The sequence below is a fragment of the Carassius carassius genome, chromosome 13, assembly GCF_963082965.1.
Source record: "Carassius carassius chromosome 13, fCarCar2.1, whole genome shotgun sequence".
NCBI classification, from domain to species: Eukaryota; Metazoa; Chordata; class Actinopteri; order Cypriniformes; family Cyprinidae; genus Carassius; species Carassius carassius.
Window position 1 is genome coordinate 22384961 of NC_081767.1, and position 133795 is coordinate 22518755.

A 133795-nucleotide genomic window follows, 5' to 3' on the forward strand; every position below is an offset into this window, starting at 1 on the left:
AATCATTATAATAAATAAAATATATAAATATACATGATGTACAATATCTGGAGGAAACATTTTTGTGTAACTGGACTTTTGATTTATACAGAACCTCATAATCATTGAGATAAAGCCTATGTCTTTCTATTTATCTATGTCCTCTTTTCAAGGACGGAATTCAAAGATTACGCCATTTGCTTTCTCATTACAGAGAGTCCAGAGGTGTCATTGCGAGAGAAACAAGTAAACCGCACTGAACAGACAGCACCATCCCAGCAGTGAGGGGACACAGGAGTAAACAGTTTCCATGGCAACAGTGGCTTTGAAATCTTGACCTTTGTAACAGAAATTTAATCAGCGGCCTTCTCGTTACTCACCATCAACACACAAATAAACCACTTCCCTTTTCTCTTACACTCTCTCACTTTCTTTAGCACAATGTCCATTATTACCATTGCAGGTTGTCAGCTTGATGCATAATGTGTTTGGAACAGAAGAACCTATTTTGAATAACTGCATTGTGCCCATGCAGAGACTGAAGGGTTTTATGCTGTGTGAAATAACAAATTCACACTGTAAAGTTTGTGATAAAATATATAACTAGCAGTGATGAAAGCATTAGGTTTTGCATGCCGAGGAGATCTGCAATGGGCCGTCTCCTAGCAATAGACAGAAGATGGTGCTGCACTATAAATAACTTTGTGTGTGTGTGTGTGTGTGTGTGTTTGTGAAAAAAAAATAGCTGACAGGGACAGGGTCCTGGGATTGAATTTTAGGGCGTACCAAGACACTACACTGACTCATCGTATGGTTACAAGACAAAAATATTTTAACATCACAGTGAGCAATACTGGCAACTATAGTGATACTCAGATAATGTGACTTGAGCTTGCAAAGAGCAGTGTTCAAATAGAATCCAGTCATTTTATTTTATGGTTACTCACAGTGTCCGTGTAATCCAGTTAATGAATTAGTGGCAGTTAGTGTGACTGATAGTGTGCAGCAGCTAAAATTTAAATGTTTTTAAATGTTGTTGGACACAATTTAATCTAATGGAAACAATTTAAATATTTAATTGATCATAATTACACTGAATTCTTCATTGCTATTTAGCAGTTATGCAGTAGGCCTTTTGGTGGCCCCTATGAGCCTGGCACAGTCTAAACTACTGATTTAAGCTTTGAGCTTGTTCTGATGGGTGTTATTTCTATGCAAGTCAAAATATACAGTATAAATATATATAAAAGGAAGCTATACCTGTCATTACCAGAAGAGGGTGAAGGACAACTTTCCTTTGTGATCCACCTGTCATCATCTGTTCTCTTCATCTTTTTCCTCTCTTTTTCTGTTGCCTTAATGCCATCAATTAAGGCATGTTGTTCGATGAGGTAAAATATGAATATATATTGTAGCTAGTAATATGCAAATAATATATATTAATATATACACACTACTGTTCAAATTAATAAAGATAAAGGCTGTTCAAAATCAGCATATTAGAATGATTTCTGAAGGATCATGTGACACTGAAGACTGGAATAATTACTGTAAAAATTTCAGCTTTGCCATCATAGGAATAGGGAGGCCTGTGTCTTTGCCCCATGCTTGCACGCTGGTGTCTTCGTGGGTCCATGAAGGGAGCGTTGAGGGATCTCCGCCATCTAGTCTCTGAACCTGAATTCTGCCTCACCTTCACAAACCCCTTAGTAAGTTGAGAACACCAGATCATGTTTATTGTGATATATATATATTGTGATATATATATAAACATAGTTAGATAGGTATCATTGAGGCAGAGTGCTTCTTCACTGTAGCTATATAAAGCCTTTGTGTTGAGTTGGGTGGATGGAGTCGACACCAATTACATCTGCAGTTTCCCATCATAGTCTACATTTCATCCTGTCTTAACCCACACACAAACTCTTCCTCTCATTTTCTCTCCCTCTCTTTCCATATTTGAAGCTCTCATTGCAATTATCATCCAATCAGACTGACACAAAGTGGTGCTTCCTCTTTTGAAGCTGTGGTAGAGTGACTGAGCATCTCCTTCTTCCCTCTCCAAGACCGTCTGGCTGAAGACACACTTAAGAGGCACATTAAGACATAATTATTTCCCTTGGGATTCAAGCGTACTTCTTCCATGTCCCCTACAGTTGGGGAAATACTTATTTGACCCACTGCTGATTTTGTAAGTTTGCCCACTTACAAAGAAAAGGTTCATTTTAATGATTAGAGACAGAATACCAACCAAAACATCCAGGAAAAAACATTATATAAATGATAGAAATTGATTTGCATTTCGGTGAGTGAAATAAGTATTTGATCCCCTACCAACCAGCAAGAATTCTGGTTCACACAGATTGGTAATGTGGAACACAGATTAGTAAGAAGTTACTCCTAATGTCAGTTTATTAGGTGTGTAAGACACCTTCCTGTCCGCACAATCGGAATCTTCCATTCCAACCTCTCCAACCACCATGGGCAAGACCAAAGACCCCTCAAAGGATGTCATAGACAAGACTATAGATCTGCACAAGGCTTGAATGGGCTACAAGGCCATAAGCAAGAAGCTTGGTGAGAAGGAGACAACTGTTGGCACGGTGATTTGGAAATGGAAAAAAATACAAAACAACCATCATTTGGCCTTGGTTTGGAGCTCCGTGGTAGATCTTGCTTCATGGGGTAAGGATAATCATGAGAAAGGGGAGGCATCAGCCCAGAAATACATGGGAGGAGCTTGTTATTGATCTCAAGGCAGTTAACTTGACTCGCTGTGTTTGTAGGGAGAGAATTGCTTACTGTGACCCAGAGAATACCATCACTACAGTCAAGCACAGAGGTGGAAACATTACGCTTTGGGGCTGTTTTTCTGCTAACGGTACAGGACGACTTCACCGCATTGAGGGGCAAATGAACGGGGCCATGTACTTTCAAATCTTCCCTCAACCAGAACAATGAAGATGGGTCATGGATAAGTCTTCAAGGATTACAATGACCCAAAACATACCACCAAGGCAACAAAGGAGTGGCACAAGAGAAGCATTAAGGTCATGGAGACCTCAATCCTATAGAAAATCTGTGGAGAGAGCTGAAACTTCAAGTTGCCAAACAGTAGCCAAGAAACTTTAAGGATTTAGAGAGGATCTGTAAAGAGGAGTGGACCAAAATCCCCCAAAAATGTGTGCAAAGCTCGTGACCAACTGCAAAGAACGTCTGCAAAGAAAGAACCTCTGTGCTTGCCAACAAGGTTTCCTACACCAAGTACTAAGTCGTGTTTTGCTTGGGGATCAAATACTTATTTCACTCACTGAAATGCAAATCAATTTCTAACCTTTATATAATGTGGGTATTTTTTCTGTATTTTTTGGTTGGTATTTTGTCTCTATAGATTAAAATAAACCTACCATAAAAATTACAGACCCTTCATTTCTTTGTAAGTGGGCAAACTTAGAAAATCAGCAGGGGGTCAAATAAATATTTCACCCACTGTATATTGCATAATAATATGTTGACAGTTTTTATAGTAAATATAGCACACAGTGGTGAAGAGGTTGAATTAAAACAGATCACCTTACATTTAATCGTGAATAATGTCTGTAATTTTAGTACTGCATTAATGGTGGATAAATTTACCTTGAATCATCGTTTACACTAACTAATCTCTGTTGGTATCTGTATTGTTTCATCTGAGTCATAAGCCATCTTGGAGGCCTCATTCATTTGAGTAATCAGCAAAATATATAAACGACAAAGCAGATTAATAGTGGAATGATTATCAATCAAAAGTAAAAAGCTCCAGGTTGTAGTCATGAAAACTGTGGCTTTTAATGTAAACACTACATTCGATTGGTTTTCCAGCACGAACATCCCACATGAAAGAACAACCATTCACTAAAGAAGAGGGAGAAAAAGCAGCACAAAAGCATTCACTTGGAGAGAAAAAGAAAGGATTAAAAAAAGAAGGGAAGGAGAATCAAAATCAACAGTGGTGAAGGTAATTGTACAGTTTTTTTTTCTCTTTTTCTTTAAATTTCAAACTGAGAAGGCAGAGAGGGAGGAGAGATACATCTTTCCAAATCTACATGTGATAGGTGAGAGCTGTGCTTTTCTATGCAGACCTGGAAGGTGTTTGAGTACAATTCCCAAAAAACCAAGAGAAAGCGCATGAATCTGTACAGCTGTGCACAGCCCCACCCTCTCCAGCACCGGGGGCAGAGCCGTGCCACCAAAAAGTGATTCGATCGAACGAAAAAAATAACAAAATCAATACATATACTGCAATTCAGGCTAAGTAAAGACATTGCAATGCAGGGCGAACAGGCAAAAAGAATCGGTACAGTTCATCAACATCAACATGGGTAAGTCAGTAAGAACGTTTCAAGAGTGGATCACAGGAACCCTTGCAAAATTCTTTTTTTTTTAAAAAAAGGGGGAGAGAGGGGGAAAAAAGTTCTGTAGCTACAAAGCACAAGAAATATACCTTTAATAATATTACAGAATAATCATTGATATTGGTGTTATCATCTTCATTGTCGTCATTGTCTGATATTATTGTCATCCTTTTTTTTTCTTTATCAATTATCTCTACTCGTAAGGATTCTAGAATTGGAGGATCTACAGCTTTCTACAAAGACTGACAGCCCAGTGACCTTCATCTGCAAGCCTCCACATCGTTTCCCTGAGCCCCACATCTACCCGCCCACCCTGTAACCCCACCCACATGATGCCCATTCTTTTTTGCTGTGTCTGTCTTTTCAGTGTTTTCTTTTTTTTCCTCTTTTTTTTGTTCTTTTTATTTTGTGTTTTATTCTTTCTTTTCACACCATTAGCTATGTGAAGCAGTTAGCTGTTTCTTTATACAAAGGCTGAGGGGGTCATGCTATCAGTGACGGGGACTCCATTACCCAGCCAACTAAAACAGGAAGAAACCTGGGGAGAAGAAGGAATGAGGAGGGAATGGTGACAACTGACGAGAGGTAGAAGAATGGACGAAGTGGAGTAAGTAGAAAGAAAGTGCGTGGGACAGATGATCAATAAATAAATTAATAAATTAATCAACAACAATACAAAAGTAAAAGTTTCTCACAAGACAAATGTTAATAAGTTCTTATAACAGTGACCTAGTGTTTCTAGTACTGTTCCCAGTCACGTCATTCTCAGAAGGTTGGCACTGATATGACACTTGCAATCATCGTACTGGTTCGACAGACCTGGGGTCACATGTCAAGCGGCCCAGGCCCTTCCCCAGACAGCTGAATTATGGAAGCGATGGGTAGAGACGAAATGTAAGAAAAGCCTGGGTGATTCCATTTTCTATGATATGGAACGGTACTACAGTGATTAAAAAGCCGAAACAAGGACACGCCACAACTGACTTGAACTGTAGTGTTCAAGACTAGCATAACCGTGGATTTAGCTAACTTCATGTTATCGTCAAAGTAAATTCATATAGCCAGGCAAACATGTACAGGTCATCCCCCTGACTGATATTTGTGTAATAAATATACATACAATGACATAAAACATAAAAAATATAGTCAAAGAAAGACATTTATAAAAAAAAAAAAAAGGAGGGTTGTTTAGTTAAAATGATAAAGACACAGTGGAAAACGGGGGAGAACGAAACATACAACAGCAAAGAAAAACAAAAACACCACAAAAAAAGGTCCCAACTTTGTTCTAAAACCATAAAGGCTGGGTTTCTATAAGAAATCAGTTCTGTTGGCAGCTCTTTGAAAGACAAACTAAAAACATTTCGTATATATATATATAATATATTTATATATTTGTATATGCCTATTTTAAAATTATCGTTATCATTATTTACCAACTTGCATTTTCAATAATAATCATTTCCAAAGAAGTGGCTCGAGAGGGAGGGGGCGGGCCTCAGTACAAGCCACAGCCTCGCAGGTTGTTGGCGATGATGATGTCGGTCACGGCATCGAACACCACCTGGATGTTTCCTGTATCCGTGGCACAGGTCAAGTGACAGTAGATCTCCTTATTAGGTGAGCGGTTCTTGCTTTCAAATTGTGCTTGGATGTAAGCAGCTGCATCGTCATAGGTGTTTGGACCTACGGAGGGACACAGACATCAAATGAGTATGTGAGAGAAAAAGGTTCTGATATTATGCCAAAATTAAAAATGGCATAAAAGTGTTACTCTGATCTTCAAATCAGCTTTGTACTTGTCACTCAAAATGCTCATTAACCCAATATATAAAATGACCTTGGTGACTTCTGACATTCATAAATGTCCCTTCTCTTCTGTTCTCTAAAAGCCATGCATTCTTTAACTTGGCTCCTTATGAAGGAAGTGTCTCATTGAAATGCTGCTGTATCTTGGTTATGTATGAGACCATTTACAGTCACACTTAAAATGTCATTGCTTTAGAAAGGACATTTGCATTCATGTAATACTAGACAATGCTTTTCTTAGATGTCCTAGTAGAATAACCACAGATTGACTTTATCTTATTAATTATGGACACAAACAACACTGAACAATATATCAAGATGTTGAGATATTGCATTTATCAACTTATAGTTACATTTAATAATTCACTTATTAGCTCATAACAATTAATTTACTAATTTAATTACAAATATTGTAATTGCTGAAATCTTGTCTTTTGAACAAAATATCAAGATGCTAAGATGCTGTATATTGTTTATTAATTTAGTAGTTTATACATATACTATACATTTAATACATATATTATAATAGTGCAACTACTTGTCTTAATTCTAACCAAAATATAAATAATAAATGTTGAACAATGTCATTGTCAAAATATTATATAGAATATATAGATAATAGATAATGAGATATTACAGGTGCTTCTCAATAAATTAGAATGTCAAGGAAAAGTGTATTTATTTCAGTAGTTCAACTCAAATTGTAAAATGAATGTACTAAATAAATTCAGTGCACACAGACTGAAGTAGTTTAAGTCTTTGTCACTTTTAATTGTGATGATTTTGGCTCACATTTAACAAAAACATACCAATTCACTGTCTCAGCAAATTAGAATACTTCATAAAACCAATTTTAAAAAAAAACATTTAGTGAATTGTAGGCCTTCTGGAATGTATGTTAATTTACTGTACATGTACTCAATACTTGGTAGGGGCTCCTTTTGCTTTAACTACTGCCTCAATTTGGCATGGCATGGAGGTAATCAGTTTGTGAAACTGCTGAGGTGGTATGGAAGCCCAGGTTTCTTTGACAGTGGCATTCAGCTCATCTTTATTTTTTGGTCTCTTGTTTCTCATTTTCCTCTTGACAATACCCCATAGATTCTTTATGGGGTTCAGGTCTTGTGAGATTGCTGGCCAGTCAAGCACCCCAACACCATGGTCATTTAACTAACTTTTGGTGCTTTTGGCAGTGTTGGTAGGTGCTAAATCCTCCTGGAAAATGAAATCAGCATTTTCAAAAAGCATAAGGAAGCATGAAGTGCTCCAGGTTTCTTGGTAAACAGGTGCAGTGACTTTGGTTTTCAAAAAACACAATGGCCCAACACCAGCAGATGACATTGCACCCCAAATCATCACAGACTGTGGAAACTTAACACTGGACTTCAAGCAACTTGGGACATGAGCTTCTCCAACCTTCTTCCAGACTCTAGGACCTTGGATTTTAAATGAAATACAAAACTTGCTATCATCTGAAAAAAAGGACTTTGGACCAATGGCAACAGTCCATTTCTTCTTCTCCTTAGCCCAGATAAGATGCCTCTGATGTTGTCTGTGGTACGAAGAATACGACAACTGTAGCCAAATTCCTTGACACTTCTGTGTGTGGTGGCTCTTGATGCCTTGACCCCAGCCTCAGTCCATTCCTTGTGAAGTTCTTGGTTGGCTGTGCATCTTTTTCTTCCACACTTTTTCGTTCCACTCAACTTTCTGTTAGCATGCTTGGATACAGCACTCTGTGAACTGCCAGCTTATTGGCAATGGACATTTTTGTGACTTACACTCCTTGTCAGGGACGAGCACAGACATTTTGAGGGGCAGGGGCTCAAGTGAAATAAAGGGCACTTCTCATAATTAGTTTTTTTTTTTTTTTTAAGCAAAAAAAAAAATATATATATATATATATATATATATATATATATATATATATTAACGCAACTCTGACTTCCTTTAAAAAAAAAATAATTTAAAAAGTTAATTAATTTTATCTTCCTCAAACTCACGCAATTGTTTCATTTTCAAAATATGTCTACAAAATAATCAGTTCACAGAAACCATGGTCTCCTTAGTATTCACTAGGTTTTTAGAGCAGCAAAGGAAACCATTCCACAATGTGCATGTTTTGAAAACATTTTCTATGCTACTAGTTTCAAGTATATATGAAGAGTTCAGATGCAAAAGCCTCTAAGTGCCATCTGAAATTTTCTTATGAGCTTTTTTTTTCAAGCTCGTATTTAAGTTCAGTAATTTAACTTAAATGACAATTAATAGGTAATTTTCATTGCCAGTAATGTGAAATAAGTGAACATAAACATACAAGCTTGATAAAAATGATCATTATTGAAGGAAATTTCAGATGGCACTTAGATGATTTTTCATCTGACCTCTTCATATTTAGAATAACCTAAATAACTGCATCAAACAGAGGGGCGTGTTTTACTAATAATTTGTTTATTTTTGCACAAGGCACTACATCGTTTTAATTATTTTGGTGTTATCAGAATACATAACACTTTAAAATTAAACTTACCAAAATAATTGAGTAAAAATTCAATAAAAGCCAATGTTATGTATGTATTTGTGGTGGTATGGAATACTATTTTATAAAGGTTTCGAGGAAATAAAAAAAGTTAAATTACTTAAATAGTTAATCTATAAATATTGTTATTTTTAAAGTTTAATGTTAACTTATTTCTACTCAGTTTTATTTATTTAATGTACCAGATGCAGTTACTCAGATTTACTACATTTTTTAGAGTGTATCCTCCATCTGTTTGCATCTGTAGATTTCTTCTTAATTCATCAATTTAGATTTCTAAATTTCAGGGGGGAAGACTCTTGATGTAAGTCAATAACTGGGGACGTTCTGTATGCAAATTAGGCGTAGTTAAAATGCGCACATTTTCATCTAATTGACAGGGAAATGCAGGGAAATAGGATAAACAAAATAACTAAAGCATATCACCTGGTGGTGATATATGCTTATTTTATTAACTTATTTTATTACATGGCTTGGTTGAATTCCAATGTAGAATGCGGTCTGTTATAACCAACAGACCACTGTGCGGAGTATAACAGACCGTTGCCATGAAAAACAGAGCGTTGCTATGGACTCACAGGATTCTAACCGTAGAGACGGAGCGGACTATTTTCTTTAGCGGAAGCAATACAATCGGCTTTAACAATCGGGGGGAGAGGGAGCGCTTCAGAACTCCTGACCTGATATTTAGATACTATATTTCAATAAATATATTTGTTTGACAGGGAAGCTGTGTGCAAACAGAAATATATATTATTTTTCAAAAAAAAAAAAAAAGCATACCAGAAAAAAGGGCACTTTCTCTCCAGGAATAAAAAGGGCAGGTGCTCAAGCCCCCTTTCATGTCTATGTGTGCACGTGCCTGCTCCTTGTGAAGGGTGTCAATGATCGTCAGAGACCATTTTGAAGGCTCAGGAAACCTTTGCAGGTGTTTTGAGTTGATTAGCTGATTGGCATGTCATCTTGTTCTAATTTGTTGAGATCGTGAATTGGTGGGTTTTTGTTAAATGTGAGCCAAAATCATCACAATTAAAAGAACCAAAGACTTAGACTACTTCAGTCTGTGTGCATTGAATTTAATACATAAATTTCACAATTTGAGTTGAATTACTGAAATAAATGAACTTTTCCTTGACATTCTAATTCATTGGGAAGCACCTGTATATATTATTTATTTAATAATTTATTTCATTAACAATTTATTATTATATTCAATCCATTTATTTTATGTTGATTATAATTTATTTATTTATTAATTACATACAATGTATTTGTCCAAATATTTTTGTTTTAAAAATACTGCTAACATTACATTAATTTCTAATTATTTAATTAATATTATTAAACATTTAGTGGAATTAATTAATATTCTATAATTAATTAACATTTCTGCTTCAAAAGTGTGATTTTTTTTTTAAGAAATAACTTTAGTTGGATATTTTTGTGTACTTTATAATGCAAATACATTTTTAAGTGTTACTAGAGTCTCCAAATGCTTTTTCGGGCAACTGTATATGAAAGCAACCCAGAAATGGGTCCAACGGAGGCAGTGAATTGTATTTTCCTGGAAGAGAGTTTGACAGACCTCGAGACATCTCTCTGTTCCTACATTTTACATGACTTCACACGCAAGATTCAGCTTCGGCTATCAACAGCACTGCTCCATCCTTTATCTCCCATATTACAGTGCCTTTAAAGTCTAGTGTTCATACTGTGAACCCAAACTAATGGGCCTCCGACATCACTACCCCTGACCTGACTAATCAGAAGCATCCTTCTGTGTTAAGAGAGTTAAAAAATTTACATTTCCATAGGCTTCTTAACTACAGGAATCATTCTTACCTGTGTATTCAGGGAAACAGATACTTAGGGGAGATTTCTTGATCTTTTCAGCAAAAAGGTCTTTCTTGTTGAGGAAGAGAATGATGGAAGTGTCAATGAAGAATTTGTTGTTACAGATGGAATCGAACAGCATAAGAGACTCGTGCATGCGATTCTGCAAGAGGAGAAGAAACCAGAATGGAGGATAGATAGAGAAAAAGAGGCAGACAGAAGAACAGAAACATTTAGTTGAAAAATACATACAGCAAGAGTCAAGATAAGCAACTACAGAAGCTGAAGCCCATAAAAAGCAAAACATCAACTGATGACCAAGAAAGAAACGATTGTTTCAACCTACATTAGCAATGTGATTTCAAATTCTTGGTGACAGTTTGGTGAAACTATTCATATCTGCTCCACTCCAGTAGTGATGATTCACCACAAATATTATAATTACGCAGAGAAAATAATCTAAACAGCACTCAAAATCTGTGTTTACTTGCAGAAGATGCAGGACTTAAAAATGAGCACCACACACCAGAAATCCATGAGTATTTTATTCATTCATGTCATATAAATAGACAGCCATTGTTCAATAAATAATCACAGCAGTGGGACACACATACAAACAATAATTACAGCAGTTTGACAATAACAAACAAATAAAAAGTGATGGACGGTGACATTGCAGTAATATGTGTGATGGGAGAGCATGGCTCCCATCTGCTGGGTCCTAATGTATTTAATTAGAATCAAATATGAATTAAACACTACAATGGAACTCACTATTTCAAATTTAAGTGCCATTTCAAGTAAATTGTGCCACATTAGCAAAATGTACCGCTTGAACTTATCACATTAGTCAGTCTGATGAAAGGAGTCTGGATACATCACCAACAGTTATTTGTACTATGGCTTCAAGCCAGCGAACAAATTGGCCTTTGTCCCTCAGCAACGTTTCTTTACCTTGGCCACTGACCTAATTAGCCGTGTGTCTGAGCTGACAATTGATGTACAGAAGCCACCCGTCTCATTACTCATAATCCTTTAAAATAATAATCCAAATTTTATGGCCCATCAAACTGGGATAAAGGTCAAATGACTAAAAATGAAACTGTTTCCCTTTACACTTTTTGTTTGGCTTCTAGGAAGAAAGCCACTATGCAGCTATATAATCTCTAAGTGTGTGTAAACTGACAAATAATGGACCTGAACAATGGCTGAAAGTTCCTTAGTAGTACTGACGATGGCCTTATAATAACACATTAACTGTTCATAGTTGGCACAATGCAAACATCAAGGAAACCTTCAGACAGTACATGATTTAGTTAATTAAATTGTGCAGTTACGGTTTTAACTTTTCGGTTTATAAAAGGAATCACTGTCTCTTGGCTGTCTGAAGCAAATTATTAAATTCAGTTATATTTCTCATAGATTAACAGTGGCTAATAAATGATTGAGGTTTAAAGGTCAGAAAATATGTTTTACTTAAGTCAGGGTGTATATTATGAAGCATGAACCTCTCAAAGTTCAGCGAAAGGCTGAGGGAGACTCATTAAAATAAAATTAAAATAAATAAATAATTAGGACTCAACGGGGTCTTTTGGATAATTTAGTCATGCTGTGCTTCTGGTGCCAAAATACAATTTGTGTTGCACAAGATTAAAAATACCTTTCATCAGACATAAAAAAGGTCAAAAATCATTTATATGTCAACCTGATCACTGTATAATCCACACACTGACTAAAGTGATCCTATGGAGAGATGAACATTAAAAAGCACTGTACACATATAGCAGCAAACATCCAAAACATATATGGCACTGTGAATTATTGTCAATTACAGATCTGTATATTCACATTGACAGAGACTCAATGCAGGCCTAATTGTCAAGGTCTCAGTTGAATGCAAGGCCCATATCTGCTTATTCTTGAGAAAGCAACAGCTCATCAGACCAAGTAGTCTTTTCAGCTCTGGTCCATTTAGTACTTGTTACATTCGATTAGAACTGTTCTGGCCCTAATATGACTACTGCGTACTATGCCCAGCAATTAAGCAAAATAGTATATAATATACTGACTTACAAGCGAAAAAGCAGACAATGTGTAGTGAGAAAGCTTTGTGATTCTATTACTTCAATCATACTAATATGAAGCATATTACTCCAGTTGTTGCATGTGTGTGTAGTACACCTTTCAAAAGTTTGGGTCAGTTTTATTTTATTTTAAGGAATTAATACTTTTATGCAACGATGCATTAAACTGATCAAAAGTGATTGTAAAGATTTTTACACTGCAACAAATTCTATTTCAAACAAGTACTATTCTTTGAACTCTATATTCATTAAAGAATAATGAAAAATGTATCACGGTTCTTGATTCTTGAGCACCATATCAGCATATTAGAATGATTTCTGAAGGATCATGTGACATTGAAGACTAGAATATTGGCTGCTGAAATTGTGGCTTTTCCATCACAGTTATAACTTACATTTAAAAAATATTCAAATAGAAAAGTTAAATAAATATTAAAATGAATGCCTTTATTTTTGATCAAATAAATGCAGCCATTGTAAAAAAAAAAAAAAAAAAAAAATCTTACTGACCCAAAATTGTAATATACAGCAGATATATATATATGCATCTGATATGTTATCTAAATCTAGTTATTCTCTCTTCATAAATCAGCTTAGTCTCAACAAAATGCAAAACTTTTGTATCATTGGAATGTCCTGGTTGTCTCCAATTCTATATTGGAGTAACACGTCCTCCGGTTGTTTTTTAGGATGCTAAGAGGCTAACATTTTTGTGGTCTGGCTCAGGGCATCGGACATTTGCACTCTCTTCTAAATGCCAAGTACTGTAAATGTCAAGCCTAGTGTTTCATCAACACTCTGAGAATGCTGCCAACTCAGAACACATGTAATATGAGCCAGCTAGTGATTATTCACTGAAATTCATATCACATAATGCATTCATTTGAAAATAATACAATGTATATAGAACATGATTATAGTGCCACTTACATAGTCACTGGAATTTAGAAAAATTGCCACACAACTTTATTGAATCTCTAATTATTTATCTGCATACTGTTTAATAAGGACAAAATAATATGTCTGACTTTACAAGTTATAACAGAAATAAGTGGGAAGTAGTGGACCAATTTGGCACCAATTTTTACTCAAAGTATCTCCTGACCTCTCTCTAACACATCAGGAACATGTCAAGAAGGACATTCAAAGCACATTTGTAACAAATGTACCAAATTTAATAGTTGAGTTCAGACCTACGCTTTAAATTTACCACATAAATTAAAGAACAGCTCTGTGAGAATTTTCAAAGATTTGAGTTAGTTCTCACCTTAAGGCCATCACTGATGGACACAACTGGAGCCGTTTAAAAGTATAAAACAAAGACAAAATGTCACATATCTGACAACAGTTGCCACTGTATTTAGGGGTTGTGAAAGAGCTGGGTATCACTGAAGGTTAGTAGAGGCCAGTGAAGCGCAGGTTGTTACCGATGATGACATCGGTGACAGCGTCGAAGACAAACTGAATGTTGTCTGTGTCTGTAGCACAGGTGATGTGAGAGTAGATCTCCTTGTCGACCGACTTGATCTTACTCTCGTACCGGGACTGAATGTAGCCCACCGCTTCCATGAACGTGTCTGAACCTGCAGCACAGGATGAGTCAGGTAAGGATGGAAAAGCAGCAGATGAATAAAGAAAGAATAATAAAAAAGAGAATAAAAATATAAAACTGAACACTTTCAAATAAAAAAATAAATAATAATAAAAAAGGTTTGCACATATTATATTATTATTATTATTATTATTTTTACAAAGTAATAAAAACATTTTTTTAATATTATGGAATATTAATATTATTATAAAAATTAATATTATTAATATGACTGAATACCTTGTACTAATTTTTTAGCTCTCTGAAATAAAGTGCAGAAGTCTATACGATCCCTTTTATTAAAATAACTGATTTTGCAGATATGTCAGAAAAAAAAGTATGCCCTTGAAAAAAAAGAGTCATGCTTACTTTTAACTAACACAGATAAAATACATAACAGTTCTCATTCAAAGCCATCAAAATGTCAGACAGCAGAAAAAAATTGTGAATTTTTTTTTTGGGGCAATTTATCCCACTAAGATAAATTTCCTCAGGGAGCAGAAATTTCTTTAGGCAATTTTTCTATGACTACAGTTACTCAGCACATTCTCAGAAAACTTCTTTCTGTCTCTCAAACTTATTTGTGATTTTTTTGTACAGCCTGTCTTCCATATATCATTCAGTATAATGGGTGAGGAAATGTTTAAGAGCAGCTATGGAGGAAGACGAAAAGCTCAGAGCTACAAAATAAAAATGAGCAGGGAAAATAGCAAGTGACTGTTTTGGCTGTTTTCCTCTCAGTGCTGGAGAATACAGAAATGCAAGCTGTCCAGATTAGGGGTGTGAATCCATCCGAAAGGAATCACATAACAGGATGGTTCTTTTCCTGAATATTTATTGTGCTAATTGGCATCTGGAGAGAATGTCTTTCTTCAATCCTTGCCTCAATTATTTTGTCTTTTCATCCTATCTGTCCTTTCTTCCTTTGCTCGTATTACTTAACGCCAGAGTAGTTTACCTGTATACTCTGGGAAGCAGATACTTAAGGGAGATTTCTTAATTTTCTCCTCAAATATGTCCTTCTTGTTGAGAAAGAGAATGATGGAGGTGTTTGAGAACCATTTGCTGTTGCAGATGCTGTCAAACAGCTTCAAGGACTCGTGCATGCGGTTCTGCAGAAAGAAAAATAAGACATCAGCATCATTTACAGATATTCATCCACAAACACACAGACTTAAACATTTACTCAGCTATAAATGGGGACATACTTACTCTCTCTCTCTCTCTCTCTCTCTCTCTCTCTCTCTCTCTCTCTCTCTCTCTCTCTCTCTATCTCTCTCTCTCTCTCTCTCTCTCTCTCTATATATATATATATATATATATATATATATATATATATATATATATATATTCTTAAACAAGCATAATCCCACCTTTAAAATAGATCTCTTAGCATTTTTAAAATAAAACATATACAATAAAATGAATTATTATAGCTATCTAAACCCACATACACACACTCACTCTCAGGCACTCTTATCCACACACACACACACACACACATTCAGGTGCAATCACACTTTGAGTGCAAAATTAGAATATTAAGTGAGACTTGAGCAGAAAAACAGGAAGAGCCAGAAAAGTAAACTAAATATATTCTGCTTAATCTGTTACCTAAGAAATGAATAACTTATATCATCATGATGGTCTACAAAGAATCTCATGTTAATTATAATGGGGAAACAATAAAGATATATACTGTCCTTATTTTCATATGCAATTAATAAATTATTATTCTGCTCATTATTCATATAAACATGTCATCTGAATGATCATGAATTCAGAGCTGGAAGCAGTGACGCTCTCTTTGATGTGTCTGATCATTTTAAGAGGAACCTGGAAAGAATGAGGTCAGCCGATCACCTAACCCAGCAACAACCAATAAAAAAAAAGGATTTGAAAAGAACTAGCAATGCATATAGAATATCTGATATAATTTCATGAAATCTAGCATATATCAGAAACAAGCACACAAGCAAACACTTAAAGGGGTAGTTCACCAAAACATGAAAATCCTGTAGGATTTTTAACTGATTTTGTCCATATAATGAAAGTCCAAAACAACATTTGACACACTGACTTTAATTGTATAAATGCATTGAAAAATAAATTGGTGTAAGATTTACTTAAAAACTAATTTCACTTAAATAATATCAGTAAATTTCACCAATAAGAACAAGTGTGATAAAATTATGTGACATTTTTAAATACAAAGACTAAAATTGTATATTCTTGTAAAACATGCTCCAATAATCCTTCTATACCAATCTTATTCACACATTAGATAAATATAAATTTTATTTTTAACTATATATATATACATACTTAGTGTGTAGAGAATTCCATTGAAATGATAACAGAATTTTCATTTTTGGCTGATCTATCCCTTTAATTTACAGCAAGTTAAAGCACAACATAAAGCCTACTGCTTCCAGGTTTTTGTAGTATGTACTTCAACTGAGGTTGGTAATGATAATTTCATACCTGTGGAAGGGCCATCTGTAGAGCTGGACTGGATTGTTTAGCAATTGGTTAGAGAAGAAAGCCGATGGCGAGAGATGACAGAAGAGCAGCTGAGATGTTTTGAAGGAGAGACGCAGATGCAGAGGTGGCCGCTGGAGGCCACAGGAGCAGCCGAGCGGAACCGGACATGCACCAGAACCCAACACTTCACCACTTCACTCACATTTCCCACCCCCAGATACCACTGCTGTTGATACTCACATATGCTCACAGACTCACACGTACTGTACAAACATACACACTTGAATGCTAAACTATAGTGGAGCAATGCAGAATCGGTCCATGTCACAAATGAGGAAAAGAACAGTTCTATACAGATGGTCAACTCTAAGGAACGCACAGTGTTTGAAGGAAATAAATGCATGTTTGTTTTGAAATGGAGGAGGAAAGGCCACAGGTTGCACAGAAGAGAAGGTCGGGACAGAATGTCAGACAGTAAATGCGTAAACACTGATAGAGCGCTGAATGTATGAGCACTGACAGGAGACACATACAGAAAGTGTGTATTCACAGGATCTGTATGTTTATCTCTGTCCATTTGTTTTGCCAGGACTTTCTTACAAAATAATAGAATCTGTCTTCGTTTTTTTATTGCTTCCATTGATCAGGTGAATATGGACATCTGAGATTTGCTGTATTTATGGGCGGCCATGTTTCTAGCTATAAAAGCCATCCTATGTCCAAAAAGCTTCACCGTAAATCCCTCTGATATTGTAAAAAATCTCGGAGTTTGTCAAGAGAGTGTGTCTGGATAGATCAGAGGCCTGTGTCACACACAGACGTCCAAACATGACTAATCACACATGCCATGATTCAACTGGCACGGTCACAGAATCAAACAATAGCATCGGGACATTAATAATTATTTTCTTTTTTTCTTTTAAAGGACACTGTAAAATACATTTAAATACTTAACTTAAAATACATTTGCTTGGCTTTTTTTTTGTGTGTGTGTGTGTGTGTGTGTGTGTGTGTGTGTGTGTGTTGAACTTGTATACTAAATTATTTTAAGTAAACAATCACAGTTACAAGTCGTCATAATTCATGATTAGCCTATTTAATGTTTAAATAACGTTTAATAATTTCTCAAACTAAGCATTTTTATTGCACTGTCAACTTAATTGCTTTTGTTTCCTTAATTTAGTTTAAACTGCTATATTTAATATTTATGTGTATTTTATCTCATGTTGTAAGAAATGGGCATGGTGAGCAAAGTGCTTGTGGTGTTAAACTAATTTTCTAATTAACTAATTTTCAAACATTTTCAACCATGTTATTCATTCATGGCCCAGTGGGAACCCCAGCACTTTGAGAAACAATTATGCATGCAGCTAGTTAACACGGGATAAGCATTTAGAACACAACATGAACGTTTGTTTGAATAGCAATTAAAAAAATTAAGTATTATTTTTTCACTATTATTTACTATTTCTAAGAATTTTACAGTATGCACACGATGACACATACATCACAAGCATTACTTAATGTGTCGATTAATGTGGGAGTTCACAATGGAGGCTGATTTATCAACAGCACTGACCTTAAAAATGTTTAAAAACCAGCTAAACAAAAAGATTCTCTAGCCCTTTTTAATTATAAGGCTGTGAATGATCACACAGCACTCTATGATCATTTTCAATTGAATGGCAACATAATTGCAATTACAGTGTTCAACAGTGGATGAAGATCATATAGTCTGCATCGCGTAGTTACAGTAACTCTCTTAAAGCATGGCAAAACATGTTGAAATACCCGTCATTTTTTGTTAGTGTGTTGAGTGTGCACACTTGAGTGTATAAACACAGCCGCTGAGTGTGCACGTGCAATTGAGTCACACATTGTGTGTGTAAGAGCATAAGCATACAGTAGATGTGCATGTTTGTGTCTCTCCGTGTGAGTGTGCATTTAGTGCTCACCGTGGTCTCGTCTTCATGGAGCACCTGGTCGTATCCACTCAGAGCCACACAGAAGATAATGGCGGTCACGTCCTCAAAGCAGTGGATCCATTTCTTCCTCTCTGACCTCTGACCTCCCACATCAAACAGCCTGAGTGGACACAACTCAACATGAGCTCACCTCACAATAATGCACTCCATCACACAAGCAATATACACTACCGTTTAAAAGTTTGGGGTCAGTACAATTTAAATACTTTTATTCAGCAAGGACACATTAAATGGATCAAAAGTTAGACAGTAAAGACATTTATAATGTTCCGAAAGATTTCAAATAAATGCTGTTCATCAAAGAATCCTGAAAAAACTATCACAGTTTGCACAAAAATATTAAGCAAGAAAAAAAGTTTTCATTAAAAAAAAAAAATTATTCCAGAGCAAATCAGTATACTTGATTTAAGAAAGATTATAGGAATACCGAAGACTTAAATAATGGCTGCTGAAAATTCAACTGCCATCTCAGAGAAAAAATTTCATTTGAATAAATATTAAAACTAAAACATTTATTTTAAATGATAAATGCAGAGCAGATTTGTGAGCATGAAATTGTGACATATATGACTATACTAACATGAGACTATTATATGATTATGCTTTAGTAACCCCTAAATCTTAAATCTGCAATGATTTTTCCTCAATATTATTAGTGGATATGCCATTCAGATGGTAGCTGTCCACTGAGGTCCTGCCCTTTTCTGCGGAAATGGTAGCTTCTGCTGTATCAGTATGGCTTCAGAATAATGGAAGCAAATCTGTCTGTCTAACCCAGATCAACACTTTCATTTTTGTCTTCTGCTTTCACATGCTATCAGCCGAGAGAGTAAAAAAAAAAACCTGTGAATGATGAGACGATATGAAGTAAGATGAAGTCTGTGTTTGGAGATATTCATCTGTCTTCATCTTGGTCTATAACCACTCCAGTTGTAATGAGAGTTAAAAACACTTTTTGCTACATATAGCAGATCAGACTTATTTTCATCTGAAACGTGGCCTGATTATGAATCAAGAATGAGTGAAAATAATAACTGTAGTACTCTAAAAATACACGCCGTACATTCAGATGTATCATTTCTGTGCCAGTCAGTCTCACCTGAAGTGCAGGTTCTTGAAGGTGAAGTGGGTTTCTACAATCCCGGTGGTCTTCACTCGAGTTCGCAGAATGTCCTGCTCTGTGGGCTGGTAGTCTGGAGCACCAATCCGATCTAAACTGTCTAAGTAACTGGAGGAAGAAAGAAGGAATGTCTGTTAGGACCCACTGTTTTCCACAGAATCTTAGCAACTGTCATTCACATGAAGTAGAAAAGTCTCTTTGCAGATACTAGTAGCTTTTCAACCAAGGAAATTCATGTGTTGTTGTTTATATTTCTGAATACATAAAACATCTCTCAAAAGATTGTTTGTGAATTCACTAAATAATGCTGTATTTCAGCACATATTTTAAATATACATTGGACTTGTTATAGCTTGCACTAAAAACTGCTTTTCATATTACAGTGTCAATAAATTAGATGAGAGTCCATCTTACTAAAGCCACAACTTTAGACACAGAAAGTAATTCAGACTATAAGACATAAAGTATAAGTCAAAATAAAACATGAAACATCCTTCTTGTGCCACTCACAGCTGACACACAAATACACATGCTGTCCTCTTCAAAAGGCAATGGTGATGCAAGCAGACAGGGAGGACTGAGCCTGCATTTCAACAATGTGTGATGCATATTCTCCAAGGCTGTGGATGTCATTTATCTTTCAGATGAAAGAAACTATGTGTGCTTCCAAATTGGATGCCAGTTGAATTGAAATTTGAGTACCACAAGATTCCGAAACATCCATCAAAGTCTTTGACTGGTAATACTGGTAGACAGTAGACAGATGATTACATCAAAATGCAATTGTCCAAATAAATAAATACATACATAAGAGAAATAATACAGGAAGTGAGATCAAGGTCTATGACATGTGAGGTCCAAAAGTCTCCAAAGACCAATGGGAAGATCTGGGAACCAGAATCTATGTTAATCCCAGAAACAAATCAAAAGTTAAAACAAACCTTAAAACTAGGTCATTAATTACATAATGACAGATAGACATATGTATTTTGCATGTATTTCTCTTCCCGTGGTTCACCACACTGACTCTAGGGGGTACTGTTGCTGTGACTGTAACATGCAAAATTGTATTAATGTTTAATAGTGGCACTTTTGGTTTGCAGAATCGCTTAGTGGCACTTAACTCAAGTCTGCCTGACACAGTACGAACTTAAGAACTTAAGTATGAATGATCTCATAGGGCACAATCTCAAATGGGACATCACTTGAACTGCACTAATAAGTATAACCATCAACTGACATTATCTCTGCTCTTTGATATTGTTAGTGGTACCTTACTCTCTCTGTGGGGCACCTTCCTTTGTGACCTGTATCTGTTGGCTCTGCATGCATTCCTCTCAGCATATTTTGTCTATTAACAAATAGCCGATTTAACATGGCTAGACAGCAACTGTCCACAATGGCCTGATAAAATCACTATAAGCAGTGGTAATCTTTCACTATATTTCATAGTTCAGAGACAGGTGAAGAGCTTGGGAAGGACAATAGTCTGAAATTGTTCATGAAGTACAATATTTGGCATACACAAACTAAACTATGGCATGGTGAGCATAAGATAATTCATTTAAAAACATTTTTTTATATAAAATAGTAGTTACACCCACATTAATATTTGTGTGAATGTCCCAAAATGATATATGTTTTAAATTCATGACTGTTTAGTTGGCCGTAGGTGCAGAAAATACACACATTAAAGAAGTCTGCATGTGCACATTTTGCTATTTGCAGTAGTGCTAATGTTTTTATCTCCTATGCACTCAATGCCCTGTGTTCTGTAGCTGTATGTACTATTATAAATCTTTTGTATATATGTTAACACTCCTTGTGGACTTCCCTCCGTCATTTAAGGCCTAATGGACATGCGGGCAGGGTTGTGCTGTAGGGTTTCTTCACTTCTCTCTCTCCTTTTAGTATGGGAAACTCGTACATCTCTACCACTCAGGCTGCTTGCCAGCTCTGCCCTTCCCCCTTCATACACCATTTTTCTTTCTTTCTCCCTCCACCCTCCCTCTGTTTCCTGCTGCTGCTTGAGTGCTCTGCCTGGCAACACCTCTCAGCGGTCTGCCCACTGTCTGCTGCTCCTCATCATGGAGAGAGAGACAGAAAGATGTGCAGGAAAAAGAACTACAGGGCATTGGAGAGATCGTAGACACATTTATTATGGTAACAAAAAGGTCTGAAATTCTGGGTGCTGCAAGAATCTTACAATGAGCCAATTCACTGATTCATAAGGAAATTGTAGTTCAGGGAATATAATATGTAATATGGAATGTCTGAGAAATAATGGATATGTGACCTCTGGAAATGCTATACTGTTGCTTAAAGGGATAGTTCAGCCAAAAATGAAAACTTTACTCACCCTAACTCACCTTTATGATTTTCTTACCTCTGTGGAACACTAAAAAATAATATTGAATGGACATTACACACACACAGAAAATATTTGATGATAACAGAATTTTCATTTTTGCTTGAATGATCCCTTTAGGTATTTTAACTGTCTAATACACTCAGTAAGTAACAGTAAAACTATTATACTATATATACAGACAAGTTTTGGTAGCCATAGATATCTTTAACGGGGGAACAAAAACTTTATTAGCAACTCTCGTTGGTGAGAAATGTTTTTGACAATGACAAATAACCTAGTTGCTAGGATACAAGTAATTTTGATTGTGACAGTAATTCAGTAAAAATACAATATCAGACCCCAAAAAAACTAGGAATAAGTGAAACTTCCTACATCTTCTAAAGGGAAAGCCACTGAAGACTTTAATAAGAACATAGAGATTTCCAATTTTTGCTCTGAAAATGTCAAGAATGAAGGTGCTAAACTGAACACAATGTAGATATGAAGTTTCAGTTCAGGCCAGCACTTCCGCAAGAGATTATGACTTATGATCAAAAAGCACCAGAATTCTGACATGTCTCATATAATCAGAAATGGAACATGCTTCTTGTAAATTCTGTGATTCTACTAATTACTGAAGAAATGAAATTTAAAGACCTGCAACTGAAAAGAAGAAGTAAAAGAGAAAAATAAAACTGATCAGGAACAAAGCTGAGAGGACAAGAGGAACAACTGTAGAAGTGGGAAATGATTGCAGTGTGGAAGGGGAGGAGCTGTTATAAGGATGGACAGGAGTGGATACACTCATCTATGGCACCATAAAGTGGGCAGAATCAGAGTTGCATAGAGGGTGGTGAGTGTGGGAGAAGGAGAGAGGAAGGACAGAAATAGTGGAATAAGTTCAGATAATGATAAAAGTTTCCCGGAGAACAAATAATTATGAAGGCCATTCTGAAATGTTTCCTGATATTCAAGTGACAGTTCAATGAACCCTTGGGGAGAAGAAAGACAAGCCTACAGTCTAAAGACATGTGGAAGCCAATATGCCATACATTGTAAACCACCGGTATGGCTAAACAGCCCAAAGGAAATGATCTCAAATCTATCCTCAACTACTTTCTTTACAGTCAGTGATTGATGTAAAAGAATAGCTTAAGGCTGGAATACACTATACGACTTTTGCCCCCATTTTTAGTTTGGATAAGTCGACTCTAGTTGGCGAAAGTCAGAGCCGGTCCACAGATTAGAGTTGACAGATTTCATAGAAAATCGTGTGTATGCTTCTGACTATGATTCCACCCAGTTGGAGCATATCAAACATGTTTAATATTTTCAGCCGATTTTAGAACACATATTGTTTTCATTTGTCACGTGTCTCCTAGCAACAAGGTACATGTTTGTAGTGATTGGAAGGAGTTTAACGTCTGGTAGTGTATGATCCTCAGTCATTTAGTGCATGATGACTATTTACAAAGGCAGTAAGTGTATGATGCCTAATGTTTTAAGTTGTGTAGTGTATTCCAGCCTTTAGACCTACAAGTTGTACCTGTCAAGCTGGCCATGTCTTTAGTGTAAATACACACACACACACACACACACACAAATAAAAGCTAAGATACATAAACACAGGTGTATACAGCAATGTTTTCTGTGCTCAGTGCAGCTACTAAATCTAGATTAAAACTACACAGAAAAATATTTTACACAAATATGTTTGCAGTTTGCAGTCAGAATTAATTGTGACTGGATAAAAAGACTGGGCACTGCAAAATATTTCTACTTTCAATTAGAACACACACAAACACACATAAACATACAGTGCCGCCAATATTAAAATATATTATGTAAAAGTGTCTACTATGAAATAAAACTGGACTAAATGAGTTATCCAAGTCAAGACAGTAAGCAAACTATATGAATGAATGTATTCTATGAATGGAGATGGCATTTTCATGTAAATGTGTGTGTGCGCATCTATACAGTACACATTGTCTATTAAAATTTAATTCTTCTTCTAGAATTACAGCTTTTCACATATTGGCAAGGTTATTAAAAAAAAATACTACAATTCATATACATATATAAATCTATCAAAAAGTAAATGTCAGTCAGCCATATTTTGGTCAGTCTACTTCAGCTCCTAACAGCACTCTTTCACAAATATATTAGAGTTGTGATGGTGAGGAAATTTAGCCTATATATAAAACATAGAACTTTTATTAACAAAACAAATAAAAATACACTATGCTAAAGGGCAGGCTATGCCTAATATAAAATAACAAATAACTTACATAAAGTTTAAATAGGTATACAAAACTGGAAATAGATCGTAAGATTAAATATACTGTACTTGTACCATTTGATATTTCTGTTTTCTTACACCTGAACTTGATGAAATACCACTGGCTACTGTTTGTCTTACTGATAACTGAACAAAAGGCTGAAAGTTGGTGATGTTTATATGCAAATAATGAAGAAGAAAAACGTCTCTCCCAGACTTGTCTTGCAAACTCTTTTTTTGGCAATCCTTCCCCTCCCCACATGTGCCTGATAGTAACATAATCTGTGTTGTCAATATGTGAGCAAGTAATTCGTCTTCATCTAAACACCACTTTCCACAAGAAAAGGCTTTTCAAACTATTACAGTAAACCACAACATCTGAAATATAATGCTGACTGAACTGTTTCCATGCTATTATGCACACGCATACACATATAGAACACATACACACACAAACTCGAGACCTTTCATCAGCGCATACTGTAATTGCATCTGTAAATTCCCTTTAGATCGACATTACTTGAGTTCAAGTAATACTTTAAAAGCAACGTGTTCAATCAAGCATTGCAAATAAAGACTATAAATATTATACTGTAAATTTACAGTCCATAAAATATATGCCTGTGGATAGTTCTCTAAAATGAACTGGACTGCAACGTGATAGTCAATGATATAATAAAACCTTGGAATATTTAGGCAGAATGCTCTTAATGAAGCGTAAAAGCACTAATGGCTCTTCCCAGCAGAGGGCTGTACTCACTATTGGGCGGAGTCATTGAGCTGGTACTCGCGGGCACGGCTGAAACACTCCTGAATGCCTGAGTCAGACCACAGGCGGATCATGGCGGACAACAGCTCTGGAGAGTAGGGCTCGGTATCCTCCATACGGCTCACAACATCACAGACCATCTTAGCATCAGCCTGTTAAAGGAATACACACACAGAGAACATCCATCAGTGTGATGAGGAGACTTACAAAGAGAAGTCGTCACAAACTGTCCTTCAAATTGTACCAATTTTGAGATTAGCAATTAAAAGTCTGACATTTAAATATGAACTCATTATTTCAACGACCAAATCATCTCGGCTGTTCTATTTTTTATTTTTTTTTAGCTCAATACTCAGGGTTGTTGACAACGACAATTCAACAAAACAACAATTTCGCAATTTCCAGTGACATGAGCAACAGCAATCATTGGTGATGTGACAAAATAAAGCAGAGTTCAACTTATGCAGAGTTCAACTTATGCAGAGTTCAACTTATGCAAATAAGCAGTGATACACCGTGGGAACTCCTACTAGCAACTGACAGCATTGAGGCTCGTGACCTGTGGCAATTTCTTAACTGTCAGTGTGATTGTGGCTTTATTGTGTCAACAGTTGACTCATCTGTGCCTTTTATATTCATACCAAAGAATTTTAGCAGAAACGTGAGACAAAATTGACTGCTTGGCTGCTTGAATGAAAACTATTTAAAATATACTATTAAGCACATGCTTGCTCACAAAATAGAGGTTTATACTTAAAACATTCATAAAAGGTTTTCTCTTTTTTTATAGGCAAAGAAAAAAAAAGACGATTAACCCTCTGGAGTCTAAGGGTATTTTTGGGGCCTGGAGAAGTTTTGTCATGCCCTGACATTTGTGCTTTTTTCAGTTTCTTATAAATATCTGAATGGGTAAAGTCTAATCTCACTGTAAACAGCACAAACTGGGCTATAATAATATGTAAAATGCATGTATGTACATGATTGTGTTTTTGAGAAAAAAGATATTATGCGTGGTTAGTGAAAAACTAAAAATGTTAAAACACTTGAAAAAGGCAAAAAAACACATAGAGAACATTGGTTCCCGGGACTTTTGAGAACTGGAGCTTGTAGCCTAGAATTTGTTTTTCTAAATTATGTGAAAATCATCTTGTTTACTCCCTTACAGAAAACAATATATTGATTTACATTTTCTAAGACACTTTTTGTTGGTAAAAGTCATATGCGAGTAGGCGTCAACTATTATGAATATCATTGTGATTTACACCTGAGAAGACAAAGGCCTGCATAATGAGCTGCATAATGAGCCATTCAATCATTTGTGCCACTGAGAGGAAGGAGTTACAAGAAAGAATGTGAGAACAAAATAAATCTATATAATTTTATGTTTGTAGTTTATAGTGTAATTTAAGTTCTTTTCGGGGTTATCAGGAGAAAATGACTCAAAACGCGTATCCGCGTTAATCGACTTCAGAGGGTTAAGATTTAATTAATTAAGAATTAAGAAAAATTTCTTCTGAGTTGTAAAAGTTAACCTCTGGGGTCTTGTGATGGGCTATAAGTAAAAAAACAATACTGCATTTAAATGACTGAATGATGCAAGTTTGCATCATACTGCTAGAACAAAATCTTTTATAAAGTCCTCTCAATGAGTTGGCTCTTGCTTCAAGAAAAAAAAACGGTCGGTTATCTTTGCATAACACCTTTATAAAAACTTGTGCAAGGGTAGAATGAGAGAGCATAACAGAAGGAAAGAGATAACAGAACATGCGATTGTTCCAGTACTATCAACTGAACTATCAACTATCAACAAATTATTATAATTATTGAATTTGCTGTTCCTCCTTTACATACAGTCCCTTTATTTGAAAAAAAAAAAAACCTTAAGGGCACACTCAAATGTGTTTGATTTGTAAGATATTGTGAGTCTCAGTTCTAATGGTTACAAAATTAATGTTATCACACATACTACATTTAGATGATAAAGGACCAGATACTATTGTGTTTTAGACAGTAAGGTATCAGAAAGAGAAACTCAAATGAGATCTTTAATGTGCTGAGAATATATTGCATGCCCTCCAACATGAGCCAAAATTGCAAGAAACTGTCATTTAATTAGGAAAAGCCATGACCACCCAATCTGTTCTTGATCCCTTTGTTCATATTCTCAATGGATTCCCGTGTGCTTTCTGTGATTAGCTCTTTTTCTAAAGTGAAATCTGATCTACAGATAGAATACACATTTTATTTGTATTTAATAATAATGTTAAATACAAATATATAAAGTAAATCATACTGAAATTGTCATATTAATTGTGTGTGCATTATTATGTATTATTACTTTTAAATACTAAATCTAAATATATACACATCTAATATATCAATACATAGATAATATATACACACAACATCCTGACTTCCTGTTTCTTGTTCATTCTTCCCTCCCTCTTACTTCATCTGTCCTACTCACCTCCTCTTATGACATCACTGCCTTTTACAAACATCTTTAAAAAGCTTGACAGCAGTAATGACTTCTGAAAAGAGCGTTTAGTTTCTTTTAAAAGGATCACAATCGAGCCTACTACACCAAGAGGCTGGGTTCCGCCGACCTGCAAATCCACAACAGAGATGCAACTACACAAGCCAAAAAAAGAGAGCGTGAGAAATGGACTGCATGAGTGGAGTGAAAAGAAAAGACCCATGTTAAATAGAGAGTCTCTCTCCATTATATGCTGTGAGAAAGAGTAAAGTATTCACACACTAAAAGGAGTGAGATGTGGGGGCCTGGGAATTAAAAAGAGGTAAAGACAACAAAGCATGGATATCGCTAATTAATCCATAATTAATGCAGATGCTATTTTGTGATGTTTTTCTACTTTGAAGATGCAGCTATATTCCTCGCCACTGAGAAAAAAAATGGATGCATCTTCCGTATGACTTGTCAATAGGGACAGATATTGCTGCCATCTCCATGGTGATGCAGCGGGGGCAGCATCAGCAGCAGGAGGCATTATGATTGGCTAATCCTCTCTTTCCTTCTCCCCCAGTGAGTTTGACCTTTGAGAGCAAGTCCTCTGAACTCAGCATGACTGAACCTTCTGGAGTCCTTATAACAAACACACACACATCATACTGTATTTAATCCTAATAGATGCTTCTGATTTTAATTTTTTTTTTACAAATTAAAAATGAATTTAGTAATAATTTAGTGAAACAAAATGTATTATTAATGGTTATATGTAGTCTAATAATCTACAAGAATAAAGAACTGCAGGTTAGAGCTTCACAACACAACATGAACCAGAGGATTACCTTAACTTTACCCCTACCGGGGAATTATAGCACATCAAACTGGTGTCCACAGGCTCTTTGAGCCTTTATAATGGCAAATGCCTCAGTCCCAAAGCTGGAGGATTGCAATGAAAACATTTTAACATATTTGCCATGAATTTTTCTTATGATTAAAAACAGCAAGAATAAAGCTGACAGATTCAGCAGGCACGCACCTGTTTACTTTCTCTCTTTCTTGCAGGTGGGTCTGTCTGTAATGTCACAACACCGGTCATGCCTCTCATTCTTCATTTGCTCTTTCTATCTCTGTTTTATTTTTTATTTTTTTTATTTTTTTTTTTTTTTGTTGTTTTGATTTTTATTTGTTTGTTTTTATTTGTGGGGGGGGTATGGCACTAATGGAGCATGTGATTGCATACTGAATTTAGATCAGACTCACAGAGACACATAATAGCTATTCATTATGGCCTTCGCACAGACTAAAAAGAATGGACCAATCTTCATCAGCATTCATTTATTAGAGGAAACAGCGTGATGAGAGATCTCAACACGCTGTTGATTTGAATCCCAGATCAGTCAGTAGCCCAGCGTGATGGACAGTATCCTTACAGACATCCTGAAGCTGCACCTGGTTTGAGCAGTTATTGTATTGTAAGTTATTGTAAAAGTGACATAACTACGCACTGTAAACCCACAATAGTCATTTTATAGAAAATGCTGAATTCCTCAGAATATCATAACGTTTAACTACCTCATGACGTTACACACGAAAAAACGAAAACGAAATTTAGAACCTCTAACCGACGTAATTTTCCCATGTCGGTTATTTCGATTATTTCCTGTTAATACTTCCCCCTTAAAAGCGTGTGTAACCACATGATTCTGCCAGTCAGTGGCATAAAAGCAAAACACGGAGGTGAACGCAGGTTCAACACATAGTGATGGTGCGCGAGCGGTGAGCCTTGAGTCTTCACTAAACTTTGTCAGTTGTATTTGTTTTATGGTTTGGACGTTCAAGCGATTAGACGATCGGATGTGTATTATTATATCGAGCTACCATGTTCATGCAGCTGCATTGTGGCACGAAAACTCATAGCTGTGAAGATCGCGAGCACAGAGGAACACAGTTGTCAGCGCTGTCCTGTGATTTATTATTAAAGTAGCTTAGAATCTCAAACCTTATTATAGCATATTTTTCTACTTTTGAAGCAACTAGGCTATTTACAACCCCCAGCTTCACAATAATATAGAGATGGTATGACTAATTCACACACGCAATCACTCGTACTGGTACTGTTTACCTTTAATATTTATTTATCTCTTACAACGAGCAATAATATGTAAGAAATGTTACGAACAGATAAAATAACTGCTGATAGTGAGCTATGATCGTTGTTTCAATAGGAAAAAATATCCCACCTTTAATAGTCGATCTCAAGCGTCTGGTTGAGGCCAGTCTAAAAAGACGCTCAGGACAGTTGACAGAACGCTGCTGCGTGTCGACACGAAAGCGCATCATTTTACGTGTTATTAAGCCTTGCCACTTGCAAATGTAACCATTCAAAAGACTTTAAAGCATTCAAACACAAGACACGGAAAAGCTGAACTGAGCAGCTGGTTACTCGCGCACTGTGTTCGGTGCGCACGTGAAGAGAGAGCCGCGTCTCACAGACAGCAACACTGAACCGACCTCTCATTTGAAAAGTTCTCCTTTAAGGTACTCCTGCACCTCAACGAACAAAAACAAATCGCAGTTTAAACAAACAGAAAAGGATGTGTAAGAGCCCACTTCAGCACCGTGGTGTTCTGGTGTTCAGGCTCACGCAGAGAGAGTCGTCTCAAAACACTTGAACACCGAATTTGTCTGTTTTTGCTCTTGTACCGACAAATACATAAAAAATATGTGAAAATACCCGTCTTGGATAGTATGTTCGAAAAAACTGTCAGTTATGTCTTAAGTTAAAGTAAACAGTTGAGAAAAAAATCGTATGTGTATTATATTGGATGCATTCATTGTCTCTTAAAGTGACCGCGCCTAATAGGACTTGGGCGACGTGTTGCATTCTGGGACGTGGCGGGCATGTTGATGAACAAATAAACAGAACGAACTGATACAACCTGAGCCGGGGCCCCGCAAGCCCCAACTATGGCCCTGTTTACAGTACAAACCTTGTAAGTGAACTATGAGGGCAAAAAAAAAAAAAACAGAAACAAAATAATCGTTCATTAATCGTAATCGAGGTAAAGTGTTCAGTTAATCGAGGTTTTGACTTTAGGCCATAATCGTCCAGCCCTAGGTAATTGCATGCTGGCAATGAAGTCCCTTCAGATAGCCGAGCACACACATTCACTACCATAATGGATGTGCTTTAATTAGAAAACAGGATTGCGATAAATACAGAGATTTCCAATTCATGTCTCATTGGATGGTCTTAGAGAACCTTTCTGTGACCACCAGTATGCAGGTATGGGAGTTGGAAGGAGGGAAATCTGTCACAAAAACTGTGGTGGGACCAGGGCCAACATGGGTTTACTGTGTGTTTACTGTACTTTGTGTGTAGATGTTGGGTATTCTTGGAGATGGCATAGACTGAATGTACTGAGTCTAGAAGGGTCAGTCGTAGGGATGATGGTACATAAGGCATAAAACCGGAGCAGGTTCAGGGCGAGTGGCTTCTGTGGTCTCATCGTTAATGGACCACTTGATGGGATTTACAATAGCCGTGTTTCCACTGTCGGGCCAGTGCAAGCCAGTGTTTTAAATGGGCTGGGCGGGGCTAATAGCCTCGGACCTGTAGCACGAGGCCAAAATAGCACTGCGTTTCCACCGTAGGGCCATAAGCTCTGCTGCGCTTCTCTAAAATAAGCCCTTTACATGGCTCTCAGGAATAACGTCATGCAACCCCATCATTTCACCAACAAAGAGAAGTTATCAGAAAACTAATAAGAAATAGCCTAAGTTACTGGAACTAGCACGATCACAAAACAAACACAATAAAAGTGGCCGTTTGTTTGCATGCTTTGTTTAAATATTTAAATCCAAAAGCATCTATGTTTTACTATAATAAGTGATATATTGATCATAATGAATTAATTTATCAGGATTGAAAATAAGTCACACAGAAATAAAGCATTATGAACATAGCCTGCTTATTCAGTTGAGTCTGTTTCTGTTTATTTGTAGTCACAGTAGCTTATATACATCACATTTAGAAAGAATGATAATTTCTATATTTTTATAAATGCTCCCAAACAAAAACGTTATATTTTTTATGACAGGCAACACGGAGCTAAACTCTCGAGAAGAGACTTATGACAGATAAAATATGTTATTAAATAAATACACAATTGTGATAGAGAATAAGAAGCTGATGTTTGATTTCTCCAAGTGGTCGCATTTACCATGTTTACTATGGTAACGTCAATGACCAGTGTGCATAGTCTTTTACATGGCTTATAAATATTTCTGCCTTGTATGGTGATTATAATCCACATTGGATCAAGTTATTTCAAACACTCGCTGCTGACTGAAAGTGAGTTTTGAGCTCAACTTATTTTAAAAGGTTTTTAATGCTGGTGTTATGATCGCATGATTAAATATCATCTTATAACGCAATCCTCTACCAACTGAGCTACACGAAACCCGAATTATAGCACAAATAAAAGTTGTTGTACGGACGCAATTGTAGTATATGCTCTAATGGGTCGTATTTCAGGGATTTGGACAAACGACCTATACGGGTGTATTGGTTGGAGGACAGGTTGCTTATTTCTGAGGAGTGAGGTGAGGAGGGATGCACATATTTGGATGAAGTTGGAGATAAATTGGTGATAGAAATTGGCAAAACCTAGGAAACACTGAAGTTCCATGATGGTGGTACCTTTAGTTTAAAGCCAATCTCTGATGACTTGCACCTTCCTCTGGTCCATGTGAAAGCCATGATGGTCGATGATGTAACTGAATGGTATCACAGTGGAACTCACACTTCTCCAGTCTGAGATACAGATAGTGCTCTTTAAACTTCTTAAAGACCTGTTTCACGTGGACAGAGAGTGAGTTGGAGAGGCCATATGGCATCACCTGGTATTCATAGTGACCTAATGGTGTTACGAATGCGGTCTTCCATTTATCAACCTCATGGATTTGACTGAGGTTGTAAGCACTACACAGGTCCAGTATAGAGAAGATGTTAGCACCACAAAGCTGTTCCAGGGTGGCAGGAACCAGAGGAAGTAGATAATGGTACTTGACCTTCTGGGAGTTCAGGACCTGGTAGTCAATGTAGGACCTCAAGCCTCTGTCCTTCTTATCGACAAAGAAGAAGCTAAATGCAGCTGGTAAGTTTGATGGGAAGATGAATCCTTGTTTGAGAGCCTCCTCAATGTACTCCTCCATGGCCTTCTGTTCCGGGATTGACAGCGGATAAACTCTACCCTTCGCCAGCGTGGCCCTAGGCAGCAGGTAAATTGCACAGTCTCATGGCTATTGAGGTGGCAATTCCGTGGCTGCCTGCTTGTTAAAGACATCCTGGATTCTCAGAGGTCTCTGGACTCTCAATAGTAGTGAAACAGATAGCTACCTCTCTTGTCGTGAATGAAGATAGGGGTTCAGTTAGCTTCAGACAAAGAAATGCAGTTTTGAAGACATTAATCACTCAATTGTATGATCTCACTAGTGTTCCATTTCACTTTCAGGGAATGTTGGGTTAACCAAGGGCATCCCAGGATGATATCAACAGTTGAACCCTCCAGCACCAGAAAGGAGATAGGCTCCAGATGAAGACAACCAATGCGGAGTGTGAAGGTGGGTGAACAATACAGGATCTTGCCATTTGTCTAGTGGTTTTCACAGGATATTGCAAATATTTAATGGTTGAGTACAGGTCCTCCTCTTGCAACTGAGTTGTCGAAGGAGATTCAGCAAGAAGTTCCCAGAGGATCCCTAGTCAAGCAGAGCTTGCGCTGAAATAGATCTGTGGGTAGTAGTTCCCAGCAGGGTGGTGCAGGATAAGGGTGCAATCATAGGTTGCAATTGAAGGGTACTCACTGCTGGGCATGATGGACAGACTAGACAGGCTGACATCAGATGCCCCGCTGCTCTTCAGTATAAACAGAGGCCATTTTTAATCCTCCATTAATGCTCCACACGAGTGAGGTTGTATGAGCAATTTGCATCGGTCTTGGAGTAACCGGAAGAGTTGAATGTTGACTGACAGCTCACTGCCCGTCCAGCCAAAAACTTCTTTGAAGTGGGTGACAAAAGCAGTAAGCGAGTTTGTTTTCAGGCTGTTGGTGTCCCAGATGGATCATGCCCATTGAAGAGCATGTCCAAACTTGAGTGAGATTATATAGGTGATCTTGGACAGATCACTGGGGAATTATCGAGGCAATATCTCGTAGAAGAGTGAGCAATGGAGTAGATATCCGCTGTATTCCATTGCCTCACCAGACCATCATCTTAATATATTCAAGGAACTTGGTGTTAAAGTCTATTTGGACTAGTCTTTAGTATACCAAAACTTCCTTTTTGCCTCTGGTAGTCCCCGAGGTTTACAGGTTCGATTATAAGTGAATCCATAAACATATATTATGTAAAACTTGGTGTATACAGTATAATTATGTTTAAGGAAGTTGACGTTTGGGACGATGCTGAACTAGCTATAAGTTTTTTAAAGAATCCTTTTGGCCTTCAGGTAGTGTGCAGCATGTTGATAGCTAGCCCAAGGTTATGGGTTCGATTCCCAAGGATAATAATTCACTTTGCTTAATCGAGTCTACAAAATGTGTAAATATAAATAAATTTATAACTGAAAAAAAAATGTATGACTGCACACCTCCACACAATAAGTATATGTAATAATGTATGGGACTATGAGCACACAATAAAATTTATATAATGTATTTTCATTCAAAGTATGTTTTGTTTTACTTAATATTGCAATGAATTTGGACATTTTAGTTTTTACATAATTTACATGTGGTTTCCAACATAATTTATGATCAATTATAGCACCCAAAAATGTATTTTCATACACATTTTAACTTTCTATTTTAATCTATCTATCTATCTATCTATCTATCTATCTATCTATCTATCTATCTATCTATCTATACATGATATAATGATTCACAAGCTTGGAAGCTAGGGAGTTGATTGAGATGCACCCTCTACTGAAATCAATTGCAAGCTGTTTTTGAGTCTCTGATTTATGAGTTTCAATGACATGTCAGTATGCTGCCTTAAAATGCAGCTCCCTATGTAGGCGGCATGCAGCTCACCATGTTTTGAAATTTAGCTCCAAGAGGATATTTCCCACAATTCCAAAGCAGCCTCGCCAACACAGTGCAGCCAACACACAAAAAAAGATATCGCAACATAAATGCCCCCCTTTTGATGCTCATCTACATTACAATGCCACTATGGAAGGTGTTTCGTTAAGCTAAAAACAATTTGTCCAGAGCAAGGCCAACAGAAAATTATCTTCCTAAGGTCATGCTGAGCACTTGAGATAATAACCACAAGGATGAAACAGCAAAAGAAAGATCACGTCTTTGGTTTTCACACTACGCTACTGTCCTCATTATTTTCCCCTCCTATATCAATACTGTCCTCATCCCCTGCCCCCTCCTATATCAGTTCACTGATCTTAACATCTTTTTCTCTTTCTTGTACTTCACAGCTGTTATGTCATAGTCATAAGTAAGCAGTCTGGATGATGGGAAAGCCTTTGGACATGAAGCATAATCAAGGCAACACAGAACTCGACTCAATCTGCTTTTGACTTGCCCCTTTATACTCCGTCCCATGATTATCATCTCTCCCTTTCCTTTCATAGGTCCCCTCCCTTTCGCTACACTCCTCCGCATCATGTGACAGTCATCTCCAGTTACTATGGTTACCGGGCCTTTCTTGGGGAATGTGATTGCAGATTTGGTGTTCTCTTTTTCGTGTTCTCTGTATCTCAGTCTCCCCTCCCATTTTCTCACTTTATCTCCTCCCCTCCCTCTCTCTCTCATCTCCATCTCTCTCTATTTTCCTCCCATGGCAGCTGTTGAATTATTGATTTGATGAAATATTAACTGTTATTCTGCTCTCCTGCTGAAGGCTCCAGTTGTGGCCTAATCACAGGAGGTCCTGAAAGCCCAGAGCAGAGACCACACCTCTGCCAGTTTATTAACCATCACGGATGCCTGTCATCTAGGAGGCCACACCCACCTGGCACTTTAAACCAAACGAAAGCATTCTCTCTTACATAAACTGCATCATTCACATCAGTCATTTTGATTGCATGCCATGTAGTTATTGAAATCAATGTTCCTTTAGCAATAAGGCCATTTTAAGATCAATTTCGTATTTTCTTTCATTAAGTGGCATCCACAAACCCCTAATCCATCTCTGTGACTGGCTAATGTCTGTCTGCTGAGAATGAAAGGCTATTGGACGATGTCGTTACTAGAAACAATATCTTTCTGCTATATCAGTAGTACTGAATGCTGCGACCAAATGCTGTCACAAAAATAATTATGATAATTATGATAATTACAATAATTTGTGATGTAATTTTACACAATAACATAAATTTTACTTTTCTATTTATGTTTAATTTCAGAATATTTCATCTTAATATTTGATACTGTTAGATACGTGAAATATTTCAAGCACTGTTATTTATTTGGCTTACTTAATCTATTGCTAATTAGTTTCCATTCTTTTTTTATTTTGGTACTGACCAATTAGTTGAATAATTGCTGGAAAAAAATGTACATTGATTGAATAATTACATATATTTAATATATTTATTCATATTTATATTTAATATAAAGTGGTGTGTTCAAAGCATAAATTATATTATATTTTATACATAAAAATATATATCATAAATATGATTGTATTTATGTATATTTAATTATATCACATACAACTTAAATTATACAAATATATTTAACATTTATAGTTAAATATGTAACATATATTTATATTTTAATATAAAGGAGTGTGTTCACAGGAATTTTTTTTTTTGTTTGTTTTTTTGTGCTTAAATTTATATTTAGAGTTGAATTTTGCTACAATTATAGCTCTTAAGTAAAGAGACATTAAAAACCATGTCAGCCTGACCTGGCCGTGTTCTCCTGGAGAAAAAAGTAGAGCTGTTCCATTACTGCATCAACATCAAAATGTCTCAGTATTTTTCTCCGTGTCTCTCTTTCCCCTCTGCATCTTTCAGGGTTCTTCAGTGACTCAGAGAAAGTGACAGACAAAAAAATCTGGGTCAGACTGCCCCTTTCTGTGCTCTATGACCTGCCCTTACTAAACTCTTCCTGAAGTGGAGCACACCAACACACTCATCCCACACTGGAGAATTCTCTGTTGGGATTTATGGAGGAATAATTACATTCACATTAATAATTACATTCTAAACCCAGCCCCCATCTACCATCAGAAGCACTTATGTGATTAATGTCAGGTTTGAGAAAAATGGATTAGTTATGACAGAAAAAAAATTGTCTGGTTAAAGAAATAGTTCACCCACTCAGTCATTATTTTCTTAACCTCATGTTGTTGCAAAACTGTGTGTGGTTATATTTTTCTTTATAAAACCAAAAGACCAAGAGTCTCGTCAAGTAGACTGCATACAACTACAGTTAATAATGATATGTGTCCAAAATGGACCGTAAATGTAATTCATAGGACTCATGTGAAATAAATTAATATTTTATATAAATTAATGATTTAATTAATAATTTTCCCTTTAACTTGCTTATGTTTTCTTTTTCTTCTCTGCTGATTTTCACACTCTCATTCTCTTCCATAGTGATACTGACACACAAGATGGAACTGTCTTTTCCTGCTCTCTCTCTCTCTGTCTCTCTCTCTCTCTCTCTCTCTCTCTCTCTCTCTCTCTCTCTTTTGTGTGGAGTCTGCTGAGGCCTGACATTTATTAAAGTGTGCTGTTCTCTCCTCTCTGCTGCATACCTGATCTGCCACTACTGCAGGTCTCTTTCAGCTATATTTATTTTTAGCCTTAGGCCAAAAAATGTTATCATGCTACAAATGCCATGCTTTTAACACTCCATGGACCACAACCACCTTCCTTTCCACTATAACCCTCTATCAGTGCCATGATCAACACACCGTCACCCAGACCAGCACGCTGCTTAACACACTGTCCTCCCCATCAGTAACCTGATTAACAAAACTTAAACCGTTTTTTAAGGCTTTCAGAGCCATTTGCATGTGGTGGTGGGATTTTGAAAAAAAAAAAGATAATATGATAATAAATGATAATAAAGATGATACAATAGATTTCTACTTCAAATAAATGCTGTACCACAGTTCCCATATTTCATTAAGCACCCGACATTGATCTGGGCTAATCCCCCCAATAATTAGAAATCGCTAAACCATTTTCTCAAATATTGCCTATTCGAGAGAGGAAGAGAAAGAGAGAGAGAGAGAGAGAGAGAAAGAGACATGGAAGTTGCGTGTATTCACGTCTGTGCGTTTATCTTTGTGAGTTTACTTAAAAACAGTGATTGTATCCTCTCGTCGCTGGAAAATATAATGTAGTGATTCAGTATTTAAACTGTATTTAATAAAAGTCGTGGGGCAGCGTTGACAAGTTTATTTTCTCCTGGATGTGTGAGCTTCACGATTTCCGATATGTGTGTGTGTCAGTAAGCAGCTCATTAATACAGAACGATAATTAAAGGCTCTTATGCACACCAGCACACCAGTATATGTGTGTATTGTAAGAGCTAGACGGCGAATGATGATGTGTGACAGCATAGTAGTGGTGTCCCAATCCTTAGGGGAATATTTTCTCCCCTACCCCTTGACACTCTGTTTCAAGGGACAAGGGGAAGGGGTAGGCGGAGGTGTAGGGGAAGGGGAAGGGGTATAAAATAGAATTGGGATTTGGCCTAAGGGACCTGGATGCACTGTTGGGTGAACACAGGTCGGAGACGGTGGTGTTATGCTGTGGAAATGCTGTGTGTTTTCTTGGGACACTTTAGTCCCCATTATCTCAATAGCACAATCCCTGACAGCTGTCAGGTATCTGAACATCTTTGCGGACCAAGTGCACCCATTCAGCCTGCCTGTGATGGCCATTACCATCAGGATAATGCGCCATGCCACACTGCCAGAATTGTCAAGGAGTGTCTTGAAAAACAATCATGGTGAATTTCTGTTAATGCCTTAGCCTCCAAAAAGCATGTTCGGCACTACATCGCCACCACCCCACAATGTATGGGAACTGGAGGACCTGCTGTTGACATTATGGTACCAGATACCCCAGGAGACTTATCGGCACTTCGTCAAATCAATGACTCACCACATGGCTGCTGTTTTGTGAGCTAAAAGAGGTCCTACAGGCTATTAGATAGGTGGTCATAATGTAATGGCTCATCAGTAATTCGATCTTGAATTTTAACAGTACCAATCAAATCAGGTCTGGCCACAACATCTTATTATATGGATTGCGTTTAGGCTCCAATTTACTCCCAGTGCAGAACTCCTAAGGAGTCCTAGTTGCCAGCATGTATAGCAGCCAACAAGATGCTGAAACCATCTTAAAAAGAGTCTGCGAATAACACCAGAATAAGGGGTCAATCACACAGAAAACTTTTTTCCCATTCCAATACACTACTTTCCCTTTGTTTTTCTATGTAAACATGTGTTTGACGGACGTCAGGATGTCAGGATGTGGCTCCAGGTCCAGACTATAGTAAAATATATACTGGTTTGCACAGGAAGAGAAGTAAAGAAGAGACTTAAGCTACTTTAGCTTAAGATGAAATGAGGCTGACAAATACACAAAACCAATCGCCACCCTTAAGACTCCCTGGGGGTTGGCATGTGGCAAGGGAACAGTGCCACTGTGTTCCTCATTAGCTGCAGCCTCGTTGGGTCATTACAGTGGGTTATGCTAATTGTGGATGGAATCTCTAGGCTGTCATCAGGTTTGTAAAGGGCACTTGGGTGTGTTTTGAGAATTTGGAGGTGTAATACCAATTACACAGATGTGCTGATCTTAAGGCTCCTGCATCAAGAAGTGATTGGTGTAGCTTTCTAAAGCTGTTTTTAGTCTTCTTAACATGGCTTGCATTGCTCTCCCTCAACAAACAAAAACAGGTAAATTAACACCATTATTTATCACAAGATGCAAGATTAGATTTCTTTATCAGTATCATCAAAATAAATGTGAGAGTGAAAAAAAAAAGTGTATAAAAAAGAAAAACAGAGGCACACAGAGCAAGACAAAGAAAATGAATGGCATAAATAGACCATAAAGGAAGGATAAAATGCGCCACTCCAAGTAGCCGATGAGCTGTGTCTCTACGGCAACTAGTGGTTTCCTAGCAGCGCAACACCGCTTATGGAAAAATGAATGAAAATCTACCCACTGAGATAGAATATCCATGATAGAAAAAAAGATTGGTACTAGTATAGGAAACACAGAAAGACTATATGTCTCTGTCCATTTTGAATGAGACAAACAGCATAAATGACAAATTAAAGAAAAAAAGTATGATAAAACTACTAGGCAATAATAAATCAGATTCACACCCTCATGAGTGTGCAAAAACAGACACGCTACAATGAACTGAAGAAGAGCACTTTGTTTGACGGGAGGCCTAAATATAAATGTAGCCTGATTGATTTCATTAGTTTGATAATGATAAGACTCATTAAGATAAGGGTTGTTGAATTAGATTATCGTATTGCCACAGTCTGTCAGATGAGAAAGCACACATTGTGTTGCTACTGTAAGGATGCTAACACTGCTAGCTATAAATAACCGAGAAAAGCAAAGCACTCCATGAAACACTTTCCTGATGAGTACTTGTTAGGCAGACAAGAACACATACATTCACAATTACATGTGCCATTCAGATTAACATCAGGTTCACAAGCTTTATATGCACATTTATTTGGCATGTATGCAGGCTGCAAAGAAAATAATGCACACAGACAAACAAAATTAAATGAAAAGGTTTAGATTCTTTACATTTTTTTCTAATATGTAGATACTTTTATTTTGAAGGGCTAGAGTTAAAGATAACCATTACCATTCCCGTTAATCACAATCCACTTCCTCGGCCTGCAGGCCTCTTTGTGATAGTTTGTGATATACAATCCATCATTACTCATGATTGCTGGGTTGTTTTGCTAGTAAACTCACTAAGAGTGGTAACCATTAACAATCATCAGCACATGCTCGTACAATTTTATTCTGGATTATCAGGGTTATTGAGGCCATCTCATCAATCTGTTCATTAATCTTTGATATTTGCTCACTCCGTATATCGTACAGTACAATGCATTCTCATTCACATTCCATAAAAATTAGCAGTTCCCTCTGCAGAGGCTTCAGAGTGATTAGAGTGGTTTATTTTTGACGTTTACAGTATGGTCACAGGCACATCAGTAAATCATTACACAAAATTACTGCAAACTCAGATTATCCATGGCCTTGTTGAATTCCGTTCAGTCTGCAAGGGGACTGGATTAAGATATTTAGGATTAAGGCTTTTTTGTTGTTTTTTTCCCTCGTTCGGTGTGACCGTTATTGATTAATCTGTCTGAATTTGGTAAATGGATGATCTTAAATTCCCCTGACTGCATTAGGGATTATTCTCACCTCATTTTATTTACGCTGACATTTTAATGTTTGAGGATTATCCATTTGCACTTTTTATATACGTCTTTTTTTCAGTAAAGTGATTGTTACTATTACTAGATAATGCTGAAATGGGTTAAGTTCGGTCTTAATTTTACAGTCAATGTTCGCAGAAAACATTTGACTAATCCAAAATGTTATTTTCAAATTTAACAATGCATAAAATGGATAGTTATCATGGCCCACTTAGCCCCTGCTGCCAGATTCTGTAACTACACTAATGGTTCTTAACCAGGGGGCGGGGCCCACTAGGGGGCTCCAGCTTAGTTCCAAAGGGTTCTACAAAATAGCTTAATAGTTCTAACAGAAAATATTTCAAAAGCTAGAAGTGTTATTTGTGTTACATTCATATATAGATGAATATACATATATAGAATTTTATGTGTGTGTGTGTGTGTGTTTGTGTGTGTGTGTGTGTGTGTGTGTGTGTGTGTGTGTGTGTGTGTGTGTGTGTGTGTGTGTGTGTGTGTGTGTGTGTGTGTGTGAATTATATGAATGTATATTACCACTCCTAGCTTTTGTCAGAAATATCTTGGCCAACAAAAGGGGCCTTCGAATATTGTCTTCAGACAATGGGGGACCTTAGAATCAAAAAGGTTGAGAACCACTGAACTACATCTTATTCCAACAAACATCTCTCTATTGAGGGACATTCAAAAGTAACCCTGTATTTTGAAAAGCATTTTATGAATCATAAATATGTCATGATATTGCAAAAGCTTTTCCAGTGGCCGGCTTGTTTTGGAGTTAAATATATGGACTTACATAACTCCAGTTTGTTGCCTTTCATGTCACAGCTCAGAATAGTCGCTATTGTATGCATTTTTGTAATGTTATCATCTGATCAGCACTGTGATGACATCATTTCCACCTGAGAAAATATTTATGTGAGACTTATAAATCAGATTATTGTCTCAAAAAAAAAATGTACTGCCCAGTTGCCACAAACTGCCACTGAAATGCATGGAAATGCTAATGGATAGGTATTATAGATGTCCTTGTCATTTACCGCTGCAAATCAATACTGTGCATTTCTCCCAATGGATGTCTTGACTACTTTAATACCACATCCTTTCAGTTTTCCTCTCACTGTCTTCCTCTGCATTCAATCAGAATGAGTCGTTCTGCCTTCACTCTATGGCAGCTTCCATGAACTGTGTCTGCTGGTAAATAATTCAGCATATGTGAATAAGTCAGCAGAATGGCTATAGTGGACCTCGCACAGATGGAGGTGTAGATAGGGTAGAGATGGGATTGTTTGGAGCATGCAGCATGTTTACAGCGATCTAAATATTTTGCTGCTTGGAGATAGTCACATAACAATAGGAATTAAAACAGTGAAACGGAGAAGACAAGGGTGACAGAGTGAGAGTGCATCCGATCAGTCCATTAGGAGCCCAGACACACTGGGGCCTTCTTCTTGTATCGTCTCCCAGTATATCCCACCTCTCTCTTTCTCATCCTCTCCCATTTAATCAATAGATGAGCACTTAGAGTTGGGCATAAAGGGAAGCTGAGGCTTCATTATGGGCCTGGCATCACAGCAACACACCTTCAGGATTTGTATACCGCTCTCAAGAAGCAAACAGCTGCACAGAAGTGAAGAGCTCTCAAAGAGTATCTTCAGAATGTTCCCATTATAAGTGTAGCTGTGAAGGGGAATTTACTGTGATTGTTGATGGGTGCTCGAGAGACAACGCTGGTTGGAGGAGCTTGAGCTCCAGCAAATCACAATGCAGAAGACAAGTAACAGCCTCTTACCTCAGCTCACTTCTCAATTCTACTGGTATTCTCTACCTCAATTCCTTATTCAATTTGATAATTAGTTCTGGAGGGAACTCCTGTACCCATTTGCCCTCACTGCTTACTTAGGTAATACGAATATGTTAATTTCATGCATTAAGTCCATTAAAAGCTCAAATCCAACTAGATTTACAAGGAAGGGTGTTTTTAATGAGAGGTATCTTCATTTAAAACATAACACAGAGCAGTAGGTCATAGCCCAAAAAGAGGTCACAAGTCGGATAGGGTTTCGGATGACAGAGAAATTTCTTTTAAATGCAAATAATAACCAACCTTAAAAGGATGCATAGTTAGGATAGCAAAATAAAAAAGGTTCATTAACTTTTAAAAGGGAGGGGTAATGATCCCTATATGATTTGCTGAAGATTAGAGCGCTGCATTTCAACCCAAGCTTGATGGGGCCTGACTTTTTACAAGATTTACAAGGACTGGGCTTTGGGATAATTTTCAAATCATGGCTCACGCCATGTGGAGAAGCCAAGGCAATTTTGCATATCACCTGCGTGCATGGAGACACACGGCACGTCCCAATCCGAAGAGTGACCATCTCCACTTTCCCGGGTGCATGGCCCCTCAAAAAATGTCTCCACGGAAACCTCCCCACAGCCCACTGATTCCCCTGCCCATCATTGGGGTGCCCTTTGAGCACATCGGGATGGACCTCGTAGGGCCGTTGCCTAAGTCTGCCCGCAGCCACGTACACATCATGGTGATTGTGGACTATGCTACCTGGTACCCCAAAGCAGTGCCCCTACGAAAGGCTACCGCCAAGTCTTTCAACCAAGAGCTCTTCCTGCTCTTTAGCAGGGTAGGCATCCCCACGGAGATACTGACCGACCAGGGGACCCTCTTTTTGTCCTGGGTAATGGCTGACCTGTGTGGCCTCCTCAAGGTGAAGCAACTGAGAACATCTGTTTACCATTCCCACACTGACGGCCTTGTAGAACGGTTCAACCAGACTCTCAAACAAATGCTAAGGCGGGTTGTGGCCGAGGACAAAGGAGACTGGGACTTCATGTTCCCCTACGTGTTGTTTGGAATTCGGGAAGTTCCTCAGGCGTCAACTGGCTTCACCTCATTTGAGCTGCTGTTCGAGCGCCAACCCCGATGACAGTTGCACGTCGCCAAGGAAGCGTGGGAACAACGACCTACGCCCCACCGCTCAGTCATCGAGCACGAGAAAGCGATGAGGGAAACGATCAACCAGGTCATTCCACTAGTCCGGGAGCACCTCACCAAGGCCCAACGAGCGCAGCAACGGCAGTACAGCCGAGCTGCCCAGCCCCACGAGTTCCAGCCTGGAAACCGGGTAATGGTCCCTGTCCCCAATTCCGCGTGCAAAGGGAAGGGCCGGTACATCTCCACCCTGGACCTAACTAAAGGATACTGGCAAGTGCCCCTCTCCGATTCAGCCAAACCCAAAATGGCCTTCAGCACCCCCAGTGGCCACTGGCAGTACCGGACCCTTCCCTTCGTCCTGCACGGGGCTCCAGCCACATTCCAGCGCATGATGGACATCTTACTGCGGCCCCACCAGTCATACGCCGCAACATACCTAACCGACGTGGACCATCTGCGGAGGGTGCTGATGGAGCTGCGTAGGGCTGGGCTCACTGCCAAACCCTGCAAATGTCACCTGGGCCTGACTGAGGCAAAGTGCCTGGAGGCGTTTAAAAAGGTGAAGATGGCCCAAGTTCAGGAGGGGGAGGAGCATCCCATCCTGTAAATCAGCAGAAAGTTGACCCGGGCTGAGAAGAACTATGCCACCATCGAGAAGGAAGCTCTGGCCATCAGCTGGGCAGTCCTGGAGCTGTGCTATTACATCCTAGGACGGAGGTTCACTCTCCTCACAGACCATGTGCCCCTCCAATGGATGGCCCGCGCTAAAGACACAAATGCCAGAGTTATGCGCTTGTTCCTCATGCTCCAGGACTTCCACTTTGAAGTGCGTCATCACGCCGGAGCAGCCAACTCCAACGTAGACGGCCTTTCCTGGATCTGGTTAGCTTTTGCAGGTCTGTCAGGGGTCACTCCCTACCCGCCCCTCATTTCACCCCTACTAACACCATACTTCTCTGCCAGGCCAGGATAACACAGGGAGGGGGAGTGTGACGAGCATCCCGAGTTCACATCAGCGTTGCCCTGGTAACTCACGAAGAGCGCCCGCACCTGCCCCTCATCAGCCTGGGCCTATTTAAACAGTGTGCGCACAGACAAAGGGGGAGAAACCTCTCCATGAGCTCACGACCTGACTCTGTGCTCCCTTATCTTCCTCAAACAGCAGCGTGTGATTGTTCAGCACTGCCACGAGCACCCAACGGATTCACCCACACCTGGACACGATTGAGAGCCCCCTGCACGCCAAACCATCGTCATCGCCCAGGTACCTCAGCACTTACCCACTTACCTCATCCACCCTCTGGGGCTTTCACCTGAGTTTTGCTGTTGCGAGTTCCTTCCACCCCGCTACAATATATATATATATATATATATATATATATATATATATATATATATATATATATATATATATATTCAGTATGATATAGATTAATTTCAGATAATTCATATGATAAAATGTGCTAAAAACTAATAAAAAAAGATACAATTTGTATTTAAAGTGAATTTAATTTAAATATAATTTAGGTAAGATTACAATAAACTAACATATACAATAAAACACTTGCTGCTCTGTTTAAGGCAGACCTCCCCCTTCCTTATCTCCCTCCCTAGGCAGGGGGACCCATTTTAAACATAAATAATTTATCCACAGACAGATGCAGCTTTTTATTTTGGAGTGAATAATTCAAAATGTGGTCTCTGCACCTCAGAGTGTCTGCCCGCTTCTACAGTGGAACAGAGCAGGGAAAGAATCGATGCTCTTTGTTCCTCCACACTTGTTAAAGCTAGATACTGATGCTATACCTTGCAGCTTAAGTACTGTCTTGATTGGAGCACCATTGTTCAATTTTAGGCGGGAAATTAAAGTGATAATTCTTGAGCTGAAAAGATTTTCAATGACTGATTCAGAGAAGAATGTATGTGCTCCACACACAGCTTCTCCCAACAGGGCTTTGACCTATTTATATTGAGCTTATACAAACTGAAATGCTTCAAGCTTTGTGCTGGGAGCCTCACAAATGCACATGCATGCATTCCCTAGGACACACACACACTCATAAACATGCACACTTTTATGTCCACATAAATTCAAATATACAAATATGAGCCCTTGTAGAGCAGCAACTCATGGTACACAATGCCTAAACTGCTTGGAAAAATGTAGTAGCACCTGTCTCATAACAAAATGATTCCATTAAATGAACGCCTATATTTCCAATTCCAATGATTTAGCTGCACCTTGTATGGGAGACAATGAAATGAGAAGAAATACAAAGAAATAAAAGGGAAATACTCAGCCTTTTCACAGATCTCTAACCAAGCAACAGTGAATTATCTACTTACCTCAAGTCCTGGGCATCTCAAAATTTAAACATTTTCAAAAGAGTAAAAAAACAAAAATCTAAACTAAAGACCCAGTTGGAAAATTTAGCTTAGGTTGCTAGCTTGGTTTTGGAATATACTTGCTAGTTTCCAGCTGGTCTAAACTGAACATTAGCTGACAGCTGGTATCTGGTTTGCTGCTGGTCTACCAGAATGACCAGCTTAGACCATCTGTAAACTAGCTTCCATGTTCCAAAACACAGGTACCACAGGAAGAAACTGACTCCAGGCTGGTTTAGTTTGACTGTCTCTAAAGAGCTTTTCTGCTGTTTTTCAATTCAGGAATCCAGCCTAGCTAAACTAGAAGACCAGCTAACACCAGAAAACCACATTGAAAGCTGCCCTCTTCACTATAAACGCTTAGGATAACTTAGCTACAAGTACTTTTGTTCTGTCACATAATGCAGATTTATTCTGTAATTTTAATTCACTGAATAGCCGAATGTTTGTATTCTGTGATAAAGAAGTGTGCTGTATGGTAAATATGTTGAGGTACAGTACAGTAGGTGTGGGTGTGAGGGGGATTTTTAAGGGCAGAGAAGAGAGAGGAATGGGGCCTCTCTTCTGTACCAGCGCCACCTCAGGCTCACAGGACTCTCATCTCTTAACCTTCAATTAGTGGCCACAGGCAGCGCAAGGCATTGATTAAGCGCTAAATGCCAGTGCAACACACACCAGCATACAAACATACACACACACTGTACTGGCTCTTCCTCAGTCTCTGCATTATTGAAGAGCAGGCTTGCTAATTACAGCATGGAGGACACACACACACACACACAGGGGGAGGGAAACACCTACACACACCTGTGCTACAGATAGACATACATTTAAATGAACTGAGATGCAAGTCATACCGAATCAGAGGATTGTGATTTCTGACAAAACAACAGACAAGAATAAACCAAACAACTGACCAACAGACTTATAGTATTTCCTTTGGTGAAATTCAATCATTACACACACAGATACAAAACAAATGCAAAAACACCCTCAAGATAAGGCACATAGATACACTAATGACAGGAATGTGTGCTATGATAACTTGTTTTAAGCTGGGCGCACACTGAGCGATTTTGTAAAAGTCCTTTAGGATTGTACTTGTCAGACTGTACGAACATGATGATCATGTCACACTGTAGGATCTCAGTTGTCATTAATGTCAAACTGTATGACAGTAAAGACGTTTTAAAATGGGGTGTGCATAAGAAAAATGATCCGTATATTTAAGTAAGCAGCACTACACACCCATATTTAAACAGCGGGCGAAACCGGTGTTTATATTTGCAAAGGCAACATATCAGATTTACCGCGAGAGTGCTGGAGTTTATGGCAGATCTTGAAAAACAAAGACAGCGTACCAAATCTTCTGACACTGCCAGAATTTTGATAACAGTAAATTCTAGGGTAAAATTTGATTGCATCAGCCATTAATCGGCTATCAGTGAACATGTCAAACCAACAAGCATGACTACAGATTTTAACCTAGGATTATCGAAATCTTTTAGGATTTTTTTAAATTTGTCTCAGACGACCAAAGTTGCACAGTGTGAGCTGGGCTTTAGCCAAATTTGAATGTAACAGCATTTTTTTCAAAACTGAAAATTGTCAATTAAATATAGTTCAGTGTAATTAAAAATTTATTATTTTACCCGATGTATATGTGTATTAATTTTTTTTTTATACCTCCAAATCTCTGCCAAGCCAGAAAAAAAGAAGAAGGAAAAAAAATGTATGTCTTATTTTAGTGCTTGCACTGAGATGGCTAGAGGCAAAGAACTCTTCCTGAAAGTAGACAGAGGTCAAGCATTACATCAGTAAACACTGAACACGTCATATTGATACATGCACAGGCAGAGACAGCTAAACCTTGACCTATAAGCCAAAGACACGGGGGGATTAAAAATGTTAAAATTTATTATTTTACCCAAAATATACAGTATATGTGTATAAATTTTTAGTGCAACAGTGCCCACCCACTTTTCAGCAGCAATGGATTTGGAAGTATATTTCCATTTTTTTTCCCCTAATATATATATAAGAGTTGTAAGCCAGCTACGTGGTGAATTACAGCATTATAAGCTTTGATTTGAATAAAAAAAAATCTGACAAAAGGCAAATTTAGAAGACTGTACTTCACAGCCATAATGAACTCTACAATCTTATGAATCAGTGTTACTGATACTAATTTAGCAACAATGGATAAATCGATCAAATTACTAATTTACAGATGTTGATTATCTATACAGAAACAATATATTTAACTTTTTTACCAAATATGCATATATATTCAAATATTATGTCATATGGAGTGGATAGGTGCTAAAGAGTTATTTTGGCACAAATTTATTGTCACATTTCTCTGATTGATGGAGATTTCTTTATAGATTTTGAAGGCTACAGGTGATTTTTGTTGTTGTTGTTTTACCCAGGAATTACACTGTTTAACACCAATATTTAAAATATAATATGAAATAATGCAGGAGGAAGTCTTTAACAAAAGCAAAGTCCATCAATTAACAACCTCACCAATAAGTAGGTCTATTTTTAAAAATCTGTTTCTCTATGGACAAAATTTGGATTTTTACTTTCCGAACCCAACTGTTGCACCCTATTACAATATACTTGTATCTATTATATCTATTGCAATAACTTTGTTGCAATGAGTCATGTCTATTTTTAAAATGCATGGAGTTGCTACCTGTAATGTATTCCACATTCATCACTTGTGAGGATTGATGATGATTACTGTAGGTTGCCTTAGAAGGCAGCCTGCTATAGAACAGAGCTTATTTGTATCATGAGTCATTTGATTCATCGATACGGTGCAAATAGTAACGGATTTATTTAAATAAGCTTGCATGCTAGCTGTGCTGTACTTGACACAAGCATCTGTAAACCTGTACAGAAAGTGCAGAAAGACATTTAGAGGTTGCTCTTGGTAGTATCTCACTGTTTACAAAGGAATAAAGAAACTAAGAGAGCCAGAGAGAGAAAGAAAGGGAATGAGAGAGAGGATTGGACAAAGCACTTACTCAGTTTTTTTTATTTCTTACAACAGCAAAAGGCCAAGGACCATTAAACTGCTGAATCAACCACACACATCAAAATGTCTTAAAGGTAAAGTTGTTCATTTCTGGTATTACTACAAACATTTTTTTTTTTCAAATAAATAAGTTTCCCTGAACATTATTTGATGATCCAATGGTTGAACTAATGCTATAACTGGTCCAATCAGGATGTTTTAACAGACTGCATTTCTGTTCATTGTCACTAGTGGTGCTAGTCAGCATGAAAAATTACAGCCATCTTTTCTACTCTGCTGTGACATATACTATTTGAGTGAAACATCTTCTCAAACAAGAAAAACTATGTAGGATGGGACTAGATTTTGTCCATTGGGAAATGATTAGATCATTGTCATTTGCCAATTTCTAAGATTTCATGTGAGTGACAGGTTACTGGAGGGGAGGGATTCTGGTCCAACCACATTTGTCCACCCTCACATTAACCAAAACCACCCTTTTACTTGAACGTGATCTTAATACACACAGTTCTGTAATAATATCTATACCATTGCTGATCCTGATTTAACTATTAAATGTGTGAATACCTCCAAATGTCTGTCAACCCAGAAAAAAAAGAAGGAGAAAAAAAAATGTATGCCTTATTTTAATGCTTGCACTGAGATGGCTAGAGGCAAAGAACTCTTCCTGAAAATAGACAGAGGTCAAGCATTACATCAGTAAACACTGAACACGTCATATTGATACATGCACAGGCAGAGACAGCTAACCCTTGACCTATAAGCCAAAAACACGGGGGGTAAATGCTTGCTAATCTGAAGTCAACAAATGTTAAACAATGTATAATAGTACCATTTTTATTTAAACATTACAACTTAGAAGGATTTACTAAAAATAACATGCATTTAAGAAAAAAGGAAACAGATTGAGGAACACAGAGCAACTGAATGCGAGAGAGATGTGTCATTGCTTATAATTTCAGATTCTTTTTTCAAAGGCTAATGTTAACTGGTCACTAAATGTTTTATGCAGTGACAGGGATCAAAGTCACCCCCTCTCAGGTGAAATGAACCTCAAAGCTTCCAGAGCTTCCTGAACAGTGATTGTCTTGGGAGCCACATTTTTAAAACATAATTTTATCTAAAAAAGCCCAGTGAAAACTTTGAACCTAATTGACTTGAAATAAGAATGAAGGGTGAATGAAGTCCACAGAGACAAAATTACTCTACAGAAAGAATATTTAACTCACTAAGAGCAATCAGTCAGAGGGAAAGAGTATTTGCTTTATACACTGCAATAGCCTAACATTGAAAATCATTTATATTCTGCTATGTTAATTTTCACAAATCTTATAGATATGTAAGCTTGACTTCGCAAAAAACTTTTTTTTGACATTGAAACATTCTGAATGGGTTCAGACCTCAATGTGCAAACAAGCACATGAATCATTCTCAGAGAGGCCACAAGGGGCGCTATAGCATAAACTGCAGAAATATTAGCATAAGCATGTATTTCTGTGGTGCTTCTACAGACTCTTTCAAGTGAACTATTCAGATTCAGATAAAGATTCAGATAAAGCATTTAATTCCTATAAAGAAATTAAAAAGAAGCTTGCTGTCAATGACCCAGAGTTATGCAAAAAGCGACGTAGAGAAACATCCGAGACACGTTTTCCAAAGCCATGAAAAGAATGAAAGGAAAGATTAAAGATATAAGGTAGCAAGTACCAAATACATGTGTTTAAAAAATGTTACACCATACTGCTGCTGCTGCTGCTGCTGCTGCTGTTTTTCTTTCAATAAGCAAATTTAAAGGGTATACAATAAATGAAATGCCAAACTAACATGCAATAATAACCCTTTGTTTTTCATCAAAAGTAAATCATGATACCACATAAAATATAAAAAGGTGTAATAATTTATAAATAAAGTAACAAACTTTTCAGAGTATGAGACATATATCACATATATCAGTATATCACACTTCCCATAAAGGACTGATTATGGAAATGGTATGGTTCTTATGTATTGCAAACATGATACTTGACTATGAACTGCTGCTAATCATTGTTCTCTCGTCTATAATATTCTGACCATTGGGGCCCATCTCACACCTTGCCTACACTTAATTTCATCGTTGTTGTGTTTAAGGGATATGCACGAGCATCACGACACGTTTACATTCATCTACACCCTGCCTCCAGCAGCGTGGGGGTTTTGGAATGTTCTAAAACAGTATACAGTTGCTCAGCCTTTTCGAATTTCTTTTTGCCCCCAAACGAAGAACGAAAACAAACTTCGTTTGAAGTATATCAGGGCAAGCAGTACATGCTAACTCTGTGTTTACACTGGACATGAGTGGCCAAATGCAGTCCAGCCAGAAGTAAATAGATCCTATTATAATTGGTGTTGTCTTTACTATATGTGGCGCAACATGACGAGTAACTAACAGTTAACTTTCTTTCCACGCACTTGCGCTATTTCCGACAACAAGACAAATTGATATGGACAATATGGTGTAGAGCTGTTGTGGGACAGAGCAAATTGACTACTGTCACACTTGCACATTTGTACTACAGAAAATTGCACTTCCGATGCATTTGTACAAACATTTTACTTCCAACCTGTATCATTTAGCTACTTTCTTTCATGATTGTCTCTCAAAGAATATATGCATACGCAAGTTGCTTTGGTACAACAGAAATAACTTCACCTCAAAACACTTCAACACACCCTACTAATGCACTCTTCTCATCATAAAGCTATGCATGGTTTGGTCAAGTCCTATTCCTGCCTGAATCATCAATTATAAATGCAAACATTTTGTATTATTCAGAGCTACCAGCAAAATTGTTGTTTTCAAGCAGTTCTGGCGGGACATGCACTGAGGAAGAAAAGGGGGGGAAACGGGGTTGGGGGAGGCACACGTCACAAAGAGAAAACTGGGGCATGCTAGAGAGTGTGAGCAAAAAAAGCTCCTGTTATAAGAGATGCCCCAAATGCTGTTAGTCCCATCACAGCTCAGCTTCATATCCACCGCAAGACATGTAGACCGGAGGAGTATGCTGCTCTAAAGCTCTTCTTATCCGTCTATCAATGGGTGGAGCTGTTTTTCTCTCTTACGTATATCTGCAGTCTCCACTTCCTGTCCATACATCTTACTTTCTTCATTTTTTAATTTTCTCTGTATTCCCACCTTGACTTCCAGAGTTTTCTTAAAGCCAGGGGCAGTATATATTTTTTTGGTTTTTAATTTTTCATATGTCTCCAGTTTTAAATCCCAACATATCTCTTTTGAACACACATGACATAGACACCTAAAACCTTTTTTTTTCTTTGTTTTAGAGTTGTCTTTGAAGTTCTTTGATAAAGACTGGGTGTGGGCTCATAAATGACGCACTCGTTTTATATTTAGCACATACAAGCCAGCATCTGACTGCTGCATTATACATGCTTGTGCACAGCATGCACAAAGAGTCCTCCATCTTTATTTAACACAAACTTTGCTCACTCTGTCTAACTTCCTTAGGGCCGGAAACTGACATACTGATATGTGCGAATGAACATAGAAAATAAACACATCTTAAAGATGATGTAATGCTTTAGGTAATATGTTCAGAATCCTGTTAGATTTGTTTTATTGATTTATTTGCAATTCAAATTCATGTATAAAATGATGTATAATTGGGACTCTACTATTCAAAAGCTTAGGGTAATATTTGTTAATGTTTTTGAAAGAAGCCTCTTATGCTTATAATATTTTCGCATATTGCGAAATATTATTACAACTTTAAAAAAATGTTTTCAATTTCAATATATTTCAAAATGTAATTCTTGTGATCGAAAAGGGAATTTTGGCTGCCACTCCGGTCTTCAGGGTCACAGAATCCTTCACAAATCATTCTTATATGCTTATTTGGTGCTTTTTTTTCTTATTAGAAATTTTGAGAACTGTTGCGCTGCTTGATATTTTTGTATTTGGATTCCTTGAAGAATATACATTTTTAAAAGTAACTCATAACTTAACTGAAATAGTAAAAACATTTATAATTCTACAATAGATTTCTGTCACTTTTGATCAATCAAAGAAAAGAAAAGGTGTTACATAACATCCACCTGCATGTGTGCATAGACCAAAAGAACTAAATTATTATATCACAGACCTATGGATTATGTTATATATTAAGTCCAGCAGTAATTGCCTTGAATATGGTGTATTCAACAATATGTTAATGTTTCTGTAGCACCACTGATTTAACAGGGATAAACCTTGAGACCAATATTTTTTAAAAAATCTATATAAACTAGTCAGCCTCAATGTTAAGACAACTATCTGACTCCTCCCTAGTCCCTATTCGTCTTTTTTGCCTTTTACCCCTCCCCCCACCCCCCACCCCCCACTCCTCACATCTCTTCAACCCCTTGTTACCCCTCTCTCTGAAGCCCTGCCAGGGTCTTGGTATCCATGTATGTGTGTGTGTGTGTGTGTGTGTGTGTGTGTGTGTGTGTGTGAAGCAAGCAGCTTCATTGAAAGAGCACTGTGGCCCCTTGTCTTGTCAGCTTAGGTTAAGAGCTGAGCTGGTGGAGGCTCAGCTGTTTTCTGGGGGGTTAGTCCAGTTCAGCACACAGCACTGTTTCCCAATGACTTGCCAGTCCTGGCGCAAGGACAAAATGGGAGTGGGGGCAGGGGTAGATGTGCACTGCTCTTCCAGGCACGCAAAATGCCTCGACTCCACAGAGGCACACAGGTTGAGGTGCTTTCATGGCTTGGACATTACTGTGAGATGTTAACAGAATGGAGTGAGTGAGACAGTGTGCTCAGGTGGCCCAGGGGAGAGGAGCAAATCTGATCCTGAAGGCACCTGTGACTCCATAAGAATATGTTCAATACACAATGCATGCATTTCATATAAATAGAAAAGCTCTTATTCAGATGATCTTTTTTATTGATTGATTTTGAAAGACATACAGCAGATAGAATGGGTAGTGTAGACTGGATTATGGGCTGGAGCCCTGGGAACACAATGGGGCGGCTATGACCTTGGCACTTATAAAGCAAGATGACCATTATGATGCCTAATGACCATACAGTGTGAGCTGATCACTAGGGCCCCCAAGCTGGTAAATGACAAGTTCATTGCAAGTCCCACAGCTGCTATTTCATAGTCATATAATGCTATCCTTCTGAAACAAATATTTATTTATTTAGCTTAAAGTGCGAACAAGGAACTCGCAGGACCATTATCACCCAACAAGAGAAACTCTGAAAATCTGAGTATAGCTGTTACACAACAGAAAATAAAACAAACATCATCTTGGACAGATTAGATGATTTAGTCAGCCTTCATCCAAAAACTCAATAAATCAGTAAAAAAAAAAAAAAAAAAAAAAAAACCTTTACGTGATTTGAAAATTCACCTGACTGATTTTCAAAGACGGACTTTTCCTTTCGGTGATGTATGCCAGACTTTTTCAGTGCAACACCAACATCTCAAAATCCAATCAACAGCCAATGGATAGAACCAAGTCCTTTTTCAATAATTTTACACTCAGATGTACATCACAATACAGAAGAAAAGATCTGTTGCTACTTCTGTTTAATTGTGGCTTTAAGCCAAACAAACAAGCTAGCATTGGCTTTTGACATCAGAGCTATATCGCCCACATCCTGCTCTGCACTCCTCAGTTAGCGTTCAAGAGCTTATTATCTAAATACATTATGACTGTCAAGATGACATGGACATCAAAAAAGAGTATCTCTCACTTTAGAATTCGCAATTTAGAGAGACAAACCTATGATGTATATGTATATGTACTGTATGATGTATATGAAGAAAATCTTTTAATTGTCATATTATCTCTTTAAAGTTTATACTTGGATATACTCCCTTTGTAGGATTTAGGACAGCTTAAACAGTGATACAGTGCAATAATCTACCCTGAGTTCCAAACTTACCAAAGACATTTTTTGCTTCCTGTTGAACATGTTAACACTAAAAAAGGGTCTGAGGTGAAGCCAGCTGATATATTGCGAGCAAATGGTGACTAGCGTTTGCATTCACCCTTAATAGGAAAAGCCTCTCTTAACGATCATAATTCTTCTGAAAGACACACATACACACTATATTACTTTCATAAACAGCCAAAGTGAGACTCAGCAGAACAGCACTAGGGTCAGTCACAGTCTGTAAAACTTTAAGCTGAGTTGCCCGCTAATGCCTTGTTTATTTCTGATGCACTCACTACCAACCAGCACAGACATCGAGTGCAGCTCTCAAGAGTTCATGCTTCAGACATTCTCTGTTGTACTTTCACTGGCATGACAGGAGGCAATGAAGAAACATATCAGCTTAACCAACATGAAACAGTGGTTTGTCAAACCCTACTCAAGTAAAAATTGTTCAGTTATTTACAACTGAACTACATTTAAACATTCATTTACACTGTAAAATGTATTTTAAGTGATCTATTTTCACACTGTATAGAGTAAGCTGTTCAAGAAACAATCAAATAATCAAACTACAGTGTACAAAATTGTGTACATAATGTACTCAATAATGATCTTTCCAAACAAGAACAAATGATGTCTTTTTCTCATCCAGTATTTGATACACAGATGCATATGCTCAAATCCATCCAATGAGATTAAAAAAATAATAATAATTATATATAATATTATGTGCTGATGCCAATTTTTTGCAGTCCAGAGAATTAAATATTTGACAAATTAAATATACTTTATCGCAATTGTTTTTTCTCATTATTTGTAACTTAGTGGATACAAACCAAACATTTGGTTAACATAAAATTAAAATCTGGCACAACTGCCAAAAAAAAAAAAAAAAAAAAACAAGAACAAAAAAAAGTTACATTAAAATAAAATGGACAATTTTCACTCTTAAATTGGATTTGGATGAGCGGCTATTTAAAAAAATATATACACTACTTATCCAATGCACTTTTGCTTTTTTTGGAAAGTGCATCAAAAGTGTACGGCGTCATCAGATCTCTCAGCCAAACAAGGTGAGTTTAAGTGTAAATTATGTTCCACATTGTGACCACAGAAACACCAGGCAATCACAATGGTCTCGCTGCAATATAATGTGCTACTTCTCTTCCAATTTTCTACTGGGTCCTTTCTCGCATCTACAGTAATCTCACCCCAAGGGCTATCAAGATCTGGCAAAATCTGTCAATTGTGAGGCTAAGTGCAAGGAATCATTTTTCCATTTGTGATTCGGAGGCTTACTGCTCTTCTAAACAGCATCGCTGCAGGTGCTGGTGCTGGTACTGTTACGTCCCCAGAAGTGCCAAATTCCAATCCCCCATTCCTGTTCCAGTTCATTAATAGGGCTGGTTGGTCTACCAAACCGACTGAGCTTGAGAAGGCTTTGACAAATAAAGAGGGACTGAAGGAAGGGATTATGAACCTGTTTTTAGCCTGAATGTCCACTTTGGAAATGCCGCTCATGGGACAGATCATATGATGCGAAAAAGTCATTCTTGGCAACAAAGACAAAGATGTCTCTGAGGGTGCTGCGAGGAGATTCTGAAAAACAAGTCAAAGCATATTCAGATCAAACCCGAAAGCCCTGAAGCCCTGGCTGTTATAGGATGAGTGCACAGGCATTTCTGAATGAGGCCCGAACTGAAAAATACTGCAATGTCAATTAGGCAGAAATCCACACACGCATGGAGAGACTATTGTGTTACAGGGCCGAGCTGATATGGGCCGTATACAGGTTTACTGTACATCTAAAAGCAGTTCTGCTGGCTTTAACACAGAGTAGCTGCATTTAATAGCCTTATATTGTGGCCTTATATAAGATCCAATGGTGTATTGTTTTTAAGTAATGATGATGGAAAAATCGCTTCCTATTCTGTTCTTGCTGACTTTTATTGATTTGGGTAACTGATTGGCTTGAAGACCTAGTAATGTAAACCAGTTGCTTATTGAGAGCCTGCAAATAAAGCCAGTCTGAATGGCATGATTGTCTAAATAAGAAGTGTGTAAAAAAAAGAATAATAAATAAAGAAAAATAAATAAATATATAAAATAATTCAACACCAAAAAGGCCTCAAGCCAGATTTATGCCTCTATTATCATTCATGGCCACCAATCGATTTTATATTAATTTTATGCTCTCATTCTTCTTTCTTTGTAGGGTTTTAAAAAGCACTGCACTTTCCAGGGTCATTTACTTAAACACAGTGTTGCTAAAAAGCTTAATAGTAGTGGACAGTGAAATTTTGTTCTAGCTTGACCAGTAAGAAAAGTAATTGTAAAAAAAACAACAACAACAACAAAACCACAAGCTCCTCATCACTCTTGTGCAAACACATACAAACCGGTTGTCAACACTGTATTTCAGAGGCATGTAGTAAGTGGGTGTGATGATTAGCATGTAAATATTCATTTGTTGGTCATACTTTCAAAAAAGCAATTATTCGTTTTAGTCTGTCCAGAATCTATACACAACAACAACCACAGGGAAAACTATCAGCAGTTAGGAAATAATAATGAATAGAAAAATAATGTTAGTTTACAGTGAAGGTGATCCTGTTATAATGGCAATATACAAAAAATGTACTGTCTATGAATATTTCTAGTGGGCCATAATACTATATGCTGCAATATTTTTTTACAAAAATATTTTGCCCCAATGATAATGGAATTATTAGTGGCGCTTGCGAACTTCAGCACGCAACTCATCATTTGTCTCTTGATATTGACAGCAGCCAAGCCACTCCCTAACAACCAAACTGAGTACCCTAGTAACCATTTAGCAACAACTACAGTATCTCTTTGCATCAGAACATCGTATAAACATGGGAGTTGGCTCTTTTGACTCAGGCTAGCAAACAGGTCTTCCAACATGCTACACATGCTAGCACTGAATAGCTCCATGCTAATACCGATTAGGTAAGTGCTAAAAATGCTAAAAATCCTAATGAATTGTTAAAGCATCATATAAGCATAAGCATCTGATGCCTTTCAGCATAGCTCGGGCAAGAGGGAGCACTCCAGACACATTCACATTCACACAGATCACACCCCGCTTCATTGATTGGTTTTTAGAACTTTGTCAACACACATTTTGCAGTAGAAAGTAAAACCACAAATGCCAAGCTTATTGCACAAATAATCTTTAAGCATGAATCATGAACCAGCTAAAAATCCAGCTCAGAGGTATCACACCCATTCAAACGTACCTCCTCAGATTTTGACTTCCGAAAAAAGTATTGAAAATTCATGCTCACAGGCTATCAGGTCTAGTTGCAGTTTTGCTTAGTTTACTAAAATTTTTGTCAGGATTCAAGTCCCCTGTATTCTAAAAGACAACTGTAGACTCAAACATTTGACACTTTTGACACTATATGCAAAAAAAAAAAAAAAAACGAGTTAAAAAACACAATAAAACGAGTAAAAAAACTACTGATATTAAGTCACATAGAAATGTAATATAAAATAAATAATAATTTATGAAAAAGAACCAATAGAAATATGTAGAAATAGAAGTCTATAAAAAAAATGGACTGGGACAGTTGAGAAAGTGATGAGACTTTCATTATTTGAAGTTGTATGCAAAATACCTGTTTATATTCTGCAATTAAAATCTTATTTATTTAAAGCTGAACTCAATAAGACTTACTGTGGGGTCTGTAAACAGTTTATGATTGTCAAGAGGGCTGGTCCAAATACAATTTTTTGAGCTTTTAAAGAGTCGGTAGTAATCAACACCGAATATTTGTAGCTTTGGAGGGAGGGTCTGAACATATTCTTCTCTCTAACACTGTGTCTACACCGGACGAGAGCGGCACGGTGAGACAAAATACAATATAACCTATATGTTGTCTACACTGAAAGTGTGCGGTGCGGCTGACAAATGCCCGGCAGTAAACTGCTACAGCGAGACTATTGACATGAACAAAGTTATATCATCATATTACACCTGTTTTAGCTTATCTACATTGGTTACCTGTTTATTTTAGGATTGATTTTAAGATCATTTTATTGACATATAAAGCTCTATACGGCTTGGCACCTTTGTATTTAACTGAACGTTTGAAACCGTATGAAACAGGGAGATGTCTTAGATCCTCTTTTAATAAATTGCTGGTAGTTTCTAGAACTAGATTGAAAACAAAAAGAGATTTGCAGTGAGGGCTCCAAAACTATGGAATAGTTTACCAGCGGATATCAGACCTTCTGATTCTCTGTCTGTTTTTAAAGGTCGACTGAAAATATATTTGTATAGATGTGCCTACAATATATTGTGAATTTTGTTTTTTTCACATTGTGTATTGCTCTTCATAAATGTTTTGTTTTTTGTGTGTTTTTATATTGTGTAAAGTACTTACTTACTGCATTCTATTTATGATGTACTGACACAAATTTCAAATGATTTTCAATGGTCGCATTGTCCAGGGTAGACAGATTTTAGCTGTTGTGGCGCGAGGCGACACAACAACTGTCGCGCCCGTTGTAGACACGGTGTAATAAAGGCAGGAATCTCTGTGTGTCCATCTGTTTGCATTCTTATTATGTCATGAACCGTTTATCCAATCGTCTTGCTGCTGCAGACTCAAGGGAGTGAGTGCAGTGTCACATTTTGGTGCAATATGGACACGCCACACGTACAGAACGAATAAACTTTTAATAAACTACAGAACAGCGCGAGCCAGAAGTGGCACGCCTCACGCTGGCAGGGCTGATTCAGCTGACACAAAAATTAAAACAAAACAACAGCCTGGAAAACACATGTAGTTCTCTGGTGTAAAGATTCATCGAGGTAAATTGATTAACCTAAGATGTAATTAAGCTGCGTCAGAAATAATTATATTTAGGATCTTTGTAGATGAGCTGTAAGGCTGGGGAGAAGGGACCCAGACATCCTTTTACTGAATCCAAGCACTAGAGACGTGACATAAAAGAGTCTCAATTCAAATGGAGGCTGCAGCGTAGTCTGCTGGGATAGATATCTGTTAATGCTTCTGGAGGACTCTCGTTCTGCCACACGCAAAATTAATTTACACATCCTATAAATACGCCCAACCTTCCTCTCTCATTTTTAGTAATTGTGCAGACTCTCCAAAAACTGTGGAGTAAATTTTATTTTTATCTGAAATATTTATATTAATATCAGTATTATTTGCTCTACTGTACTAAAGAGTGTTATTTAGTCTGTCTCTGAGTGCTTCAGTATGCCTGAGTTTGATGTGCTGAGAGATAATAGGAAATCTATTTAATGTGTGTGTGTGTGTGTGTGTGTGTGTGTGTGTGTGTGTGTGTGTGTGTGTGTGTGTGTGTGTGTGTGTGTGTGTGTGTGTGTACGCAAGATAAGAAATGTTATTTTAGCTTCTTAGACATCCTGGCTTCTTTGCAAAAATGCATCTGGAGCACATAGTTGGAGACCTTACATGGACATATATGTTGGATAATGCATTATGATTGGATGAGATCAAAGCATCCGCATTTGATGCAGGTATACAGTAAATGTTGAGCGAGAGAGAGAGAGAGAGAGAGAGAGAGGGAGAGCAAGAGAGAGAGCGAGAGAGAGAGAGAGAGAGAGAGAGAGAGAGAGAGAGACAGAGGGAGAGAGAGGCTACTGATCCAAGGGGAAAAGGTTTTAGAAAGAAACTAATCAAGGACAGATGCCAAATTAGAGTGACAAAGAGCCCCCAAAATACTGCTTATCTTAACTGTGTAGGAAAATAGAAATGACAGAAAAATGGAACATGTACCACCATGTACACAAACATAAACCTCTAATGTCAATGCACTGTTCTGAAAACATGTAAAGGTACATGCAGAACCATAATGCAGCACATTTAGCCACATCATTTGCATATGAGTTTTATTTGGCAATGTATCACTATGAGCATCTAAAAGGGGCTTCACCTCAACGTTCTATTTGAAAAGACAAACGTCATAAGTCCTATTTGTATGCGACTCCTTTTCCCAGAGGTAAATTTGTGTTTCACAGAAGCATTTTGTGAATTTAATCCCACTATCTGCAATTTGTGGTATATCATTTTTCACATTTATCCTCATCAAATCTCATAATGCACACCTCAAGATGACAGAGATCTCTTCAATCCTACCCAAAGTATATAAAATCACAGACAGCCTGGGTTATTAACTGAAACTGAACACTGCTCTAGACTTCTACATAACAAATACAGGTAAATCAAACAGTTTTTTCCAGGTCAGCATTATATAATGATTATTTGCATTATGATGGGTGTCCTCTGGATGATGAGTGGGCGCGTGAGAGGTGTTGCCGGGACTGCTGGGAATATTCTGCTGCTGGCATCCTCTCTTCCTTATTCCGTAACTATTTTCTTCTACGACACACCCAGAAGCCCACAGACTCATACTGATACAAACAACCACAAAGCCTACTGATAGTTTGCATAGAGAGCAACAGAGGATAAACAGCAAACCCAAATCCAAGCTGTACGATAGTGGTTAAACTGATAATCACTATTATTCTGCTCAAAAATTTAAATCATCATTATTATTAACAATTGTTTCCATTTGAGAAATGTCTCACATTTCATCAAAATATTGCACTTTCACATAAACACAAATCAAATGAACAACTTGTATGCAGGGTATAATTATTTTTTTCTGATATATTTACATTAATACTCACATTATGAAAACGAATAAAACCTTAAAAGGCTTCTCTCAAAAGGTAAAACTCCCTATTTAAATTCCAATAATTCCAAAATTATTTTAATGTTTTTAAAAGGCCAATTCACACTACAAATTCAGATACAGATCAACGTTGATAACAAACCAAATACAGTACAAAACGGCAATTCAACATGCTCAATCGGTGAAAACAAACACAGACTAATGCCAGCAGATGCAGACAGGGGTAACACTCTGATCAAACAAAACCTGACAAACATACCTGGGTCCAGGGGTGAATAAAAGTCCCCTGTAACAAATCCATGCGTTTTTGTAAGATAAATATCCAGATTTCAAATGTAATAAACACTTTTTTTTAACATCTGCTGATTCCCCCCGGAGCCGTGTAATGGGTGTTTTATTACAGATGGCACACTTTATTTCACGCCTTCTGAATTGTTGACAACAAACACTCACTTACCCCATTGAAAGGCTTGGAAGAGCAAGGACAATATTTAATAGAACTCCAATTGGATTATTCTGAAAAAAGAAACTCGCATACGCCTAGGATGCTTCGAGGGTGAGTAGAAGGTTGACAAATTTTCATTCTCGGGTAAACTAACCCTTTAAAACAAAAAGACTTTGTATTGTATTTGTTAGTTCGCATAAGCGCATTCATCAACCACAATTGCAATATAGTTGAGATGCATATTTGCAATTACTGTTTGTCACTGGCAAAAAATAGTGCAAACAATAAAATACAATAAATCGTAACAAGTCATGCACTAATGCAAAAAGCCAACTATGGGATTTCCATTAAATTTAAAGGACAAACAAAATATCTTTAATGTGTCTCAATACTTTAAAAGCCACTATTCCTAGTGGCCACAAACAGTAATTCATGCCCCATATACTGTAAGTGGCTGCCCACATCCAATCAGTTTTGCCTGAACCGACAGATTTTTCAAACACTGCGGCATTCCATCCATAAAAATCATCATATAACCCAGAAAATAAACAATAATTCAACTCTTAATATTAAGAGTTAAAATTAAGTGGATTCTACATTCACATATTTATCGTTATAAGTGAATAAGTAATAGAAATGGCCAGATAGGATAGCTCTCACCAGAGTGTCAGCTCTAAAGCAGGATAAATCACTTTAAATTTAAAGCTTCCCTCTCTCCTTCAAAGTCGCTCCATGAGCAAACACTCCTTATTCTGACTGCAATCCTATTTCTCAGTTCTATTTTGGGACATTTTTGAATATAAATTTTCATGCGGTTAGCATGCAGACTGGCGACACCCAATTTAGCTTGTTTGGTAGTTTTTCATGTGCTGCGTCATGAAGCTGCAGTGGAAGCAGAGGGCTAGAATGGCAAAGCCCATCTGTGTCCATCCTGGTGCCAGGCACTGGGCTCATGGCCCCTGCCCATCACAGACTGCCATTTATATTATCAGCTGTGGTGTGGCTCAGGATGTGAGGCAAGTTTACACCAACATGTTGGACCTCAGAGTGGAAACCATTTTGCTGTATTGTAGAGGCCCATAAACATGACAGCAATGAGATCAGCATCAGATCATGTGTTAAGCTGTGGTGAGCTGTGAATCAAACTAGGATGGACATCCTGCCACAGGCTGTAGAATCATCCACTGTACACTACTAAGCTATGGAGTAAAAGGATCCTGGGTCTTTATCAGGACAGTTAAATTTAAAATATCAATTTACATTTCCAAACATTATCTTTGCCATTAAATGTAATAATCCAGTGAGATTTTTGTTTGCACAAGGAGTCTGAAAACAGCCATTGATGCACACAGAGATCTGATCTGATCATCATCCAGTCTGTCTGGAATAATCATGGACTGTATAAAAACATGAGCGTAGTGTCCGTGATGTCATCCATAGACTCTTAAAGAGCATTTTTGAAGCTCAAAGTGTGCAGAGCGTGCGTCGCCATCTCTTCATGTTATTCTATACAATCGAAAATGGGCAAAAAGGCGGGAGCTGGTTGCTGAAGCCACGCCCAACTAGCTCGATGGCAGTGACAGCAACGGCAATCCACCTGTCAATCAACTGGCCACGCCCTTAATTATGCAGAACTTTAAGGCTTAATTTAATTTAAATGGATGAGTTATAAAAAAAATTCACCACCCTCACAGTCGTCATGAAGGTTAAAATTAGCATATAGACCAAAATCTTTTTTTGAACCAGGCTGTAAACATGTTTTTTCTGCTGTAAAGTTGGGCAGTTTAACATGGGGAGTCTATGGGGCTGACTCCCTTTTGCTGCCAGCCTCAAGCGGGCAGTCGATGAATTGCAGTTTTAGTCACTTCCTTGTTGGCTTCATCAGAGAGAGCGGGAGGTTACTGCTCGAGAATAACATGAAGAAACAGAACAAACTGAGATAGATTAAATCCAGAAGAACTGTGGCAATGTCTCCAAGACACTTTTTGTTGATGAAAATACTAGTGGCCTAAGACTTTTGCACAGTACTATACATTTTATAAAAATCCAGAATGCATGTTGAGCTAAATCAGTGTTATATGTGCTATAATTTAGATACTATTAAAATATTTTTCATTTTAGTTAATTTTAGCAATTTTGTTATGTGCTCTTGTCATTTTTATTACTTTATGATTTGATTTGATTTTTTTACAGTTCTATTTACATTTAAGTATTTTTTGCAGTTAAAAAAAATTTATTTTAACTTATTTTATTTCAATAAACTGGCCAGGCAGATTTCTAACTTACGATGAATTTCATCCTTTTCAGTTTTTTTAATCTTATTTTATTTCAAAAGATGTATTTTTTTTATCTTTATTTTTCAGTTTTATTTCAGTTAACAAAAAAGTATAGTTTTAGTTTTAGTTAACAATTACTACACTGGAGCTGAATGAAAAATAAATCTAATATTATAAAATTGTAACAAAATACTGATTTATATTTCACTCAATATTGAAATGTAATATATTTCAATAAAATAATTGTTATTATTATAATAAAATAATCTAATGAATAATATAAGAGTAAATTGAATAATAAAATAAAAAATTATAAATAATATAATCAAATATTTCATTTAAATATTAAATTGCTTTACAAAAACTATATAATAATTTTGGACTATTGTTTTAGATGATCTATTCCAGTATTTCTGTGTGCCTTGTATTTTAGGCTTCAGTCATCTTAGCAACATCATAACGTCAAACTGAAATTAAATCTATTGCAAACCAATTCTCTCTAATGTATAGCATTTGAAATTTATTCCATAACAGGATGTATGTAGGCAGTAGGCAATTCAGTATATTTTGGAGTGGCGCTAGTTGGACTGTATGAGGGGTGTGGCCCACTCCTGATTCTGATCATGCACGCTTTATGAATGGTCACATGAGATCATTGCCTCTTTGGTGCTGGGCAGAGCGCATGTGAGTGACATTGTCCATGGACACAGACTTGTGGAATGCGTTGCAAGAGAGGCAAAACAAGAGGTCGCCATGGCAACAAAGCCAGATCGGTGAGAGAAAAGATAAGATAGGGGAGGGAGATATGGTGGAGAGGGAGCTGGGTATAAAAAATGGACAGATAGAAATGAAAGAGAGAGAAAGCAGGAAGCTGAGAGGTTATAAAACCAAAAAGCAAAGAGCGAGAAAGAAAGAAAGAAAGAAAGAAAGAAGGAAAGAAAGAAAGAAAGAAAGAAAGAAAGAAAGAAAGAAAGAAAGAAAGAAAGAAAGAAAGAAAGAAAGAAAGAAAGAAAGAAAAAAAGGGCAAACAGATCTACAGAGGCTAGGTTGTTGAGAAAGCAGTTCCAATAAAAACTTCACACCCCAGATTAAAAAGGTGTGAGCAGGCTGACCCCCACAGCATGAAGCAACAGAGATCTGAGGAGTATGTGTGCAAAGAATTGTGTGCAAGCATCATGTAAGTTCCTCTCTAAAACCATGAAAGCTTTGGTACACATCACATACTTGTAGTATAGTTCCTAACAAATTCTGATCAATTTCTCCATTGACAATAGACTTAACTCAGCCCACATGGAATTGGTTGACACAGAACTCTATGCAAAATCCATGCAGTATTTTACCAAATTTAAGTGTGTCCTCTGGATTATTTTACTATAATTTCAGCTACCAATAAGGGTGCAGTAATCTCAGGACTGAGAGGTATATTTCTGGTTCAATAAAAGTTAACCTCAATTAAAAAAATTTCATTACCATAAAAATGTATTTCACTACTTTCATTTAAAAAATAAAATCTGGTTTATAGTGATGCACTTACAAATGATGTCAAAGGAGGGCAATCTGTAAACTGTTTCAATAGAATAGCCACAATACATAAAATTGCTTACTAAGATTTTCTGTGGAAATCTTTCTCACCTTTGTTGCTATGACAACAATGCTGCAAACCCTAAAATTACTGTAAAATGATGATTTAACCAGCTTTAAAGTTTAAAAGGAGAATTAATGTGTTTTTATAAAATGTTTTAATAAAACACTGGGTTTTGCTTTTTTAAGAAAATTAGGGGTGAGTCAAAATGACTTTATTGTGGTAACCAACCTTGTGTCACAAATGCTGTTGACTAAGCTTTACTAGTACTAAACAGAAATATTCCATTACCTGTAATAGTTCTTTATCCATTTAAGTGAGAATTTTGACAAATTGTGCCCCCCTGCCCAAAGAAATTGCACAACATGCAAAAAAGTCTGAAGATTCCATGTCAGCCCAGCAGTCACATTCAAACACATTAAGCCACACACTGCTATTTATAACCTCTCTTATTAGGTACATAGATCTGATGCCCTTAAATATCGCTTCCTGAGATGTAACTCAACCTGGAAATGAAGACGTGTTCTATTTCTCACAAGAGAAAATATCTCAGTCGATGGCTGATAGATATTTCAGAGGACTGTTCCCTTCATACTTATAGCTTTGGTTTGATTAAAATGAAACATTGCTTCATGCTGAAGGTCAATGAGTTCACTGACACTGACATTACAGTGAGAGAGCTTTTGGGAAAGAGCACTAGGGTTGGGCCGATAGACGATGCCATCATCCATCAGCGATGGCTGATAGACATCACAACGTTGAACCGACATCATGATCAACCCCAAAATCCCACAGCAATCCACTGCATCCCAATCCCATGTTCGGAAAGAAAATTACATTTATACTGAACCCTTAAGGGAATAAATACGAGATAGGAGGAAAATATATATTTAATCATTTCTCTCGCAATTATATCATTTGGTAATTATGCTGTACATAAATTGATGGCATCGGGGAGCCACTATGATGCTTGGAATTGAAACTCCTTTTGAATGCACAACCCCTTTTAGTTTAGTTTTCACTTTTGAGATTCGCGATCTCACTATGGAGCGGCTGTACCTATCACACATTTTACAAGATTAGTTTCAAGGTAAGTGAAATTTTATGTACTGTAATGTAACAGGCAACAGTTAGCAATCATTTTCTGAATACGGATTCATGCTTTGGGCACACCCCAAAAAGGAGCATTTTATTAAAGGAACATTCCAGGTTTAGTATAAGTAAATATAAATTGAGGCTTGTGTTATAATGTTTAATACAACAAAAATTTATTTTTACACTGAGGCACTTAAAATGGAAGAGAAAGGGGCTACTCTGTTTCAATGGTGTAGCCAAAGTGTAAACAATAAAAATGTACTTGACTGTCGTGAATTATTGAATTATTAACATATATAATTTGAATTATTAACATATATAATTTCTATTAATTATATGTGAATTATTATTTTTATTATTATTACATTCTTAACCTAAATATAAAATATTATTAATTAATATTATTATTGCCTCACCACATCCTTTAATTTTTTTAAGAAAATAAAAAAGGAGCATATATTGTACTGAACCAACAATATTTCTATAAATAGTGCAATTCTTTTAAAAATGTATTCTTATTGAGTACAATTCATTAATTGCAGCCACATGAACTGTGAAGCTAAGACTATGTGTCATTGTCATTGACTCTTGTTATCCAATTCTCCTGAATCATCTTACATGGAAACTGTTTATATTTGTCTCGCATATTTTTTGGGACCAGTTTCAAAGTAAAGTATATTTACAGCTGACCTTAAGTGTTATAATTACCATCCATAAGGTTATAATCACAATGGGAATCTCACTCTTTAATAAGCATTCCAGCTTATCAGGGTTTGTGCTGTACTCACTTTACGCTCCTTGTCTCCATACTCCAGCCCCAGTGTGTCCATGGCACGCACGATAGCAGCCAGTGACTGGATGGTGTTGCTGTAGACCACTGGCTTGTACTGCTTCACATCATCACCAGAGAAACCATCCTCGTGAATAATCCTACACACATAACAGAAGACATGTTAGAGAGCATGCAGTTCATGTGTGTGTGTGTGTGTGTGTGTGTGTGTGTGTGTGTGTGTGTGTGTGTGTGTGTGTGTGTGTGTGTGTGTGTGTGTGTGTGTGTCTGTCTGTGTTTGTGTATGTGTATGTGTATGTGTTGGAGCACTTTCCCCTATCCGAATTCTGGTCACCAGGCAGGAATCATGCCCCATTTCACTGAAATGTTCATCTCGGTCATCAATTTATCTCAAAATCACTACCACACATGACATTTCTAGACTGACAATCTCCAGGCCAAGCTATAGTGATAATACAAAAGCACAGGAAGGTTGTGAAGGATGAAGAGGAAAGTTGTGCACATATAGTCAAATTTTAGAATATTCAATCTGTAATTATTATTTGAAAAATAAAATCACTATTCAAATTTTACTAGGTGTTGCTTTGATAGCCGTAAATGCAGGGAATCCATGATAAATCCTAAGCACGCAAACTAAAAGTCAGTTATAACTAAATGCACTGGAAGGTGCTGTGGAGCATGTTAAAGGGATAGTTCACCCAAAAATGAAAATTTTATGTTTATCTGCTTACCCACAGGGCATCAAAGATATAGGTGACTTTGTTTCTTCAGTAGAACACAAATTAATATTTTTAACACAAACCACTGCAGTCTGTCAGTCTTATAATGAAAGTGGCTGGGAATCACAGCTAAAACATACAATAAAACATAAAAAAAAACATACAGAAACAAAACCAAATTAAACCCTGAGTATGCTGCCCTTAGTCACAATGCAAATGCTGAGGTTCCTTTTCTCAGATGTTTCATGCACTCATCGATATAGACACCAAACATAGACAGCAACAGCAACATCAACATCAACACCGCAGAACTGAGTAAAAAGGACAAAATATACAACAAACATCAGTCACACATTCAGTTACATGTAAAACACGCATGTCACATTAAACTCTTAAATAAACAGAAAATACATCCACATACCACTTTTCCCTGCTTATGTGCCAAGAGAGGGGATTATATCTTGAAGATTCTTGATCAGATGACTTACGATTATAGATAAAAACACTTTTTAATTTTGCGATGATTAATTACATCGTTCCATCTCTTCATGCAGATGACCAAAAGGTAGTGACATACAAAAGCATGTTTGGAATAAAATAAAATATAATCAAGAAACTCTTAGAAAGATTCAATATTATTCAAATAAACAACAGTTGGAAGACCATTTGATAAACATAAAACTTTCATTTTTGGGTGAACTATCCCTTTAACAGGTAGGAAGTTTGGAATTACTTTGATCAAATTGATCTTACTAAACGATCTTAAAAAAATTAATTTCCTATGCTTCAATGAATCATTGAAACTGAGTTACCATAATATCACCGTCACATGAAATTCAAACACCAGTCGACTGTGGAAATAAGTGCAGCTATTCCCTGAATGAGCCAAGAATATGCTTCCTTTAAATTTCCTTGAGGAAGAGTGGTTTAAGAAGAGAAAACACAAAGCAAGAAACTTAGTACACCGTTATCTTTGTGTCTCTGGAATAGGGATGGGATGGTATGAAAATTTAATATCACGATTAAAGTGACTAAAATTATCACGATTATCAATATTATCACGGTTTTGTTGAAACGAGATGAAAGTGTTCAAAAATAGTTGATGCTCACACTGAAAACATTTCAGTAAGTTTTATATTTAATAATCAACAAACAACTAATAAAACAAGCAACTCTATGCACTTAATTTATAGAAAGATTAAATTCTGTGGCATTTCCTTCCTTACAATGAAAAGTGTAGAAGCATAGAAAAGCATAGAAAAGTCACTGACTCGCCATCCCTTCTCGAAAAAAAAACAAAAAAACATTGTGCGCTGCGCTTGCGTTAGACTGTTGCTGGCTGGACATGATTTAATAATGAGTTATTAAAACCGCGATAATCAAACACGGTTTTAATGATAAATCATTTTTAAACGATATTACTAACCTTCAGCACATTTTATCACGGTTATCGATAAAACCGCTTATCGTCCCATCCCTACTCTGGAACGTTCTTATTGTTATCAGACTAAGGAGCCAACTTTCACCCAAGCATGTGGATATTATTGTTTTTCTCAATATTAACATATAAAACAATATAAACACGATAAGCCTCGGCCGACTCGAGAGTGTGTACATTCTGTACTGTAATTGCCCCGGTCAGCTTTATTTTTTCCATTTTCTCTGCCCATCCCTAAAGAAGAGAGAGTGAGAGGAGATAGACAGCGAACGCAGTGATGTTCAAACACGTACAAATAGTAGGGCTGGGCAATAAACCGATAACACTAATTATAGCTAATTATAATTTTCTTATATAAAACGATTACAGAAGTTCAATAATATAATGTTTGATATAACAATTACATTTAACAGTAATTGATTTGACCTGATGTGGCAGTCAGTCAAAAAAAGTGTTTCACCATTTTGTTAAGGTTGCCAGTACATTATGTAAATTATGCAAAAAAGCAAAAGCAAGGAACTTTTTAAAGTCTGAATGACACATGCATTCTTGTGATAAATATTTCAGATTTCCATTGTCAGTAAGAATGATATCACTGAGACTTACAGTAAAATTACAAGTGCAAACAATTTTCTAAAGCCTTTTAATTGGTTTACATTCATAACTACGCATGTCAAATGCCAGGTGCTGAGTGGCTTCTAAATGTCAAATAATAAATAGAATAGATAGATAAATGATTTTAATAAAAGTAAAAGTTACATCAAATTGCTACATTTGCTGTAGCCAGAATAACCAAATATCTATTGTCTATCGAGGATGTGGGTAGTTTATCTTAATTTTGTGCTATTGAGAAACCGGTGGAAAATGCATTTTTGTGATGAAGAGAATGTTTTAATCATCACATTCAGTGAATGAGTGCAGAGTATTCTTTCTAGACAGCCAGCTGTGTCCCTGTCTTACTGATTCATAATTTATATTATACGTTGTCATGGGTTTAACTCTCTCTTATTCTATGTATTTTCCCTTATTCACGCACACATTCAATATTCAAACATTATTATGCATTAAAATAAAATGGTGTTATTTCTGCAATAGATGGAATGCCTGACTTTGATCCGGGGAAAGTAGCGCATTCAGAACAGCGAGGGACAAGTTTCTAACAGAGAATATGACCCTGCTGGAGCCAAACCTCAAAGGAGGACCCAGTGGCACTTGGTCCTCCTGTGGCCAAAACCCCTAATTCAATTGGTTTAGCTGAAATTAGGTTTGGACATCTGTCTGTTCTGCAATACTGAAAGATGGCAAGGCATTTTTAGACCATGAGGCTTTGACCTCCTTTGCGAATAATATACACACAAAAACACACATTATGCTTAGTAGCATTGTCTGGCCTGAAAGCTAAAGCCAATGAATTATCACATCAGCACTCGACTGGTATTAGTAAACGGTGTTAGTGTGGCATGAGAAAAGCCAGACAGACTGGCAAAGCCAGGCATTATGCAGACTCAGACAACATACTGGTTTATTAGACTGGATTCAGGCTGAGGTGTGAGGAATCATATTTTTGGGGATGATATTTTTGCTCACTTGGTGCACACACACTTACACACAAACTCAGGTGGCCTCAATGCTACTACCTACCTATCATTAGCTCACCGCTGGACTTAGCTCAACCAAAACCACTCTTAACCGCCCTAACACTGTAAAAAGGTTTTTGCAAGTTGTAAATAGAACAGATTATTGGAGAATGTGTTACAGAAAAATACTATATATACTCAGTTTTTGTACTTCAAAATTTCTAAATTTAGAATGTTTCTAGCAGTTGTTTTGTAATTGTTTTTGAAATATACTCGCAATTTCTGAGTGAAAATTGTTCACCAGTTTTTTTTTTGTTTTTTTTTTTTACTTAAACAGTCAAATTAGGTAAATGTGTTTTAATAAAAGATTAATCTGAAAAAAAGTTAATATGTTCACTTTGGCAGCACTAGTTTCCTGTTTCCCATCTGTTTCCTTTATAATGTGTAAAACTAGTCTTTATAAATTTCTTTTATGAGCAATTTGAGTTTCTTATCCAACAAGAGCAGCTGGTGCTAGCAAACCAATGAAAACAATTTGATGGTGGGATTACCATTTCCAGAATCTCTCTCTCACTATGCCTGTCACTCTCACTCCTTCACATTTCTCAGATGACCACTAAATAATTCAAGTGATAAGAATAACAAATGTTTAGGGTCTTTTGAAAGTTGCAATATAAATAAGGACATTGTTTTTGATTCCCATGGGAGGACGGAAACATTGATCTGTTTCAAATGTGAGACACTGAAAGTAGACTCTAACTCAGAGGGTTTCTGTGCCAGTGGACCTGGCAAAGACCAAGGGCTTGCACACACACTGCACACAGTCTTAGTCACAGATCAGGAATACTGTCCTGAGGCCAAATAGGTTCCCACACCTGTGGGCTAGAATGAAGTCTCCTGCATGTACTGTATGTTTTCAGTGCTGCACCGACTACTCATGTAGTCCTGCCACTAGTCTACTTTTTTTGGTCTTTCAACTAATTGAGGATCACATGACTTCAGCCTAAAACAGATCCCAGACAGCAAGCAGTTTAGGCCCAGATCTGGCCCACATTTGGCATACATGGATTTCACGTGGGCCAGATGTGGGCCGTTTCTGGGCCGAAACTGCTTGCTGTCTAGGATGGAATTATAGAAAACTGAAAATAAAATTAAACGTTTTGCTTTCTCCCAAACAATCTGATACAGAGTTCACATTCAAAATTGTTGCAAAACTCCGTCATACTGAGAGACAGAAGTGAAGGGGGCAAGACTGTTTTAGCACTGACATGACAATGCAACCAGCATGAATCTGGCAATGGAGATATGTGTGCTTTCGGCTCATCTGTGCGATTCTTTCCAATCACAAAATCTCTGTGAACACAGTGCTGGACTTGCCAGAAACAACAAAGGCCACTGATGGTGCACAGCATAATGAGAGTTATTTACATAAGGTGAATAGGGACATGTCAACTAGCTGACTACTTTTCTCTAAAGCAAGTCGACTAGTAAAAATTAGACGTTGTGCAGTTCCTAGTATGTTTATATGTCTGATCACAGCTCCAAGACTGAATTTATGGTCAGAAACAGACACTAGGCTTTAATGTAAACAGAACAATGAGTACTTCCTGATCACAATATATACACATATAGATAGAAAATATTGGCCGGCGACAGCCTCTGACGTCACTACCGATGCGACCATAAATAAGCACCTGGAGAACACGTCACCCACTTCTTCATCTGAAGTTTGCATCCAAAGCATGCCAGGAAGCTAGAGGTCGCAGTGTCTCGTTCCCTACTCAGGGAACCATGGTTACATTCGTAACCTGAGACGTTCTCTTTCAAGGGAACTTCAAACTGCGTCCTCTAGTTGGCACTTTGGGGAACAGTATACCCACGTCGCCATGCTGAGGGGAGTCCAGGCCAGAATCACGGCGAGCACTAAGTACCAACTCTACCATTTCCATGGGAGTTGCCCCTGGGACATTAGATGGCTTTCCATGACATCATCCCTTATGGCCAAAGGCCTAGGCTACATACCCAACTTACCTGTAGGGCCTCAACCCGGGGTAGAGCTCAAGGCTTGGAATCAAGAAAGATTCCTTTAAAGGGATACGGCAAAGAGGCTAGCATTTTATACTAAGTCTTGCCTGTCACACAGGGGCTAGCAGCCCCTCATGCAGATTACTAGTGTGCGAATTTACCACAGTGTGGAGCACAAGCCCAACTCTCAACAAGAGAGGGGGCTCGACCTACAGCCTGATCATGAGAATCAGAAGGGTAAGAGTACTGCAAGCTAGCCAAAAACCCAGCGCATCAGAGAGGCGAAGGAAGGGCCTACTCTACCTGATGCTGCTGGATGCCAGGTGCTCTGGAAAAAACAGAGAACTCAACTCTCATGTTAAAGGAGAACTCCGAATTCAGAAAGAGAGTAGCGCGCTCATAGGAAACCCTTTTTGGTAAAGGGGAGTGCTGCTAAACTACCACGAGAACAGTCCTTGGAGCAAGGAATTCAACTCCTCACAAGGGGAGAGAACTCAGACGACCTCACGGCGTTACCTTCTTAGCACATTTGCACAGCAAGTCCAACCTTGCCGCGGAGTGTTCCATAACCTCAACAGCTCAAGGGAAGCAGATGTCTGCCCCTCTTTCCTCGAAAAGAGAGACAACCGAAAGCAGAGGCTTTTATTTAATTTTTTTAAATGCTCACAAATGCACGCAAATTGACCCCTCAAGGACACTGCGTGCATGCTCTTAGCCCAAACAACCAACGCTGAGATTGTGTGTCATCGAGTATCAAAACAACGATGACATGGAAGCACACATCCTCTAAACGTTTTGCTAGTGCCTGCTTTACAAGCTTATTTATGTTTTATTTTTTTAAAAATTTAAGCCGAAGTGCAGCATAAACAAAAGAAAATTGCTGATAAGAAGAAATTTCCCGTATGAATCTTTGCATGTTCTCACCGCGACACAATGCGCAGCATGTGTTCAGCTCCCATGGGAGCTAAACACACTCCGCCCACTCACTAGATTATCACAGAAATCAAGCACGAGCAAAAACTGCTGCCGCATATGCATCGCTATTCCCGCGAGAGGTGATTGCACTCATGCAAATGTTGCTACAAACTCTGGTAAATAGTGAAATACTCACATCCCTTCTGAATCTTGCGAATGCATCAATACAATACAATACAATTTTATTTGTTAAGCACATTTAAAACAACCGAGGTCTCATCACAATGAGTATAGCAGAGCGCATCCAACTCCCTCAAGAACTGAATGCTTGTGCTTGCTCTTCAATACTACACACACCACAGTATGCGAGCCGTGTGAACTGCGGGTATCAGAGCAAAGCCTCTGGCGAGAAACGTGCACTCCTAGACACTAGGGGTGTAACGGTACGCAAAAATCACGGTTCGGTACGTACCTCGGTTTTAAAGTCACGGTTCAGTTCATTTTCGGTACAGTAAGGGAAAGAAATGCAAACATTAAACTGCAGGTTGTTTATTACTATACACTTTTTTTAAAAATACTTTTTAATAAAATATATATAAAATAAAAATAGAATAAGAAATAAAATACTGCTGCAAAGTTCTCCACTAAATAAAATACTCTCAGTCTCAAACCAATATCATATAATAAAATATAATGAAAAATATAAATAAATAACTATGATTACAGTGCAGCATTACCAATCCCAGCATGTTGCTGCTGTAGGTGACATAGAGGGAGACTGCCGACAGACCAGGCTCTTGTCTTCATGACAACAATATCTATACTTCATGTTGAGCATAAATATAAATCCTACTGATAAAGGACACCGTCAACAGTATTGACGGCAAAATAGACTATGTTTGACAGGTGCAATATTTGAAAATCGATAATTATTAATTTATTTTTTAAATTACATTTATATCTGAATTTATGTCAACCTATGGATTTTCAAACATCAAAGTATCATGAATTAATATGTATTTGTGTACAAAATGACATATAAACATATTTTCCTATTCTATTTTGCCTGGAAACGCTTCCAACATGCTTGCGTGTCGCGTGAAAAATAGGTGTCGGTTCTATTTCTAGCATGCACGCGTTTTCCGCATGGCTCGAACCATGCCTGAGATGAGCGTCTCACGCAGGCAGTCTGCAAGCTCTAACCTGTTAACATGGGAGCCGAATTAAAAACGGACACGCCACGCAGCTGAGACGCTTGCGCCGCGCAGCCAGTGTGTCGCTGGCCTTAGAATCAGCTGCAGGGCGGGATTTGCGCTGAACGCGGAGACTTCCGCCACTTAATATGTTCGTTTGGAAACACAAAAATTTACTTATGTTCCGCGCACAAAAAATTGCATTCCATCATTCGGTACACACGTGCACCATACCGAAAGCCCTGTACCGAAACGGTCCGGTACGAATACATGTACCGTTACACCCCTACTAGACACTGTACGCTTCAAACAATTCAGTCAATGAAGACGAAGAAGAGGGTGACGTGTTCTCCCAGTGCGTATTTATGGTCGCACCGGTAGTGACCTAAGAGGCTGTTGCTGGCTAACTTGTTGGTGTTTTTTCAATGTACTGTATGCTTCAGACATGGGTCACAATGAGGTGTTCCCCATAGCGCCCCCTAGAGAACGCAGTTCGAAGTTCCCTTGAAAGGGAACTGAGGTTTTCAACCTACAAAGAGCCAGATCTCGATAGCGAAAAGATAGATTTTCTTGGTAACGATAACTGTAAAAAACACTATTACATTCTAAGATGCTTAACTGATAAATGGATTTTATTTAGTGAGAATGCATTACATTTATCAAAATTGACAGGAAAAACTTTAACATTGTTATAAAAAAATTCTGTTTCAAATAAATGGTGTTCTTTTAAACTTTATATTCATCAATGGATTCTGAAAAAAAAAATTCTAATATGGTTTCCACAAAAATATTAAGCAGCTCAACTGTTTTCAACATTAATGAGAAATTTTACTTGTGCATCAAATCAGCATATTAGAATGATTTCTGAAGGATAACATGACGTTGAAGAGTGAAGTCTTGGTGAGTATAAGAGACTTCTTTCAAAAACATTAAAAAAACTTGAAAACTGTAATTTAAAAAAAGTTCATGTGTTAAAGGGTTGACTCAACACATACATAAAGGTAAGTTATATGAAAGTCTGCAAATTAAAGAAAATATTTCTGTTGAATTGCAAATATCCAAATATCAGGCTAATATCATAACACTAGCTTTAATTATGAAAGAAAGTTCAACCTATACCTATAAGGTGCCGCAAAAACCACTAGAAAAGCTTGCAAACATTCACACACAGGCAGCTACTTAGTCTGTAAGAACACTAAACTAAACTAAGTTCTAACAGCTTCAGGGATCAAGCTCCAGATCCCACATGAGAAAGAGGATGATAAAGAGTTGTTACGAGAAGACTGGGGTGTCTTTAGAAAGTTTCTTGAGGTTAACACTAGGGATGGGACGATAACCGGTTTTATTGATAACCGTGATAAAATGTGCTGAAGTTTAGTAATATCGTTTAAAAATGAATTATCATTAAAACCGTGTTTGATTATCGCGGTTTTAATAACTCACTATTCAATCATGTCCAGCCAGCAACAGTCTGACGCAAGCGCAGCGCACAATGTTTTTTTTGTTTTTTTTCTAGAAGGAATGGCGAAAGTCAGTGACTTTTCTATGCTTTTCTATGCTTCTACACTTTTCATTGTAAGGAAGGAAATGCCACAGAATTTAATCTTTCTTTAAATTAAGTGCATAGAGTTGCTTGTTTTATTAGTTGTTTGTTGATTATTAAATATAAAACTTGCTGAAATGTTTTCAGTGTGAGCATCAACTATTTTTTAACACTTTCATCTCGTTTCAACAAAACCGTGATAATATTGATAATCGTGACAATTTTAGTCACTATAATCGTGATATTAAATTTTCATACCGTCCCATCCCTAGTTAACACTAATTTTCATCTTCTCCTCTATGATCGGGGCTGATCTCTGGAAGCCAGCATGTGGGCGGAGGAGAGACATCATTACAGCAACCTTTCCTTCAGATAAACTCATTAAAAAGGAGAGAGAACAAAGTGAGAGAAAGGATCATCTCAGATTGGAAAACGTATGGCATTCATGCATAAAGACTATCATTTATCACATCTTGAGGCTGTTTGTAAGGTGTATGTTTGTGAGTGTGACCTGAGAGGTGAAGGATATGGACAACACAAGCTCCTGCTGAGGTTATTACCAATCACGCGGACTGTGATCTGTGACCTGGTAGTTGGTTTGAGTGCACTCAATCTTATTCATACAAAGGGTCAAATCACCATGACATTCACAAATATAAAGTGCATGTGCAGTACAATGGATAGCAAAAATTAAAAATTCTGTCATCATATACTCATGCTCATGTCGTTTCAAAACTGTATCACTTTTTCTTCATGTCACACCAAACCTATATAAATTTCCTACTTCTTTTTCTTTAAGAATGTCCAAGTTCATCTTCGCCATTTGAAAGTGAATGGGGATTGGGACTGTTGAAATTAAAAAAATGAAAAGAAAAAAAAAAACACCATGAATGTAGTCCATAAAGTTTCCATAAATACGAGTCAATAAATACTTTCACAGCCATTTAATAGCTTTTTGTGTGAAACTGACTGTAATGTTTGTTAAGTATTTGTTTAGTTTTTAGCTATTATTAACTAAAATCTAAATTAAAACTGTTAAAATTATGGTAACACCTTACAGTAAGGTTCCCTTTAAAAGGGGTTTATAAAGTGTTCATAAATGACTAATAACTCATTTACAAATGCATTATAAATCATTGATAAGCAGTTAAAATGCATGGATAAAAAGGGTGATTTTAATGCAATAATTTCCAAATAGTGAGCAATTTTAACTCACATGTTATAAATGCTTAACCCTTAAATGCATGGATGTTTCGCCAATCCAGTATTCGGTTCTTAGAGACCCGGACCTATATAGCCATTACAGATGGATCTCTAACTGCTGCAATACCATAAAACTCTCCAGATATTTTAATAACAATTAAAAAAGAATAAAATCATATTTCATCACATTTTGAAACTTAGAAGTAGGGCTGTGAGATTAATTGAAATCAAATCGAAATCACGATTTGAGACGTTGCGATTTGCTAATCCCAAAAGCCTGCGATGTGGAAGCGATATTATGCTACGTTCCAGGCAGGTTTTTGAGCCTGTAAATCACAACTTCAAACCACGACTAATGACTTTAAAGCGTTCCAGGCGAGTAATACCAAACTTCTTCGAGCACAAGAAATTGTAGCTAGATTATAAATTTTATTGCAATGTTACATTGTCCTAAAATAGTTTTTTCAACGTGTACCATTTGCATAAACACCGCATCCGTAGGCAATATTATTCATAGGGGCTGCCATTGTTGTTTCACGTGCTGTTTGACATCATAACTCGGAACTTGGAGTACATCGATCTAGTACAAGTTCACGGTTGGGAAGTCACGGGTTTGACTGCCATTCCAGTGCACTTTCACAGGTATAAGGTTGGAAAAACAAGGGTTACGGGTTGCCTGGAATGCGGCATTACTCTGTTCCAGAGCATATGCATGACTGTCAGCCTTGAGTGGCAGTCGTACTAACCAATAGAGTGAGTGCACCTCTGTTCTCCCTAATCAGTACTGCTCTAGCCAACTGTGTAAATATCACAAGGTGACGATCTTTAGGGGCGGAACCAAAATTCGGGAAGTTTGGTTCCGCCCGGAAGCGTTTCCGCCCGGACCGGAAAAACAGAACACCGGAACTTCCGGTAGCGCCGTAAGAAGGAAAATCAGGGAATTCGATGCACCTGTGCCTAGTTAGGGACAGCGGTTGGTAATTGGAGGATACGCTGGACAAGGCAGTACTTAAGGCCAAGTTATTTCCCAGTCTGGGAAGCTCTTTTTGGTGTGTGTGAAGCACTGGGTTGTGCCCGTCTTGGTACGCTGCTGGTAGCTGTCTAACTCTCTCTCTCCCTCAGGCTGGAATTGTATGATTGTGAAGACATCGCGAACCTTAAAGGTTGAGAAGTGAACAGATTATACGGCGAACTGAGACGACGTGAAAAAGGGGATTGGAAGTGGCATTGATGTGAGTACTAAGAGCCAGTCGAAAGTGCCCTGTATATTGACCTGGCGTTGTGTAGATCTCTCCAGGAGGAGGAGGGCGGCCCTACCCCTAATATAGTGTGGTGGGAGAGCCGAAGGAATACTTATTGAAGTAGTCACAACGACGACATCACTAGCTAGGCCGCATATTCCATCGCCAGATCCGAACCAAGCGAAGTGAAGGAAGACGGGTGTCCTTTCCGTACACTGAGTGTGGTGGGTGAGTCTTCGTGCTGTGAAAACCTATAATTTTGACGTGGTGCTGTATATTGCTGTGGGCTGCTGTGTATTGCCGTGTGTCCTGTCAGATAAACCCCCGCCTTCACGCACTTCGGCGTGGGAGGACAAGGAGATTGCTGGTCCTAGCCTAGTTCAGTACAGTATATGTTGTGAGCGTGCTTCAGATCTCCGGAGATAGCACGGTACGCTGTGTCCAGCCCAGAGGTGAAAGCCATCCAAAGCAGAGTAACTGTGTTTTGTGTCCAAGTTGATACCTGTGGAGAGGAAAGGAAAGAGATTGATATCTGTGGAGAGAAAAGGAGAGAGAGGGAATAACACGAGGAGGAATAGAGCGAACCCTGTACTTACAGTACGCTGTGTCCAGCCCAGAGGTGAGAGCCATTCAAAGCAAACTAACTGTGCTATTGTGCCCAAGTTGATACCTGTGGAGAGAAAAGGAGAGAGAGAGTGAATAACACGAGGAGGAATAGAGCGAACCCTGTACTTACAGTACGCTGTGTCCAGCCCAGAGGTGAGAGCCATTCAAAGCAAACTAACTGTGCTATTGTGCCCAAGTTGATACCTGTGGAGAGAAAAGGAGAGAGAGTGGGTAACACGAGGAGAGACTGAGGAAACCTGTACTTACGCCGCTGCCTGTGGAGAAAGAGAAAGCGAGTGAGCACCCAAGGAACGAACTGTGTGAACCAGTACTTACTGTGAGCTGTAATCAGCGAAGAGGTGAGAGCAGAACCAAGCTGAACTAACTGTGCCTGTGTGTCCCAGCCGTTGCCTGTGGAGAAAGAGAAAGCGAGTGAGCACCCAAGGAACGAACTGTGTGAACCAGTACTTACTGTGAGCTGTAATCAGCGAAGAGGTGAGAGCAAAACCAAGCTGAATTAACTGTGCCTGTGTGTCCCAGCCGTTGCCTGTGGAGAAAGAGAAAGAGCCCGTTGCCTGTGGAGGAAGAGAAAGAGAGTGAGCACCTCGAGAACGAACTGTGTGAACCAGTACTTACCGTGAGCTGTATTCAGCGAAGAGGAGGAAGAAGGAGGGCGCTACGGATACCTAAGACTCAGGCCGGGGCCCGAGTCCTACGCCCCGGATCCCCGTGGCCCCCTTGCTCCCTGACCTCTTCCCGGCCATAGCCCATCTGGAGGGCCGAGTCAGAGTTTAGTTTTAATTGCCCTTTCCCTATTCCCCAAGCTATTTTTAAATATTTAAATAAAGATTGTTTTATCACTTACTTGTTCTCGTGTTGTTTGGCCATTGGGTCGGGTTTGGGGACCTCCTCGAGGTGGAAGTTGAGAAGGGGTGTGGCTTAGTTAAAGCATAGCCAGCCCCTGGGTGTGACAGATTTGGCGTAGTCGGCAGGGTTTCCACCTCGAGTTGAGTAACCAAGGTCGTCCAATGACCGACAACGCGGGGCTTTCAGCCCAACCCCGTGCCATGCCCGTTTTTATGGGGAGCCCCTGGATTCAAAAATATGGGGGGACAGAATCCGAGGTACGATTGTCTGAATGGAAGGCTCAACTAGAGTACTTGGCCGACCTACAGGGCCTTAGTGCAGCCCAGCGGCTTCAATTTGTGTTAAACTCCCTGGATGGAGAAGCGCGGCGAGAGGTGCATGCCGCCCCCGAAGCCGTTAGAGCCAACGCCCAAACTGTGTTCCAGTTCCTCACTGAACAGTATGGTGACCACACCCCCGTAGCTGTCCTTCGCTCCCAGTTCTTCAATTGTAAGCAGGGCCCCCGCCAACCGATTAGAGCTTTCGCCCTGAGGTTGCGAGAGCAATTCGCCCGACTACAGACCCGTCGGGACCACGGGTTGGGAGATGGAGAGACTCTATTGCGGGACCCGTTTCTTCTGGGGTTGAAGGAGGGTCCGGTGAGACAGAGCCTACGTATCCAGTTTCGAAGGGACCCGGGTCTTACGTTCGAAGATCTGAAGAAAGAGGCACTGGCCCTGGAAGGTGATGAGACTGAGGTGAGTGGTTCCCCAGTGTGTGCGGTTGTCAGTGAAGTAGCACCAGCACAACCCGGAGGCCCTGACTGGAAGCAAGCACTGAAGGCTGAACTTTTGAAAGATGTCCGCGATCAGATGTCTGAACTGTCTAAAGCCCTCGTAGGAGAATTGCGCCAAGGACGGGCGCGGGAGGAACCACGGCCGGCGCCCCGAGACCGAGTGTACTCAGAGGGAGGCCGAGAGCCGTTCAGGCGCCCGAACCACTTTAACCGGCCCCGTTTCGAATGGGACGAGCAAGGGCGACCCATCTGTAACCGCTGTGGCAAACCAGGTCACTATAGCCGTCAGTGTGGGCCCCGCAGGGCGTCAGAAGGGGGTTTTTAGGTCGGCCGGCCACTGTGGGTCGTGTGGCCGGGACCCCTCGAGAAGACCCTGGAAGAGGATATGGCTCTAGGAGCCAGATGATTGGGCGTAGCCCCGTGGCGAAGGTGAGAGTGTGCGGCAAGGAGATTCAATGCCTGGTAGACACAGGCTCCCAAGTGACGTTGTTTGCTGAGAGTTTATCCGAAGAAGTGTTTGGGAAACAAGGGGCACCAGGGGCGGAGGCCCCCTGGCTTACTCTGAAGGGCGCAAACGGCCTCGACATCCCATATATTGGCTACCGATTGACGGACCTAGAGGTTCACGGAGTGATGGTCCCCCAGAAAGGTGTGATTATCGTGCAAGACCATTGTCTGGGTGCACATCGAGCCCTGTTGGGCATGAATGTCCTCGCTGATTGCTGGGAAGAGCTATTTCGGGCTAGGCCCGTATCGAAGATACCACCTGCAGAGAGGCCCAAGTGGGAGTGTGTGGTAGCTGACTGTCGAAGGGTGCAAATGAGCCAAGTCCGCAGGGAACAGGAAGAGGTAGGAAGAGTGATGTGTCGTTTTGCTTTGTCTGTCCCCGCAAAAAGCGAGGCTGTTGTGTGGGCGCGAGTACCGCCCCGAAGAGCGGGCCCAGAAGAGTGGGTGCTGGTGGAGCCCCATGTGGATTGTCCACAAGTGGAAGTGGCACGAGGATTATCGACGGTCCGGCGGGGGAGAGTCCCCGTGAGGATACGGAATGTACATCCATACGCGGTGCAACTACATCGGCACCAACGATTAGCCCGTCTGACAACGGTTACATCCCACCAAGTAAGGGAAGAGAGGGATATTAGTTTTCGTCAGGTGTGCCCCACTGTCATCGAGGTGGCCCTGACACAAGTAGACACCCCATGGGGTGGTATGGAGAGGAGTGTGCCGAGCCACCTGGCGGGTGAGTCGTTACAAGGGGAGGATTTAGAGCAAGCACAGACACAGAAGTTACAGGCCCTCCTTCGGAGATGGCAGCATGTGTTCGCCACCCACGACGAAGACTACGGATGCACCCAGGTGGTACAACATCATATACCTACCGGGGATGCAGGGCCCAGCCGGGAGAGGTATCGCCCAATTCCGCCCACTTTGTATACCGAGGTACGTACACTCCTGCAAGGCATGCTGAAGCAAGGAGTTGTTAGGGAAAGCAGCAGCCCGTGGGCGGCCCCCATAGTGCTGGTGCAAAAGAAGACGGGGGCTTGGAGATTCTGCGTGGACTACCGTAAGCTGAACCTCGTGACTAAGAAAGACGCTTTCCCTTTGCCACGGGTCGAAGATTCGCTTGCCAGCCTCACGCAGTCGGCATGGTACTCTACCCTAGATTTGGCCAGTGGCTACTGGCAGGTGCAGGTGGCCGAAGCAGACCGGGAGAAGACTGCCTTTACAACCCCGTTTGGACTATTTGAATGGGACCGGATGCCTTTCGGGCTCTGTAACGCTCCGGCCACCTTCCAGCGGCTGATGCAGCGGTGCTTGGGAGGTCAGTTAATGGAGTCAGTATTAGTTTACCTGGATGATGTGATTGTCTACTCCCCAGATTTTGATTCACACCTGAGGCACCTCGAGGAAGTCTTTCGGGCCATGGAGAAGTACGGATTGAAACTACAGCCCAATAAGTGTCACTTACTACGGAGAGAAGTCAACTTTCTGGGCCACGTGGTCAGTGCGGCTGGAGTGTCCGTAGATCCTGGAAAGGTATCGGCCGTGAAGGACTGGAAGGCCCCGAGGACAGTGAGGCAAGTGCGATCCTTTTTAGGATTTGTGGGATACTATAGGCGTTTCATAAAGGACTTTTCAAAAATTGCTAAACCCCTTAATCAGTTGCTGGTTGGCACAGGTCGTAACCGGGGCCGGGGGTCGCCCAACGTAGACTGGGATGCAAATTGTGAGTCGGCGTTCCAGACATTGAAGCAGGAGCTGCTACAGGCCCCTATCTTGGCATACGCAGATTTCACAAAACCATTCCTTTTGTATACAGATGCCAGCAATCTCGGGCTGGGAGCGGTGTTGGCTCAACGGCAGGACGGAGTTGAGAGGGTCATCGCGTACGCCAGCCGGAGCCTCCACCCAGCCGAGAGGAACGATGCGAACTATAGTTCTTTCAAATTGGAGCTGCTGGCGTTGAAGTGGGCCCTTAGTGAGAAATTTAAAGACTACCTCTGGGGTGCCAAGGTGACGATCATTACAGACAATAACCCATTAGTACACTTACAGACGGCGAAGCTGGGAGCCGTGGAGCAGCGGTGGGTGGCCCAACTGGCCAACTTTGACTATCAACTACAGTACCGACCAGGGCGTGAACACACGAACGCGGACGTCCTCTCAAGGCTGCCCGAAGCGGAAAGCCCCGGAGGGGCCAGCCCGGAGGAGGGCTATATGGTAGGAGCAGTAGAGGCACCAGGCAGCAGACAAGAGGCCGTGCCTGAGAACTGGGGATGGGATCCCCGTCGGTGGAGGGAGAGACAGGCCAGGGATCAAGATGTGCGGCTGGTAAGAGAATGGCTGGAACAGGGCCGACGGCTGACGCCAGCGGAGAGGTTAGCCCAGACGGATACTGGGAGGAGGCTGCTGGGGCAATGGGACAGGCTGGAGCTGAGAGATGGCGTTTTGTGCAGAAGGGTCAGTGACCCGAAGTTGGGCGAAGAAGTACGCCAGATCGTGGTACCCGCAGATGAGGTAACGGCTTTAGTTTCGGCGTACCACAACCAGTTGGGGCATCAGGGACAGGAGAGGACCGTGTCCCTGCTTAGGAGATTCTTCTTTTGGCCCGGGCTAGAGGCATCGGTGCACGCCCTAATTCAAGCTTGCCCGAGATGCATATTGTTTAAGTCCAGACGGGAGGTCCGAGCGCCAATGGTACCCATCCATGCGAAGGCCCCCCTTCATATCATGGCTATGGACTTCTTGACACTGGGCCGACCACGAGATCGCTACCAGAACATCTTGGTAATAACGGATTTGTTCACAAAGTACGCTTGGGCTATCCCCACCCTCGACCAGACTGCAACCACCACCGCTACAGTTTTATGGCGGGCCGTCTTCCAGACGTTCGGATGCCCGGAGTTTCTGCACTCCGATCAAGGAGCCAACTTTGAGTCCAGGGTAATTAGAGAACTATGCCAGTTGTACGGTTGCACGAAAACTCACACCACTTCGTATCATCCTCAGGGGAACGGCGGCTGTGAGAGATTCAATCAGACCCTATTGGGGCTGCTGGGGACCTTGGACCAACAACGGCAGGACGATTGGGTGAGTGCCTTGCCAAACCTCCTACAGGCCTATAACAACAGTATACATAGTACTACGGGTTACGCTCCCACTTACCTGATGTTTGGCAGACACATACGAATGCCTACTGACCTGGTCCTAGGAGTGATAGCCGACCAAGAGGAAGCAAGTGTAACGGAGTGGGTGGGGCGCCATCACCAGCGCTTGCATTTCGCCTACGAGCAGGTGTCAAAAAGGATACAGACGGCAGGAGAGAAAAGTAAGCGGTTGTATGATCGGACTGCTAGAGAAGCCCCTCTACTGCCAGGAGAGAGGGTGTTGGTGAGAGATAATCGGCGGCAGGGGAAGGGGAAACTGAGTGACCGTTGGGAGGCCACCCCTTATGTAGTCTGCCGGCAGCAGAGGCCGGGGCAGCCGGTCTATACCATCCGGCCAGAAGGGAAGTCAGGCCCCGACCGTGTGGTGCACCGGAACATGATTCGCCCATGCCCTAACTACCCTGAAGCCGTGGAAGAAGTCCCCACGGAACCTGTACCAGCGGCCCCCTGGATTGAAGGTTGGGCTGTGGTACCAGGGAGACCCGTGGTGGCACCACCCCCGATCGCCCCGAGAGAACCAGAAGCAGCCCCTGAACAAGCTGAGCCCGATTCACCAGTGAGACGATCCCAGCGAGAGAACCGAGGCCGACCCCCTGCCCGCTATGGGGAGCGGACAGCCCGAGGACGTTCTAGGGACTAGAACGGATTGGCGGGGGAGGATGTCACAAGGTGACGATCTTTAGGGGCGGAACCAAAATTCGGGAAGTTTGGTTCCGCCCGGAAGCGTTTCCGCCCGGACCGGAAAAACAGAACACCGGAACTTCCGGTAGCGCCGTAAGAAGGAAAATCAGGGAATTCGATGCACCTGTGCCTAGTTAGGGACAGCGGTTGGTAATTGGAGGATACGCTGGACAAGGCAGTACTTAAGGCCAAGTTATTTCCCAGTCTGGGAAGCTCTTTTTGGTGTGTGTGAAGCACTGGGTTGTGCCCGTCTTGGTACGCTGCTGGTAGCTGTCTAACTCTCTCTCTCCCTCAGGCTGGAATTGTATGATTGTGAAGACATCGCGAACCTTAAAGGTTGAGAAGTGAACAGATTATACGGCGAACTGAGACGACGTGAAAAAGGGGATTGGAAGTGGCATTGATGTGAGTACTAAGAGCCAGTCGAAAGTGCCCTGTATATTGACCTGGCGTTGTGTAGATCTCTCCAGGAGGAGGAGGGCGGCCCTACCCCTAATATAGTGTGGTGGGAGAGCCGAAGGAATACTTATTGAAGTAGTCACAACGACGACATCACTAGCTAGGCCGCATATTCCATCGCCAGATCCGAACCAAGCGAAGTGAAGGAAGACGGGTGTCCTTTCCGTACACTGAGTGTGGTGGGTGAGTCTTCGTGCTGTGAAAACCTATAATTTTGACGTGGTGCTGTATATTGCTGTGGGCTGCTGTGTATTGCCGTGTGTCCTGTCAGATAAACCCCCGCCTTCACGCACTTCGGCGTGGGAGGACAAGGAGATTGCTGGTCCTAGCCTAGTTCAGTACAGTATATGTTGTGAGCGTGCTTCAGATCTCCGGAGATAGCACGGTACGCTGTGTCCAGCCCAGAGGTGAAAGCCATCCAAAGCAGAGTAACTGTGTTTTGTGTCCAAGTTGATACCTGTGGAGAGGAAAGGAAAGAGATTGATATCTGTGGAGAGAAAAGGAGAGAGAGGGAATAACACGAGGAGGAATAGAGCGAACCCTGTACTTACAGTACGCTGTGTCCAGCCCAGAGGTGAGAGCCATTCAAAGCAAACTAACTGTGCTATTGTGCCCAAGTTGATACCTGTGGAGAGAAAAGGAGAGAGAGAGTGAATAACACGAGGAGGAATAGAGCGAACCCTGTACTTACAGTACGCTGTGTCCAGCCCAGAGGTGAGAGCCATTCAAAGCAAACTAACTGTGCTATTGTGCCCAAGTTGATACCTGTGGAGAGAAAAGGAGAGAGAGTGGGTAACACGAGGAGAGACTGAGGAAACCTGTACTTACGCCGCTGCCTGTGGAGAAAGAGAAAGCGAGTGAGCACCCAAGGAACGAACTGTGTGAACCAGTACTTACTGTGAGCTGTAATCAGCGAAGAGGTGAGAGCAGAACCAAGCTGAACTAACTGTGCCTGTGTGTCCCAGCCGTTGCCTGTGGAGAAAGAGAAAGCGAGTGAGCACCCAAGGAACGAACTGTGTGAACCAGTACTTACTGTGAGCTGTAATCAGCGAAGAGGTGAGAGCAAAACCAAGCTGAATTAACTGTGCCTGTGTGTCCCAGCCGTTGCCTGTGGAGAAAGAGAAAGAGCCCGTTGCCTGTGGAGGAAGAGAAAGAGAGTGAGCACCTCGAGAACGAACTGTGTGAACCAGTACTTACCGTGAGCTGTATTCAGCGAAGAGGAGGAAGAAGGAGGGCGCTACGGATACCTAAGACTCAGGCCGGGGCCCGAGTCCTACGCCCCGGATCCCCGTGGCCCCCTTGCTCCCTGACCTCTTCCCGGCCATAGCCCATCTGGAGGGCCGAGTCAGAGTTTAGTTTTAATTGCCCTTTCCCTATTCCCCAAGCTATTTTTAAATATTTAAATAAAGATTGTTTTATCACTTACTTGTTCTCGTGTTGTTTGGCCATTGGGTCGGGTTTGGGGACCTCCTCGAGGTGGAAGTTGAGAAGGGGTGTGGCTTAGTTAAAGCATAGCCAGCCCCTGGGTGTGACATAAATGCCCACCATTATAAAAAAAACTGAAAGCGGGAGAGACACAGAGTGGGATTATGACATCTACAGGGTCAGATCAATAGTTAGGCAAATTAAAACTAAAGAAAAACGTTATGTAACTTGTGCTTCGAAAAGACAGACTACGAACAAAAAACATAATTTGCAAGTGCTGCGTCACAATGCATATCAAGAGCATCCCTTATTGCATGTTCGATATTCCCAATTCAGAAGACCGCACACACAGCCTATGTCTCTGAATGCTTCTAATACTCGCTCCTCTCTTCCCCACGCAGCACGAATCCCACGTCATGGACGAGCCATTCAGACTTGCCGCACTCATGCAGCCTGTTTCGTAATGCTCGGTTATATTCGCACGCGGCACTGCACCGCAAATCTCCAGGAGCGCATCTGGCAGTATGGATGAGGCTTGATGCATGCGCGCAACATGTGTCGACTCGTGTCTGGGTCTGCATTTAAAATGATTGTAAATTCTGTCTAACTGCTTGCTAATTTCACTTGGATGAAATAAAACATTCAGCACATTTTCCACTTGTTCTTAAAATCCGAAATACAATGTAACATGTATACTTACTTTAATAAGTGACTAAAAAAATACAGTGACTAAGAAAATACAGTTCTTTATTTATGTAAAAAAATAAATATTTCCAGTGAAATTCAGTAATTAAGTTAATTCTGTAAAAGTAGTTATACCATTATAATCGATTGTTCTCATTTGCTGATTACTGCAATCTCATATGAATGACAGGTTAATGGAGAGGAGGCTTTATCATCCTGCCCTCATGCCACTGAACATGTTGTCATCGTCAGAGATTCAAGTTTGAGGGGTACGAGAAATTAATGTTTTTGATTAAAGATTATGAGGCCATATGCATTTAAAAACAATGATGTGCAATTTCATCCATGTTTGTTGCCATAGTTTCTACAAGCGGAAACTGACAGCGCGGATATTACGTCATTGTTAGGCGACAATGAACCTGGACGCGCCATTATTTAAAATTGGAACTACTCTAGATTTATAAATCCTTGGGAACTTTTGGGATAACTGCATTAAATATATAACAATGTGCGAGTGGTTTTTGGATATTTTATTATGAAAATCTTACAAATTGTGCATTTTCATGGTATTTTTGTGAAAAAGTCATTTTACTTCTACTACATGGAAGAAAATGTATGACACCATGATAGGTAACAATTTATTTTAAGGAACAATTCTCACTATTAACTAGGTGCTTATTAGCATGCATATTACTAGCATATTGGCTGTTTTTTACTACTTATAAAGCACATATTAATGCCTTATTCTGCATGACCATATTTTAGATCCCTTAAAACTAGCCTACACCTAAACTTAAGAACTACCTTACTTCCTATAAGCAGTAAATTGGGGGTTTACTGAGGGAAAACTCTTAGCTAATAGTGAATACATGTTCCCTAATCTAAAGTGTTATATATATTGCTAGGGATACCATAAAAAGTTGTCAGCTGAGCTTGCTACGCAGCTTTTAATAAAATGTGATAGATAGGACTAAATGAACATTCTCCTCCCGACCTTTCATTTGAAACTCAGTTTATCAGATCAATGAGGTTAAGAGAAGATGGTTCTAATATATAGATGATCTAAGAAGCAGCACTCCAATCTAAATGGCTACATGGGTTTAATTTTAAGCTGTGAGGTGGAATATGATTTAAAGGATTTCAGGAATGCACACCGGTAGCCAAAATAGAAATACAAAAACTCTCACGCACACAAACACACACACACACACACATAAACACATTCCGCAACCCACAATACCTCTCAGTCCTATCTCATAAAGCTGGGTCATGTCATCTGTAAGAGAATCCTTTGTCCTGATGGTGGTTTTGAGTGCTGTTTCTGTCATCACCCCCCGGACATGGCCACTTATCCAACCAAACGCCAGGAGGAACATCTATTTATAGCAATAATAATCAGGGTTTGCATTCTCAATCTCCTAGGAAGTTCACAGGTCAACCTCTCACCGTTAATATCTGTCCAACATGTACACTGCCAGTCGCTTCGGCTATGTGCAGATGTATGCGAGTCACGTTCTATTAGATCAATTCACAAAAATGCTTGTCATAGAAAATGGAGGGAAACTACAGAGTAGGGCTGGGCTGGACGATTGATCGAAAAGTAATCAAAACCGAAATTCATAACCTCTAACCGACGTAATTTTCCCATGTCGGTTATTTCGTTTTTTTAATCCTGTTAACACTTCCCCCTTAAAAGTATACTAGCGCGTGTGTAGCCACAGGACTCTTCTCTCCAGTCAGTGGCATAAAAGCAAAACACGGAGGTGAATGCCGGTTCAACACATAGTGATGTCACGCGAGCGGTGAGCCTTGCGTCTTCACTAAACTTTGTCAGTTGTATTTGTTTTATGGTTTGGACATTCAAGCGATTAGATGATTATTATATCGAGCTACCATGTTGTTCGCGCAGCTGCATTGTGGCACGAACACTCATATAAACAGTAGCTGTGAAGATCGCGCGCTCACAGAGGAACACAGAAACTAGTTGTCAGCGCTGTCCTGTGATTTTTCACTAAAGTAGCTTAGAATCTCAAAACTTATTATAGCATGTTTGTGTGCAGCGCACATGAAGCACAAGCCCGTGCACAGAGAGCAGCGGTCGGCGGTTGCGCTGCGGGTTCCCGGTTTGTGGCCGTTCTCGGACTGTTCTGTGTATTTTAACTGTAGAAATGGTTGTTCCGAGTCGAAACTACGATACAGAAAACTACATCAGTATATCACCGTAAACGCAGCTGTTTTTGTCTTACGTGAACATAAACAGATGAGAAAGAAAACACGCGTGCAGTATTTTTGCTTAAAGAGCCTAATAAATGCGCTGTCTGTCATTAATGTTAATCAAAGAACAAAAGAAAATCATTCACTGATCTTGACTGAATATATTTAATAACTTTACTTGATTAATCTTTATTTTATTTATAAAAAGAAAACTATGTAGTATTTTTAAACTTTTACTTACAGTTTATGTACCTGCAATTTTGTTTAGTTGTATTTATTTATGATATTGCTAATTGATTTGTTTGTTCCTATCTTATTACTGACTGTTTACTTGTCTTTAACACTTTAATATTTGAAATTTATATTAATCTAGTTGTTTTTGCTATGGTATTTTTTTAATCACAGGCAAAATTCCTCTTGCAGTGTTTTGTAGGCTGCTGATTTTTGCTCATGTTAATCAGCTGCAACAGAATGCTTTGTAAAAATGTTTGACATCTAAATATTTGACTTAATTTTTTTTGTATTGGATTTTTTATCGAAACTAGGAATCGATAAGAATCGGAATCAATAAGCAGAATCGGAATCGCTAAAATTCAAATGATACCCAACCCTAGTAAGAAATGCTACGAACATAGATAAAATAATTGCTTATAGTCAATCATATTTACAGTACAAACCTTGTCAGTGAACTATGAGGGCAAAAAAACTAAACAGAAACAAAATAATCATTCATTAATCGTAATCGAGGTAAAATGTTCAATTAATCGAGGTTTTGATTTTAGGCCATAATTGTCCAGCCCTACTACAGAGAGAAATTACAATTATGAAACAGCAGGATGAGTGTGACAGGGCTATAATATCCCTCCCTCTTTCTTTTCCTTCTCTTATCTCATTTTCTCTCTCGCCCTTTCTCACAGAATGATGTCAAAAGCAAGCTTTAGGAACAATGAAAAAGTGGAGAGTTTTACGGAAAGCAATTACACTCAAAATTTCCATATTTCCTTTTTTCAAAAACATGATCTGCCTATAAATGGAGCCTTTAAAGTGCACTATACATATAAATATTTGTGTTGCACAGGCAGTTGTTGCCCATATTGGGCATTCTAAACTGTTCACTTATGAGGTCCAATGCTGGTTAGAATGCTGCCTATTTAGACAGCAGAGAGTGAGTCAGCTCATTAGCATTTAGTTATCAAGAAATTCAGCAACAAACCACATCTGGCTTTTGGATGTTTCAGTCCATTTTGCACAATTAAACAGCATTTACATAACATACTGAGACTTGCAAATTATACAAATACCTTTCATTCTGTCTAAGACCAGTCCACACCAAGGATGATAATTACAAAGATAACTATAACAATAACTATATTAGCATCTACAACAGCAGATGATAGCATTCTCTGTAGCAATATCATTATAGTTTTGATGTGGATTTCCCTATTTTAATAGAATGAGAGCGTTTCATACAACTTTATAGCTATAATTATCATCCTTGGTCTGAATGGGCCTTTACTCAGAAACGGTGATAGTCTTTCCTTCTCTATTATGATGTATGTACAAGTGAAATGCCTTCTCGAATGAGAAATATATATAAGCCAGGATGTAGTTTTGCATTGGGAGTTGACTGAATCGATTGTTCTCATTTGCTGATTACTGCAATCTCATGTAAGTGACAGGTTTATGGAGGGGAGGCTTTATCAGCCTGCCCTTGTGCTAGTGAACATGTTGTTGTCGTCAGAGATGCAAGTTTGAGGGATAGGAGAAATTAATGTTTTGGTTAAAGATTATGAGGTCACATGCATTTAAAAACAATGATGTGCGTGAATAATTTGCTTATGAGGAACAATTACATTTTCCATAAAAAATAAGATTTGTCAGTGTTGATATCATGGTGACTTTGAAGAGCAGCTTCCATTATGTGACATATTTCAACAGACTATTTAGTGGGAAATTATATAGAAATGTATTCACTGAGATTTGACAGATTACCCATAAAGTTTTTCACTTTATACCTACATTATGCAATATGTAAACCTAATATTACTTTTTCTGCACCCATTCTGGCTTGGTTATATAAGCAGAAATGAAATGTCATTTTGTAAGTGGAGAAATCTACATTAACATGTTTAATGTAAGCTACAGTATCATGCTCTAATGAATCATACCAATCATTTATAAGTAAGCAAATTGGGTCCATTTTAATTTCATCTTGCTTAAAAGCATGAAGTGGTTTTTAGTACCAGGCTAGCAAATTAATATGGACTGGTCATGAATACATAATATTACTCACACCCAGACATGTTCAGCCTTCTTCCCGTACACTCCCTACAGCCAAACCCCTGATTCACTCCCACTTTCCCTCTGATTCACAGTTCACAGTAACTACCCATCCCCCCAATTATGGCAGCCATTGTCATCTCCATGGCAACAGAGTGAAGAAAAGAGGGACGGAATGCATTTGGTTAAATGAAATATGGTAGCACATCCTCAGCGTTCACCCGAGGAACGTGCACACAGCAGCTGAAAGCACCTGCATTAGTTATGGACCACAGTTTCACACATTATTCACTGTACGAGATAAAACATCACCTGTTCCTGTCAAATTACTCTACATGTGATTACCGTAAGCGATGGGGCAGCATCTGTAGTTTTCAGTCAGTAAAAAGGAAGCGACACTGCAAAAGCAGAAATGTTCCACACGGTGTGTTTGTGTGAAGAAAAGGCCACAGGCAGAGTCCCTACTGCATCTGCAATTATACCTTAATTAAAAGTTGCTTGTTTAATACCCAAGCTCCATTTGTGTTTCTGTGTGTGTGTGTGTGTGTGTGTGTGTGTGTGTGTGTGTGTGTGTGTGTGTGTGTGTGTGTGTGTGTGTGTGTGTGTGTGTGTGTGTGTGTGTGTGTATGTGTGTGTGTGTGTGTGTGTGTGTGTTCACGTGTTTGCTCCCAAGGGCTGAAAGTTTCTGGAAAATGCCAACAGTCAGACCAATTTAAACCTACTCACAGTCACCAGGTAAAGGTTACAATGATACAAACACATTGCAAAACGCAGTCAAAGCAGGATGCAGTTAACACTCTTCACACACATCACCCCACAACAGACATTTCATCAGTATCCCACTAACACTTGCAAATAATGAAATTATTTCCACAACTATAGGTGTGCAAGACAAAAGCATGTCACATTCTAACATTTAAAGGGTCAGTTCTCCTGAAAATTACAATTCTGTTACCCACCCTCAAGTCATTCCAAATCTGTACGCTGTTATATAGCGTTATATAACAATGTTATATGTTATACAATATAACAATATATATGTTATATAACAAAAATATAAGTAATTCTTAATCTGTTTCTCACAAAAACAGTTATCTTTTGGAATTTGGAAAACAGAACAAAAATTGTACAGACTACTTAAAGTACTTTTTGGCACTGGACAGCTTTCTAAATAAAAAGATATAGAAAAGTCAGTAATATTTTTTTTTAAATAAATATTTTTATTCAGCAAGTATGCTGCATTGGACTGGTCAAGAGGGACAAAAGACTTTTACTTTGTCACAAATTAAAATAAATGTCAAATATATGATGTTCTTTTGAATCTTCAAAGAATCATGGAACAATGCAGTTTTCCACAAAAATATTAGGCTACACAAATGTTTTTAACACTGATAATAATAGGAAATTACTCTTGCGCATTAAATCAGCATATTAAAATCATGACACTGACGCCTGGATTCGGCTTTGAGAAACATTTATTATAAATTGGACTAATATTTCAATATTACTGTTATACTGTATTTGGCAGCCTTGGCTTCTTTCAAAAACATACATTTTACAGACTAATTAACAAACTAATTAACAAACTTGTTAACAGTAGTAAATGTAAATCCAAATTATATAATAAATATATTTAGTTGCATCACAAGTACATTTTTAATTAAGGACTATCCACTCTGATCCAGATACATATTATATAATTCAACCATAAGGAGAGTTCACATTGCACTGCCATGCTGTAAATCAGCTGACCCCAGATCAGATGAGCAGACCCACCCTGACTGCCTCCCTAATAAAGCTCTTTTGTGTTGGCGTGGGATCTGCTTTATGGCTCAAGACAAACACCTCACTAAGACAAAGGCCTTTTGTGTGATTACCAGCACATGGGTCAGCCAGAACTCTCCACACAGCAAGTACATATGGACCCACCACAGAGAGACCAAGAGAGGTGGAGAGGGTGGCAACAAAGAACCGGTGGGAGGACAAGGGTCACTGAGGGGTTCACGGAAGTACTTGACATTCCGGCCTCATTTTTTCCCACTCTACTGTTCATCCTTTATTTTTCATCCAGCACAACTTCAGGCATTTACTCTCTAACCCACAAACAGATAAATGCACTGTTTTGCTGCTGAAAAGACAAAAGGCGATTTTCTTGGCTGTGTGACAGAGTAGAAAATATAGCAAAAGAGAAACTTTTTTGCCGTAGCTAAGCACTTTCTCACTTCCTCTGTTTTTTTATTTTTTATTTAATTTTTTTTATTCACAATAAATGAGAACAGAATTACTGTGCAATAATCGTAAGTATAAACACAGGTAAAGGATATGACTACTTAAGACAGGTCGAAACAAAGAGTAGGGTTTTATTTCCAAATATTGTGTTTTTTAGTTCCCAAAATACCACCAATATTCTCATTTTAAAGATCAACTAGTTATGTTAAAGAATAATATAAATTGACCATTTTTCAGTGACCAATTTTAAAACATTCATATTTGATCCCTGTTTATTTACACAGACTGTGCTTGTTTACATGTATAAATGCATGAAGTAAATAGTCTGTAAATAAAAATTAAAAAAACTCATTAGAGGGGAATATTGTAAAAAAAAAAATTAATAATGTCATTTAATAGAACGTTTTTGTGGGGGAAAAGCATGTTAAATTCTGGCTACAGACAAAACAAACTAAGAACAATTTATGAATTTGTTTATTGCATTTTACTAATTAGAAAATCAAGACTTCACACTGGTCATTTCAGTAGCATGAAAAACAAAACGGTCACTAGCAAAAAAGTATTTAAAGAAAGTGTGCAAAGAATACTGAAGCTCTCCATGACTTCAGTCAAACTGCAAACTGACTCTCTAACTTACATCTTCTCTGCACTTTCTTGTTTACGATGAAGAGAGAATGTGGAATTACAAATTCACAGTCAGTGAGCGATCGCATTGAACAATTCCAGAGTTCTCCATGGTGACGAATCAAAAGATTGGACATCACATTCATAAGCTCAATTGAAACATGTGATTGATTATAATGTTTATAACGTATGCTGCAAACTGCACCTAAAAAATCTGATGCAACAATCGACCCTACTTCATTCATTCTTCTTGCATTTATTTTTAATTATGATAGCCATAACAGAGCTGGCTTAAAGAATGGTTTTTTGTTTTTTTTGGCAAGTTGTTTTTACACTAGAAACCATGGGCATTATAGTACTGTATATGTGATCTGAATTTTACATGTTTAATTGAATTTGTGGGTTTGATGGCTTTGCATACAGTACACAGTAGCATTCACAAATCAGATGCAAAAGGCAAAAATAATTGAGGTTTGTCTTGTTGAAAGTCACACAGTGTCTGTGGGCCAAGTCAGAGGGGATCACGGCAGAGTATTACAGCCAGAGCTTTGGGAAATTAATACATGAGAACCGTTTGTTCTCCCTGTGCTCAGTCAACTCCAATCACATCAGCAAGACACTGAAAACCCCTCTATTACAGAGGGACAGTAAGAAGATCACTGACAGAGAGAGAAGCACAAATGGACTGGGAAACTATCATTAGTACAGTTCATTTCACCAGCCTGTGTGTTTCATCAGAGCTCCTTCCTTTTCCCCTTCTATAGTGACTCAGAGCTTCCCCAAACACACACATTGTGGTTTGCAAGTGTGTCACAGTCCCAGCTAAACCAACTGCACTTGCTGCACATGGTTCATTAAAATATCTAATCTTTCTATAGTAAGATTCCAAGTGGAAAATCGATGTAAAGCCGTAGCGTAAATGGCCTTGTAATCTGCATACTGCACACTACTGTACTGCAGTTGCCAATAACAGAGCCAGCAGTACAGCAGTTGCAAGCAAGGGTGCTTTGTGTTAATGTTAATTTAATTTCTTTGCATTAAAATTGTCTTTACCCACCCAAACAGCCCTCTACAACTTACATCTGCTTTGAACCTTTGTACAATACATCTGAAAGGTCCAAGTTATACCCATTGGGGTCAGAGCATACACCTACTATTAAAAGGCTAACTAAAGGAACCAAACACAGTATATGTATGATTTTGAACCAAATATGTATTTAAGTAATGGATTTACTTTACCATTTCTGCACTTCATAAAATGAAAATGTCATATCTCAAGGGCTGCATCGATATTGAAATGTTCTTCAACACCAATAAACAGATAATTGCTTTCATGTTATGGCTGATAATCTATGAACAGTCATTATTAAAATTTAAATTACATAATAAAAAAACTAGCCAAACCAAAATAAATAGATATGTATTGAATGTACACACACACATATAACAAGAGCAAAAGTCTTATTATTATTTATAAATATTCAGCTCAAGAGTGACGCAATTGAAATTTAGACTGCTTTAAAGCTTAAGTCCCGCTTCCTGGAGAAGTGAAACACTCTCGACTGCACTGTGCCTCTATTATTGCTGTATCTTACAGTATTCCTCACCTAAACCTTCATCGGATACCAATAACTCAACACATAACATGTTCTAGACACTAGAGACATGATGTTTTTTGCTCTGCTACTCAAGTACATGGCCAGAGTTTAGCTTCATGGCAGTGCAGATGGAGTATAACTGAACAGCTGAGTCCTCTGCTTCAACCCTTCAATTAGCCAGCTACAGGACAGCCCAGCATATTGCATACTGCAGAGATCACTTTAGAAAAAACAAACAGTTTTAATCCTATCCAGTTTATCCAGCAGCAGAAGTCTGCTTTTAAAGGATAATATGAGGAGTGGCCTTGGATTACAGTTCACAGATTAGACAACAGAACCGACATTGTTTAGATGGGGAACTAGTCTTAATTACGGCTTTCATAACTCATTGTTACTACAGAAGAAAAGTAATCTAGTCAATATTTACTCTATGTGGCTCAAAATACTCTCCACATTGTCAGCATTTTTTTTTGGCAAGTCCAACATTATTTGCAAGGAGTGTGTTATGGACATTTCTTCCCATCTCCATTTTTAGATTAGTTTGAGAGTGATTTGCAAGACGTTCGGCTTGTATTTTCACTTTCACACAAACAAGCTCTATATCTTAACTTTAACCGCAACATCGGCACAGTTCTATTATAACTTTGGTGAATGCAAACTTGCTCCAAAGCTTTTTAATAAAAAGAATTGATTTTGATTTTGTTAAGTCTCTTATGCTCATCAAGGCATATATTTGAAAAAAATAAAAGAAATACTGTAATATTGTGAAATGTTACTACAATTTAAGATAACTGTTTTATATTTTCATATATTTTATATTTGTAATTATTTTAATGGCTTCTAAATTTTCAGTAGCCATTACTCCAGTCTTCAATGTCACATGATCCTTCAGAAATCATTCTAATATGATAATTTGGTGCCAAGAAACATTTCTTATTTTTAATGTTGAAAACAGTTGTGCTGCTTAATGTTTTGGTTAATTTTTCTTTTTTAAGAATTTGTTTGAAACGTTTAAATGTTTTTAATGACAGTTTTGATTGTGTCATAGCTTCCAAAAGTATTCATTTCTTTCCAAATAACATTTTCTGACCCCAACTTTTAAGCAGTACTGCACAAAATATTAGCATTTAGTCAACTAGTCAGCAATGCCTAGTCCTAACATGTTTAACAGGACCTGATGACATATACAGCTTTAATATGCCACAATCAGCATGTAAAGGATTTTCAGTGCACAAATCATACCTTAGAACTCATCATAATATATTTTATCTGCTTTCTGAAGGCTGCTTTTGATCATCCATGCATAACATGTGTGGGTGTGGAAACTGCTCTTATCACCATCTACTCACATTTTTACTCTCTCCCCCAACCCACAAAATACACCTTCAATTGTTCATATTTCATTCCCATATGACTAGGTGCCAGGAAGAGGAGAGTAAGGAACAGACAGAAAGAGAGAGACCTGAGTATTTGTGATGTGATCACCTACTAAGAGCCTGTAGACACTTAAACACTCCCCTCTCACACTGAACTAATGAAGCAGATGGAAGCACTGTTGCCTGCCTAGAAAACTACACCATAATCACAGGGTTTACCAACATCACCCCTCCTCATTCTGCGCCCTCTCTCTCTCAACATCTTTCACACTTCACCCAGTTCCCTGGTTTACTCTGACATGTTAAGTGCAAACCTCCTTGTTTCATCCGCCGTTTTCAAGCCATGCAATACAGAATACTGTACTCATTCATGGCACATTACAGTAAGAAGCCCAGAGCTACAAACTGTGCTCCTTTAGGACCCAAACCGTTTTACCAGCTCCATCATGAGACACACTTATTACCCAATTAAGCACATCAGAGCAACAATGAATCCTTAGAGAGGAAAGAGTCATCACTCTTTGGATGACTTAGAAATATGCATGAGGCATTAGCAACAATGACTTAAAAGCACAGTAGTAAATACTGTAATTAATTTAAGTTGACCAAGCAATTCGAAACTGAAAAAAATAAATTATATCATTTTTTAACTCATTCTGTAAGCACTGCCAAAAATAAACGTATTATATTTAGAGACAATATACAACCTGAAGTTAATTTTCTCACTTGTTGTTTATTAATCATAAAATCAACAGTCAGATTTATTAATTGCCGGAATTGTCAATGAGATTGGCAATGTTACAGAAATACACATCAAATTTAACATTTGCTGTAAATAATGTACAAGATATCACAAAACAAAAACTAGGCTACAGTATATTGAAATATAAAATGTTTAATAAGAGGAACAGGTACATTTTCTGAACCATATTAAATGAATGGGCAATTCATTTGCTTTTTTGCCCAGCTTAATTTCTGACTCTGCTAGTCAGCTGATTTTGCTCATTGCGCTATTGTCCAAAGTTAAGTATTGTATTTATGACATTAAACATTAAACATTAATACACAGATGAAATACAAAAGAAACAACGTAGGTAGGTGTTTGGGGAAAACGAAACAGACCGCGCCTCTCTCTGAGCACGTGTTGCCAGCGCAAACGACGCATTAATCCATTCCCTGTTTTCCCTCCCGCCCAAGTCACAACGCTCTTAACGACGGAGAAAACCGAAAATGGCCGAAGAAAGCCGATCACAGAAAAAGACTCTGCTGGGCGCTGTCCACCACTGTAACCGCCTGAAATCCTCCGATGCATTATTTCAGAACATGCCCGCGCTAATTTCATGCGTTTTTCCATCACAATGCATTACAAACGAACCGTAATATTACATCATATCAAGAGCAAATATAAAAGGACATTTTCTGAGGGCTATAGATTTCGATTAGACAAAGGCAGTTCGTGGAGGCGTTTCTTCATCGAATGGTTTGCATTGAGCAATAAACTACGCTTGATACAGCTCGACACATAAAAATCTCACTTACAATCTAACATCTTTTATCAGTAATCATATACATATTTAGCTTATACATATTCTACACCATACACCACGTCCAAAGAAAGTGACCATATAAATAGATTACTGTAAAGCAAGTCAAAGAGGGAAATAACTAGAGGAGTTGCATTTAATAAGACATTCGCACACCGCAAGAACAGATCGTTTTCAGTGAAGCGTAAAGAGAAAGTCATTGCATAAAAATGGCCTTGAGGAAGTTGAGCTGGTTGGGTGTCAAACCTTCTTCCTTCACTATGAGCATCAACCCAACAGACTGCAAACGCATAAGGCCTGTTCATGTTGCACCAACGCCATGCACACACTGCCGACAGCATTATCTCCAGGCACCATTTGCCATATATGCTCTGCCTTCACCATTCTCAGTTAACAGAAGGTTCTTCACTCCGTATTAACTGCATATAGTAGAAAGCGAGTGATAGTTTTTTTTTTAGGATTTTTACCAATAAATGACTTTTACAAGTGAAAAATTAAATATGAAGAATAATTTTAATGATTTTATTTGTGATTTTTGATAGTATAAAAATAAAACAACATGCATTGTGATTATTTTATTATTATTCATAACTATATTTATGCGAATTTACATGGTAGAAAAATTATTTTGGAGCCAGACCGTTTAAAACTTTTTTTATTTATTTACTGAAAATGAATGGTTGCTATATAACATCTTGAACATTAAAATGAGTACCATTAAGGGGACACCATTTATCAATGGACCCAGTCATAAAGAACCGATAACCAGTCGTGTAGAAAAGTGTGGATATCGGTAAAAATGGGGGGGATGGGAAGGGGGGTAAAAATATAGGCTATGGGTCAAGCCAGTTATCGGTTTATACTGCATATAATTCAGGTAAAATTACATATTAATCTCTAAAAGAATGCTGCATTATAGTAAAATCTAAAGAACCGCCATTTATTTCTTTGTCAGAAGGGCCCAGTAGCTTATAGCTATATATATCTTTAAGTGTATATAGCCTATATTTGATTCATTTCTGTCGTTTGTCATAAAAGCAAATGCACAGGAAGACATCAGAGACATATATGCCTAGACGATGAAGCGAAATCGGGGTGGAGTGTGGTGATGTTACTCGGGTGTGAAGTCAGTGGACTCCAATGGAGCATTAAGACTTAGAAACACGGCTCCCCAGTTGACTTTCAGCACCATTTTCGTGAACAGCACATCGACGGCGCCTCGTCTTCCCGAACCCACCAATATACATACTGCGGATCTGCTACATCATATCATCACGTCACGGCTACAATGTATATAACACGCTAGTGGAGAGAGACGGCTCCTTGAAAATATGGCGGACCTAAGAATTCGCCATCAAGCAATCGAGGATGTGTGTGTGTGTGTGTGTGTGTGTTGGGGGGGGGGGGGGGGTCGTGTGTCTCACACAGCGCACACTGACTGACTGACTGATGGATGTCATTTAAAACATGCCACTTACTTCATCTGTTTCACGATGGTACTTTTCCCAGATTCCCCAGCCCCTGTGGAGAAGAGACAGACACAAGGGAGTAAGATCGCCTGTCAAAATGAAGAGATCCCATATGTGTGCATTCATCGGATGAGACATTGCGATGTGTAGGATTCAGCTAGATTTGACTGGCTCCACTCCGCATTTACCTAGCAGGAGCAATTTCACATCTTTAGCAGCAGTGATTCCGTCTTCTTTGAGGTTTTTCTCGATGGCTTTGCTCCTGTCCAGAGCCGCTCTTTCCTCTGCGCTCAGTGTACATCCCATGGCTAGATGAACCTCGGCACTTTTTTATCTCCAAATCGGTCCTGGTGAGAAATATCCTCGGTGTTTCTTCCTTATCCCTCTCTTAGGTTGTCCCTATCCCTCTCTCACACTCTCTCTCTCTCTCTCTCTCTCTCTCTCTCTCCCTGTCGGCGACTAGCTAGAGCATTAAATCCCGCAAAAGACAACGTTGGGCTGGAACATAAGTCTCTTGCGCGCGCTCTCGCACTGTGTAGCGGGCTCGTGGTGCTCTGTCCTCGGGCTGGGAGGTCTCTATTGGGCGGCGGCAGCGGTGGTTTCGAGCGCTGGCATCGTTAGCGTGCGTACAATGGAGGGACAGTATGGAGAGAGAGCGCTCGGCTCGAGACAATCTCGCTGACGTCAGGAGCAGAGAGGGAGTGAGAGCGCGCGCGCACGAGCGACCATTCGTATCGCTCACCCAACCACAGCAAGATGCCGTTATGCCGTTATATGCAGGCGGAATGAGTGCGCATCTCTCTGTATTTCCAGCTAAGCAAACACTGTTAAACGATGTTTGTGCGGGGATATATCCGTTTGTGCGGGGTGAGTGTCGCGTTTGTGTTTCTGTGTATGTGGGGCGGATGATTTAAAGCCGATGAGCGGGCCCTGGCCATAGTAAGAATCACAGAAAGGTGTGGCCATTAGCCTAGTGTTGACAACCTGTAACAGCACCGCCAAATGACTAGAAATCTGACTAGGGAATTGTAAATATTTATATTGACACGAAATTATAGACAAAATATTTTAATTTAAAAAAAAAATCTGGACCCACTTTATATTAAGTGACCTTAACTACTATGTACTTACATTTTAATTAATAATTTAGTACAATGTACTTATTGTGTACATACATGTTTTTACATTGTAGGTCCTACTTATATTTAAAAAAAAACTACATGTAATTACATCTGTATTTAATTTCTATAATTACATTTATAATTACACTGTTGACCCATACTTTACACCTTAACCCACCCTTAAACTTACCCATACCTCCAACCCTCTCCCTAACCTTACCCCTATCCCACCTCAATAGCAGCAAAAGTGTTTTCCAATACAATATGAACACAATAAGTACATTGTACTTATTTTTTTATGTAAGTACATAGTAGTTAAGGCCACCTAATATAAAGTGGGACCAAAAATCTTAATCTATTTGAAAAAAATATATAATTATCTACTCATTACCTGATACTCCTCAAAAAGAAATGTTTACTCTTCTTATTACTCCGTCAGCAGTAATTAGTTAACTTTAACCATTGCACTTCTTAAAATTCACATTTTTACTTCTTTAGAGAGAAACGTTTTTTCTATTAATTTTCCTGTGAATTTTGCAATCTAGTGAGCATTAGCTGCTTCCAGTGCTTTTGTCTCATTATGTGATCATAATCATCAATATTACAAACACTCGATTGTGGTTTAACAGTGAGTTTTGAGTAAAGAGCATTATTTATTTTTTTATTTATTTTGTAATTTTCAGTATGTCAAGGGAATTGAAATTGTAGAAAAGTATTTTAATTTGAAAACTTCAAAAGAGTATTTCAAAATATGTTATTGACAAGGTTGTTTAACATACAATATTGCCAAAGCAAGTGTGGAAATTATTATTTACCTGGGAGTCGAATATGCATGCTAAAGAATTAAATGCTAAATGTAAGGGTAATTTTAGGCATAGAAGGTTCACCTTGTGCAATGTATATTGTAATTTAGCATCACTTTCAAAGCTAGCTAATGTGTGTTATCTAAATGCATTATGCTTTAAAGTCAGTATGAAATCAAAATGTAAAATTCTAATATTTTATTCTAAATTATTTATTAGTTGTTATTATTATTACAATTATTATTATTTCTATCCTCAATCAACCTGTCAAGCATATGAGATTGCATGCAGCAAGTAGCAAACAACAATGACCCAATGATCCAATCAATTCCCAATGGATACAATCAAGTCCCACCCTACATGTTTTCTAATTTAAGAAGCCTTTTTACTCAGATATATGGGTCACAAAGAAAAGATAATCACAATTTCCATTTCATGCCAATTTTAATGTTGTATCACCAACTAATCACTAAGGAGAACAAGCAAGGCCTAACTTTAGATTCTTACAACCTCATTAAAAATAAATTAATTAATAAATACAAATAATTAACAACATTATGCTGCTTCTTGAACATTTCGCAATAGTTTCAAATTGAAATGTCAAGTGAGTAGCGCTCATCATTGGTTGGGGCAATTTGGAATGTCTAGTGAGTTACCATGTAAGGTTAAAGCTCTATTGTGTTTGAAAGTTTAAACCTAACCGATAGTGTTAACAAAAGCAAATGTGTTTGCTGAAGAAACCATGTTATTTTAATTTATTTCTACAAGTCTTTCAGCTCTTTTATCATGACTAGTGTTTCACGGGACTCATACCCGAGTGTTCTGTGTCATAAGTGCGAGGCTATACCAGGTGAGCAACTAAGAAGTTTACTACTGTATGTCAGAAAAGCCATGCATACTGAGCTGGTTATGTGATGGAAACATCATATGTGTTTTTTTTAACAAATCATGCGCTGTGGTAGAGTGTTTTAAAGTAATAACTTAGTATTGTTCAAGTATCAGATAAGCCATATAAGCATTTTTTCATTTATAATCTGCCATAATCATAATTTATGTAAAAAGGAATGGAAATCAGATGGAAAATGCAGTGAATTGTATCAAAATGTTTTTGGAGCAAAAATGTAGGTAGAGGCATGTTTTTTTTTTCCAATGCACCTATGTTGGTTAATCTAACATTTGTCTGAAACATTTAAAAATCATGTTGAAACCTATTTACTGTACCTATTAACCTATATAGCTCTGTTTACACCTAATATTAAGAAAGTTTTCCTGCATCAGATCCCAAGTGGAGAACACTAAAAATAGGTGTCAACAGAGTCTAAAAATGTTTTAAGATCATCCACAAGTTGAAAATGTATATGATCACATTGCTTTCACAGTTTCAATGTTCGTATTTTCAAATGCATTAAAACAGCTTCAAAGGACTGCCTAACACAACCATTATGGGACTAGTTGTGAAAAAAGCCTGTCAAAACAGGGGATTTCAACTTTACTAGGTGGAATACAAAAAAGAAGAAATACAATATTAAACAAAGAAACAGTGGCTCTCTGAGACTGGACTGCCAGCCAAACCAGGTGTGCAACAGCCTTTGGATCCTCCTGCTGGAATAACAATAATACAATGAAATAAACATTCATTAAAAGCTTTAATTTATATTTACAGATGAATGTAGACGTACACAGATAAGTCTCGGCTATGGTGAAACAGTGGCTGGTTTCTGAGGGCAGCAAGCTCAAATACGCTGATGCACGACTGGAACACCTGCATTTGATCTTTTTCTGACAGTTTTGGAAAATGTGATTTGAAAGACATTCAGTTCTCTCTTGCATTCTGAAATTCATAGCGATAAAGGAGAAAGTGAGCACATACTCTTTGTTCTTTTGGAAGCCATTTTTGTCTTTGTCTGCCTTTTTCTTTTGCTCGACTGTGATCACTGAGCCTGTATTTGGATACATCGCTGTCACACTTTCACTCATACATTATGATTATATTTTAGTTCACTTCAATATTTACTTTGATTTTCCAAATGTTCCAAATATTTCATTTTATAAACCTTTACGATTTGGTTGATTGTTTTGATTTTGTTTCTTGACTTAATTGCTTAAGTAGGAAAAAATGTAATTTATACAAACATGCCAATCAATTAAATGAAATGAATTAGATTTGAAAGATCTAATAAATAAAAAATTCAAATGCCTCCTGTTCCAAAAGTACTACCCTACACTAAAACTGACATCATATAAACCCATATGCTCTAGAAATGGTCCATATGATCTCATGAGAATGAAATTGAGTATGGAAGTCTTGGTCCAATTTTATTGCCTTCATATTTATATTTAACTGGCTCTGTCAACACTCCCAAAGCCCCTGTTATGAAAGTGAACTTATGATAAATAAAGTATTTTCATTACAGCTCCAGGGATTATTATTATTGCTTAATCTGAAGAATTTAAAAAGCACAATATAAACACACAAGATTCATTTTTAAGCATTTCTTTTGGCTTGAATTGACTCACTGAACTATACTAAAGAGGGGGCCTAGAGTCTATTCACACATTAAAAACAAACTAAGTGGTGTGATATTGTCAGTATTGACCATAATTTGTCATTATAACTTGGTGATTTCACACTGCAAAAAATAAATAAAAATAATAATAATTCTATAGGATCATCTTAAAAATACATCAGATTTATCTGCTATTATTACTAATACCAACCATTCAAATGCCTTGCAATAATATATATTGTTGACAATTAGCCCAGTGAAGCTTTGTTGATTTGTTTTGACTTGATTTGAGAAGAAAAGGGAGGAGAGAGATAGACCAATAAAATGAGACAGAGAAGAGGTGAGAGAGAGACACTGGTAGGAGTGATTGAATCTGTGGATCTGGCAGTGGATATCCACCCACGCACCATTACGAAGCAGTTCATCCAGGCTTGTTTTCAGCGTTCGTAATGCATACTGCCACTGACGTGCTCGGTTTCACTACACATAGATGTCATGTGAATCATGGAGCCTTTCCTTTGTATATCTGTTTAAAACTAGAAATCCAGAAGAGGTGAAAATATTAATGATTAATTACAATTATTTTTAGTCTGAGATGGATCCATGTCCCAGTCACTGACCTGTTTTATGACAGAATGTTTCTTGCGTCTAATCATAACAATGCATTTTTAGTGCGCTTCCAATCATGAGAAAATATTTAGACACAGAAGCAAGAATCAGTTCTTCTTATTTCCTATAATCCATTAACTGAAAGTAAAATCTGTGCATAGCCTGAAATGAAGTGCCATAAAACACAGTTGCACTGAATGCAGGGCTAGCACAGGTAGGTTTTATTAACGTAAATGTAAGACTTTTTAAGAAAATGTTTTTATTAAATTAAATGGAACAATATGTCAGTGTGTTCTTAAATCTAAATGTCTAGGGAGCTCTCAAGGAGTTGAGTTTGCATATCCCATTGACATAGATATTTGTTCTTGATTTGAACATAAACTAACTTTTAGTGCCATGACTATATAAATGCAAGACTTTCTGGCCTAATTTAAATCCTTTTTTCGGCCATAATTTGTGGAAGGAAGAGTTTAGACACTCAAAACCTACAGAAAATCTGCAACAAATGTTCAATAGCATGATGTATTATGATATACACACACAACCTCTACATTTGAGAAAAAGCCTAATCAGATGTTTTTCCACACTTCATGAATTGCTCTATACCCTGTGAAAATGAGTCACATAGATTTTGTTTTATAGCAGCCAATTACTTTATGAAAATACAAAATATGATATTTTTTGTGGGTATTTAAAGCAAACGTCCATATTTGAATTATATTTGAAATATCTTACAATATCTTCAATTATCTCAGTATTTTTGGATGTTATATCACCGCCATCAAAGATGGAGAATTGGTGTCGCCCAATTAAGAAGGAGGTGCGTGAAGGGCAGATGTAAAGGCATTCAACTCCTTACAATCCAAATTATTTCATTGCCATTCATTACAAAATGATGATAAGGAAGTAATATCGTTCTCAAATAACACAAGAGTTCAGATCAACCTTCAGATATACTGAGAAGAGGGAATGACACAGTGAATATCACAGGAAGATCAGTGGACAGTGTACAATCAATGCATCTGATGCAAGAATCAGCGAGTCATGCATGCATTATCATACATAAGAGTTTGCAGAAAGTATAAACTGAAAATGGAAAGAGCATACTATAAATTACACCATGTAATATAGAATTGGGATTGAAATTCAAAAAGGCTTTCATTCTATCTTATATCTTTGTGTCTGTCTCTGTCTTCTCAGTTGTGATGCATGCTATTAGTTGTAATGGGGTTTGCTTGAGGTTTTTTATGCCATAATGATCGTCAGGATGTGGCCTATATGAGAAGGGGAGAAGCTCTCAGGCTACAAACTAACAGAAGATTCTCACTAGTATGAAAGTCAGAACTGAGTTTATGAAGTTTTCATTTATTAAGCACTTGTTCTTTACTTGGTCTTTTGCCTCAAAACATAACAGCAGAAATTCAGTAATCATATAAGCATACAAGTTGAGCAGTGTAGAAAAAGAGAGAGAGAGGAAAGTGTACTGAATATTGAAACAAAATGTTTTTCATGCATTGATTTTGTATGAACTGCATGTAAACTCAATATAAATAGCTAAATGTGCTGCTGTATATACAGTTTTGACAATTTGTAAATAAATAGTCTAGGTTGTGGCAGGTACAAAAAGGACATGAGGTCATCTGAAGTGTTTTAGTGAACAAAATGCTAAAAAAAAATATACATTTAGTTGAAATGGGAAGGGACTCTTTTTTTCTCTTCGGAGTAGTGGTCATAAACTCTTTCTACTGAACGAATAATGTGTTGAAGATTTGTGTCTCTCTTGCACTGACTGGCCTAGTGATGGTTGTCTTATAGAACTGGACCATCAAATCCCGTGTCAAATTGAATTTGCTCAGTTGCAGCCCAAAGTGAATCCTTTGTTGACTTTTCTACAACAGTGAGAGTTCACCTTGCATTTAAGGCCCTTTCAGGTTGTGGTTGTAGGACCTTGAAGGAGTTGATTTTGGACACAGTCGAGTGATTGACAGGAGTGGAGGCTTTGGAGCCCCTACTGAAGTCCACAGTCATCTCTATACTTCAAAGCATTAGCTCTGTGACTGAACCAAGACAAATTACAGTTTAGCTTCCTGTTTCTATGCAAATATGTGCCCATCTTTTGGATACAGTCTGTTATCTTACACATCACCAGTGAATGTGCAAATAGTCCTAAAATGTAGTTGGACACTTACTGTGCAAGTGGCCAAACTAAACAAATTATCTGTAAACAAATTGTCCTAGAAGTAACGTCACTTTTCAGAGCTAGTTTGCATGATGAAGTCAGTTCCCCTGAAGTTCCCGTATGACTAAAACCTAAAAATAACCTCTTTGTAAAATGCTTTACACAGAAGTGTAGAGATGTACACTTTTTTTCTCTGCTACATGTTAAATATGTGATGGTTAACCTATGTTAGCCATTCTAGATGTTTCACAAAACTTGATAACAGTGAATTAAGGCCTGTTCATACCAATGACAATTACTATAACTGCAACTAGCTATAAAGTTCTAAAAATGATGCTAAATCTATAAAAATAGGAACTAAACTCACACAGATGAACGAAATTGTGGGAATTACTTTCAGCACAGTTTTTTCCAGCTGATGAACAATAAAAACACTGACAATCAGAATCCCCACCCACATGGAAAAAACCTATATAAACATATATGTTTCAATATAGGTTTTGATATAGGTTTTTAATATATGAGACATACATAAAATTGGCCGTTTTCCTATATTACATGTACATATATGTACATATATGCACACATATATATGCACACATATATTTGCACATATATGTACATATATGTACGCACGTCCTGATTTTGCTGAGTTAGATGTGTTCCTAGGTCAACATATTTTGTTGACCCTGGAATATCATTTTACTCCAAAAATATATTCTTGACCATATCCCTACACCTAAACCTAACCTTAACCATGAGTAATCCCTAAAATCAGAGGAAATTATAGATGAATGACACTGATGTACAAGCACCAAACAGTGATTTTAAGCATAAACTTCACAAAATCTATAAACTGGTTCTTCAAATCTGATTGGTTAATCACAATGTTGTTCCAGGGAGAACAAAGATGTTGTCCCAGGAACATGTCTCACTTGGTAAAATCAAGTTCTGCTATATGTACACATATATACACATATATGTACACATATATGTACACATATGCACACATATATGTACATATATGCACAGCACACATATATTTACACATATATATGTGCATACATATACCTATATAGGTACATATATGCACGTATATATGCACCTATATGTTCACCTATAATAGTAAAATTAAAACCCATAGCTGCTAGGCAACATAAATAAAAGTCCAAAATGTAGAAATGTACATTATTTATTTACTCAAGATCAATCAAATAGTACAAAACAAAAATATAGTACAAGAACAAAAATAAGACAAAAAACCTGCTAGGGAACATAAATAAAAGTCCAAAATATAGAAATGTACATTATGTATTTACAAGAACAATCAAATAGTACCAGAACAAAAATAAGACAAAAAACTGAACAGAAAAAAAAAACGTTATTATTCTTTGGAGGTCTGTCATGACGCGCCTTATCATCCTCCTCCTCTTCCTTCCTGCACTATCCAATGACGTTTGATAGGGTGTCCGAGATTTTTTTTTTTCGGCGCACAATTTTTTAAGCGGATAGGCATTTTCGTCCACACGGATCTGGCATTTTGGAAGAGTGAAATCAATGTTTTGAAACCGGGTCCCAGATAGGGCTGTCAACGAATATTCTAAATTCGAATATGTATTCGAATAGTTTTAAAAAAACGAATTTCGAAGGTGAAAATTAATTTTCGAATATAAAAATAATTTGGAAAAAAATGCCCACGGTAGTAGAGGCGTGGTTGTCTGCTTTGCGAGTGGGCGCGCTAGCGCGCCTGAGGGTTCAGGGACAGGTCACAGCCTCACAGGAGTCGCACTGTCTGGCACAGCATCACTGCTGAAAGTAGACGCGTCTTCATGGAAGATGCCAGCAAGTGCAGAGCCCAACTCGACCGCAGCAGAGAAAGTGAGGTAAAATTGTTGACCCGCGAGATAAAGTTGTATGCAAACTATTCAAGATACGGTTAGCATACCATTCGACCACTAGCAACATGAGGTCACATCTCAAAAATGTGCACCCAAATGAGCATGGCATAATGTGTGGAACTCCAGCTAAACAGTCACGTCTTGAGACTTAACGTTACTTTGCATCGCCCGCCACAAGCTCTTTGTCTGCAACACCACAAGAGGCCATAACGGATAAATTAATTTCGTTCATTTGTAAGGACATGAGACCAATCAGTATCGTGGATGGGGCAGGCTTCGGGGAGTTCTGTCAAGCAATGGATCCGAGGTTTGATTATTTATCGTTTCATGTCAAGGAAAAGTTCCATGTTTACCACAGCACAGCTCGCTCGGAGCATTCAATGTCAGTTCTATATGCTGTAAAACTTCAATTAATGTTAATAATATTTGTTTCAATTTGTTTCAATGAAGCCTGCTATATTTGGGACAACAGTCGCGACCTTAAATTGCTTGCACAAAAATTTGTTTGTTCATTTAAACCATCATGCGCAGAGAACGTGAGGGTGAGAGAGCTCGAGGTCTGCAGTCTTGGACATTAGTTGATTTCCTTGTTTTTGTGTAGGTAATACGTTGTCATATATGTTTAAACTTAAATAGTCTATCTATACAAGTAGTTATGTCTCTTTGTATTATTTTGTCCTGTTATTGACGTAATGCGCATCGTTGACAACATACGCAACCAGATGTTCGAATAGTTCGAATATTCGTGTATTTTTTAGAGGGAATATTCGAACGTCATTTTTGAGCAATTTTGACAGCCCTAGTCCCAGAGTGGATATATTTGAAAACGCCTCCTTTGCGTTTCGTCTGGACGGCAAATCCGCACATTTTCTGAAAATATGGCGTCATCAGCCCACGTCTCGCCCCTAGTCAAACACCACTACATCACGTAACAGCAACAAAAACATGAACAAACACTGAACGATTGTATTTTTTATTAACTAACATTAACATGGATTAATAAATGTATTGTTCCATGTTCGTTTGTGTGCCACGCGCAAGGTTTATCAGCAAATCCATGTCTTCTTCTTCGTTTTAAGTGTATCTCTGTGGCAGAATTACAGCGCCACATGCTGGTCTGGCATGTATACTACATCGGTTTCGTGTGGACGCGGATATTTCTTGAGACGAGAAAAAAAGATCGGGGGCCTGTCTCCGTGTGGATGGGGCTGAAGAAGTAACGGGCACTTACGGTTATGGATAGAAATGTAGCGGAGTAAAGAGTACAATATTTGCCTCTCAAATGTACTTGAGTAAAGTCATGAGTACTCCCCAAAAATGATACTCGAGTATACAGATCCCTCAAAATTGTACTTAAGTACTGTACTCAAGTAAATGTACTCCGTTACTGTCTGGCTCTGTATATCATTTTAATATATTGAAATAGTTAAATTCCATAACATGCCAATTACATGTGATACCAAAATTTACATGTTCGCACATACATAAGTTCTTGCATAATTTTTTTTGTTAATTCTTAGTTTTTGCCTTGATAATAGAAAATATGAGCTATAGGCATCATGTATGACAGTCAAAAATGAGATATGAGCTACAAAATGACCAGATCCTGCCATTAGCTATATAGACGATATATCTTGTATGTATAGGGCTTATATGTGGATTAGGGCTGGGACAACGCGTCGAGGTCATCGATGACGTCGATGCAAAAAATACATCGACGCAAAATATGCGCATCGATTCGTCGACCTGTTTTTATTTCTCTAAAAAACGTTTGCAAAACGTTTACCTTATGTGCGCTGAATATACGCGATGGCCGGATCAACATTCTGTCCAACGTTATATAACCAATCCAGGGGTTTTTCTGCATTGATCTTTTTTTTTGGCGGCTGTCAAAGCCTTATTTGATCGGTGAGTGACAGTGACAGGGTGCGTACGAGAGAAAGCCCCGGCTGCGCGCGCACTCACAGTCTTCAAACAACGCGAGCGCTTCTTGCTCTCTCCCTCCCTTGTGCATATTAATCAAAATCATTAAACACGATAGAAAAAGGGCGAAACACCGAAGTTTCACGCGCGCTCGCGCACTCACAGTCTTCAAACTACACGAGCGCTTCTTGCTCTCTCCCTCCCTTGTGCATATTAGAAAAAGGGCGGAACGCCAAAGTTTCACGTGGAGCATTCTGAGATTTTTTTTCTCCATGACAGTCTGCTGGCTCCCACTGTTAATTTTTGTTTTGTTTTGTAAAAGCACTCTCTGTATTAGCTTAAAGCCCACAAGTTTACATTTACATACTGTATTCTTTCAATTGCTCTAAACAAGTATTTTGGGTGCACTTTTTTATTGAATACTAGACATCAAGTTGTTGTTATTTTCATCTGAAAGAACTTATTTTTTCAGTAAGCTAGGCCCTATGTGTTCAGTAAGCTTGTTTCAGTAAGCTATGTGTTTTCAAGGTTTCAAGGTTTTATTGAATGCTATCTCTATACAAGTGCAAAGTAATGCATTCTTAGTCAGTCTTTTATTTTGTAATTTTAAGAGCAATAAACATATGTTGCAATGTAAAGGAATTGATGTTTTTTTCATTCAGATATGTAAATCAACATGTATAAATTGTTAGTAGTCAATTTATGGGGAGATAATCAAAATCAAATCGGTCAGAAAAATTAATCGTTAGATTAATCGATGCATCGAAAAAATAATCGCTAGATTAATCGTTTAAAAAATAATCGTTTATCCCAGCCCTAATGTGGATATGAAGAAGCAATACAGGAGACGTATATTTCCTGTATATGCACATATATGCACCTCAATTTTGCCTATATGTGGCATATATACGCATATATGCAGCATATATGCAGTGTATACATGCATATATGCAGCATATATGCGCATATATGCAGCATATAAATGATCATATATGTGCATATATGCAGCATATAATGTGCCTATACACTGCATATAGGTTTCATATATGCGCATATATCCACATATAGGTTCTTTCCATGTGGGCATGACTTTAAATAGATTGAGTTTTTTAAGCAACAGACAACATAACTGCAACGCATCCTTATAATAAAGAGAAGGTTATTGTGCATTGGTATGGATGCTAATATTTATTGTTATCACTTGGTTTAAACAGGCCTTTAGACACTTCCCTTTTGTCTAGAGACAAGTCTACATACATATTTCTGCAGATATGTCTTTCTACAGACATGTACCTATCACGCTGCAAGTGCTTTGAAGCTCTCATCTCCCTCCAGTGACAAAACACTTCAGCAAAGTTCAGTCTTGCTTTTTCTCTTTATTTTTCTTTGTCTTGTTATTCCTTTTAGGATGTATGGCTCTGCAAGCTATTGTTGACAAATGAGAAATCGTGAGCAATTTGCACCCTTCAAACTCAAGACAAAATGCCACAAGTGCTCTTAGTTTCAGCCTTTCCATATATGGACTGTAAATACACAAAATGATTGACAAGCAGAAAGTGCAACACAACAAACAAAAATTAACAGTGTACAACCCATTTTTTCATTTTATTTTATTGTTTGTAGAGACTGGGTCTGTTACACAGATATGCGTGATAACTCAAATCAGGGATTTCAATGATATCTTTCAGGTAATTTGGATATTTGTCTGCACACCATTCCCTAAAAATCACTTGCAGTACCAACTTTAAAGGTAAAGTAATTTTAGGCAAGCCCCTAGGCTATTCTTTGGTTATTATCATCAACATAAATGAAACATTTTGATTTAATGGTGACCTCCCTCTGTTGTCAACAATACATTCAGACATTTTGCTTTCTTCTTATATGTCCAAACAGCACTGACTGAAATTATAACTGATAAACTTCTGTTTACTCAACCTCTTAAAATTTCATAAAAATGTAAGCTTTTTTATGGATCAGGAGACACCATTTGTTGTTGTTGTTGTTGTTTTAAATGCGCTCCACCGGGTGCCCTTGACATTGATGAGCACCAGGTGGCAGTTTGATTGGTTGTTTTTCGCTGTTCTCGGTGCACTAGAGTGTCCTTTAACTAAAGGGCTGCTTTATGAGATTTCACCATCTGTTACTATCACCACCTGGAGTGCCCATGAGCTCTTCCAGAGGGCACTCCACCCCAGACTGTCACTCCCTCACTAACTACATTCCCCATAATCCTTTGCCTAGACTCTTTGATCACTGATTGAATTCACCTGTGTCTTGTTACCAACATCAAGCTCACCCTATTTAAAGCTTGGTTTTTCACTAATTCATTAGGTGTATTTACATGGATGCTATTTGCTTCAATCAGAATGAATTCATTCTGACTGACAAACCTGAATGTATTGTTTACATGAACGCTAAATAAATTAATCGGGTTGATATGCGTGTTTATTTGTCACAAGCTAATCGGATTTACTCTTTAGACGTGCACACTGCATGAATATACAGAGTTTCCCGCTGTTTTCGCATGCTGTTTTAAAAAGTACACATGATATTTGCATGATAGGTGACGACCAGCACATGAACTGTTGTGCAGTGCTGTTTTAAATAAAGAAAAAGAAATTAGTAAAAGTGCCCCTTCCCACACCCAAAACCAGTCATTTGTTAATGAGAGTTTTAAACAAGGATTCTTGTGCAATGTTGTCCTGCTCCTCTTCACAGACGCTGACTGAAAGGGGAGTTTTATAATGATGGGATACTTATTTATGGCACTTTATTCACCAGGAAGAACAGCTCGTTCAGCTTGTCTTATGTCATTATGCTATTTCTACATCACTGCGCATACGCAGTACTTTCGGTTTCGGTTTTCACTCCGATCAAGTTTTTCCAAGTCCTCTCGCTCGGATTACAAAGGGAATAAACCACCCCTTACAATCCGATCAAAATTGTAGTCAGATCTGGCCAATTCAATCTGACTTACATGTATACATGTGACTTTTTTTATTCTGATTGTGCTTCTAGTTCTATTACGATCGGATTAGTAAGGTCCATGTAAACACAGCTTTCCTAGTTTCTTTCCTAGTTTCTGTTTCTTTCCTAGTTCCTTGTTTTCTTGCCTAGCTTTGTCTCCTAACCTTGGACTGTTTACTAGTGGTGGCCAGATCAAGGCTTCATGAAACACTGAAACAGTTGAAGCAAATGTGAAATAATTAGACACCCGATTTGAAATAATTAGCCACCCGATTGTACAGTGACACCCCGGGGTCATTTTCAAGTATTGCTCTGAAACAACATTGACAGCGAATCAGTTGAGCAAATTGATGACTTATGATGTATATGTTGTGTTCATCATTCCACCATGTGAGTTGGGGTAGTGGTTAGTGTGCACAACTGGCATGTTGTCAGAAGTTATCATTTTAGTTTTCGAATCTGGGATGAAGCATGAATGTAATTACAGCAAGTATTTGAAAGTTATGTTTTTATTGTTCTGTTCTTGTAATGTGTTGCAACATCTTTCTGACAACTGAATGAACTCTCTGTGAATATGTTATCTTGGTCATGAAAAAATGAACATTAATGAAAGTCACAACGCCTGGAATTTTTTTTACATATAAAGATTTTTATTTAAATATATTAATTGTTCTGTTGCATTAACCCCACTTTTATACTTTGCGGGAGTGAGGTTGAGACACATGTGCGATTGTATGGTTTGGTCACGACCCTGTAGATCAAGGGCATATTCGGATCTCGAAACACTTGTGAAACACCCCGATGCTTTGATTTGCTTAGTCATGTGACATGGGTGTTTCAAATTACACTTCAGAGCAGTGTTTTGAAACATCTGCACTTCAGAATCTTGACACCGTGTCGAAAAGTCAGTTTCGCGTCAGCCATCCCTACTGTTTATCTCGTTTGTGATTGTTTGCTGCCTGCTTTTGCCTGTTTGCTGCCTGCTTTCACAAGTTTTGAGGATCACTCTTTTGTCTCACACTGGATTAAATCTGTTTGCTGGTGTGTGACCCTGCCTGTTTCACCACTCTTTTGAATAAAGCCTGAACTTGGATTTACTACTGCATTGTCACGCCTCTCAATATTACAACAGCTCATAACTCCATGTATAACAGATACACAAACTGATTAACTGGTCCAACCTGGAAAGTAGTGAAAGATAGTCAAGTTAAATTATAGATACTTTTGTTATAAGTAAAAGCTGATCTATCTAGTCAGAAAGTACTTAAGTTAAAAAAAAAAATTAAACTAGATTTAACATTTCAAGGATTTCAAAGGTTACCATTTTTTCTTCGACTGATGAAATCAAGAGATGGAGAATATTAAAGTTACTTTGAAACACAGATTTTTTTCTTTAAAAGTTCAGTTGGCTACATAATTTGTTAAAGGGGTGGTTCGGGATTTTTGACATCGGACCTCATTTTTAGGTCAGCCTGGTTGTTATTCATCAATGGAGACATTTTTTTTTTTTAATTATCCAGTCCTTATATTTGGATAGTTGGCCGATGCTAGGCTAGCGCGAGTCAATGGGTATATGTTAGCCAGCCATTAAAAACCGTTTTACCAACTCCACAGTGCACCAAACGCAAATCAATTATAACACTAGACTATCGATGCAAATGTCCGTTGAGAGAATCAAAACTTACCTTTTTTTGTTAGAAATCAAACTTACCTTTCATCTCAATGATCCTAAAGGAACTAGTTTCTCAGCCGCTGCGGAATTTTACTTTGCTCCGGTTAGTAATGCGGCAAAAAGTAAACACAGAACAGAAATCTTCAAAGTCTGACACTTTGTCATCATGGCTTTCAGACGTCGCCATAGTCTTTATAGATAACGTTACTCTGCTTATGTGATGTTAGTGATAATCAGTGTGTGGGTAAATACACTTGCGTCATGTGTGGACCGGCTCACTCGGTTGCCTAGGTAATCAATATCACTCCGCTGCTGCTGTCGACAAGGCTTATGATTACAGGCAACAAATTATAACTAATGCAATGTGATGAATGGTAAGTTTGATTTCTAACATTATTCTATCAACGGACATTTGCATCGATAGTCTAGTGTTATAATTGATTTGCGTTAAGTGCACTGTGGAGCGGGTAAAACGGTTTTTAATGGCTGGCTAACATATACCCATTGACTCGCGCTAGCCTAGCATCGGCTATCTATCCAAATATAAAGACTGGATAATTAAAAAAAAAAAAATGTCTCCACTGATGAATAACAACCAGGCTGACTTAAAAATGAGGTCCTATGTCAAAAATCCCGAACCACCCCTTTAATCTTGTCAGCTCATTAAAATGGACATAACATGAAGATTTATTCATATAAAAGATTGGTGACCTGCAAAAAAATAACGAACTTTTCTGATCAAACATAAATATACATATATTTAATTTGAATAGATTTATGTAATATATATATATATATATATATATATATACAATTTATTTATTTATTTATTATTATTTTTTGTGTGTGTATGAAACTGAAAGTTAAAGCAAACAAAACCCTACCTGTCTGACTTTTAGAAGTGAAACTTGTAGTAAATATACACATGGCATTTGATTTACAAATCTAACTATGAAACCCAAGAAATAAGGTACTTTGATTCATGGCTTCCTCTAACTGTAGACTTTCAGTTCCTTCAGTGGAATTTTGTCAAAAGACATTATATCTTCTTGTGTAGCAAAGACAGATTTCAGTTTAAACATCACAATGGTTAGGACTTTACCAACTAGCTTTTACTTCAGAAACATGCCATTTCTTTTGAGCACAGGGTGCCCAGAAGTATGGGGGTGGAAAAGAAGCTTATGGCTCAACAAGAGCACATGAAATAGGGAGAAAGACCAAAAAGAGGTGAACAGCAACACATCTAAAGATGTGGAAGGATTTAAAGGGTTAGTTCACCCAGATAGCAAATTTATGTAATTAATAACTTACCCTGATGTTGTTTCAAACCCGTAAAACCTCTGTTTATCTTTGGAACACAGTTTAAGATATTTTAGATTTAGTCCGAGAGCTCTCAGTCCCTCCATTGAAGCTGTGTGAATGGTATACTGTCCATGTCTATGGAGTTTCTTTTGTGTCTTTTTTATTCAAACAAACATATTGTGTTTGAGAGTAAAACTAATTATTTTGTCATTTAAAAAAATATATATATTGCAAATAAAGTCTTCTTAAGGCTCAAAAATAAAGAAGTTGATAACAGAATTATTTCCAGTGCGTGTAAATCTTTGAAAACCTTTATTTTTCCTTGTGCACTTCGAGAACTTTTCATCCCAAACCCACACATTTTGCTCTCTTTTCTGCTGTCTTTTTTGCGGGTCAAAATATTTTGCTTGCGAGGTGAATAGGTTTGCAAGCTGAAAAGTTTTGCAAGTTGAAAAGTTTTGCGAATTGAAGTTTTGTTTGCACGTGAAGCTGTAGCTCATTGGGCGGTCTCTACCAACCAGGATGAAAGGCATTTTTCTATTGGTCACCGTCGATTGAAGTGACAAGTTGGCCACGCCCACTACAGTTTCCAAGAGAAGCGAAGCAAAGCGAGAATGGCGAGCAACAGGTCGTTTACTGGGTAAGATAACTAATTTAATGTCATAAACGCAGTGACAAGTGAACTGAATGATTCTCTCTTCTTATGCTGTCCCATTTAAATACTTAACAGACCAGTCTGTAGTTAGTGTTACCGTTGACTAGATTTTTATTAACGTTAGCCAACACTAGCAGCCAGAGCCACCATTAGTAACGTTTGCCGTGTGGTTGATGTCCAGTGTTGCTAGCTGAGCTGACATTCATAATCACATTGGATTTTATCAGCGTAAAGGTCAAGAGGCAATATTTTCGATGTTTTTAGAGTTGGGCCTAGATTCTGGGGTGAAAATATAGGCGTCCCGCGTGAAGTCACGCCATTTGGAGCATAGTTCTGAAAACTCTGGATCAAACATTGAGTTGATAGATTATTCAGCACAAGTGCATTGAGTCTGTTAACGAAACTGCATGTCTCTAGAACTCCAAAAGTTACATAGTACCTTTAAGTAAAGAAATATCAGTGATTGTAATTTGTGATCAATTAATTGAATTTTGATTTAGTCAAAAACTGAGTGCACAGTTAAAAAATATATATGCTTCTGAATTTTATGTATTTGTTACATCAGCTAATTTTGTTTTTAAATGTTGTTTCTCTTTGCAGGACTACACAATGGCAGATTTTGCATAGGTCTGTGGATAGACTTGCATTGTTAAATGGATTGCATTGCATTAATAGGCATCCCATTGAATTTGAATATCTACAATTTGTTTGCTGTCAGGAGTTAGTTTGTTCGAACTGGAGCATCATATATAGACATACCCCAGGGTGTGGTGGATGCTCTAGAACAGTTAAATGAAGTTATTGCCAATTATCTTTCAAAGAGGGTTGTCCCTCCATTGTTGGACAATGTAGCTGTACCTGAATGGAGTGGAAGTGTGGGGTGTCCCAGACTAAACATACAAAAATAAACTCTCCAAGATTTGCACAGCATGCATTTACCTTTGGCCTCTTTGGCTGAAGTGCATGGCATTTCAAGATCAACCTTATACAGTTACTACAATGTTCTCCACAGCTTGGAAGAGGAGGGATTAATTGACCTGTCTAATGCTGTTCACCTATTCACTGTAAGATATGTTTTCATCCCCAGAATACACACAGATTTGCAGCATTTCATATAGATGTGGAACTGTCATCCCTTGCAAACGGAGGGAAATTTGTCACCCAATAATCTTTGGAATATTGGGATGTTGCAAGCACCTGTGTCAGAGCCTGATTTTGCAGAGGTATGCATTACTTAAGATAGATAAAACATACTGCCTTATGGTACTTTGTAAGGTGATTGTTCTTTTAATCAATGCCTGTCACTCCCTCCCACCCAGATTTTGCAAGCAGAGGAATTATTCTTCCAGAATCCACAGAGTGTTGACTCTGAACATGGAGTCATTGTCCCAGAGATACCTTGCCCCTTGTCACCTGAAGATTTTGCTACTTTACAGAATCAAGTGAACCCCAGTGTTGAGTCCACTTGTTTTGGCTATGACATCTACGTAAAAGCATGTCAATTAACTTTAAATTTAATGTTATAAATATATAAAGCCTAGGCGTGTTCGTTCATGCTTTCTCTCGATCGCGAGTTGAACTCTCTGTAGTGGACTGAGCTCTTTGTAGTGGAATGAGTTTTCTGTAGCTGACTGATTTATTGTTTGTTTACAATTATCACATTGTACATAGCACACATTATTCTTGTTGTTTTACTGGATCCAGTGGCTTTTATGTGAATAAAAATCCAGTATTTTTTCTCTTTCAAATATTGTTTGTCATGTTCTTCCACCTCACTTCACATCCAGCAGCATATTAATATATAAATGTTACAGTACATTCCCTACTTTTAAAGTTCGTAACATATGTATGAAAAAAGGGCTCCTGCTGTATGGTTTGTCTTAAATGTAATTTATTAAGTTGATTTTAATTTAAGTATTTTGCCTTAATGAGAAAAAAACGACAAAAATAAATTATGCAATAAGGAACCTTTTTTTATTAGAACTTGTTTGTGGCTCCCACAAGAAATTGGCTGATATATTAGTTTTTTTTTTTTTTTTTTAAATGTACACCAAATACAAATTTATATTATTTCCCCTTACATGCATTTAAAGGGTTAGTTCACCTAAAAATGTAAATTCTGTTGTTGATTACTCACCCTCTTGTTGTTCCAAACCCGTAAGACTTGTTCATCTTCAGAACACGGATGAATGTTTTTATTGAAGTCTGAGATATTTCTGTCCCTCCATTGACAGCAACACAACTACCACTTTGACGTTTCAGAAAGACTGCAAAATATCCATATTCAAAATAAATATCCGAAATTTCATATGCCCAATTGAGTAGTTTTCTCAAAATTCATATGGATTAGTTTTTATCTCTTTATTAACTTTTTGAAGCATTCAAAGTGGTAGTTGTGTAGCTGTCAATGGAGGGAAAGAATTCTCTCAGATTTCAATAAAAACATATTCATTTGTGTTCCGAAGATGAACAAAGTCTTGCAGGTTTGAAAAAAAACATGAAGTTGAGTAATCAATGACAGAATTTACACCTTTGGATGAACTACCCCTCTAAAAACTTTACAAAGAATAACACAATTAAAGAGAATGCTTTGATATACATTACACTCTGTCAAAGCTTGCCCCATATGTAACGGCAGTTTGCATGAGTGTTTTGAAAGACTCGTAATCTACCATATGAACTACAGGAAATGTTATGGTATTGGTGCAAGCATTGACAATTGGGTAACACACAGTGTGGTTTGGCATGTGCTGTAGACAGCAATGGTCAAATTTAAACACTATATTAAACTTCTCCCTTTCTGACACAAGCAGATGCCTGTGAGCTTGCCCAGTCATCCACTGCATTATCTTTGGCACAGACAAGTTTTCTCCTGCTGCTGCGTCTTCTGGTTGTGTGTCTTCAGAAGAAATAAAGAGATGTAATGAGAAATAATGTTTTAGTTTATTTATACTCTTTTACATTGGGAACTACAGTAGCATATTTACACCTGGTTATCAAATAACAGCACATTATAAAAACATTTTAAGTCCATACCTTCAAGTTCAAGTAGGAAATCCTGAAAGAATTCCATGATTTTTGACTCTTTCACTTGTTTAATCGAACCAATTGGGCTCATCTCTGGGGCCAGGTGGGATAAAATGTAATGGGAGTCAACCTAAACACCAAAAAGAAAAGCATAAAAATGTATTTTAACATTTGTTATTTGTGACAATACAAAATAAAACCTAAAATGCTCAAAACAGAATTTCTACATACTTTGTCATCATTTCCTATGACAGAGATCATGACACTCCTGTGGCTTTTTCTGCATGACTTTGATTAGATCGTATATCTCAAGGCCCACACGCAGTTGTTGCAGCATTTGGATGCGTTTTGTAGTAATTTGTAGAGCAAGAGCTCTGGCAAAGCAAGAATAAAGACAAAAATAAAACATTAAAATGCTTCAAATTTAAAAACAGGGCATTCAAAACAAATTATACAATTTATTTGCATAATTTAATTGAATTCCTTTTTGTTTAAAGAACAATTATAATGTATGAGTCTGTTTATATAGAAAGACCAATGAGAAAGGCTCATAGCTCCCATCAAACAAGTCATGTGCCATGAATAACAGAATATGTGAGCAGTACTGTTTTTTGATTATTATATCTTACAGGTGCTCCATGCACAGCGAGTGTGATATGCAAGTAACGAGAGGATGTGCTGTATCGTGAATAAGGGCGTTGTTAAGTGCCTGCAACCCCTTCAGCCGTGACTTATTCCTGATATAGCACAGCCTCTCGTACCTCTTAACCTTTACACTGATAAAATCCAATGTGATTCTGAATGTCAGCTCAGCTAGCAACACTGGACATCGACCACACGGCAAACGTTACTAATGGTGGCTCTGGCTGCTAGTGTTGGCTAACGTTAATAAAAATCTAGTCAACGGTAACACTAACTACAGACTGGTCTAGCCAACGATAAGTATTTAAATGGGACAGCATAAGAAGAGAGAATCATTCAGTTCACTTGTCACTGCGTTTATGATATTAAATTAGTTATCTTACCCAGTAAACGACCTGTTGCTCGCCATTCTCGCTTTGTAGAGTTGTGACGTTCGCGAACGAACCGATTCTTTTGAACGGCTCATAAACATGAACGATGGGAGCCGAGTCGCGACTGGAGGGGAGCCGTTCTTTCTGTCGTTCTTTTTTCCTATGCGTATTTCACACAGATGCACACAAATGAGCTCCTCCGCGAGACAGAACAGTTATAGGGGGAGGGGCGCACCCAGCGCAGGCCAACCCTTTATAGCGTGATGATATTAGTTATTAGTTGTGCATGTTCATTGCAGCCCACTTTGTTATTGTTCATTGACTTGAAGGGGCTGATGTCCTATTTGCAAAGTTTACAGTAGTAATAGTATGTAGTATGTAGACATTTCCATTTTATTTATTCTAATTTTATCTACTTTAAATATTTTTTGTTTTCTATCAAAATGTTCTTGTGTGATAACAATGTTCTTGTGTGAAAGTGTTTGTAGTAAAAGCTGTTTTGCACAGAAATTCATTGCAGCCGGCTTTGTTTTTGATGTTTATTTGAGTAGGTATTGTATGAATAACATAAGTCAACGTAGCTTTACACACACACACACACACACACACACACACACACACACACACACACACACACTTTGTACTAAAGGTAAATCCAAAATAGTGATGTCACTGTCTAAGCAGAGGGATTTGTGCAACCCTATGGAATATAGTCCACACATGACAAATGAGGTAATAATCAATATTTCAGAATAATTCAAACTCAGATATTGGTGTGTGATATCTGAGTTTTAATTATTTGGCTACAAATCTCACCTCATCATTCCTCCCAGTGATTATTTCCAGGATAAACTGAGATGCCCCCAAGCTGGCTTCTTAAAACTGACTAAATATTTAAAAAGATTTCTTTTGAACGGCTCTTTGAAAGGAACGGATCGCGAAGATCCGGATCCCCTCAAAGAGCCATAAATCCCATCACTATCGCTTTGCTTCGCTTCTCTTGGGAACCGTAGTGGGCGTGGCCAACCTGTCACTTCAATCGAGGGTGACCAATAGAAAAATGCCTTTCATCCTGGTTGGTAGAGACCGCCCAATGAGCTACAGCTTCACCTGCAAACAAAACTTTTCAATTCGCAAAACTTTTCAACTTGCAAACCTATTCACCTCGCAAGCAAAATATTTTGACCCGCAAAAAAGACAGCAGAAAAGAGAGCAAAATGTGTGGGTTTGGGATGAAAAGTTCTCGAAGTGCACAAGGAAAAATAAAGGTTTTCAAAGATTTACACGCACTGCAAATAATTCTGTTATCAACTTCTTTATTTTTGAGCCTTAAGAAGGCTTTTTTTGCAATATATATATTTTTTAATTACAAAATAATTAGTTTTACTCTCAAACACAATATGTTTGTTTGAATAAAAAAGACACAAAAGAAACTCCATACATGTCCAGAAAGGTAAGAAAAACATCTTCGAAGTAGTCCATGTGACATCAGAGGGTCAGTTAGAATTTTTTTAAGCATCGAAAAACATTTTGGTCCAAAAATAGCAAAAACGACGACTTTATTCAGCATAGTCTTCTCTTCCGGGTCTGTTGTGAAATTTCAAAGCACTGCAGTTTAGTGATATCCCGTTCGCGAACGAATCATTCGATGTAACCGGATCTTCTTGAACCAGTTCACCAAATCGAACTGAATCGTTTTAAACGGTTCACGTCTCCAATAAGCATTAATCCACAAATAACTTAAGCTGTTAACTTTTTTAATGTGGCTGACACTCCCTCTGAGTTAAAACAAACCAATATCGCGGAGTAATTCATTTATTCAAACAGCTTTATTCAAAAATAATAAAATGCTTCATTTCTCCAAATCTGTTCTTGGGATACCTAAGGTTAGTACAACCCGAATTCCGGAAAAGTTGGGACGTTTTTTAAATTTTAATAAAATGAAAACTAAAAGACTTTCAAATCACATGAGCCAATATTTTATTCACAATAGAATATAGATAACATAGCAAATGTTTAAACTGAGAAAGTTTACCATTTTATGCACAAAATGAGCTCATTTCAATTTTGATTTCTGCTACAGGTCTCAAAATAGTTGGGACGGGGCATGTTTACCATGGTGTAGCATCTCCTTTTCTTTTCAAAACAGTTTGAAGACGTCTGGGCATTGAGGCTATGAGTTGCTGGAGTTTTGCTGTTGGAATTTGGTCCCATTCTTGCCTTATATAGATTTCCAGCTGCTGAAGAGTTCGTGGTCGTCTTTGACGTATTTTTCGTTTAATGATGCGCCAAATGTTCTCTATAGGTGAAAGATCTTGACTGCAGGCAGGCCAGGTTAGCACCCGGACTCTTCTACGACGAAGCCATGCTGTTGTTATAGCTGCAGTATGTGGTTTTGCATTGTCCTGCTGAAATAAACAAGGCCTTCCCTGAAATAGACGTTGTTTGGAGGGAAGCATATGTTGCTCTAAAACCTTTATATACCTTTCAGCATTCACAGAGCCTTCCAAAACATGCAAGCTGCCCATACCGTATGCACTTATGCACCCCCATACCATCAGAGATGCTGGCTTTTGAACTGAACGCTGATAACATGCTGGAAGGTCTCCCTCCTCTTTAGCCCGGGGGAAACGGCGTCCGTGATTTCCAACAAGAATGTCAAATTTGGACTCGTCTGACCATAAAACACTATTCCACTTTGAAATAGTCCATTTTAAATGAGCCTTGGCCCACAGGACACGACGGCGCTTCTGGACCATGTTCACATATGGCTTCCTTTTTGCATGATAGAGCTTTAGTTGGCATCTGCTGATGGCACGGCGGATTGTGTTTACTGACAGTGGTTTCTGAAAGTATTCCTGGGCCCATTTAGTAATGTCATTGACACAATCATGCCGATGAGTGATGCAGTGTCGTCTGAGAGCCCGAAGACCACAGGCATCCAATAAAGGTCTCCGGCCTGGTCCCTTACGCACAGAGATTTCTCCAGTTTCTCTGAATCTTTTGATGATGTTATGCACTGTAGATGATGAGATTTGCAAAGCCTTTGCAATTTGACGTTGAGGAACATTGTTTTTAAAGTTTTCCACAATTTTTTTACGCAGTCTTTCACAGATTGGAGAGCCTCTGCCCATCTTTACTTCTGAGAGACTCGGCTTCTCTAAGACAAAGCTTTTATAGCTAATCATGTTACAGACCTGATATCAATTAACTTAATTAATCACTAGATGTTCTCTCAGCTGAATCTTTTCAAAACTGCTTGCTTTTTTAGCCATTTGTTGCCCCCGTGCCAACTTTTTTGAGACCTGTAGCAGGCATTACATTTTAAATGAGCTAATTAAGTGGATAAAAGTGTAAAATTCCTCAGTTTAAACATTTGCTACGTTATCTATGTTCTATTGTGAATAAAATATTGGCTCATGTGATTTGAAATTCCTTTAGTTTTCATTTTATAAAAATTTAAAAAACGTCCCAACTTTTCCGGAATTCGGGTTGTATGTTTTCAGCAAATTTTCTTTTGGATGAGCTATTCTTTTAATGTCAAGTTCTGTACAAAGTTGAAAAATACACAGGTCCCAGGCACTCAAAAAGAATTCAGGTGGAGAAGGTAAACGTAAAGAAGCCTTTATTGTGGTATGGCCAATATCAAAATTAAAATGCCGACATGTTTCGACCGCAATGGTCTTCCTCAGGGCAAGGTGATAATCACAATTGGTGCGCTCACACATAAAAACACTCCAAACCACTCCCATCATCAATAAGCAATTAGTGGACTAATTAAGTTCAATATCAAGATACGGGTAATCAGGTGTATGAGATCAGAACCTAAAAATTAAAAGACAAAAAAGGGACAATGCAAAAAGAACAAAAGATATAATATAAACATACACACATAAATACATACACGTATACATACATGCAAGCAAATACCTACATATAGTTTATTTATATAGTTTAGTATACATTTATCTTTGTTTTGTGTTACTTTTATATTACTATATGTAGGTATTTGTTTGCATGTATGTATACGTGTATGTATTTATGTGTATGTATGTTAATATTATATCTTTTGTTCTTTTTGCATTGTCCCTTTTTTGTCTTTTACTTTTTAGGTTCTGATCTCATACACCTGATTACCCGTATCTTGATATTGAACTTAATTAGTCCACTAATTGTTTATTGATGATGGGAGTGGTTTGGAGTGTTTTTATGTGTGAGCACACCAATTGTGATTATCACCTTGCCCTGAGGAAGACCGTTGCGGTCGAAACATGTCGGCATTTTAATTTTGATATTGGCCATACCACAATAAAGGCTTCTTAACGTTTACCTTCTCCACCTGAATTCTTTTTAAATGCCTGGGACCTGTGTATTTTTCATTCTATATTGCTTCCCCATTCCCAGAGCCCCTACTACAAGTTCTTATCTCACCGGAGCGCCGGGTTGAATCGTTTTCTATTCTGTACAAAGTTGTTACTTTAAAATTCTCATTTTGTGCTCTACAGACAAAAAACTAGCAGCATGTGGGTTTGGCACAACAGAACCTTGAGTAAAAAGTATTTACATTTTTGGGTGAACAATCCTTTCTGTTTGTTTCACTCACAATTTTTATTATTCAACTCTGGAATTAAATTAGGTGTAAGTGTATTGAACAACAAATGTCCTTCAAAAGTACTGCTACAAATCCAGTTTAACAGCTGAACGGCAAGCGTGCATTATATATTGCACACTAAATTACTGCTTTTATATCAGAGCCTTTATCAAATCTCCTGAATATTTCAAGATAGAAAGCTGAAAAAAAATAGCTTCCAGCCGTAATAATGTGGTGCTTACACCTGTAAAATCTGGAGGGTTCCATTTATCATGCAGATCTTGTTTTCTGTTACAGTGGTGATGAAAAATGAGATCCTTTCTGTCTTTCTTTTATAACCTCTCTAGCCTTTTAGAAATTAACCACTCTAATCACATGAAAGGCTGGAAGCAAATGATGAGACTTTTAGCATTAAATGGGTCATATGATGCGATTTAAATTTTTCCTTTCTCTTTGGAGTGTTACAAGCTCTTGGTGCATAAAGAAGATCTGTAAAGTTGCAAAGAGTAAAGTCTCAAATCCAAAGAGATATTCTTTATAAAAGTTAAGAGTCCACCACCCCTACCTAAAACGGCTCATTCTAACATGCCATAACATGTCTGTGTCACTATGTAAGAAAATTTGCATAACGCCACCCAAATGTTCATGCAAAGAAAGGCGTAACTTTTATGCCGCCAGCACCATGTCATGGAGATGCTGTGTGTTTCGTTGTGAAAGCAAAGCTACATTGTTTGTGTGACGACCGGGTGAAGGAGGAGCTGGAAACAAGTGCGAGTTAAACATCTTAATGAATATGAAACAGACAAACAAGGGTACAACACAATGCTGGAAAGACAACAATCCAAGACGGCGGTGAGGCGGTGAGGAATCCGGATGGTGACGGTGAGAAGGCAGCAGGAGAGGATGGCACAGGAACTGCGGGGAATCGAGCCGAAGGTAAGTTGTGATGCTTTGTGGAAGTGCGGAGAGTGGATGAGGTTCCGGGGGAAGACACGGACATCCAACGCAAACAACACAGAAGCAAGAGACAGAGATCAGACATGAAACAACGTTCTCACAAACACAAGACGTGAGACAAGCCAATATATAGGGAGTGTGTAATGAGTGACAGCTGCTGCTGATGACAATTAACAGAGACGCCCACAAACTAATCAGTGCATACGTGAAACACACAGACTTCACCACAAAGTGCAAAACCCAGAGATCACGGTTTACCAACCGTGACAGTACCCCCCCTCTAAGAACTCCTCTTGGAGTTCCCAGAAGGGCCTACCTGCTGATTGTAATCATCAATAAGGGAGTGATCCAATATGTCCCTAGCAGGTACCCAACTCCTCTCCTCCGGACCGTAACCTTCCCAGTCCACCAGGTACTGGAATCCTCGTCCCCTCCGTCTCGAGTCCAGAATACGATTAACCGAATAAGTTGGTTCCCCATCTATGAGACGCGGCGGCGGGGGAACCGTAGTAGGCGGATTAACACGTGCATAAAACACGGGTTTAATTTTGGACACATGAAAGGCGGGGTCCTCCTGTACGCTGGAGGTAGTTTGAGGCAGACTGTCACCAGACTAATGATCTTGGTGATGGTAAATGGGCCAATAAATTTGGGAGCTAATTTATTAGATACGGAACGCAGAGGAATGTTACTGGTAGAAAGCCACACCTTTTGACCCACGATGTAAACGGAGGCTTTGACTGGTGGCGATCGGCCTTGGCCTTAGTGAGCTCCCTCATCCGGAGCAGAGTCTCGCAGGCTCTAGTCCAGGTGCGGTGGCACATCTGGACAAACGCATGAGCGGAGGGGACCGCGACTTCAGATTCCAGACTGGGAAAAACTGGTGGCTGGTAACCTAAACTGCACCGGAACGGAGAAAGGCCCGTAGCTGATACTGGTAACGAATTGTGAGCGTACTCCCCTATAGAGAGTTGTTGACTCCAGGAAGAAGGATTCTTGGAGACCAAACATCGCAACGTCCTCTCTAAATCTTGGTTGGCTTGCTCAGACTGTCCGTTACTTTGGGGATGATAACCCGAAGACAAGCTAACTGAAGCTCCTAGCAATTTACAAAACTCTTTCCAAAATTTGGATATAAATTGAGATCCCCTGTCAGAAACCACATCTACCGGGAGGCCATGAAGTCGAAAGACGTGATCTAGGACAGTGACCGCTGTTTCCTTGACTGTCGGTAATTTGGGCAAGGGAATGAAATGTGCCGCTTTCGAGAACCGGTTCACTACGGTCAAAACGACCGTCATGCCATTAGAGGGCGGGAGGGCGGTAACAAAATCTAGTGCGATGTGGGACCAGGGTCTCAAAGGGACAGACAGCGGTTGAAGGAGCCCATCAGGAGGTCGGTTAGATGACTTCCCACTGGCGCAAACTGAGCAAGCCAAAACAAAATCGCGGACGTCACGAGCCATACGTGGCCACCAGAATCGTTGTTTAACTAACCCCTTGGTTCGACTTATCCCTGGGTGACAAGCCACGTTAGAGCAGTGACCCCACTGGACGATTTGGGACCTTAACCCCTCCGGCACAAAAAAACGGTTCGGTGGACAACTGGGCGAAGGCGTTACCCCTTGTAAGGCCGTCTTGACCTTCGACTTGACCTCCCATACGAGTGCTGAGACCACTAATTTCTCAGGTAAAATACACTCGGGAGTCACCAGGCGGGCAGAGGGATCAAAAAGACGTGATAAACAATCGGGTTTGACATTTTTGGAACCCGGGAGGTACGATAAAGTAAAATCAAAGCGACCGAAAAAAAAGTGCCCACCGAGCCTGCCTGGAATTGAGTCTTTTGGCAGTTCTAATGTATTCTAAATTCTTATGATCGGTCCAAACAGTGAAAGGTACCCCTGAGCCTTCCAGCCAGTGACGCCACTCCTCTAAAGCTAATTCGACTGCCAACAACTCTCTGTTACCAATGTCATAATTGCGTTCAGCAGGAGATAATCGATGGGAAAAAAACATGAAAGGATGTACCTTATTATCCAAGACAGCGTCCAAGACTGTGTGGGATCAGGCTTTTGAGGTTAGTGAACGCAGTCTCAGTTGCGTCCGACCACCTGAACGGAGTACTGGGAGAAGTCAAGGCTGTCAGAGGTGAGGCTAGTTGGCTGAAATTGCGAATGAAATGCCGATAGAAATTGGCGAACCCCAGAAACCGCTGTAGGGCCTTACGGGAATCTGGAGATGGCCAATCTATCACAGCCTTAACTTTGTCAGGGTCCATACGTATTCCCTCGGACGAGACGATATACCCTAGGAAGGGAACAGACTGTGCATGGAATACACATTTCTCCGCCTTGACAAAAAGCCCACTCTCAAGTAACCTCTGGAGCACTCGTCTGACGTGTTGAACGTGTTCCTGGAGAGATGAAGAAAAAATCAGTATGTCATCCAGGTAAACATATATAAACTGATCTACCATATCTCTCAACACGTCATTAACGAGTGCTTGGAAAACCCCTGGCGAGTTGGAGAGCCCGAACGGCAACACCAAGTATTCAAAGTACCCTCTGGCGGTATTAAAGGCGGTTTTCCATTCATCCCCCTTCCTGATGCGGGCCAAATGATAAGCATTACATAAATCCAATTTTGTGAATACGGATGCTCCCTGTAACCTCTCGAAAGCTGAAGACATGAGTGGTAACGGATAAGTGTTCTTTATCGTAATGTTGTTCAGCTCTCGGTAATCAATACAAGGTCGCAGAGAACCATCCTTCTTACCCACAAAAAAGAATCCCGCCCCCGCTGGAGAAGAGGAAGGACGGATGAACCCAGATGCTAAGGAATCAGAAATGTATTTCTCCATGGCCTCCCTCTCAGGAATAGAAAGAGAGTATAACTTGCCTTTGGGCGGAGACTTACCTGGCACTAAATCTATGGCACAGTTGTAGGGACGATGCGGAGGAAAAGAAGCAGCATGGGACTTACATAACACCTCCTTCAGGTCCAGATACTCTGCGGGCACGTTTGGCAAAACCATGTTCTGCTTCTGAAAGACAGAAACAACAGGACAAGCAGAAACCAGACAAGACTCATGACAACTTTCACTCCACAATGTGACTGTGTTGGAACCCCACTCCACTCGTGGATTATGTTTTATTAACCAGGGGTGACCTAACACAATGGGAGCTACAGGGGAGTCCATGAGGAAAAAGGATATGGTTTCACAATGATTGCCAGAGGTGAGCAGAGTGATGGGTTCTGTGTAGTGTGTGACGTGAGGCAGTTCCTGGCCGTTGAGTGCGGTGACATGGATGGGAAGAGACACAGGCTGGACAGGAATGTTCAGGTGATGTGCAAGGAGTGAGTCGATGAAATTACCTTCGGCTCCGGAGTCCAGAAGGGCGTGACAGTCGTGAGTGTGATTCTCCCACCGCAGTGTCACCGGAAGGAGACTCGATGATGTTGTTGAGGACTTCCCAGCGGAGATCCCACCCGATAGTAGCCTCAAGTTTACTACCGGGCTGGCTCTTTTACCGGGCAGGTGAAGATGGTATGTCCTGAGCCTCCACAGTACAGGCATAGTCCTTGGGACCTCCGCCGTTCTCTCTCCCTCCGGGACAGCCGAGCTCTACCCACCTGCATGGGTTCGTGGTCGTCGACGGGAACGACCGCGTTCTCTCGACTCGAGCGCCCCCTGTCCGGAGAGATGGTATGGCGCTTCGGACTGGTCTGAAGACCCAGGCGATTAATCCGGGCATCAACTCGTAAGGCTAAGTCAATAAGACCGTTGAGTGTGGGGGGCAGCTCGATGAGGTAGATCTCCTTTTGAACACGGTCGGCCAGCC

The 133795-nt window shown here is 38.6% G+C and overlaps 1 protein-coding gene across 3 annotated transcripts; it reads right to left on the minus strand.

The window, feature by feature from the left end:
• Positions 1–3782: 3782 nt before the first annotated feature.
• On the minus strand, positions 3783–103426 carry LOC132156102 (guanine nucleotide-binding protein G(o) subunit alpha). 3 transcript variants are annotated; one of them, XM_059564961.1, is made up of 8 exons: positions 102915–103424; positions 102736–102778; positions 68372–68513; positions 25210–25370; positions 19798–19926; positions 18669–18798; positions 15188–15341; positions 3783–6059 (listed from the first exon to the last, which is right to left on the minus strand). In XM_059564961.1, the coding sequence occupies exons 1-8, from the start codon at positions 103030–103032 to the stop codon at positions 5872–5874; spliced, it is 1065 nt and encodes a 354-aa protein (XP_059420944.1). In that variant the 5' UTR covers positions 103033–103424; the 3' UTR covers positions 3783–5871. The 3 variants fall into 3 exon arrangements, with proteins under 3 accessions (XP_059420944.1, XP_059420942.1, XP_059420943.1); XM_059564959.1 differs by lacking the exon at positions 15188–15341 and adding an exon at positions 10564–10717 and having other exon boundaries at positions 102915–103416; XM_059564960.1 differs by lacking the exon at positions 3783–6059 and adding an exon at positions 13952–14221 and having other exon boundaries at positions 102915–103426.
• Between the last annotated feature and the right edge of the window lie 30369 nt (positions 103427–133795).

Coding starts and splice junctions, on each gene's coding strand:
- LOC132156102 (XM_059564961.1), bottom strand. CDS start 103,032: ATGGGATGTACACTGAGCGCAGAGGAAAGAGCGGCTCTGGACAGGAGC. Junction 19,927..25,209: donor CTCAATGACTCCGCCCAATA/GTGAGTACAGCC, acceptor TTCTTCCTCCAG/TTACTTAGACAGTTTAGATC. Junction 15,342..18,668: donor TCCATGAAGACGAGACCACG/GTGAGCACTAAA, acceptor TTCTTTCTGCAG/AACCGCATGCACGAGTCCTT.